The 126740-nt window shown below is 33.0% G+C and overlaps 1 protein-coding gene and 2 long non-coding RNA genes across 5 annotated transcripts; 1 reads left to right on the top strand and 2 right to left on the bottom strand.

Moving 5' to 3' along the window:
- Positions 1-11510: 11510 nt before the first annotated feature.
- Positions 11511-93717, top strand: LOC125060845 (neuropeptide CCHamide-2 receptor-like). 2 transcript variants are annotated; one of them, XM_047665953.1, is made up of 8 exons: positions 11511-11814; positions 71026-71235; positions 75720-75939; positions 78099-78262; positions 79946-80139; positions 82476-82596; positions 85100-85282; positions 89487-89636. In XM_047665953.1, exons 2-8 carry the CDS (start codon positions 71030-71032, stop codon positions 89632-89634), a joined length of 1236 nt encoding a protein of 411 aa, XP_047521909.1. In that variant the 5' UTR covers positions 11511-11814; positions 71026-71029; the 3' UTR covers positions 89635-89636. The 2 variants fall into 2 exon arrangements, with proteins under 2 accessions (XP_047521909.1, XP_047521908.1); XM_047665952.1 differs by lacking the exon at positions 89487-89636 and adding an exon at positions 92789-93717 and having other exon boundaries at positions 11514-11814.
- On the bottom strand, positions 34098-35556 carry LOC125060846. 2 transcript variants are annotated; one of them, XR_007118930.1, is made up of 2 exons: positions 35229-35556; positions 34098-34127 (listed from the first exon to the last, which is right to left on the bottom strand). It is a non-coding gene; the product is annotated as an uncharacterized LOC125060846 (long non-coding RNA). The 2 variants fall into 2 exon arrangements; XR_007118931.1 differs by having other exon boundaries at positions 35238-35556.
- On the bottom strand, positions 38636-39166 carry LOC125060847. Its single transcript, XR_007118932.1, has 2 exons — positions 38780-39166; positions 38636-38676 (listed from the first exon to the last, which is right to left on the bottom strand). It is a non-coding gene; the product is annotated as an uncharacterized LOC125060847 (long non-coding RNA).
- Positions 93718-126740: the final 33023 nt, after the last annotated feature.

Below are 126740 nucleotides of genomic sequence, written 5' to 3'. Positions count from 1 at the left end.
CGAAAGAAATTTTTCAACAATAAATAATATTTACTGACGAAAATTTCGATAAATGCCATATTAAAGAAAAACACTGGTCAATTTTCTGTCACTGTGTTGGTATTTATTGCGAGAAGCACGCGAGAGCATTCGTTTTGAGAGTGCTCAATTGTGCGAAGCGTTGCTGTAGTTGGAACATTCAACGTTGAGCATTATGCCGCATAATGCGCTCTAGTGCTGTAATTGGAAAACGCACGTTGTTCACAAATGTTTGTGGAACGTTAAAAACAATTTATACAAAAACAAACAGGCTAGGCATTCGGCATACACTGCCTTAAAAGAAGCTATTTTATTTATTATTTATATTTAGTTTATTTATTTCGAATAAAATCTCGTCTTATATTTGTTCCATAACTACAGTTAGTATTTTGCGTAGAATAGAGCGTAGTTGCCGACGTCGTTGCGAGTTCATTGTGGCGCTGTAATGATACTCTACTGGAAGAAATGTAAACGTTCACTCGCAACGCACTAAAGCACTAAAGTACTTGCCTTTCAAGTTGTACTAAAGCACTCTCCTAAACACTAAGATAATGTAAATCGGCCTTTACCTAGTGCTATTACGACTAGTGCTAATATAGGTACCATCCTCACACACACAACCTGTAATGCAATATTGTAAAGAGGCAAACAAACTTTATTATATTATTAATGATAGCGCCTAAATACATTAATTTTATTTTGAAACAAAAAAATAATCAGATCTCGTATAAACCCCATTGGTATATTGCCTATGTGCAGAGTATAAAACATGTGCTTCTACATTGCCCTATATTCGCATCGTCCAGGCACGACCTGGAGCAACAAATGCAGATGACTGTAGACCGTAATGGCCTATAGGACATGTTAATAAAGCACAGATCGTGCCTGGAACGGTTCTGCGAAAAAATTAATAAAAATATAAAGGCGGCAAACAAAACTGAAAGAGCGGGTCTCGCGAGGAATTGTGCCACGGCTCGCCCATGAATATTGTAAATAAAAATATTACCGATGTAGCCGGGGCGTATTTCGCGAGATATAGGTAGTGAAGTAGTTTATTGTAATTAATATAATGTATTATGTTTTTTTTTGTATTAATTTGAGAGATTAATATAAAAAAAAAAAGGGTGCGTGTAATTATGTACGCGCGTAAGAAGTTATACTTCTTTGGCATTATTAAAAATAGTTTTTGATTGCATGCAAATAATTAATTACAATTAAATAAAGACTGGAAAAGGAGTCATTATAGCCAATAAAGTTCAGTTTACATTTGAAAAATTATATAAATAAATATTTATTATTATTCTCTTACATTAAGTGTAACATAAATTCTATTATTATTCGAATGTTGCTTTTAAATTATGTCCAATGCCGTAGCATCTTCCGTGGGCAACTTCATTCTGTTAATATTGTGTAACGGTGCGCGCGCATCTTAAAATTTCACCTTCATAAATTTTTCATAACGCGCCGAAAGAAGTATTACCTTAAAAAAGTATAAAACAAATTGTTCATTCCAATGTAATTTAATATTTTGTTTCTGTGGTTACAAGGTTTTACAAATATAGGAAATCGCAGCCTATGGCTTTTCCCATAAATGTTATTGGAAACGAAATTAGGTGAAGGCTCTTGACACAATCCGCTCTAATAAGCGGTAACGCATCAGGACGACCCCGATTCGATTGTCCACTTTTTACGTCCAACCTGAGTGCCCACTTATCCAAGAGAATTTCTTGGGAAAATAAGTGAACCTACGTTATTTTATATAGCAATTATGAAACAAGGACACGCTTTAGAACTTATGGTTTCTCCTTCGAGTTAGACAATTGAAACGTAAAGCTTTTTAGGTAATTAAAAATATGTTCAAAGATAAAGTTAATCATTCTCATTGGTCCTGTACGATTTATAACCGGATAATTCTATTGTAAAAGGACTCATCAGAAAAAATCTTTTCCATATAATTAATATAGTGCTTGTCCGGAAGAGTTCGCTCGAGGGATGATGGCTGGCCATGCGTCATACCCATGAACGGGTAGGTATTACTTGTGGTGACTGGCCGGACTTGAACTCGTGTCTGTGGTGATGGTAGTTATTTCAACTATGTGTTTGCGTGTTGTTCCCACGAGAATATATGTGCGTGCTCCTATTTCACCATGCCTGGTGATAGAGAACAAATCTTTGTTTTTAATTTATTTATTATTATTCATTACTTAAGATGTCATGTGGAACTTGGTGTAATGGTTGCAGCTCCTGACAAACATTGTGTAAAAAAATATATTGACGATTAAAAAGAGTGGCGGAGAGTTTATTGCCAGTTCTTCTCTTCCGTTCTACGCCCTTGATTTGAGAACTTGCAGTAAATATAAAGTTATAAGCATTTTATATTTTATTTGACGTTCATAAGTGTAAATTGCGTTACCTATATGAATAAATGATTTTGACGGAAAACGATTTGCTCTCCTTTTTTATTTGGCTGTATTCTGTATACTTGCAACGAAGTGCTAATAAATAAAAAATAAATGAGCGCTTATGACTTTGTTCCGTTTGCAGAGATCAATGCGAGATTGACAATAGACAAAAATCATTTAATAGAACTGCTGGGATTAAATAATGCTAAATGAGAACTAAATTAGTTTTGCGTCAATCTCTTTCATCACAGCGTAAACACAAATTGACAGACTAAGATAATGTTTAATTTAGACCGTGTAATTAGACTGCTTTATGAATAGGTACTGTAGAACTAGAGGTCTAGTGTATTCATAAATTGCTGATTTTAAGTTACGGGTCAAAGCTCATTGTTTCTTTTATGTTTCGATATCTTTCTCTATGTTTTAAGTAGATTAAAATATAATTTCCAATCGCAAATCATCTGATTCTGTTTCATGATCATTTTTAAATCTAATAGGTAAGTAGGTGATCAGCCTCCAGTGCCTGACACACGCCGTCGACTTTTTGGGTCTAAGACATGATTTCCTCACGTTGATTTCCTTCACCGTTCGATCAAATGTTAAATGCGCACATAGAAAGAAAGTCCATTGGTGCACAGCCGGGGATCGAACCTACGACCTCAGGTATGAGAGTCGCACGCTGAAGTCGCGCACTAGGGTAACACTGCTAAAGTTTAGTTATGGTTTCCAAAAATAATAGATAATAGTTTCATTATAACATTGAACATAATGTTTCCATTGCTTTTCTTCAAGCCAAGGAATTGTACTTGGCAATGCAAGCGTGCAATAAGTTCCACCTTCCCATCAACGTGTTCGTAGAACAGACCGCAATCTGTGGCTGATTGAAAACTTCAAGAGTATTAAATATGACTATAGTTAGATTGCTTTTCATGAAGTCCCGTCACTTTACATGTGAAAGAGAGGATCTATAAATAAAATTATTTATTTAATACACTTATTGTTGAGCGAGGAAAACACCAGAATAATAAATATCTTTCTAGTTGACATTATTTAACTTAGTTCTTAAGTAAGCGATGGGCCTCTTGTGCCTACAACTCGTGTAGTCTATAAGGTAACCTCTAAGCTACAAAGGCAGCAAAAATATAGGTTTACAAATCTTCTTATTATTTTACAAAAATGAGCTATTAGTTTCGTTGCTTTGGAAGTTTTATTTATTTTTAGTTTTAACAAAAGTAAGTTACCGTTACATATTACTCCAATGCGGGAACTATTTATGTTTATATTACAGAAAAAACTACATTAAACATTTATAGATTACCAGCTAACCCGGCAACCGTTGTTTTGCCATGTATATTATTTCTAGGAAACATTTTTTAGTTCAATAAAAATAACTATCTACTATAATAAAAAATAAGGGTTAATCGTAGAGGGATGATAATAAAGGGTTGTATGTATTTTTTAGTGCCACATAATAAAAAAATATTTTTTTTGTGTTGGACACCCCTTATCACTTAGGGGATTACAAGATAGAAAGTAACCTATTCTCAAACTTACTGAATATGCATAAAAAATTGAATAAGAATCGGTTGAGCCGTTTCGGAGGAGTATGGGAACGAACATTGTGACACGAGAATTTTATATATTAGAAAATATTTACAGAAAGACATACTATTTCAAGTATAGGATCTAGGACATGAAACAGTCCTTTTGTCAGTTCATTCAACGAACAATTAAAACGGCTGTTAATCTATCCAGTTCATTAATATAATATATACATTGTTTCATGTGTGCCCTTTTCAAGAGGTTAGCTTTTGCTGAGGGTACGAAAAGTAACAGCTAAATAAAAAACCTCTTGAACCGATTACAAAGCGAAAGTTCCTCTATCTAAAGTATCGTAACGATTCAATAGAAATTCTGTTTTAGTTGGAATGTAATGTCACAAAATTTAATTATTTTCTGCATATCTCTTCTGCACATAAATAATGTAACGCATGGAAAGCCAAAACAAAAGCGTAATAAGATAAAAAAATTATGTATGAAATTTCCCCATGTACTATCTAACAGTACACACAAAGCACGAGCAGAGTAAATTAATCCGCATTGTGACGCTCGTGGATAACGAGCTACGAACCACAGCCAAATTAATACGTGTAAATATACGACAGCTTATTATTTTGATCTATAGTCATGACAATGCCAAAACTGCGTGGGCTATTATTAGAGAATTGTTAATGAAGAAAGATGGAATCTATATTTGTATTCTTCGTCTTTGTGTTTTCGGCGAGCGGGTAGCGACTTTCTCGATCTCGAAGAGGCTCATCTAATGGACACTTTCAATGCCAGAGGGCTCTCAATGCGTTGCCGGCCGATCTTTTTGGGTCTAAAGGTACCTACGTCAATAATATTAACGAAATAAAATGTATTTTTATTGTTCGTTATCCCGTTTGTAAGGGAATATGTATAAAATTAATATATATTACCCAACGATGTTAATAATAATGCAAGTGCTTATCAGGAGGAAAAGCAGTAAGTATTTACATAAGTTAAGGAAAAAAAACACGATTTTAAAAGTGAAAACTCGTGTTTTTAAATGGCAAAGCCAGCCAATATCTCATCTCACCATCTGTCAAAAGCAATGACAATTGACAGACAAAGTTACAGTACTAAATCTGTTTCATGATAATCAAAAGACAGGACTGTCTATGGCTCGTGCATAAACTCTAAATTTAAGTTTAAATATCCATCAAAATTCTAATTCACGACTCGTATAAGAAGTTTCAATAAGATTAAAGAATTAAAGCACTTTCGGTAACATTTCTAACTTATCTTAGCACATTTGTCATGTTAAGTCTTGAAATACCTTTTATTAAATTATTTTTTCTGAAAACTTCACAGCTCTCCAAGATAACGTTAAATGAAGAATTTGGTTTAATAATTTTTATAAACCTTCGTTAAGCATTGATGGATCAACCGATAAATTCCTGACTAAGAAATCAATTAATTTGCGTATTTGTCATTATAAAAATGTTTTGGTAATTTAGTAAATACGAGTAAATGAGAGATGTGTTTGAGAAATGTTTCATTGTAAGGGAGTATTACAACACTAACTTAAACAGACAGTACCGGCGCGGTGATTCCAGAGCTGCTTTCCTCGTCGGGACACATATCTGTCGCAATACAGCGAGGAAATTCTGCTAGCATTAAAGGTATTACTACACAACCTCTGTAATTTATTTCATTGTTAAATATTAACTGAATTAGTTAAGATTATATAGCAGTGTTGGCCTAGTGGCTTCAGCGTGTGACTCTCATCCCTGAGGTCGTAGGTTCGATCCCCGGCTGTGCACCAATGGACTTTCTTTCTGTGTGCGCATTTAAAATTCGCTCGAAAGGTGAAGGAAAACATCGCGAGGAAACCGACATGTCTTACCCAAAAAGTGGACGGCGTGTGTCAGGCACTGGAAGCTGATCACCTACTTGCCTAATAGATTTAAAAATGATCATGAAACATATTCAGAAAACTGAGGCCCAGACCTAAAGAGATTGTAGCGCCACTGATTTTATATTATTTTATATTACCGAGAAATATTTCTTAGAAGCTAGTTTTTAAAGGTTTGCATAATATATATGTTCAAACCATCCAATTACCTATAGTCCTCTCTGTTCTCATTTTCTGTCCTTACCGCACCCATTCCCTAAACATCAGTCGGTCTCTCTTGCCATACCCATACATATTGCAGTGTAGGAGGACTGGAGGCCATTCTACATACTCCCGCGCTGCAGAGAAGACTTACAATCGCCAACGCGAGGTTACACTTGTGCTTACTTCTGCTCACACTTCTATTTGTGGTCTTCTCCCACGGAGAGAAGTGAAGAGACAGAGGACTTTCGTTGAGTGGTGTTTCGGTATACATTTTACGCCGCATTCCACTTGCCCCTCGGTCTACTTTTCTTTGTCTTTGCAAAGAAGACTTGAAGACTTGCAATATGTTTTGCGAGTATTTTTTGCTAAACATCACAATTTAACGAAAAACTCCAGAAGGTGTTTACTAGAATAGGGCTCCATTATATAAAACCTATGTACCCCTTGACTTTCTGTAGCGCTAAGTATATTCCTAAGAGGTCATTATGGTAACAAATTATATACTGTCAAGCGCAGGTTTCTTGGGAACTCTTTTGGCATATCTTTGAAAGAATTGCCTTTACTTTTTGAAAAGGGAAATACATTTCGTCTATTTTCTATATATATTGTGATTACAAGTTTTAGTTTAAGTTTTTTGTTTATAGGCTAAAAAGTTCTTCATTAATGGTAATACATTTACACAATATATTAAAAACTCAAAATATCTTTATTCATATAGGTAAACAAGTACACTTATGAACGTCAAAAAGAAGCTAAATTAATTGTAAATTTATATTTTAGGACGTAGAGCGGTTAAGAAGAACTGGCAAGAAAGTTTCCACTACACTTTTAATCGCTAAGTTTTGAGTCATACAAATTGTTTGACCTGGAACAAATCATTAAAACAACCCTCTCACATTTCACAGAACTAATTACAAAATACGAAAGTTAATTTTCCTGCTTCTGCTAATTGACTCAGTACTGTTGAAAACTAAATAAGTTCGCTATTCCCTGCACAACTTAAACGTATCTTATACAAGCTACATAAATTGAAATGTACTATTGTTTTGACTCTTTTATAGTTTGTACGGTTTTATATTCATAATTATAACAAAAACACATTCCACTATTTATAGGCTTTGATCTACGAGAATGATAAAGATAAGAATAACAATACTTAAAAATAACATTTTACAATACAAGTTAAAGGGTTACCATTACTTTTTTTACTTATGATGGATTAATATGTATGATTTATTTAAATTAAAATACAATTATAACTATATACAGAGACATATAGAGTTAATGCTAAGAAATCAAAAGTCTAGATTGGTTTGAGAAAGGAGGTTTTTATTCTTATTTAATGTATAGTAGTTAGTAAGTTAATAATAATATTATTTATCTTTACAGGTCAGGGCGGATCGCTACCTACCATACATTAATTATTAAATAATATTTTAATTAATTGCCGCGCAATAAAAACGCATAAAAAGTCGCGGGCAAAAGCTCAATCAATATTGTCTTAGAAAAATAATTAAATGGTGTTACATTGAATTAACTGATTTATTAAGTGATATTAAACTTATAGTTTATTATTGAAGTATAAATTCATACAAAGAAAGTCATATTTATCGGTAATAAATCATAATGATGATACCGGATCGCTTTAATATCGCATACGGGTGATGTTTACGAGTTCAAATTGGTAATAAAATGTATTACTAAAAATATATAGAGCTTAATGTATTAGACATTCAATTTATACAACATAAGATATGACTATGTGGGTTCTTATATTCATAGCCGAGATCTACACGCAGATTCATATGTAATATGTCCTCATGCGCATGGACAGATATCGGTAAGAAAATATTTGAGTCTCTTGCAGACAGATAAGACACGAACTACCGAAGTCTTTATGGCATTAATAACATTGATATAGTATATGTGTATGATTTTGAATTTAACTGATTTATTTGATTTTATTTTTTATTTACACTTCGTTACCTCATACAAAAAAGCAGGTTACATATACATAAGTTATTAGGCAACGGGTGGTCTTATCGCTAACAAGCGCTTTCTTCCAGGCAACCCTAGTATGGAACAATAAAAAAGAAACACAAAGGGTAAATACAAGAAGAGCATAAATAATTAACAAGAACACTACACTAACAATAAAGTAAATCTAAAGAAAAAAAGAAATAAAAAATAATAATGTGTATAAACAAAAATCTAATCAAAAAAATTATCTACCTACACTAGAGACCATATGTTTAAAGCCTTGATAACAAATGAACTGAACATATAGCTATTTGTTCTAAGGCAGAACGCTTCAAGTTATTCACAGTTTCCGAGAACGGGGAGAAGTTTTCCTCAGATGACACTGAGGTGAACAGGTGGCCCCGTAAACGATTGGTACTTGAATAATAGGAAACATATATTATTCCGTAAACATACACACCTGCTGAGACAAGTAACCATTTGGTAGACGTATTAAAATAGATGTATCAAAGATGACCTCCTTTAAGGATTTATGTTACATTTTTACATCCCATTGTACTAAAGTAGCGCGATATAATTTAGTAGGCCGAGGTAAATAATGAGGCAATTTCCACGATACCGAAAAGCTGAGTGAGAAATGACAAGACAGCTGAGCAGAATACATTGGACGCATTGTGGTCCTTCAATGAAACAAAGGAGAGTGGCGTTCGTCATTTTTATAAATTACGGGGACATAATCTCTGGCGATAAAAACGTCGCTTTTATACTTTAGTTAATGTATATTTTTCATAAAAGTGTAGCATTTTTGACCTGAAATTGGGTTCGATCGTCAAACACTATAAAGAATCCAGCGGAATTTATAAATTAAAACAAATCGGTTGTATGTAAAGTCGGTTTACTGACGATAGTTGAACGTGACAACGTCTTAAGAAAATACCGATGGAATGGTTGCATTTTTCAAAAGAATTTTTTTTTTGTTTGATAGATATTTTGTATGGATATAGAGAAGGAGGTAAATGGAAATCACAATTGAATTGATCAAGTTACATTTATATATACGGATAAATACAATTATGTAAATTTTTAAACGATAGAACGCTACCGAACGCGGAGGCCAATTGTGCCTCTTTGTCGCTCGTTCCGCGCTCTCGCTTGCCGGCTGGAGCCGGCTGCACGCACGAAAAAACATGACTCATGCGGCGTTACCTCGCTCTGAGGCGTTCCATTTAAGGCTTGAAGTGCAAGCGAGAGCGCGAAGCGACAGAGAGGCACAATCGGACTCCGCGCTCTTCAGCGTTCGACATCTGTCTCTCTCCTACTTGAGTGAGCGATTCGTGACGTTGTCACGTTCAACTATCGTCAGTAAACCGATTTTACAGACAACCGATTTTTTTGAAACAAAAATAATTCCAAGATCTAGATGTGTACATATTTAGTTAACATTACTAAATCTTACATAAGTTCTTATACATAACAACATACTGATGTGTGTCTATGATGCTCTCTAAAAAATACTATTTAGATTTCAATTGTTTTACGTTCATATTTTATGAAGGCCAGTTAAAATTTTATGTGATAGCACGCGCTATCTTTGATATTCCAGTTTCTACAACAGTTCTGTTAATTCTTGGCGCGTGAAGTTTCAGAAATAGTTATATGACATGGCAGATGTATTACAATTGTATGAAGTTGTATATTAAATCCGGAAATAGAATCTTTAATTAGACTTGTCTGGAAATGTCTTAAACTTGGAAATTAATATATCTTCTTTACATATTTATATATACTCTGTTACATTAAAAGTAAAATAAATATTAATTATTATTAGAACGCTTTTCTGACCATTAGTCTTAGTCGTCGTTATTCATTTGTTTAGGTGAATGATGCTTGATTATTATTGTTTATAGGTGATAAGCCTTATGTGCCTGAAACCTGGTGATGTTTAGATTGTTTCATAATTATTCTTACCTTAAATAAAAGGATTTTTGATTTGAATCTGTTAAATCAAAAATCCTTTATTGCACTACCGGGGTTTGGGATTGAAAGTCGCGCGCCGTCCTACTAGGCTGTACAAAATTGTTGTATTTTTGAACATAATAGCTTATAACTAACAACTCAACAATCAGCATTCCAATTTCAAAATATGATTAAAAACCAATTTTTTATTTCATAATAAGAAAGAAAGAAATAATAATAATAATATACACAATATACAGGATATTTACAACATAAAGTGCACTAACCCCCACACTAGGATTCCCTGTGTTGTGGGCAGCCAATCTCTTCCTTTTGTCATGACTGTATTTTACTTCATGATTTCTACATAACACAAATTTATATTTAACTATTTATGCATAATAAGAATATTTTCTGTACCAGCATAGGACAGGTTGACAAAATATTGTTTGAGATTTTTTGTATTTATGTGAGATGTATGTAATGTGAGTTTTGAAATGTTAGTGATAATTTTCTTTTAAGGAAGTGGTTAAAGATGAAGTGGAAAAGGTCTCGGAAGGAGAAAAGCGTTGGGCGAAGAAAGTGCGTTTTTTGGGTTGCTTATAAATAGGATTGCGTTGTGTTTGATGTGGAGTAGCGGGTGTTTGTTTCCAAAAACGTATACATATTCATATTAAGTATAATTGTAAAACACCTAAACGTTTTATTTCGTTGTACAATTTTGAAGTTGAGTAGCGGTAAGGTTTCCTATAGGATATCTTAAGACAATGCCGCTCCACCCCATACCGATATGCAGTAAGGTAATATCGACTGGCATAATGTAGTATACACTATCTTAATTGTATGTGGATCAGAAGTTTTTCTAAGGCGTTTGAAAACATTTATAAGTTTGTGAAATTGAGAACATAGTTTATTTGAGGGCCCCAACAAAGCCTTGAATCAATAATTAATAAATTACGTATATCCATATTACAGAAGCACTGTATTTAAAAAAACTAATCACCTTCACATTGCATTAAATGATCAAAGAAACGTAAGTAGAAATCTGGGGGATTATAGAAGTTTGTTGATATCACACACACAGAAACAGAACTTTGTAAAAAAAAAAAATAGTTTAGAAAAACTAAAAAACACGCTTTTAAATCACATCAAACTAAAAAGAGAAAAATAATTCGATAGACGAAAAATATGGCACAGAGCCAAATTTTTTGTTCATTACCATTTTCAGCCTAAATTAGGAATTATTTTTCACTTTTTAGTTTGATGTGGTTTAAACTATAATATTTATTTTTTAGTTAATTTTTTTTTTTCGGATTATTGCATTGTCATCGATCTTTGACAGGTGCGCAAAGTTTGAATTAAATCTGTCCGTTAAAAGTGGGTCAAAATCGAGTCCGAAGGAGTCGGTTACATACATACATGCATACAGGTGAAGCTAATATAAAGCGTGTAAAAATCCTTAATAATTCGTAAAGATTGATAAAAAATATCCAACGCCTGCTAAAAGCTCAATTTGTATGTGTTTGAAGTGCATTAGCGTTGAACTGCGCGAATATCTTCCGTTCGGGAATCTCTCCAGTCTATTTTGTGAGTCGCGTCGCGTGGTCGGCTCAAAGAGCAAAATGATAACTTTGAACAAAGTTTCGCGCCTTTTCGAATGAAACATTCCGTACGTTTATTCCATTTGTGAACTCCTTGGTGAAAAAATGAGCACAGATTATACATATTTTTGAATTTCGAAAAAGTACTTTAATAAAACATAGCCCACGTAAAATGTGATTTTTCGTGTCCTAAAGTGTCCGTCATCATTAATATGTAAGTATTACTTTATATTGAAAAAAAAATTTCAGAATACAAACGAACGCCGCCATTTGGATTTAGTAAAAATATTATATTAAGCAACTTAAACTTACAGAATTATTTAAAGTAATGACGACATAATCTTTATTGAGAAGTGGATGTGAAAAGCTACGAATAGTTTACATAATTTACATTTTGAATTATTATACGTAGTTGAAAAGTGTTTAATAAAACTACTATTAAAAGCTAGTTTCTTGTATTTAAAGCCGACTGATATTGATACATTTTTAGATAACAAATAATATAAGAATTTAAATTTTGACTCAATTTAATTAAAATATTTGTAAAGATGTGACAATTACTGTCAACCATCAACACAATGATAAGAAATTATTAAATCTATTCTAATCAATTAAAATCATGGTTGCATATATTTACGAGCTTGATAGATAACAATATAAATTTTATGGAGAACATACATCACACGATCTCGTATGTTCATTTATTGTTATTAATATACCAGTAAAGTGAAATGGGGTTGGCGGATTCGACGAATGATTGAAGCGCAAATTGAATGTGAAATTGCTGCTACACTTCTGGTGGATTGTGAGGACCGAGCAGTCAAAATTATTTAATCGGTTACATGCTCATCTTCTAGGTAAAATAGTAAGAGCGACTGGTACAGCCCTCCCAGAGTCTTGGAAGCAGCACGGTAGGCTCTTGTTCTTAAAACTGTCATACAGCAAAATAGAATGTTTCGTTTCAGTTTGAATTTGGTATCATTCGTTTTATTTTACTTATTGTGAAAGATTTTCAGCTTATAACTAGCTTACTTACTAAATAACTTTCTTTTAACGCCAATAAACAAATCTTTAAATTTAATTAAGTACTTAACAATTAAATGGATTTGTAAAAATAAAATCATTTAAATCCAACTATGTATTTATATCTACCAAAGAAAACCACGAAGTTTACGCTTTTTCTTCCGTATTTCTTCTTCCTTGATTCGTAAATAGCTTTACTTAATCAATGAAATTACTTTGCACAACTGAATATCAAAGTTCATGTTCTTTGAAATAAGATTTTCTAATTAACAATCTGAAGTTGTCTCGTGTAGTCCCGAGTACTATGTGGTAGAAGCGTTTCTGCGTATTCATTATTTCCCTCGGTAAGCTCGCCCTTCAAATTTACGCTATTTTTAAATCATAAATAAGCTAGGAATGGGGAATGGTATTTAAAAATTAAAAATGACTATACCATTGCGCATATTTGGGCTCCGCTTGCGGCATGAAACATGTCTCTGGTCAGAGCGCATACAGAATAAGTTTTCTTTATAACAGACTATATGGCATCTATCCCTATTATTTGTCTTGGGGATGGTGGGGTACAAAAATTAGATACAAGACGGGACTTACAGCTGGCCTATTATATACTTAAAGTCTAGCGGTGGTAAGCATCCCATTTGGCCGATGCGGCCTTTGCTGTGCCAAGGTCCATTCCACATCATTCGTGGCCGTAGAGGACCGTGATATTAACGGCTGATCGCGTGGCTGGATACGGACAAGGCTACGCTGTTATCGTGTCCTGCTTCGGGCGATTGCTGGTGGCGCCGTGGGGTTTTAGTGGCTATGCACAACAGCGAGTCCCACATAACACTTAACACTTCACTATCAGGCAACCGTGCCGCAGGGGGTAGGTGTAACGCATTTCCCCACGAAAAAAAAGGGTGGTAAGCAACCCAAGTGCTCTCCAAGAACTCGGGTTTTGTACCTAGTGGATATATGCGACGGTGAAGGCCAAGGTTGTTAGCGATACAGTCTGTTGCACATCTGCGGACGGGGATCTCTCCGTTAACATCAGGTGAGCCTCCTTCCCGTTTGCCCCCTGTTCTCTTCAAAAAAAAAATCGTTACGCTTACTGAATGCTGTCTCCGACACGACATCTTTATATGTTCGCAGATTGAGTTCAGAGTGGCGATATTATTGTGTTTAATATGAATTTTTTTTAACAATATCATATTGTTCTAGAACTGTAAGTGTAATGTATATTTATGAATAAATAAATAAATGTTGGAACGAATATTTAATTCTCCACAATTGCTGAAAATCAGTGGAATAGCCGAGTTACGCAAATAATACCATAAATCTGCGTTTAGACTCGTTGAAGAAATTATTTATAGTTTAATTACAGACTATAGAACCTTTTAAGTATGAAAGAATGATTAATATTACAAGTTGCGAGCATATTGTCATACTATATTCGGCGTTTACCTTTTTGAATAAGTATGACCACTAATACAATGAATAATAAAATTTAATTGGCTTCTCTTATACCGTGGTCGTACCTTTTACGTAGTAAATAATTGTTTTAGCAGAACTAAAACTCTTAAACGTGAGGTCGTGGTTTTTGAATACTAATTGTATCAGTATATTAGTGCCTAGAAGGTGCCTAGAAGGCGAATTTTGGTTAAGAACCTAAAATCGTGTCAGGAACTAAAGGATACAGTTCTTCTATCATCTATCTCAGCTCTTCGCACTCATATGGGTATGCCCCGTTGGGGACTTACAATACTTTTATATTACAAGTAAATTTTTTCTTTACATATAAGTTTCGTGGTTATTAAATTAATGAGTGTAAGAAAAAAAAAATTGTATAGAATTGGAAGTTTATCATGAGATATATATATAATACTACCTGACCGGGCAAACGTCGTTTTGCCATGTATATCATTTATAATAAAAAAATAGGGGTTGATCGTAGAGGGGTGAAAGTTAGGAGTTGTATGGATTTTTTAGTACTGTATCATAAAAAAATAAAAACAGAAAAAAAAATCTAAAAATAAAAAAAATATTTAGGTGTGGACTACCCTTAACCTTTAGAGGGATGAAAAATAGATGTTGTTCGATTCTCAGACATACCCAATATGCACACAAAATTTCATTAGAATCGGTCAAGCCGTTTCGGAGGAGTTTAACCACAAACACCGCGACACGAGAATTTTATATATTAGATATATGGCATATGTTTCTTACGCTTACGAAAATTTTGTGTTCAAAATACTATACAAGTATACACGAAACACCAAAGTACCGAAGTATCGATAAAGTTTTAACAAGAAACCAAGCATGCAAGCTAGCATATAAGAAACTTTCTCATTGCTAAGGATATTTAAATTCTTATTAAATCAATAATTAATTTTAAAGAACTTTACTACACTACGCATTCTACACACTACAATACCTGTCGTGTGGAAAATAATGTGTTTTTTAATGTAATCTTTACACATGTACACACTCTAAGCGTTTTGGAGTAAAACGAATTGTAAATAATCATTATTATAACAAAATCCACAGTTAAAAATAATTAATTTATGTTTCAGTCACGTGACACAAAACGGTCAGGGTATGTTTTTGTCAGTCTGAACATAATAATGTTTTAGAGTTTGAGTTTTTTGACGTGACAACGTCTTATAAATCGATGGAGCCGGCTGCACGCACGAAAAAACATGACTCATGCGGCGTTACCTCGCTTTGAGGCGTTATCTCGCTCTGAGGCGTTACCTCGCTCTGAGGCGTTCCATTTAAGGCTTGAAGTGCAAGCGAGAGCGCGAAGCGACAGAGAGGCACAATCGGATTTGCTCTTCAGCGTTCGACATCTGTCTCTCTCCTACTTGAGTGAGCGATTCGTGACGTTGTCACGTTCAACTATCGTCAGTAAACCGACTTTACAGACAACCGATTTTTGTTTTATCGGAGATGGATTTTGATTGATTACCAACAAATATGTATTTTGCCTATATTGGGGCGATTAACAGGAGTATTTTTTTTAATTTGAAAATATACACATATGACTAGATAAAATCAGCTTGTAATGTCAAAATTATACTAACCTCATAAACACAAATTTTACCCTCAAAATTTAATATTGAGAATGTTGACCCTTTTTATCCCTCAAATCGTTTTGCGCGTTCACGTTTTTATATCTTTTAATAACAAATCTTTACGATTTTGCTTCAATATTAAACAAGTATTTTGAAAAACATATAGGTACATTTGCCATACTTAGCTTTCTAATTAGATTGCTTTGATTCTGGTGGAATATATAGGTGATTCAGACTTCAGCAGTGCTGGAATCTTAATTGGTATCACGGATCATTCTTAGCTAATCGGATTATACATATATCTGTGTTACCCATATGACATAAACCTTAGACTGAACCCTGAAGCTTTCGAAATTTCTTCGAAAGTGCGAATCACGGCGATGCTTTGTTTGACCTTTGTTTTTTTCTATGGACGCAATTGATGCTTGCTCTTACGGTGAAAGCAAACATCGCGAGGAAACACAAAAGTCGACGACATGGTCCAGACATAGAAAACTGATCACTTACTTGTAACCTGCAATCTGAGGAAGAGGTAATACCCATAGAGAGTTGAATTGCCTCTTGATTATTATTACTTTTAGCAAATACCTTTCGCACTCGGTACAAAGAATGCACGTAGCCATTAGAGTTCAACATAGGTAGCTTCGCTTTCAGAAAATAGATTTTTTCATATAATATTAATAATTATAAAAAAAAAGGGTGCGTGTACTTATGTACGCGCGTAAGAAGTTATACTTCTTTGGCATTATTAAAAATAGTTTTTGATTGCATGCAAATAATTAATTACAATTAAATAATCAAAGACTGGAAAAGGAGTCATTAAAGTCAATAAAGTTCAGTTTACATTTGAAAAATTAATTAAATAAATATTTATTATTATTCTCTTACATTAAACAAATAAAACACTATTTATCTTTAAAACATTTTTATTTCATTATACTATTTATTTTTAAGTGACTGTCTTCATCAGAATTTCGGTTTGTAATTTTAAATTAATCATTACTTGGTTGTGCATCTACGAGGCTTCTCCAAAACTAAAACTACTACTTGCTTTCTGCAACAAATAAGAGAATATTAATTTAAGCTCTGTCCATGCAAAACTTAAATTTTTTTATAATTCATATTATAAATTTTTTAACACATTTATATTAATATAATTATATAAATGTGTTAATAATATAATTTGTAGCACATGCTACAGACCTGGATAGCAACTTTCTTTTATTCTATTTAGAGATAGAGATAATTTAAATATAATACCGGTGTCTTCCTTGTAGGTTTCTTTGGAGTTGTTTGGGGATTCTTGTTGTTCAGTTCGACATGATTTTCTTTAACCTTTCTTTAATCCTACAAAATAATGAAATTGTTAAGTTATGTTGTCACTGTTGTGCACACCTTTGTTTGGCTTTTTTAGTATTCAAGTTATGTCAAAACTGATTTATTACCTTGTCATTGTTGGCTTTTGGGATATCAATTGTTTCCAAAATGATTTTATTTGTAATATCCTGAAATATATAAATAACATCTATTAATTTAAGTATCATGGTGAGTGGTTCGCACTCAGGTATTAAGGTGTATTATACCCACTGTCCATTATAAGTGGGAATGGGCTCACTTCTGGCTGGACAGAGTTTCGGTACTACAAGTGCAACATGGATGTTTTGAGGTATTACAATATCTCTAACTACCTGTAGGGGAATAAAGTACTGTTGTGAGCATATGCCTATGCTTGAAAGGTTGAACCTTGAACATCACCATACATCATATTTATAATTAACATTCCTACCTCGACACCATCACAATCAAATTCATTGAAATCTACTTCAAACCGTTGCGGTATCATCTCTGCCATATCCATTGTGTCTCGAGAAGGTGATGGTGGCTTTGTTCCACCTCCAGTTTTAGATGTTTCACGGCGATAAGATGACAACTCTTTTTTTGTATTCAATTTAGTGCACTTCCACTGATTCATCAATTGTTTTTTGTCTCTTGTCCTTATATTTGCTAGATTAAATCTGAAAAATTACATGTTTTGATTAAATAATGTGGTCATTTTTTTGAGATGCAGGTACTTATTAAAATGTTTACTTCTCTGTTATATCGCTCCAAGCCTTCATTTTCTCCTTATTAGTATTCGTGCTTAAATCTTTGTTCTCAATTATTGATATATAGAATATTTCTAAAACGTTGCTGTAACAAACGCAATAAACATAAGCAATGAATAATGGTTCATGTTTCAGTTTTAATCAACAATAATACTCGATAATACCTACGGATAGTTAACCTCAATTGTATTGAAGCACTCAGGAAGGTTGGCACAGTTTTTTCACAAATATTTTATCATATTAATTAGTTTTGATTTAGATATTAAATTTAAATCACTTCTGATTATAATTCGGACGCACATATAAAATTCGCACTTGTATAATGAAAATAACTAGATACATAGATAATCTTTTATTTTAAACAATAATTCAAACTTCTATATTTGTTTAAAAGGTAAATGTCAATGTCAGATGTCAATTGTCATGGATATTCAAAATTCTTGTTAAGCTGCTAAGCTAAGAAATAGAATATGCGTGAAGTTAGCTTATATTCTATTTCTTTTGTAGATTGCGCACGCTATAATCACACTCCGAATTTTGTGTCATAGGTGCGCGCGAATCGTAAAATTTCACTCTCATCAAATTTTCATAACGCGCCTAAAGAAGTATAACTTCAAAAAGGGTGCGTGTACTTATGTACGCGCGTAAGAAGTTATACTTCTTTGGCATTATTAAAAATAGTTTTTGATTGCATGCAAATAATTAATTACAATTAAATAATCAAAGACTGGAAAAGGAGTCATTAAAGTCAATAAAGTTCAGTTTACATTTGAAAAATTAATTAAATAAATATTTATTATTATTCTCTTACATTAAACAAATAAAACACTATTTATCTTTAAAACATTTTTATTTCATTATACTATTTATTTTTAAGTGACTGTCTTCATCAGAATTTCGGTTTGTAATTTTAAATTAATCATTACTTGGTTGTGCATCTACGAGGCTTCTCCAAAACTAAAACTACTACTTGCTTTCTGCAACAAATAAGAGAATATTAATTTAAGCTCTGTCCATGCAAAACTTAAATTTTTTTATAATTCATATTATAAATTTTTTAACACATTTATATTAATATAATTATATAAATGTGTTAATAATATAATTTGTAGCACATGCTACAGACCTGGATAGCAACTTTCTTTTATTCTATTTAGAGATAGAGATAATTTAAATATAATACCGGTGTCTTCCTTGTAGGTTTCTTTGGAGTTGTTTGGGGATTCTTGTTGTTCAGTTCGACATGATTTTCTTTAACCTTTCTTTAATCCTACAAAATAATGAAATTGTTAAGTTATGTTGTCACTGTTGTGCACACCTTTGTTTGGCTTTTTTAGTATTCAAGTTATGTCAAAACTGATTTATTACCTTGTCATTGTTGGCTTTTGGGATATCAATTGTTTCCAAAATGATTTTATTTGTAATATCCTGAAATATATAAATAACATCTATTAATTTAAGTATCATGGTGAGTGGTTCGCACTCAGGTATTAAGGTGTATTATACCCACTGTCCATTATAAGTGGGAATGGGCTCACTTCTGGCTGGACAGAGTTTCGGTACTACAAGTGCAACATGGATGTTTTGAGGTATTACAATATCTCTAACTACCTGTAGGGGAATAAAGTACTGTTGTGAGCATATGCCTATGCTTGAAAGGTTGAACCTTGAACATCACCATACATCATATTTATAATTAACATTCCTACCTCGACACCATCACAATCAAATTCATTGAAATCTACTTCAAACCGTTGCGGTATCATCTCTGCCATATCCATTGTGTCTCGAGAAGGTGATGGTGGCTTTGTTCCACCTCCAGTTTTAGATGTTTCACGGCGATAAGATGACAACTCTTTTTTTGTATTCAATTTAGTGCACTTCCACTGATTCATCAATTGTTTTTTGTCTCTTGTCCTTATATTTGCTAGATTAAATCTGAAAAATTACATGTTTTGATTAAATAATGTGGTCATTTTTTTGAGATGCAGGTACTTATTAAAATGTTTACTTCTCTGTTATATCGCTCCAAGCCTTCATTTTCTCCTTATTAGTATTCGTGCTTAAATCTTTGTTCTCAATTATTGATATATAGAATATTTCTAAAACGTTGCTGTAACAAACGCAATAAACATAAGCAATGAATAATGGTTCATGTTTCAGTTTTAATCAACAATAATACTCGATAATACCTACGGATAGTTAACCTCAATTGTATTCAAGCACTCAGGAAGGTTGGCACAGTTTTTTCACAAATATTTTATCATATTAATTAGTTTTGATTTAGATATTAAATTTAAATCACTTCTGATTATAATTCGGACGCACATATAAAATTCGCACTTGTATAATGAAAATAACTAGATACATAGATAATCTTTTATTTTAAACAATAATTCAAACTTCTATATTTGTTTAAAAGGTAAATGTCAATGTCAGATGTCAATTGTCATGGATATTCAAAATTCTTGTTAAGCTGCTAAGCTAAGAAATAGAATATGCGTGAAGTTAGCTTATATTCTATTTCTTTTGTAGATTGCGCACGCTATAATCACACTCCGAATTTTGTGTCATAGGTGCGCGCGCATCGTAAAATTTCACTCTCATCAAATTTTCATAACGCGCCTAAAGAAGTATAACTTCAAAAAACTTTATTTATGACAAAAGGGTTGTGACAGAATTCATATGTCGCTAGTCCCCACACTAGGGAGGTCCTGTGTTGTGGGTAACTAGAAAACAATTATTATTACATGGTACACGTTTAAAACAGTTTAAAAAATTAAAATTAAAATTAAAAAATAATAATAAATTTAGTGTGACAAATTAAGAATGAGTGAGTGTGTGAATGGGTGTGTATGCGCATGTATTTGAGAGTGTAGCTGAAAGTTGTTATGATCGTGCACTGTGTCTGTGTTAGTTTTTGAAACCTCAAAGTCATACCAAGATATGTATGTAGATTCTCTAGATTCGAAATCCAATTTGGCTAGTGTAATTTCTATGGGCCTAGCGTGTTGATATCTGGATAGTTTAACGATCTCAGAATCCATAGATTTTGTTATAAAGGGCCCCTGAATGCAAAGGAGCGTTGACCAAACAGTCCTTTGTTTTGGGTATATGGTTTCCAAATGTATAGTCTTTAAATATACCAAATCTAAAAGCTTTTTATTACATTTATGTAGCTAAATTATGTCACGTGGAATTATTATATTATTGAAAATGCACGTTAAACAATAATGCTGTTTATTACGGTAATAAAATTCAACGTAACAGCTGCTTACTTTTAATCGTATTAAACGGTACTATTTTGAAATAACCTCTTCTGTACAGGTGCGATTAAGTACTTAAGGTTTCAGTTGATTTAAATTTGAATAAATTAAGACTGTCACTCATTGTGTAAAGCGTTGAGTGACAGAGACACTTGCTGTGTCGATAGCTGGATACATTTATTGTAATTATTTATTTATTTATTTATTTTGTAAACCTACAGCTAACATAAATTATATACAATAACAAACAGTTACATTAAAAGTATTGCCAAATATGGAATACATAATAATACATTTAACTACAAAATGGTTCAAGAATTTATAAAAGGAAACAAACAAATAAAAACTATTCAATACGTATATCTAAGTGGTACCTAATTTGGTTGTGTTGTATGATGGTGTAAAAGTGAGGGTAAGTACGTGAAGGTGTGTATATGTGGGGTATGCTCATGATGCAGGTGATTTTGCGCTATGGATATTCTTAATACTTCTTTTAATCGTATTCCGCGACAGCTTAAACAGGTCAAGGTTTAAATATTGGTCGTTGTATGTCCGGGCTGCGCGATACAAAACTGAGTTCCTTGCATAGTTAGTGTTAATGTGAGGAACATGGAACAAAGCACGATTACGAGTCTGGTAGGCAGGAACAAGGAAGGGCAAGTAATGGTTATTGTAAAAGTTGTTTCTTATTTATACTTTAGTAAAAGTTCTATAAGTTGACTACATATTAAAATTGGTGGAGTAATAGTTTTTCTTTTATTTCAAAACTCTTTTAGCTAGGCTATTTTTACCTGAGAGAGAGATCAGCCCTGCGATTCCGTAACTCACTTTTCGAACTCACACAGCGGTTTTCGCAGCGGCGGTCGCGCTCAAATCAGTCTTAAAGCAGTCATTTTATGATTTGGAATTCTGATAAACAAGAAACTACAAGGAGGGACCTTATACCGCTGTGTGAGTTCGAAAAGTGAGTTACAGAATCGCAAGGCAGAACTAACACTGATCAGGGCAAACAACTATGTGGTCTGTGCTGTCCAACACAAAATATCTGCTAAATAGCGAACTGGAGGACCGCTAAATACGCTTGTTTTGTACCACGGAGATTCTACCGAAATCAGATTATTAAATGATTGTGGGTAATAAAGGAATTAATATACTTTATGAGCGAACCTTTGGCTACTAACGTTTAGAATATCATAAATTTGACAATACAACCTAAACCTATATAATTGTATAGCATGTCTATGAATTAAATATAATATCTCAAATATTACTCCTTACAGTAGTTTATTCGTAATAGAAACTTTTTTATTACTTTCTTTGAGGGTTTCGCTTAGACGTTCTTGTAGTAATGGTTTCCATATTTGCCGATGATTCTATTATTAATTACGCCCTCAATTATTTGGTGTTTTGTGCGTGCTGTGTTAGTACTAAACAAAGTATTTGATATAACAGTCTAGCCTAACCCATTGTTCCTGTATTAATTGTTCTATTATCGACAGACAATTGTGTGCCTTTTTCGCCTAAATAAGTAATAGGATAATAGGATACAACGAGGTTACTATGGTCTTAATGTTTATTTTAAAGTAATTGTGTATCACCATATATGTAGGGTCACCGAAGCATCCTTTGTTACACTAATATATATCGGATATTGCAGATATTATATATAGATCTAAACAATAACTTATATCTTACGTTAATTTTTTTTTCAACATCTAATCACTTGATGTTAGCAGTGGTGGCCTAGTGGCTTCAGCATGCGACTGTCATCCCTGAGATCGTAGGTTCGATCCGCGGCTGTTCACCAATGGACTTTCTTTCTATGTGCGCATTTAACATTCGCAGTGAAGGAAAACATCGTGAGGAAACCGACATGTCTTAGACCCAAAAAGTCGACGGCGTGTGTCAGGCACTGGAGGCTGATCACCTACTTGCCTATTATATTTAAAAATGATCATGAAACAGATTCAGAAGCCCAGACCTAAAGAGGTTGTAGCGCCACTGATTTATTTATTTTAAACACTTGATGACTTTACCTACACTATAGGTATGCTTTTAATTGTACTAACTGTTCATAATTGTTTTGTTTGACGCAAGCAGAAAGTGCTACTTATAAAAAATACGTCATTAGCAACCTCTCAACTGAACAGCTATTAACCCTTGATCTATAGATTTTTGCTAAGCATTTATTGTACATTCTATTTTATGTAGGTGATATTTCAAACTTCAAAGGATTATACAAATACTAGTGGACCCGACAGACGTTGTCCTGCATGATATTTCAAGCAATTAGTAAAGCAAAGTATGAAAGTACCGACTGCAGCGCCAACTGGCGGGCTGATTTGTGAATCTAAACCATTCCCAGATCCCCTTGAACACTCACAAAAAATTTCATCAAAATCGGTCCAGTCGTTTGAGAGAAGTTCAGTGACACACTCACAGAAGAATTATATATATAAAGATGTTACAGTTAAAGTTAGATTGCATGCTCTTAAACAATTATAGGTTGACTGAAACGACCTTCTTTCGCGTTCATGCATAGCATGCGCAATTGACATGGTATGATAAGTGGATATTTGAATGCAATAACTTTTTTAAGCGTGCTATTTTTGTTTTGGTACAATGCGAAAGCGACCTCGAGAGCCTCTGGTCGAGCAATGCGGTCGTGTTGGAACTACCAGAGGTAGTTTTAGCGGATATAGCTCTCCTGGTTGCCTGGGTAGCAGAGTGCCTGGAGTGAGTCAAACCCCACGGACCTTTATTGCATTTAGTGCTTAACGGTATACAAAAAAGTGTTCTTTTAGCCTAAAAGGCTTCGTTGAAAGGCAATTTAAGAGTTTTACCATTACCACAATAAACCTAATTTAGTGACTAAAAGAAAAATATTGAAAAAAAAAAAAACTGTAGTCAACAAAGGCGAGAGAGGTGAAATGACGGTGATAAAATCGGCTGGTATGCGCCACCGTGACAAGGGTAGAAAGATTATTAGACGTTCCGAGTTAGGCCCGATAATCACTACATAGTATAAAACAAAGTCGCTTTCTCTGTCCCTATTTCCCTTTGTATGCTTAAATCTTTGAAACTACACAACGGATTTTGATGCGGTTTTTTTTAATAGATAGAGTGATTCAAGAGGAAGGTTTATATGTATAATAACATCCATTAAATAGTGGAGAAGTACTATTATTTTTGAGGTTTCTAATGTGATGTCGTAAATAATTACATTTTTTCCGCTTACATTGCAAACGCAGGCTGAACCCTACGAGTTTTATCAAAATAATGTACTAAGTATTGTACACATTGAAAAGGTCTACAGAAAAGTCCTTGATGGTATATGTCTATCTCTTATGGATAACCCACAATAACTTTTTTTTGTCATTTACTTATTACGACAAATAATGGCTAATTTTCGAAGCGATTTAAACCAATACAGCATTAATCCTTAACCAATTAAATACCTTGAATACATTGTTCATTTAATATAGATCTATATGGCTCTTTACACCGTCTGATTTAAGTGAATATTTTCGAAGATATTACAGATTTAAAAATTGCGGGACATAGCGTTTGCGGCGGTACCGGCCGGCCGCACAGTTTTTCTGTAGTGTATTTAGTATCAGCATTGCACCCGTGCGAGGCCGGGGCGGGTCGCTAGTTAAAAATAAATTAATACTTATGTCATTTATGTATGAATTATTATCCTGTATAATAATATATTATTATCCTATTTGATGTTAAAATAGGTTGAACTCTGAACTCCACATAATGGATGCAAAGAAATAAGTTTTTACAGTCGCTCAAATATACGTCTTAAAATTTTAGTCTTTGTTACAACGGTGACCATATTTTTTGAAAAACTATATCTTTATTTAGACAACGTTTTATAGACGAAGCAGTTTAATACAAGTGATCTGTGATTTTGTGATACCGTGGATACAAGATAGTAATCACAATAAGATTTTTTGATTGGTAAGATAATATCCCACTATTCTCTTACGTCCTTTCCAGCTAATCGCAATTTATAATGGGATCCAAATAAATAATAATTCATTCAAATAAAAATGACGACTCATTGGTCTAGTGGTTAGTACCCCTGACTACGAATCCATGGGTCCCGGGTTCGATCCCCGGCTGAGACGAACATCGATGTGATGAGCATTTGGTGTTGTGCTTAGGTCTTGGGTGTTTAAATATGTATTTATATGTCTATATATCTATAATATGTATGTATATCCGTTGCCTAGTACCCATAACACAAGCTTCACCAGCTTAGCATGGGACTAGGTCAATTAGTGTGAATTGTCTTTATAAAAATTTATTTTTATTATGACATCATTATTATCACTAAGTTTTCTATAGATATATAATTTGTATCATTAGTATTATCACTATGAAGGTACATTGTACATGTTTCAACAAAAATATATTCCGTAAAAAACGAAACCAGCTGTTTTTCCAAAATGGAATTTTTGAAATTAAATAAATCAAATTTGTGACCTGAACGAATGCGGTAATAAATGTAAGAGGTTCCTTTGAAATGTCCTAAAATAAAACGTTATTGCTCTCAGATCATTAATTATAGTAGGCGATTGATGGCAGTCTTAAAAAGAGAATTCGCGATTATCTTTAACAAAAGATTTCATTGTAATGATTATTACTTGAGATTTCATTTTATTGTGCTAATTTCGAATGATAACATTATGGAAGGTTTCCCGGGAACAATTGAACGACTGATAATTCCAGACATCAGATTGAACTACTATATTGCATTGTTTCTTTTTTTTTTTTTTATTGGACAATTCACACCAATTGACCTAGTCCCATGCTAAGCTGGTAAAGCTTGTGTTATGGGTACTAGGCATACATATAATACATAGATAGACATATAAATACATATTTAAACACCCAAGACCTAAGCTCATCACATCGATGTTTGTCTCAGCCGGGGATCGAACCCGGGACCCATGGATTCGCAGTCAGGGGTACTAACCACTAGACCAATGAGCCGTCACTTTTTGACATACGCTAAATTAATTACGATAAAAGTAAATTTTGTTCTAACACCATGCTTTATATAAGTTATGCATCACTTACACTTATTCATTTAAGTTCACTATATAATGCTATATGAACAGTATATGTTACAAGCTATTGATTTTAAAACACACGTTAATTATGGTAAACATATATGTTACAACAAAATAAAAATATTAAACTTTCAATTTCAGATTTTACTAGTAATTTTTGGCTTAACAATAAGCAAAAAATAATAGCTGATATAAGACATATTACATACGTTCTTTTGCACGTAACCCGACGTTATATTATGCATTTTCGATGTACATACAAACATCATATGATCTACAACCTTTTTAGGGCTTGGCCTCAGATTTCTGTATCGGTTTCATGATTTGTCAATCTAATTAGCTAGTAGGTGATCACGCCGCGCCGTGGTTTTTTGGCTCTAAGGCAAGCCGGTTTCCTCAAGATGTTTTCCTTCACCGTCCGAATGTTAAATGCGCACATAGACCTAAAGTCCATTGGTGCACAGCCGGGGATCGAACCTACGTTCTACATTTATTTAAAGGGCCCTCAACATTAGGCATTTACGATGAAGTTATCAATACCCGTAAGCACTGATTTCTCATTGAATCGCGCGGTACAAAAACTCAACAATGTAGCTATTCTATTTTATCTAACTCGATTTTTCATACAAATATTTTGCGAAGACATCAGCGTTAGCGGAATCCATGTCATACTCAGTCTACAGATTTGATCACACATGGAATCCTAAGAGCAATGTTCATACCATATATAAATAGCGTTTACTCTATTTACATGTTTGCACTACCTCAGTGCCTACACCCGTTGCTAATAATCGACGGAGGTTTTATATTGAAACGGGCAAACGGGCAAGAGGCTCGCCAGTGATACCACCGCCCATAGACACTTTCAATGCCAGAGGGCTTTGCCGGCCTTATAAGAATTGGTACGCTCTCTTAAATCTAAATCGATTTTTATTTGAATAAATTTTCTCTGCACAAACACATCATTAAACATTACGATCTAGGCTTACTTAAGACTAATAAGTAATTTAAAACTAAGCTAATGTACTAAAAAGGACATTTAATGTAAGAAAATCTAAATTCGGCCCCACATGGAGTACTGTTCTCACCTCTGGGCGGGGGCTCCCCAGTACCAGCTCCTTCCACTTGACCGTATACAACGCAGAGCGGTTCGAATCGTCGACGACCAATCCCTCTCCGAGCGGCTTGATCCTTTGGCGTTGCGTAAAGATGTGGGGTCACTCTGCATCTTTTACCGTATTTACCATGTAGAGTATACAATTCTTAAAAGGCCGGCAACGCACTCGCGAGCCCTCTGGCATTGAGAGTGTCCATGGGCGGCGGTATCACTTAACATCAGGTGAGCCACCTGCCCGTTTGCCCCCCGTTCTATTTAAAAAAAAACTACAGTCTCTATTAAGGGGCAGACACTCCCCCCTCCCCTACACTCCCCTACACTGTTCTGGTGTAATATTTTTTCCACTTATTACTAACGTGCACTCACTTTAATTCACTAATTCGAAATTCGAATGATTTTGTCCTGTTCACTAGGCCCGTGGTGTCAAGAAGTTGAATACCCTCCACATACACGTGTTGGTAGAGCCTTTTGGTGACGTAAATCGAACAGGTTCAGAAATACTTCAGTGGGTAGCTTGTTTCACGTAGTGGGGCCGCGCGAAAATTTTCCTTGTGGAACGGCGTGTAATGATTCTAATATGTGTCACGGATTTCTATAACAAAGGCTTTTATTGACTGCCATTGTGTGATGCGTACACAAACTTTTTTACATGTTTTTCGTGGGTCTAAATAACTTTTAATTGGAAAACGCGTTGTCATCTGTTGAGTCACGAGTGGAATGGAATGGCGAGTCAGCGAAAATTGGATTTGCATAGATTTTCGTCGTGTTATTTAGAAAACTATACTCTGTTCAGATGTAGCCGGGTCGTATTTCGCGAGACGTGTGATGTGAAAAAGTCCCTGGACACAATGGCAGGGGAGTAGAAAAGGTTTATATTTAAAAAAAAAAAAACTATACTCTGTTTGTTTTTATCTATACGAAAAGTTCTGTCAAGTTCTATGAAGATGGCTAAAGATGTGATTGCCGATATATATATTGAACGACCTTACACCATTACTACATTTTATGGTAGTAAGTAAGGCTGATGCAACTAGATACTCTCATTAATCTGCTTTTTTCAAACAGACCATGTTATAGTGAAGATGAAGGAGCTCCTTTCTTTCGCAGTTCCACGTGTGCGACAAGGAAACAGAAAATCCAGTGAGCTTTTAGTGCTTAATTACGCACTCGTTTAACGAGAAATTAGTCATAATACAATAGTGTTTAGAATATTTATTGTGATGCGATGCATAAATTGTATTATTTTCTGTTTATTATGGAACAGGAGGCAAACGGGCAGGAGGCTCATCTTATGTTATGTGATGCCACCGCCCATTCGAACCAAAAGTTTTAAACGTGTTTTAGTTTTTTATTCTGTTATGTAGGTTACGAATATTGTAAATATTCTTTATTTGTGAGCTATAAAATATTTATTTTTCTGTTTTTAATATTTCATTTCATGACATAAAATCTCATTAAAGCCAAGAGGCTGATTGCAGATGGATTAAAATTAAAAAAAAAAAACATTTCATTTCAACTCAATGAGTTTTTTTTTCAAATATAAAATTGATACAAAATAGTATTGGTTACCGGATATTTATAGATACTATGATCCAAATCATTGCTTTTATAATATAAATATATACAAACCTGTGTTTTCGGTTTTATTAATCAAATTTAATTCGAATTATTGATCTGACTTTGGCATTTGTAAAAACCGTTTCGTAGTTTTGAAAAGAGAAAGATAAAAAAAGATTATTACTAGATATGTTTTAATCGGTTTTATCGGTTGTCATTTTCTACCACAATTAATCCGTATAATGTAACACCGACATATCAGTGATAATTAAATCCTCATGGCCTAAGTTAATGGATACTCGAATGGAATAATCCAATATCGTAACTGATTCAAATTATCAGATCACTAAAGTTTCGTCAAGTGTGATAAATTAGTATGATAAAATAATAATAAAAATCACTTCATTTGAAGCAAAATTACATTTTGTACTTAAATATACAATAGGCAACGAATCGTTGAGTTACACTATTCATTTTGGTTAACCTCGTACAGAAAAATAATTATATGAGCACTAGCGATTAAACTATGCCTATCTGTTATCTTAAACGCTATTTCCTTCCAGTTTCCTTCCAGGCCAAACCACCTAAGCATTCCCTTTCGTATCCTTGTACGTCTTCTTTTATACCTCACTGATAACTTTTATAAATTCGACCAGCCTAATTATGGGTAATTAATTTTTTCAGATTTTTTTTTCTAAGATAATTATTTAGTTAAAAGATATTTATTTAATCTAAAATACGAAGTTCTAGTTCCAATGGCGTTTTGAATTTATTATTCAGTTGTGAGAAAATTGCTTTAAAAAACAATTTTCGAAGCAATTTATTACATGAGCACGTGTCTTATCGACTTAAACATTAAAGGTGAATAAAGACACACCATGAGGGTGAAAAAACACACACTATGAAGGTGAAAAAACACACACCATGAAGATGTATAAACACACACCATGACGGTGAAAAAACACACACCATGAAGGTGTATAAGCACACAGCTTCATCAATATTAAGGTCTTCATATTTTTATCAGAATCTTATTTTTCTGGTTTTGTTTGCGACTAAGGGTCGACTATGCGTAAAATTATATTGTTCTTAATGAAGAACATGAAAGATATGAAATTCATTATTATAAAGACTAATTGAAATTATGGCTTAGGTCTAATTACCTAGGCATGCATTACTTTCTGGTATAAATAACGTTCGCTACTTTTATTATGACTACTCATTTGTTAAGGCACATCGATTGCCATTTAAAATAGTACTTTAACTGTATCAAATAAAGTTTAATTTTCTATAAAAAGTTTGAAATTTTATAGACCGTGATTATTCTCTTGATAAATCACGTAATCCCCCCGTTTCATCTACAAAATGAGGTAAAATCCTTTTTGATTTTCTTTTAATAATCGTTTCGAACCGTTTTAAATTTTTTTTAAAAATATTATACCTATTTGAGAGTTGAAATTTTTCCATACAATTATTATCACTTGTTTTTTTAACCAATTAAGGACTTTTCATTCCATGCAGGCGAAACCACCCAAACATATTGCCCGAAGAATTCGTTACACAGAAAATATTTTCTCAAATATTTCCAATCTAATTTACTGACAAGACTGCAATTCTAGACAATTTTTATTGAAGTCATTCCAGTATTTGAACTTTGATTAATCTCAGTATTCGAAATTTGGCACGAAGGCAAATTATAATCAAATTTGAAGGCTTTGATGTCTTTGACATTGGTATTTTTAGACGATGTGTTTATTACTGAATATAATTTAAAACTAATTATTATAAATAATTTTGCAAATATTTCCTCACTTTGACAATTTCAAAATCTTTTTACTGTAATACTGTTGAAATAGTTCAACTCACATCACTAACTTTTATCATCAATGAGAAATGATGAAAAATAAGTTATTATTGGTACCTTATTTTTTATGGACCATTTACCCTTTGCCTAAGGCCCTTTCTGCACTGCTCCGGTCCGGCGTCGGAAGCCGGAATGAGTCATTAAAAAAATATCGGAAAGCCGGATTGCGCTTCTCCACTATATCCGATCCGACAATAACCGATACTTGTATATTTATCATGCAACACTGATATTAACTAAAATGCATATACTTTATTTTATTAATAAAACGTTCTAAATTCTGAATATTTTATTGCCTGGCTAGTTTATTACTTTTTTTATATTGTCTATCTTGAAATATTATAATCTACTTAATAAATAGTTCACTAATACTTTATGATATAATATAACTATAAATAAATAAACCTATGTATAGTAATTTATAACCTCTTGGATATACTTGGACCGATAAAACACCGCGTTCCGATCTAGCAAGTTATCGGATCGTTAAAAACCGGATGCCGGAGTAGTGGAGAAGCACGTAAGTACTGTTGTGAGTTTCTAAATCGGATCGGTAATTAACGTTTGCCGGACCGGAGCAGTGGAGAAACGGCCTAAGAGTCAATAGCTGTATCGGTTGTCTTGAAGATACTGCTTTCACTGGTAACTGGTACTGTTTTTTTATGTTAATAATTGAAATGTAAATGTCGTGGTTATTATATTTAAATAATGCTTAACACATTACACCCATAGCTCGCAATCGAGCAGCCGAAATGTTTTATATATATAACTTAAATAAACAAAACTAGTAAGAAAAATTAATCGAAAAATATATATAAACTCTTTTTTTAGGTCTGGGCCTCAGATTTCTGTATCTGTTTCATGATCATTTGTTAATCTAATCGGCAAGCAGGTGATCAGTCTCCTGTGACTGACACTCGCTGTTGACTTTTTGGGTCTAAGGCAAGCCGGTGTCCTCACGATATTTTCCTTCACTGTTCGAGCGAATGTTAAATGCGCACATAGAAAGAAAGTCCATTGGTGCACAGCCGGGGATCGAACCTACGACCTCAGGAATGAGAGGCCAAAACTTCTGAACCTATTAATAATAATTGTTAAATTATTTCGGATAAGCCAACAGTCTTTATGGGGTAGCATAGCAAAATGTTACATAAGTTGCTATGTAGCTACTAAAAAGTTAAGTAAACAAAAAATATTAAGGCGAAACAAAGTCCGCGGGGGCAGCTAGTAAACAAAATAAAAACTGCCCTGCGATTCTGTAACTCACTGTTAATCCGTGAGTCCACTACGCAGTAACAGCGCTCCCTTCGTCACTGACGTAATTTTTGGAATCTCATGGTATTCTGTTAAGAAATTTTACATTACGTCTTGATAAGTGGAGGCAGGTAACCTAGTAAGTTGTTGTCTATTAATATCGTGACAATTGACTCATTTTATTTTATAAAAAGAGTAAATTGTCAAAATTTTCATCATACATAAACAAAATATTTTTAATAAAACAAAATAGAGAACAAAATGGTCGACGTTTGAAATAAAATTAATAATATTAAAAACACTCTCAGCGCTGAGTTTTGCTGTCAAATCGTTCGTTTCGGTGTCATGTTACAATTTGGTATTCTGTTAAACAATAACCGCGACAAAAGCGCCGCTCAAATAAGATTGTTCACATTTGGAACTAAAATTTGGCACTGCTACACTTACGCTCCAAAATTGTTGGTATTTGGTATTCTGATACATACCATTTGACATCTCATCTCATTTAAATGTACATTTTGTACGTCAAATTAAAAGTTGCTCTTCCCTCGCTGAAATCGTCATTTACCAGTGAGTTAGCCATTTTTAGCGAAGTTAAAACTTGTTTTATGTGAAAATATTCTAACATAGGACAATCTATATGTATCTTGGGGTAAGTTTATAAAATAATATTTATCAATACAGCATTATTTTACGAAAAAAATTATATATATAAACATTAAGCTTCGTGAAATTGAACTTTGTTATTGTTACAGAAGGCCCGTTTCCACTTTTAAAGTTTAAACCTCTATTTCAAGAAATAAATGATGTAATCCATTAAAAAATACTTAATATAATATCTATAGATGGCGAAGAAAATGTAGGCACGAAACGACCAATTGGTTTCTCGGCGTTGGTTATTATCGCTTTTTTCCAATACTCAAGAAATTATATGGTACTGACGAAACCTAGAACATATGCTGCTGAGATGAACGAAGAGTCTAGTAAATACTAAATAGATGATCTAAGGTAAACATTTTGATTACTTTAGCATTAAAAATATAATTTTTATCCAAGAACCAATTTTTCGATGCAGTCTTGATCATGTCTTGTCTCCAGCAGAGATAAGTCGAACAAAAAACGATAAATAAGATAGGTAAATATTGTAATATATTTGTATTTTTCTACTATACTAAAATTATAAATCTAATAATTTCAGATGTTCAAAATTCCTGATAGAAAAATACATTCTGCCTTTGAAGAAGAAGAATATTACATGTGTATCATACAACAAGGCCCCTGGATATAAAAAGACACAATAGTGCAGACATTTTCAAATTATTGAATTTCGACTATCCTTCAATTTATAATAAATGATAACACAGTACAATTTCGGTTCCTATATTTTTATAAAATATATTGATATAACATTAAGGTTTTGGATAAAAACATTATTCTGCTTTACACAAGTATGAAATACCATCATTACATACACGATGGTTTAAGTACTTATTAAGCTTTTTTAAATTTATCGTTCATAACTATTACTTTTTACAAACTAATTAGAAAATATATTTATCTACAAAATAAAGTAGATGTTATTGATTAGCTCTATGTGAGGCTGTGTTTTAATTAGTTTTTATTATACTTAAGTTTGTTTTACTGAAAGTTATTTTGTAGTGTGTTAAAAGTTTACTATAATCATTAAATGAAAGAAAGAAAGAAAAAACTTTATTATGCACAATATACAAGATATTTAGATAAAGTAAAGTGCACTGGCCCCCACACTAGGATTCCCTGTGTTGTGGGCAGCCAGTCTCTTCCTTTTGACATGAAAACAGTATTTTATTTTATATATATTAATTAAATGTTTAAAGTTATTATATTGTTCTTTTATTCACCTATAAAGTAACATGGCTTATATATTTTTCATTTCGGCTTAGCTATGTATTTAACTCGGTTACTACGTTTTCTATAGGCAGTCATTAAATAAGTGGTAGATTTAATTAATCATTTTATTAATATAATATTATTAGATACAAAAAAAAATATTATGAAGTACACAATTATCTTAAACACGGTAATACAATTTTTCATATAAAAATCATAGTTGTCCAAACTGCATTCAAAATAGATTAGTGGTCTCGGTTTAATATCTCTTCTTAACATTTCAATAATTGGTCATTTTCTTCCTCATTCTTGACAACTACCACTGATGGCTGTAATACAATGATTATCTGTTAAAATTGTAAATAGGGAAATGTGGTAGGTCACTGTACTGACACAATAATATTGCATAGCAATTTAATTATTGTAAAGTTAAGGTAAATAATAAAAAAACTTGCATAAAACACACAAAAACTTATATATGGGATATCTTTGTATTTCTAAGTAAAGTATCTTAAAAACATGTTTGATAATATTATAACTAAGCCAAATATTATTAAAAGTTTTATGGTAACAAGGCTTAGTAATTTTGCACAGTATTTGATTCAGTACTATGAATAAAAAAAATCTTGAGCAAACCTATATTTAGACTCAAAAATCCAAATCCAAGTATGTACTTTAAAAACAATTATTTATTAATGAAACAAATCCAAGACCCATAAAGGGTATGTTTAGTTTTAAAGTGTAGTCAGCAGCAATAACTATCTTTTGATTGCTTCATTAAATAAGTTATGGCAATGTTGTTTCCAACATTTAAAATTAACGTTGATCACTTGAAATGGTATGAATTTGAGCAATTGAAAGCTTATATATTTGATCCAACATACCTAACATGATTATTTATACTTGTATTCTGAAATCTGAACAATTAAATTAAATTCAACTTGATCAGTTAAAATTAATACTTCTTATATTTCATGAATGGAATTTGAAGTTAGGAAACCTAAAAATATTTTTTTATTTGACATTTTTAACCAACAATTTCATTATTCTTTACAATGTCGCTTCGATTTAACCTATTACATTTGACTTCAAATTTGCCATCAAACAAACAAACTTTGTTAACTGATTTACTAGTCACTACTTATTCCTATTTATTTACTATGATAGTTATTATATTTCTAAAATAGTTTTAATAGAATTCAGTTTTTATGAGTGTTAGTAAAAACATAGGTAATATTGTTGTTGTGTGTTTGACCTCTGAATCACTTAAAAAGGTTGCAATAGTAGTTTCATGGCATCTAAAAAGTACCAACACTAGCACTTACACAAATGAATAAATATATAAACACTAATTTTTCTTCTTTATAGATAGGTACCCTTTTATTTTATAATTACTCAACAAAATATTATATGAAAACATTGGTATTAACCTTGGTTACCTTTAGTAACATTTTGAAAATTTAAAACACCTATCCATCCTGTTTACTTTGAATCCGTAGCCCATTTGCTGAGAGAATCACTTTTAGCGTGACATCATCTTTTATCTTTTTGTTAAGATAATATTCTTAAATTTTTTACAATATATCCAGATGTTAGGTATCCCTTGTTTCGTGCTGAAACATAATTAATATTTTTAAGTTTCTGTCGCTCATATACACCACGGCTGGTCAGTTGTCGGGTAAATACGAAATATAAACTCTTAATTGGAAGTTATAAACAAAATACGTAACTTACGATTGACTAATAAATAAACTCACTACTTACCTTTAAGCGGCCCCATTGCCAGATGGGTTTTAATAATTTTCCTCGCTATTCTATTATTTTCCATCAGATAAATCATTTTTGAGATATTTTCACGGTTTATCTTTTTTTTTAATATTTTTTTTAATTTAAACGTCGACCTTTTTGTTTTATTAAAAATATTTTGTTTATGTATGATGAAAATTTTGACAATTAACTCTTTTTATAAAATAAAATGAGTCAATTGTCACGATATTAATAGACAACAACTCACTAGGTTACCTCCCTCCACTTATCAAGACGTAATGTAAAATTTATTAACAGAATACCATGAGATTCCAAAAATTACGTCAGTGACGAAGGGAGCGCTGTTACTGCGTAGTGGACTCACGGAATAACTATTATTTTATAAAAAGAGTTAATTGTCAAAATTTTCATCTTACATAAACAAAATATTTTTAATAAAACAAAATGGTCGACGTTTGAATTAAAAAAAATATTAAAAAAAAAGATAAACCGACAGAAACTTAAAAATATTAATTATGTTTCAGCACGAAACAAGGGATACCTAACATCTGGATATATTGTAAAAAATTTAAGAATATTATCTTAACAAAAAGATAAAAGATGATGTCACGCTAAAAGTGATTCTCTCAGCAAATGGGCTACGGATTCAAAGTAAACAGGATGGATAGGTGTTTTAAATTTTCAAAATGTTACTAAAGGTAACCAAGGTTAATACCAATGTTTTCATATAATATTTTGTTGAGTAATTATAAAATAAAAGGGTACCTATCTATAAAGAAGAAAAATTAGTGTTTATATATTTATTCATTTGTGTAAGTGCTAGTGTTGGTACTTTTTAGATGCCATGAAACTACTATTGCAACCTTTTTAAGTGATTCAGAGGTCAAACACACAACAACAATATTACCTATGTTTTTACTAACACTCATAAAAACTGAATTCTATTAAAACTATTTTAGAAATATAATAACTATCATAGTAAATAAATAGGAATAAGTAGTGACTAGTAAATCAGTTAACAAAGTTTGTTTGTTTGATGGCAAATTTGAAGTCAAATGTAATAGGTTAAATCGAAGCGACATTGTAAAGAATAATGAAATTGTTGGTTAAAAATGTCAAATAAAAAAATATTTTTAGGTTTCCTAACTTCAAATTCCATTCATGAAATATAAGAAGTATTAATTTTAACTGATCAAGTTGAATTTAATTTAATTGTTCAGATTTCAGAATACAAGTATAAATAATCATGTTAGGTATGTTGGATCAAATATATAAGCTTTCAATTGCTCAAATTCATACCATTTCAAGTGATCAACGTTAATTTTAAATGTTGGAAACAACATTGCCATAACTTATTTAATGAAGCAATCAAAAGATAGTTATTGCTGCTGACTACACTTTAAAACTAAACATACCCTTTATGGGTCTTGGATTTGTTTCATTAATAAATAATTGTTTTTAAAGTACATACTTGGATTTGGATTTTTGAGTCTAAATATAGGTTTGCTCAAGATTTTTTTTATTCATAGTACTGAATCAAATACTGTGCGAAATTACTAAGCCTTGTTACCATAAAACTTTTAATAATATTTGGCTTAGTTATAATATTATCAAACATGTGTTTAAGATACTTTACTTAGAAATACAAAGATATCCCATATATAAGTTTTTGTGTGTTTTATGCAAGTTTTTTTATTATTTACCTTAACTTTACAATAATTAAATTGCTATGCAATATTATTGTGTCAGTACAGTGACCTACCACATTTCCCTATTTACAATTTTAACAGATAATCATTGTATTACAGCCATCAGTGGTAGTTGTCAAGAATGAGGAAGAAAATGACCAATTATTGAAATGTTAAGAAGAGATATTAAACCGAGACCACTAATCTATTTTGAATGCAGTTTGGACAACTATGATTTTTATATGAAAAATTGTATTACCGTGTTTAAGATAATTGTGTACTTCATAATATTTTTTTTTGTATCTAATAATATTATATTAATAAAATGATTAATTAAATCTACCACTTATTTAATGACTGCCTATAGAAAACGTAGTAACCGAGTTAAATACATAGCTAAGCCGAAATGAAAAATATATAAGCCATGTTACTTTATAGGTGAATAAAAGAACAATATAATAACTTTAAACATTTAATTTAATGATTATAGTAAACTTTTAACACACTACAAAATAACTTTCAGTAAAACAAACTTAAGTATAATAAAAACTAATTAAAACACAGCCTCACATAGAGCTAATCAATAACATCTACTTTATTTTGTAGATAAATATATTTATTTTAATATATTTTCTAATTAGTTTGTAAAAAGTAATAGTTATGAACGATAAATTTAAAAAAGCTTAATAAGTACTTAAACCATCATGTATGTAATGATGGTATTTCATACTTGTGTAAAGCAGAATAATGTTTTTATCCAAAACCTTAATGTTATATCAATTTATTTTATAAAAATATAGGAACCGAAATTGTACTGTGTTATCATTTATTATAAATTGAAGGATAGTCGAAATTCAATAATTTGAAAATGTCTGCACTATTGTGTCTTTTTATATCCAGGGGCCTTGTTGTATGATACACATGTAATATTCTTCTTCTTCAAAGGCAGAATGTATTTTTCTATCAGGAATTTTGAACATCTGAAATTATTAGATTTATAATTTTAGTATAGTAGAAAAATACAAATATATTACAATATTTACCTATCTTATTTATCGTTTTTTGTTCGACTTATCTCTGCTGGAGACAAGACATGATCAAGACTGCATCGAAAAATTGGTTCTTGGATAAAAATTATATTTTTAATGCTAAAGTAATCAAAATGTTTACCTTAGATCATCTATTTAGTATTTACTAGACTCTTCGTTCATCTCAGCAGCATATGTTCTAGGTTTCGTCAATACCATATAATTTCTTGAGTATTGGAAAAAAGCGATAATAACCAACGCCGAGAAACCAATTGGTCGTTTCGTGCCTACATTTTCTTCGCCATCTATAGATATTATATTAAGTATTTTTTAATGGATTACATCATTTATTTCTTGAAATAGAGGTTTAAACTTTAAAAGTGGAAACGGGCCTTCTGTAACAATAACAAAGTTCAATTTCACGAAGCTTAATGTTTATATATATAATTTTTTTCGTAAAATAATGCTGTATTGATAAATATTATTTTATAAACTTACCCCAAGATACATATAGATTGTCCTATGTTAGAATATTTTCACATAAAACAAGTTTTAACTTCGCTAAAAATGGCTAACTCACTGGTAAATGACGATTTTAGCGAGGGAAGAGCAACTTTTAATTTGTCAATTGTCGTACAAAATGTACATTTAAGTGAGATGAGATGTCAAATGGTATGTATCAGAATACCAAATACCAACAATTTTGGAGCGTAAGTGTAGCAGTGCCAAATTTTAGTTCCAAATGTTAACAATCTCATTTGAGCGGCGCTTTTGTCGCGGTTATTGTTTAACAGAATACCAAATTGTAACATGACACCGAAACGAACGATTTGACAGCAAAAATCAGCGCTGAGGGTGTGTGAAGTGAGTTACAGAATCGCAGGGCTGTAAGGGTTCATCGTAAACTCTCAATAAAGAAAAATGGCATTCACAGTTGAACTAATGCAAAACTTTCATTTAATTTGTTCAAGTCACTGCAGAGAAGAAGGCAATTAGATTCTATTTCTGTCACATTTTGCGTGGAAATATCCATGCCACTGATCTATGGAAACGAGAAAAGATTCATATGTTACTAATAACAAACATATAGCATGGCCTTTCAGATTTCAGATTGGTTACTTAAATTGAATTGGGTAATATTTTTGGGGGAAGTAGTTTTGAGTGTAAGGGTAAGGATAAGAAGATAGGTTAGTGCTATCAATTTTTGGACCCTGAATCACTTTGAATCCCAATAGCTTTCGCTTATCCCAGTGATTCCCAAAATGGTCTATATCGACCACTAGGGGTCTATGACAACCTGCAAGGGGTCTACGTCATCGAAAAAAAATTTGGGGGTCCATGAAATGAAAATGGGGGTCCACGATGGATCTCAACACATACACTGATAGTACCTGTTTACTTACATCATACTATCTTATAATATCAAAACATAAACATTATATTGACTTATTGCTTATGTTATTTTATTTATAGTTTATTTAATGCTACGTATATTTTACATAACAGATACAAAATTTTATTTTGAGTAGTTTTAATTTAAATTCAATTAAGAAATGTATAAATTAACATGTGTATTTACTTTAAGTTTTTAACACTAAACTTCACTACAGTTAGAAATTTACAGGAAATTAATATCAGGTAAGTAGGGGGTCTACCCAACACGGAAAAACATGGCAAGGGGTCTACGTCACAAAAAAGTTTGGGGAACTCTGGCTTTGCCCATGTGAACTCCCCCTAAGTGTCCCTGTGGCTTTGTAGTAGCCTTGGACACCGTGGCCTCCATTGACATTGAGTGCAGGTCGTTTTTCTCGCAACGCCGCGCTCAACGACATTATACACCATCTCTTGCCTTCGTCAATGTTCTATCCAAGTTATTTGTGGGTGTAATAGGCTATATATTAACCCAACAACTAAATCTCTATCGTGAGTCGGAGGAAATCGGTCGATAGAAAGACTCTTACGAAGCCTGCCTTAACAATGAGAGATGTATGATTAAGTTCTAGAGAAAGAGCTTTATAATGCCTAAAAAAGTTAGCAACAGAATATGTCTCATTTTTATATTATACTAGCGGACCCGGCGAACTTTGTTCCGTCTAACAGTCTAATAATATCGTGTTAACTTTAGTTAAACTTAATTTAGGATTTCATTAAGGTAATAACATTAATACAACTTTTTTTGCAAATGAAAAAATATTTTATTCCTTGCCATTGCGAAAAAGAATGGCAGTTTTACACATTAGGCCTCTTCTCTCTAGCGGCAATATTGCGATACTGCATGTTAAAGCACTTTCTGATATACAACATTTTTTGTTTTGTTATCCGGCGCAAGAACAAAGTGGTAGGTTTCTTTTATATGCGTAATTTTGTCAACAGATGGCACCACATGCTATTTGCATTCGTAAAATTAATTAATTTCTTTATTTATATTCGATGACTTATCCGATATTTTATTACTTATTCTGCTATTCGGAGCGGAGAAGAATCCACCAAAAAAGAGATAACTAACATCGGTCCAGCCGATCTTGAGTTATAAGTGATGTCTAAAACTTTGTTTTATATATTTAAATAAAAAAAGCCCTCCGGCGCGTCTGCCCGACTGTAGGTTCGAGATATTTAAAAACGACTACACTGAATTTATTACGGTTTTCACTATCTAGAATGTTTCATGAGGAACGAAGGGGATATAATTTTTCAAGATTTTCGGACTATGGTAGTGTAAGTGTACATGTGAGCCGTCTGCTGATATAACCATTATACCTTTATAACTTTCAAAAATAATACCTGTCTAATGGAGTTCCATCTTCTGGTATTCCGATATCTCTATACACATTTTTCTAAACTTCACTTCTCGCCTGGTACATACATCTTTTACTTCGTTTTCCAGTTTCGGACGAAGTCAGGCAATAGCTGGTTATAAGAAATAATAATAGAATACAATTTGGCTTACGTCCAGAAAAACTGAATAGCAAAAGTGATTGTCGTATAATTTTGGCAGAATTGTGCGTTTGGAGACTACTCATTTATCATAGTCTTCAATTATCAATGTTCTTAATTTTATTTGAAAATATTTTTAATTCATCTAAGTAAAGATCCATCCATGGACGTTGATGGTAATGAAATAGGGCAAAATGGGTACGGATTTTTTATGTTATTTATATTGTTTGTAAAATATTGAATTCTGAAAATGATTGAGGAAAACCTTTCAAACCAAGTGCGGCGTCCCACAAGGTTCGGTTCTTGGCCCCCTTCTTTGGAACATAGGTTACGATAGGGTGCTGCGAGCGAAACTAGTCCCTGGAGTATCAACTACATCCTATGCAGACGACACCCTCGTGATCGCTATTGGAGAAGATTATAAGGAAGCGCGCCTTCGAGCGACAGCTGGAGTAGCTTGGGTGGTTTCTGAAATCAAGAAGCTCGGCCTCGCTGTCGCCCTTCAGAAATCAAAAGCTATAATATGCTTCTACGACCACAGAAGACCTCCACCTTAAGACGCACACATCATCAACGGCGGAGAAGCTATCCGGGTTGGAACTACGCTCAAATACCTTGGGCTGGTTCTCGACTCGCGGTGGACTTTCAGACCACACTTCGCTTGCGCCTAAACTCACCACCACCGCAAATATGCTCTCGCGCATAATGCCAAACCTCGGTGGTCCGAGTGGGGGTTGTCGCCACTTATACGCCAATGCGATCAGGGCGAAAGCACTGTATGGCCGTCCCATATGGGCCGACAATCTTACCGGGTTTTGTTTGTTCCGATGACTAAAGCAAAAAATAATGTGTATTTCTGTCCATAGATTACACGGATTATGTTTCTTCAGCAATGTTACTACAATAAACCATCATAATGGCTAAAAAATAAATTTTTGAATTTAGAATAATAATCAATAATTTATAAAATATGTGTGAAAGATAAAGCACGCCAAGTACAGAATGCAATATTAAAAGTAAATATGTCAATAGAATGAGAAGTAAATTAATATTTATTTAACCGAAGAAGAAAAACGAGTTTTGCTTTAATTTTCGCAAAAATACGCACTATCAGCGGTTACGGTTGGATAGTAGTCGATCAAAAATTTATGTGGTCAACCATTTTATGAATTTATTGTATTTCATTAAATTACTACCAATAAATTTGCGGCAAATTCACAATTGATCGCATTGATTTTCGAGTGGAAAAATATCCAAATCTATAATATTTACAATGGGAATATGATAACTAAAGTAAGATGCGAAATGTTTTTCAATATTTCTTGCAAAAACTGCATCAATGGTATATAGTAGTATGTACACCATAGTAGTGTTAAACGTTTAACGCAACCTTGTTGGAGGTCGCATTAGGAGTTTCACTTCAATAATAACAATAATAATATATAATTATAATAAAACTAATAATTAACATAGCAAGGTTGCTAAAACGACTCGGCGAAAGGTCTGTGGAGTTGCTGAAAATGTCAAAATCATTATTCATTTGTTAATGTCTTGACGTCTTGTCTTCTTTTTTGACGTTATACATTATAACGTCTTCTATATAACGTTATTATTAAACGTTGCCGTTGACAATATGGCCAGTTTTAGCTAATTCATGAAATTATTTTTAAGCACTCACATTATACATTGTTTTCATAAATTATGATAAGTTGTTTACATAAATCCTAATGTTTATCATAAATTTGGATGAGACGACGCTTTTTGTTAGCAATTTTTCACGGAAATGAACGATGTGGTGTAATGACGTCATTTCCACTTGATGGTTTCGAACGGAAAATTCATTGAATAAGAATTGATTATTTTGTTGAATTTTCTATTCATCTTGTCATTGGATTGGTAGGAAAATATAATGGAAATTTATGCTTTGGAAATGTCTAAAATTAAGTATTCAGTTTATTAGGGTGCCATATAGTATATAAGTTTGATTTGTGCAAATGTGAAAATGCTTGTTTTAACAGATACAATTTATATACCGATATTACTGGATTACAAATTATATTAAGGAATTTAATATCAAACTATTTTTGTATGGGCTTACCTACGCCACTGCTTTATGAGTTACAACTAAGATGGTTTGGTACAATGTATACAAATTATAAATATCGTACTAACACTAACGTAATATATAACTAGATTTTCTAGGATTTATAATATAAGTTTTGGTAGGAGCCAAAGCTCTAAACTTATCAAATTTAATTGGCCTATATATAAAGGTAAAGTAGAATTATTAATAAAACTTAAAACTACGTATGACGATAGAAGTACGAGCAGTAGTGGAAAATTTTATTCATCGTTTACAGGTGTGCCAATAACGAAATGGAGCACATTTAGATGAAGCGATTTAAAAAAAATGATTCCCCTTCTAGTTAGATAACTAAAGAATAAAAAAAATCACATAGCTTTATTTTTTTTTCTGTTCAATGGACTTATCCTTAAAAACATTACAATGTGTAATATGTATGTGCAGTATAACAGAAAAGTCGTCATAAAAGTCATGTTTTAGAAATTCGATTTAAAATTATTAAATTGCCGTTTTTTCGTGATGCGGGAACTAATTTACGATATTGATAGATAGGAATAAGAAGAAATGGAAATACTTTTTAAATAGACAAACTATTTTTTTAAAAAAATATAAAGGGCCTGATCGACGGACGAGTAAGGCTCGGCGGTATTTAAAACCGTGGTTTTGCAATGATACACCGGCGAGCTTTACCGACGAGCCATAAAACCGCGGTCTTACTCGTCCGTCGATCAGGCCCTTTAAATAGGTTTACAATATTTTGTTACATTCGTTAAAAAGCAACAAAGCGAAAACTAGTGTAAAGTGTGCTTTACACTAGTTTTCGCTAGATCAAATATCAACGAAATATTTTGTCAAAATGCTCAATTTCTTAACGGTAGATTCAATATTAAAGCACTTCCCGGCATCTACGCAAGTATAAATTTGAAAATGGAAGGTCCAATTAATTAAATTCGAAAACGTCAATATCTTTCGATTCAATAACGTAAGTAACAAAAATTAATTAAGCTTACGTAAAGCGCAAGCAATTTAGATAATGTCAACTTCTGATAAATTAGTCGAGAAGGTTCAAACGTTTATTGGGAGACATTTTTGTGTTATTTTGTACTTGATTTCGTCTGTCTAGAACAAGAAGCTTATTAAGCTTAAGCCGGCATGCTCACTTACGCCCGAACCCAATAATCAATCCACAATCTCAGACTGAAAACAATCTGAGATCAGACCGTGACAGTCGATCGATCTCCTATCTGCATCCCAATAACCAAATGATGCTCTTTGTGGTTCCATTTTACCGAGTTTTCACTCATATTTGATAATCAATGTAAACCAAATAAAGTAAATAAAACCGTACAAATAACATTAAAATATACATATCTATGTTTAAAACATAACAAACAGCTGTTTTGATTATTTAAAAAACTGGTGTAAGTTAAAATCTGTTAAAATAATTAACTGTTGAAATCGAGCTTTCGTCAACTGTCATTTTCATACAAAGGTCTATCCTCAGACACCGATACGACCACTCATGGATAGCTTGTATCGACAGATGGCTTTTACAATCCGTCGATTGGTTATTGGCACACTTGTTACAACATTTGGATTAAGATTACTTTCTCACATGGTGGATTGTGTATTGAGATAGGTTATTGGGTTCGGGCGTTATTTGTCATTGCTTGTAGTGGCGTCCGTGTGGGGCGATACTTGTGGTGACTAAAAGTAATTGTCTGATTTATTGATCTTGAAAAACGTGTTCCCACAGTATTGTAAGTGCATGCTCCTACTTCGCTGTATCTAGCTGATAGAGGTAAGACGTACGGTTTTTTTATTTAAGTTTTATCTATAATATCTATTAAATGTGATGGTGTAACGCTTACAAATATTTTGAATTGAACCTTGGAGATTTAGAAGAGTGAGAGAGTTTATGTCAAATAATGGCTTGATTTGAGAATAGACAATAAATGTTAGGACCATTAATTTTTACAATTCTTAAAGTTTACATTACCTACATGAATGAATTATATTTTGATATTTTTTAATAATTAAAAAAGGTTTATTTATTCAAAACTTTTCGCATATTATTTCAACGGCTACATCCATGTGTTTACGTATTTTTCGAAAAACCCGAAAGAGGTTTATAATTCCATATATACTTTTTTATGTATGTTGAAGCACCTTCGTCCTTGAGCCGATCTAGATGTTCGAGGTGTCAAATCATTGGGATTAGCAAGGCATTGATTCCATTGAAAGGGGTTTGAATATTTATAGTTTTCAGTATATTAACTGAAAAAAAAAATCAGTAGCGCAACAACCTCTTTAGGTCTGAGCCTCAGATTTTTGAATCTATTTCATGATCATTTTTCGATCTAATAGGCAAGTAGGTGATCAGCCTCCAGTGAGATCACTCCAATTTAAGCGCTTTTATTAGTTTTTGTTAAGATATTAAGGGTCTGTTTCACAATGTACGGATAAGTTCTACATAAGTTCCAAATTAGCTATTTATTACTTATTGGTAGGATAAACACTATTGTTGCGTTTCATGACTGTCAGATAGCGCTATTCGTCACATAAAGTCCATCATAAGTTATGAGTCCGATGAAGTGTCAAAAAGCACAATTTACCTTCCAAACAATTTATGTGTTGCATATCTATTTGGTATTTTATCCATACATTGTGAAACAGACACTAAACCTTGAAATTAGAAGCGATAAAAATAATAAAATATATTATTTATACGTATACCTCGATTACTGTATAATTAAACAGTACATAATAACGTATATATATTATTTTAATATGAAGTGTATAAATCGAATAATTTAAAGTCGTCACGCGAGTAGATAGCTTAAAAAGTTATTTACAAGCTTATTTATCAAAAACTTTTCAACACGAATTAAATAGTCAATCTGTCTCTCAGTCTCTCGCGGACGACTGCTTTAAATCGTTCGAAATGTTCAGAAACGTTCATTGTGATAAATTGCCTTTTAAATGTAAAGTGATTTGATATAAATATTGATTGTAGCAGAAAATTCAAAGTATGGTTTTCATTATCTTGGCTAGATTAAGGCGAAGAACTTATTTAGTGAAGAATTTATTTATAGAAAAGTGGGTAAAACGCTCCTGCCCGTTTTGAGTTTTGAGCCTCTTGGCTCATCGAGTGTTAAGTGTTACCACCGCCTCTCAATGCCAGAAGGCTCGCGAGTGCATTGCAGGCCTTTCTAGAATCGGTACTGTATTTTTTTAAGGAAAGAAAAGTTGTGCATCTAGAAGCGTAATAGACGTACAAAACAACTACAGGATAGTGTCTAGACATAATATGGAAGTCATAGTTCCCACTAAGCCTCGACCTTAGGTCACTTTGGTCAAAGTGTAGCAGTTAATTGGTAAGAGCATTAAGCATACGACACTCAATCCTGAGTAAGCGAGCTCGTCTGTCTAAAATTGTCTTTTCTTTCTTTGAGAGAAGAGCTTCGCTCAGAACCGCCATGTATTAAACCCAATAATTAAAGGGACACACAGAAGGATCTTTTGCCTATAAATAGATAACAGATCAAATCAACAGCCCTTTAAACAACTTCTTGAAACTAAACTTTGCACTAAACGCTTTGAATATATTGTTATATGGTTTCAATTGATAAGGACTTAATGTAACTATACAATTAACATAGAAAACTAAGGGCTCGTTCCCTTCAGTTATTGAAAGAATAGGACAGGCAACACAATTAATACGTTCGCTATGAAATATAGATATGAATCTTGAAGTTCCCCGTCGCTGAGCATGTTTTAATATTAATTCCTATTGAGACCTCTATAGATCATCATGAACTATTTTATATGTTTCTACTTTTAAAAAAAGTACCTGAACCAATTGTAATTGCTACTTGGTGTATGAAAGGTAACTGGCGCTGGGTTCTACACCATCAACGCGTTCAGACCACATCTCGACAAATGGGTGAGGAGGCGGTGGGGCCGCCTCAGCTACCGACTCGTGCAGATATTGTCCGGACACGGCTGTTTCGGCAGCTATCTGCACAAGGTAGTCGGGCGTGAGGAGGCACCAACCTGCCACCATTGTGACGCTGGTGTTGTTGATGATGCGCTCCACACCTTAAAGGATTGCCTAGCATGGGAGGTGGAAAGGAGGCCTCTACTGGGCGTGCTACAGGGCGAGGACGCTACCCTCGATAACATTGTGAGAGTAGCAGTTACAAACTCGGACAGTGACGGCATGTGGGAAATCTTCCAGAGATTCTGTGAAGCCGTCATGCACCAAAAGGAAGAGGCGGAAAGGGCCAGGGAGGATGATCCTGCAGCCCACCCGCGTCGCCGTAGGAGACCACAGCGCCGCCGTTGCACCGTGCAACCCCGTGTGTAATCCTGGGCACGCAGTTGCTCCAGCGGGGGAACAGGGGTTCATGCGTCGAAAAGAAGGGATGCTAACGCATCCCTGCAAGCATCGTGCCCGACCTCCCCCAGCTTTATAAACAGGGTGAATTGGCCGATGTGAAAGGCCCTTGCTGTGCCAAGGTCCATTTCACATCATTCGTGGCCGTAGAGGACCGTGATACTAACGGCTGATCGCGTGGCTGGATGCGGACAAGGCTACGCTGTTACCGTGTCCTGCCCCGGGCGATTGCTGGTGGCGCCGTGGGGTTTTAGTGGGTATGCACTGTTGTGCGAGTCCCACATAACCCTTCCCCACCAAGGCCAACCGTGCCGCGGGAGGGTATGCGTAACGCATTTCCCCACGAAAAAAAAAAAAAAAAAAAAAAAAATGAAAGGTAACTGTATTTTCTTAATAAGGCATAGGGAATGTTTTTGTGTTTGTTTAATATTTTTTTCTTTATATAAATACCTACTATATAGTTAGGTGTTTGTGTGTTTTTTGTCATTTATAGTACTATTAAAACTGTATTTTGATATTTTTTTAAATTATTACCTTTTATCTTAATAACTGTTAAATGAACTTCACGTCCGTGTCTTTTGGGAATTTTATAAAAATAACTAATATCTAGTAGGAATACTAAAAATGTAATAAATAAAAGTAATCAGTTTTCTGTGGCACACCTGGATCTTGCAAACGACCTTTACACAACAATCACGTTTGAATATAAACTAATTAAAAGAAAAATTTGAGCATATACGATCAATTAATTATTAAATATATTTTTTATACTAAAATAGGCAAACGTTTGGCTGCAAGCCGGCTTGATGAAATGCGGCCTATTGGAAAGCACGCCAGTCCTGGAGGACTATTGAAACGCCGCTTAATATAATAGAACAATATTTAACTAGAATAAATTCGGCTCCATGGAAACAGTACGATTTCATTACATATATACCCACACATTATTTTATCACTCCAGTTGAGAGGGATTACTTTCCTTGACAGTTTTATTCCATTAAACCATCCCACGCATATTTGCACATTGATAGAAGGTTTCATTACAATATCGTGTTCGTGCGTTATTACTAACAATTTAAGCCAAGAATACGAGAAAAAGATACACTCCCTCCATGGTTTTGTGTTTTTCCTTTGTTTATTGCTAATATTGCTGACACTTGTGGCCTTATTATATTCACGAGATTTGGACACATATTTAGTCTTCTTTTGTTACAGAAACCGCGAGAGAACTGGCGTAGCCACTTCTTCAATACTATTTTTAATATTCATAGTTGAATGATTAAGTGTATGAAGCTTCTAGATAGATATCTATTTAGGAAAAGTTTTTTAATAGTACACCGGTACATTTATGTTTTTTTTATATTTTTACTAGTTGTACACCATTTATTTAGCCTTCCTCAATAAATAGACTTTGAAGGAAAATATAATTCAACTCAAAATTGTAGTTCCTGAGATAAATCGATAAAAGATTTTAGTGCTTAGTTCGAAGGAAATAGTTGTACCCTTTTTGTATAATGTTCCTCGCTGACAATATTACTGAAATAATTTTAAAATCGTTCCAGTAGTTGTCAAGTTTATTCCTTATAAGTAGAAAATCAAATCCTTTAAATAATATTAGGCAACACGTATATCAAAATATATTTCTTAAATGAAGTTGTGGAAAGCAAATGTGTAGCAAGCCTGTCAAGAAACAAGGAAGTTAACAAAATTAAATGAAGTTAGGCTGACAGCAATATAAACTTTGTCTAATATTTACGAAGTGGTGTGGTGAAACTAAATGTATCGGCTAACCAAAAGTTAGTAAAGTTTATCTTAAAATTATTTCTTAACTAGAGGACCCGACAGAGGTTGTCCTGCATGATATTCAAGCGATTAGTATATTAAACAAAGTATGATACTACCGACTGCAGCGCAATCTGCTGGGCTGATTTGTGAATCTAAACCATCCAGGGCGTCACCCAAACGCATACTTAAAAATCATTGAAATCGGTCCAGCCGTTTAAGAGGAGTTCAGTGGCATACACGTTCAGCATAATTATATATATGTATATATATAAAGATATTATACCTACATATTAGCTCATACAGTTTCTTCTTGTATCCCTTTGTAAAAGTGTTTTGATGGAGTGTGCTGATCTAGTTGTAAGTATAGTCTATTACATATTTTACCTTTTTTAAATAAATTTATTGATTATTGTTTTATTTGTGTTTAATCAATATAATAACTCCGATCAAAGCATTTGTTTTAAACGATATGAATTTTTCTTACAGAGTCTTTGACGATGTTTGCATCACGCATTCTGTCAATGTTATGTCAAACGCCATAAGGTTACATCAAAAAGTTTAAATTGTATGGTTCTATCATAAGAACTTTCTCCTGACAATAACAAACACAACAAAAAAGAATTAGCGAAATCGGTCCAGGCGTTCGCGTATGATGCCGTGACCAAGGGTAATAGGGATTCGTTTTTATATATATACAGATAGAAATCTCACTCGCAAATACACTTTGGTTGGCACATCAAAGCAATTTTAAGGTAATGCGTTGGTTGTCTGTGTTTTATTGTCAACCATATAACATTCTGTATTTAAAAATATCAGTGCAAATGACCAATTAAGCGGGCACTTGAGTTCGGGCCGACAGTTTAATCTCTCACATATTTAACTTACGCCTCATTTAATACGTAAAATATTGGACGGACGAAATTCTTGTTTTATTTTGAATTTAATTGTATCTAAACTTGTGTACCAATAATAACAAATTTGTCTTAATTTAAGGTTCTAGTCTAGTTTCTAAAGGTATGGTACCTTACAAAGTGGTTAGCAATCTTTAATCTTTAATAGTTAGATCGTTTAAACTACAAGTTCCGATTCCGCAGAGTCATATCTATGAGCCTGTTGACACTTAAATTCATAAATCAATAATTTTCCATTCGAGAATTTTTTTATCAAACATCAAATTAATATGCTCAAACTAACGCTTTATAAAATTCTAAGAGTTTTGTTTTATTTGAAGTATAGAGCACATGTGTGTGTGTTTAGAAAAAAATCCAATATTAAATTTGAAAACATTATTACCTATTTTATTTACACTTAAAAAAAAACATTTTTAATCTCAAAAAATTACAAATCTTTAAATATTTATGTTTCAGAAAGGTTAAAATTTCTTAAATTCAATGACAATTGTATGCAAAATCAACTTAATTAAGCCTAATGTGCCTCACGGGATTCATGAATTCTTTAAAATTTCAATACATTTGAATTTAAATGCGCTTTCGGGATCTTGAAACTGCAAAGACAAGCTTTTACCCAAGCCTTCATACCTACATCCAGTAGTGAAAATTCCTTTCATATTTCATATTTTTGCTTCATGGTCTACCTGTGGAATTTCACAATAATATCAATGATCTTTTTTAAGTCTAACTTTATATTAAACTCTTGTCGCCAAACAAATATACAGTATTTACAATATTCTTAACCGACATACTAATAATGATTAAAAAATCGGTTGTCTGTAAAGTCGATTTACTGACGATAGTTGAACGTGACAACGTCATAAGATAAACTGTTAGAATGGTTGCATTTTTCAAAAGAAAATTTTAATTTTATTTGTTTGATAGATATTTTGTATGTATATAGAGATGGAGGTAAATGAAAATCACAATTAAATTGATCAAGTTACATTTATTTGCACGCATAATTACAATTATGTATTTTTTTTTACAAGTATGAATGTGCGTTGAGCAATTGTTTTACAACTTTTAAACATGTGTGATATTTAACTTCTTGCAATTTGTGTTATTCAGTTGAGAATATGACGATGATAGGAAAACGCGGAGGCCGATTGTGCCTTTTTGTCGCTTGTTTCTTGCTCTCGCTTACCCCTTGGCCACAGTCACCTGCGGCGCGTTTTGCGGCGCGCAAAGCGGCGAGCGGCAAAAACAAATTGAGCAAATTGTATGAAGTATGCCACAGCTATCGACGACGCGCATTGCGGTGCGACCTGCGGCGCGGTGGCTACCCGCGCGTCGGCGGCGGCGACGGTCTGCGCGGCGTGCGAGTGAAACAAATGCACTCGGGAGTATCGAGGCGGCCACAGCTCAGAGCAGCGCGCGCAGCGGCAGTGGTGGACGCATTTAGCATCGCGCGACCAAAACAAATAATTTTGTTTTTATCGCGCATTGAGCTCATATAAAATAATGGATACAGAACAATTTATTAGTGAAATACTGAGTAGACAAGCAATATGGATGTCAAACATCCACATCATAAATATAAGCATGTTATAAAAAAATTTTGGAACGAAATAAAACTAATAAAACTAACTAATATACTCTAAATACGTCCACCGTTGATGCCGCCACGGTCGCAGCTGGTCGAGCTGTGGCATACCACCGCAAACCGCGCCTCTCGCAGATCCTCTCCCCGCGCCGCGCTCCACACCGCCAGAAACTGTGGCCAAGCTCTTACACGCCTCAGAGCGTGGTAACGCCGCATGAGTCATGTTTTTTCGTGCGTGCAGCCATCGCATTATAAGACGTTGTCACGTCAAAAATTTATAAATAGAAATTTAAAATAAATTTAAAAATTTGGTCCCTGTGGCTTGCCTTGCTGGCAGGATTTCTATGCTGTATTGCGATACTTATTCGTTGATCAAGGAAAGCACCAGCTCTGGGGTCACCGGTACTATATATGAGGCGCCAACTTAAATCTATAATCGCCTGTGCACTTGAACCCCACGGCCTTTATTCCCAGAGTCTTTATCTAAAGACGGTTCGATGACTTAGTTCAATATCCGTATCCGGAATGCCTTACGTGGAAAATATATGTTGTGGATATTGTTGTTTCGTACTCAGCTGGTAGTTTCAGTGGTTAAGAAAAATAATCATTAAAATAGCTGTGCCCTGCTGTTTCCTTCGCATTATTTTGATTTTATTATTTCATTAATATATTGTTGTATTGTCTTTTGTTTTACTCAATATTATATAATAACGACATTATTTTGTAATTTTCTACTACACAAACATGGTCCAGACGACGACTAATTTTGTGTAGTCACGGTCGCAGTCGGTTGAACGCAAAAGTTAAACAATGTCTATGAAGAAAACGTCTATAAAGTAATTCTTGTCTATCACTTTGGGAACATGTAAATTGTTGTTTGTTTTCTATATTTTTGTTTACATTTAGAACCGAGGTTATGTGAACCCATCTTAGATTAATTCCTTTAAATATTATATATCTAAATGGTTTGTTTACTTGACAGCGATCATCTCATGAGCTACAGGTTCGAACTGAATATTTTGTTGAATAGTTGTTTGAGGGAGGCGTGATAATGATACGACGGTTAAAATAATGAGGTGAGACCACAGATTAAAAAAATAATAAGGTTAGTCTTTTCACAAATTAAATTAAATTATACCTCTGTAACTGAATGTAAGTACTGGTTGCCAAGTATAATAGCTCCTTTAAAATGTAGATTAAATCAAAGGAATATTGATTAAAAGGATTCTACTTTGTACAGAGATTAAAAACTATGCTGCATCTTATTTAAATTGTATTTGAATATATATCGCTTAGTACTATTCATACAACTTTGGTATCCCCTTATTGTATCTCTTATTTCCGTATAGGTATTTTCATATTTCTGTGCCTTGGTGTCTGTTGTAAATAAAATAAATATTACTTTATAAATGGTTTGAATGGTTCATTGTTGCTTTTAAACAAATTAAAAAAATCAAAAGAGTCGCCCAGTAGTTGTAGAGTTTATTACTTATAAGTAGAAAATCAATCCTTTAAATATTATCAGGCAATTATTTACACGCATATCAAAATATATTTCTTAAATGAAGTTGTGGAAAGCTAATGTGTAGCAGGCCTGTCAAGAAACAAGGAAGTTAACAATATTGAATGAAGTTAGGTTGACAGCAATATAAACTTTGTCTAATAATATTTACGAAGTGGTGTGGTGAAACTAAATGTATCGGCTAACCAAAAGTTAGTAAAGTTTATCTTAAAATTATTTCTTAACTAGAGGACCCGACAGAGGTCGTCCTGCATGATATTCAAGCGATTAGTATAATAAACAAAGTATGAAAGTACCGACTGCAGCTCAATCTGCTGGGCTGATTTGTGAATCTAAACCATCCAGGGCGTCACCCAAACGCATTTAAATCGGTTTAGCCGTTTAAGAGGAGTTCAGTGGCATACACAGGTTCAGCATAATTATATATACGTATATATAAAGATATTATACCGACATATTAGTTCATACAGTTTCTTCTTGTATCCCTTTGTAAAAGTGACGGAGTGCACTGATCTAGTTATATAAGTATAGTCTATTACATATTTTACCTATTTTAAATAAATTTATTGATTTTTATTTTATATCTGTAATCAATATAATAACTCCGATCGAAGCATTTGTTTCAAAGGATATTAATTTTTCTTTCATCCACTTTGACGATATTTGCAACACGCATTCTGTCAATGTTATGTCAAACGCCATAAGGTTACATCAAAAAGTTTAAATTGTATGGTTCTATCATAAGAACTTTCTCCTGACAATAACAAACACAACAAAAAAGAATTAGCGAAATCGGTCCAGGCCGCGACCCAGGGAAATAGGGATTTATTTTATATATATATATAGAAATCTCACTCGCAAATACACTTTGGTTGGCACATCAAAGCAATTTTAAGGTAATGCGTTGTTTGTCTGTGTTTTATTGTCAAACACATAGAACATTCTGTATTTAAAAATATCAGTGCAAATGACCAATTAAGCGGGCACTTGAGTTTGGGCCGACAGTTTAATCTCTCACATATTTAACTTACGCCTCATTTAATACGTAAAATATTGGACGGACGAAATTCTTGTTTTATTTTGAATTTAATTGTATCTAATGTTGTGTACTAATTATAACAAATTTGTCTTGATTTAAGGTTCTAGTCTAGTTTCTAAAGGTATGGTACCTTACAAAGTGGTTAGCAATCTTTAATCTTTAATAGTTAGATCGTTTAAACTACAAGTTCCGATTCCGCAGAGTCATATCTATGAGCCTGTTGACACTTAAATTCATAAATCAATAATTTTCCATTCGAGAATTTTTTTATCAAACATCAAATTAATATGCTCAAACTAACGCTTTATAAAATTCTAAGAGTTTTGTTTTATTTGAAGTATAGAGCACATGTGTGTGTGTTTAGAAAAAAATCCAATATTAAATTTGAAAACATTTTTTTACCTATTTATTTACATTGAAAAAAATAAAACATTTTTAACGTCAAAAAATTACAAATCTTTAAATATTTATGTTTCAGAAACGTTAAAATTTCTTAAATTCAATGACAATTGTATGTAAAATCAACTTAATTAAGCCTAATGTGCCTCACGGGATTCATGAATTCTTTAAAATCTCAATACATTTGAATTTAAATGCGCTTTCGGGATCTTTAAATGTTTGATATTGCAAAGAAAAGCTTTTACCCAAGCTTGTCTTTGCAATATCAAAGCAATAATAAGCAAGCAAGCTTTTTTTGGTATGAAGATACCAACATCCAGTAGTGAAAATTCCTTACATATTTCATATTTTTGCTTCATGGTCTACCTGTGGAATTTAACGATAATATCAATGATATTTTTTTGAATATCTAATTTTATATTAAACTCTTGTTGCCACATACAGTACTTGCAATATTCTTAACCGACATAGTAATAATGATTAAAAATGTATAAATAGAAATTTAAAATAAATTTAAAAATTTGGTCCCTGTGGCTTGCCTTGCTGGCAGCATTTCTTTGCTGTACTGCGATACTTTTTCGTTGATCGAGGAAAGCACCAGCTCTGGGGTCATCGGTACTATACATGAGGCGCCAACTTAAATCTTTAATTAGCGCCTGTGCACTTGAACCCCCGTGGGGTTTGAGTCTTTATTTAAAGACATCATCTAAAGACAGTTCGATGACTTAGTTCAATATCCGTATCCGGAATGTCTTACTTGTAAAATGAATATGTTGTGGATATTGTTGTTACATACTCGGCTGGTAGTTTCAGTTGTTAAGAAAAATTATGATTAAAATAGCTGTGCCCTGCTGTATCTATCGGCGCATTACTTTGATTTTATTATTTCATTAATATAATGTTGTCTTCTGTTTTACTCAATATTATATTATTACGATATTATTTTGTAATTTACTACTATACAAACCTGGTCCAGACGACAACTAATTTTGTGTAGTCACGGTCGCAGTCGGTTGAACGCAAAAGTTAAACAATGTCTATGAAGAAAACGTCTATACACTAAATTCTTGTCTATCACTTTGGGAACATGTAAATTGTAGTTTGTTTTCTATATCTTTGTTTACATTTAGAACCGAGGTTATGTGAACCCATCTTAGATTAATTCCTTTAAATATTATATATCTAAATGGTTTGTTTACTTGACAGCGATCATCTCATGAGCTACAGGTTCGAACTGAATATTTTGTTGAATAGTTGTTTGAGGCAGGCGTGATAATGATACGACGGTTAAAATAATGAAGTGAGACCACAGATTAAAAAAATAATAAGGTTAGTCAATCCACAAATTAAATTAAATTATACCTCTGAAACTGAATGTAAGTACTGGTAGCCAAGTATAATAGCTCCTTTAAAATGTAGATTACATCAAAGGAATATCGATTAAAAGGATTCTACTTTGTACAGAGATTAAAAACTATGCTGCATCTTATTTAAATTGTATTTGAATATATATCGCTTAGTACTATTCATACAACTTTGGTATCCCCTTATTGTATCTCTTATTTCCGTATAGGTATTTTCATATTTCTGTGCCTTGGTGTCAGTTGTAAATAAAATAAAAATTACTTTATATATGGCTTGAATGGTCCATTGTTTCTTTTAACCAAATTAAAAAAATCAAAAGAGGAATTTTTCAATTGTATGTGTATTTTTTAATACGAAAGTTGAATTAATATTATGTTTTACTTTACGTAATACTATTTTAATACTTTTTTCCTTTGATTATATCAATTATGATTAAGGATAAGATTTATTTTGTGGACTTGTAGAGTTGGTAATGAAATACCCTGATAAAGCTAAGTTCGAAGTAGTTCTTTCATTACAGCACTAATTATCTAGTACCCGTTAAACCCACTAACTAATTTACAAACATATTTTAAGGCGTAATGAGAATCGAATCCGATTCGAATACCTAGTATTTAAGCCAGTGAGGTTTTTTATTTCATATACAGTGGATTTACGGTATAACGATGGTCCCTTACTTTTCACCGTTACCTTTACTCTTTACTCCTACCTACCTACCTATACTCTTTTTCTCTTACCGTTTCTAAATTTTATCGTTATTCAAAAAACGTAAAGAGATACAGACACAGACACATCGCTTTGTAACTCTCAAACGTATAATCTTACCTACTTAGCCAATATCTATAAACAATAGGTAAAGGTCTCCACATTTTCTGGCAATCTGTGTGAGTGTATACGATAGATAAGAATGTGTACAGTCACAATATCTGAATAGGATTTATAGGAATTTGTTTCAAATGATTTATAAACTGTCGCTATACACGAATGCGTCGTTACATCCAAAGTCGCTACAACCATATGAATTTTGTACTAAAGTATGTCAAGGGAGTTTATGTCGCTGTAGCTAAATGGCCGCTACAACTGAGGTCGTAATAAATGGAATCCCTGTATTTGATTAATAGAAGGAAGATTAAATCCTTTATAACTCGAATTAAATAAGTTCAGACAAAATCAAATTGGTTGCTGATTTTTTGCTTTTACAAATATTTGTTTTTTTTTTAATTTATAATACTAAAAATGTAAAATTATTTTATTTTATCTCACACACTGTTTTATTGTGTTTATTTATATTATTTTTATTACTTTTTAATGTATAATATTCTACGGTTTCGATATTTGTAAACATGTGAGGAACATGTATACTAACTTTTTTAGTATAGTAGTTTTATTCTAAGAGTACATTGTCTTCACATATAACTATTTAACTAATGTTAACAAAATATTGTAAACCTATTTTAAAAGAGTAAGTGTGGAGTTTCTTTCCCATTCTTCTCCACACGAAACTACCATCATCTAGGCAACTAGAATCATTTTTGTATTTTGTTTGACGTTCAAAAGTGCCATTTTAGGTGGTCTAATTGAAATAAATGATTTGATTGATTGATTGATTGTTCCTACTTTAGCTAATATAGAAGTGAATTGATTTTTTCGCAACACGTCGTTAAAGTCAATAAATCTGCCAGTTCCATATAAATCACTCGACGATTTTGTCGGAGATTTCTATGATATATTCTAGGCACGAACTTCTTTTGTTTCGTAGTTTTTTATTCATCAATATATATTACATAGCAATGAGAGTATAATTTTAAAATATTTATGATGAATTAAATTACATTGTGTTGCTAAAATACTTATTAGATTTATTCTAACCTCAGTTTAGACAACCCAAAACTCGTCTAACAAATAAACAATCTAAAAAAATATTTTTTATTTATAAAAAATATATACTAAAATCATCGAGGAGAGATTATTGAGGTGTCAATTTCAAACATTCAGAATCGTTTTTCATTGATTTTGTTCTATCACAATAAACAGCAATTATTAATTATTGTGTTACAGTTATTTTATATGGTTTTTTTATTTTATGAAAAAGGGGCAAACGGGCAGGAGACTCAACCCGATGCTCATGGACACTCTCAACCAGAGGGCTCGCAAGTGCGTTGCCGGCCTTTTAAGAATTAGTACGATAGCCATTAGTCATATGAAGTATCGCGTTACACACTCGTCCTGCTCACTTCCTGCTCACTACGGCTGAATGTAAATGCGGCATGAGGAACTTTGAAGAACCTTTAGGAACCTTCACTCCACAGTTTTAACGAGTAAAATATAAACAATATTACCTTTTCTTAAAGGGTTAGATGTTCATATTCAAGGTAACTTTATTCATTGCAAACTACATAGAATAAGAAAATGATTGTTGTGTTAATAGAAAAAAAACCAACATAAGAAAAGGAAGCCATGTTTAATTTGCGCTAGAAAATTCAATAGATTGATAAAATTGAAAGCTTGAAACACAATGCAGCATTAAAATGGAAAATTACTAGAGCAATAGAAACTGTGTAAAAAGTGATTTTAGCTTCATTATGAGTTTATATTCATTAGTATGAATAATTATTTCTGCGCACCATCAGGCATTACAGTTTTTGTAAACAAATATCCCTTTTTTTTAATGTAATCTCGCTGTTGGCCTTATGGGCCAGCAGGAACTGCTCAGCCAGGGCTATTTTGGCGACCGTAGCTCGGCTGGAATGGGCGCTTTCTTGGACCTCGACTTGGGCCGTCGCGGGGTTGGCAAATATCACTTTGTCAAGCACGTGACGTGGCGTATAGTTATTGTCAGTTCTTCTCTTCCGTTCTACGCCCTTATTTTCAGAACTGGCGGTAAATGTAAAATTAGAAGCATTTAGAGTATATTTCTTTTTTGACGTTCATAAGTGTACATTGTGTTACCTACATCAATAAATGATTTTTGACTTTTGACTTTCGAGTAATAATTTTAAATACACTATAACTATAAACGGTTTATACTTTGCAAAACTCATGTTAAGTTGACGATACCTCATCATGACGATACTCTTGGCAAGTAACTCGCCCCCATTTTGCGTATTGTACTGTGAGAATACTGGCCAGCTTATTTATTGTATACACTATACCAAAAATTCTTTACGCCTTGGAAACCCATTTGTACAATTTTGCGTTTTCCTGTTCACTTCACCTACTGCTATAAATAAACTATCTACAGAAATGCGGCAATCTCCCCGGGGAGGTATTTATCTGGAAAATCACTCGTGTGGCTTATAGTGAATATGAAAGTAGACACGGAAATGTACAAAATAAAGTTTCCGCTTTTGTTTTTATATTTGACAATCCGCTAGAAATAACTGCCTATAGTTTTGAAACTATTGAAAAAGTTACATATGTTATAAGTCATATTACCATGGCAGGGACACAGCTGTTGTTTATTACTTCCTTTCAAACAATATGGCGACTTTTATGTACTGCTACTGAAGGTTATTAAAGTTCTATGTCTAATTGCATACACTATCTAAGCTTATTTTTATTTCTTATTAATAAAATGTCATTGTGCTGAAACAAATGAATAGCGCCAAACTTGGCGTCCACAGATGATTCAAAATTGGAATGTCTTTGACTACAGATTATGCGCGTCTCCTAGAACAAAGCTTATATTAAAACCTTTTTGGTTATATATTGTATTTCCATACACTTTTGATGTCGGTTATATAAAACTAATTTGTCTATTGACATAATATTTAAATACAACAGTATACCAGATTAAAGATGTGTAAGGCTAACAATGTAAAAGGAAAAGTCAATTAAAAGCTCTGGTTGTTCCGTTGTTTAATATAAAAAAGGATACGAGAGCTTTGTTGAACTGAAAACAAATAAAAGTGGCTTTTCCTCTGTGTTTTCAACCTCTTTTATGTAGATTGAAAGGAATATCTAGTCGACACATGTGCAAACGAAATTTAGTTTTTTAGACAGCTTTTACGCTTAAAAGCTTACGCTTATACAATAATAAACTGTATATAATATGTATGTAATAAATCGTGTATTGGTTCTTTTGCTCGGACTCTCCCCTTTTGAAACAACGTGGACATTGTTGTGGAAACTTTTTAACTTTTGTGTTCCATACGTTACAAGAATGGAATCCTGATACAATAGAAGCGTTACCATTTTATAAATAATTAATTATGTTTAATTTTATATATGTTTGAGGTGTTTGGCCTAGTGGCTTCAGCATGCAATTCTCATCCCTTAGGTCGTAGGTTCGATCCCCGGCTTTGCACCACTAGACTTTTTTTAGATTGAAAAATTATCATGAAACAGATACAGAAATCTGAGGCCCAGAAAAAGGTTGATGATTTATTTTATTTTTTAAATTTTATATTGTGTTGCCATCAACATCCCCCACTACGTAAAATCTGGCCAAGTTGCGTACGTACCTGGTATTAACCAGTAGTACGTACACGCTAGTATCATACTTTAATGTACGTACCAACTACCTTTTTTATACTCTGTGTATGTATTTTCGTATTAACTGAATTTTTAAGTTTCGAATTGTAGTTTTAGTATGTTTAGATTATTTACGTCTGGGGACTAAAATATTTTTTACTGTGTTGTGGTATGGTTTGTGCTATACAAAGAGCTTTTATTACAATAGTAAATTAAATTTAAACTGAGTATTAAAATTAAGTGAAACAAATAACGAGATGGAATATTGGACGTTTCTCAAAGGAATAATTTATGAAATAGCCAGTTTTGCTACTGTTATTGGACGTGAAGCGAGCTCTGGAAAATAATAAGAATAATTCCCAAGGGGACATTCTGGACCAGTTCCAATCGGTTAGGGAATACCAATATTATTTATTACTGTAGATGAGTGTCGTGTGAATGGTATTGGTATAGATTTCATGTTAGTTCATTCACGTGGAATAATTAGGTTAAAAACAGATTTTCTAATATTTGAAAAGCAACAATTCTCAAGCTGGGGTCGTGAGTTCATCTCTGCTGCACCAATGGAGTTTTTATATGTGCACTATAAAACTTTGTTCGTACCATAATGAGGCATTGGAATAATAAATGGTATAAATATCTGTCACTTAGGTAGATTATGATATAGATATATGCCGAAAATAAGGCAAGAAAAAGTTGTATACCGTGGCCACGTGTTGCGCTATGACTGCTACACCTTCTTCAATTATTTGATGGGTAAAATCAGCGTAATGCTAGGTAGCGCATAGCGCTAGGAAACGCTTCGCGAAAATGACGGCTAACCTCCAGTATTAGAGCGACACCAAAAGAATAAGATAAAACATTCGTCCGCTACATGCCTATGTTTGGTAATCGTGTGTTACCTTAAAGAGTTTTTTCCCCTCTCTTGCCATTTCGAAAATAAATACAAGTGAAATAACAGTATTTTATAAAGATTGTTGATTTCACAAATTTGTATCACCAAGAAGTTTCTATTAAGAAATTTATAGTCTATGGCATATTCCAATTTTAAGCTGACAATTAATTTACTTTTTCGCTTCAGCAATAATATTTTTTTAATTTATATATTCTGTGTCATAAAATCAAATTGATGTTCCTAATTCGAATATTCACGACGCAGTTGTAGTTAAACTTCTATTTCAAAGCCACGGTTAAAGAAAGTCCAATGGATCTTATAACACGTGTTGCAAACAAAGCCATAGATAATATATTTGGTATCCTAGCCCAATCAGTTTTGAAAAGGAAAAGAAATATTGTATTATATAAAAAGAAAACGTTAGATTATTTTTAATGAGGAGACAGGAACACAAAAGAGGTAAGGTTTGTTTGAAAATAAATAAAAGAAATTTCGATAAAGAGAATTTCGCCTTATTATATGTTTTAAATTAAAACTTACACATATCGAACGTATATCGAATTGGATGTTAAATTTTATTTTTAAATTATTATGTAAAAGTCTTTATAAAAACAGATTCGTATTTAAGGAAACGGAAACATATTTTTGAGATGTTCAAATGACAAATTATAACCTCTAACAATCAGCCCACTATAACGGATTGTCCGTCCGGGCTAAGACAGTGCTAGACCGTCTTAGACAAAAAAACTACGGGTTGCACTCCGGGACTGCCGGCAGAAGTGAAAACTTGAATATTGCATAGTGCATTTTTGATATTTTGGAATAGTTAGGGAATAATTTTGCACGAATTGCTTCAATTATCAGTATAAAAGTACTATCATTTATGTGGTAGAATACAATATTTATTTATTGCGCTATCGTACACAAACATGACAATTTATATTACATTAAATACGCCGCGCCAGCTGTCTACTCTCCATCCGTCTTACGAATTTTCGATCAGGTCTCGTGTCCTGACGCGATTTTAATATTTTTTACCCATTCCAAAAAAAAATTTACAACGCCGCTAAAGAAGTTTTCACTTCAATAAATATATTTTATAGAAGAGGGTATCATTTGACGAAAACGATATCATATAGACGACACAATAATGATAAAAGGTACACCAAAATCGTTGCACATGCTTTTGATACAACGTTTCAGTGGGTATGCCCTTTCCTGACATGAATGACGCTCATGATATACCATGTCTTGTTGCCTTCAGAGCAAACAGAATAAATATTTATCACATTTTACGAAATAGAAAGTCATTTACTAAACCTATTTAATATAAATTTCCTTCAAAATCACCAGCCATATATGATTTTCACGGATGGCGTGACGAATCCGTAAACTCGGAAGAAGTGCCAGTCATATTAAAGCGTAAAATAAACTTTATTGCATTTTGACGAGCGCTCCCGCCGGATCTAAATCCATCACCGCTGACGGCTTACATTACGTCTAATATTATAAATAGATCTTTCAACTCAAAATTCAATTATTTTTTAAAATAAAAATATTTGTTGATTGTGTAAGTATACTAATCAAGTGTTGATTGATTTTAGGAATATACTCTTTTTGTGTTCGTCTTCAGCGACTAACCGAGAAAATCTATGAACGCTAAGATCGAATTAACGCTGATTACATGAAGTATTTTTTTTAAACCGCGCAGTGTTGGCCTTAGTGGCTTCAGCGTGCGAATCTCAAAAAATCATGAATTGACTTGAAAAACATCGTAAGAAAACTGGCATACCTATCAAACCATGCCCCACAAAGGCGACAGGGTGTATCAGGCACTAAAGGCTAACTCCTCGTCACCTCACCTAATCTCAAAGGTTTTAGTAGCCAATGGTTTTTTTTACATATACTCGTAAATTCCTTTAAAAAATACAACTGATTTTAAAATGCACTAAAAGGTATTCAATAGTAAGATTTTTTGATAACATTTGTTACACAACAAGAAAAAAATACTCAACAAATTGTAAACTTCCTCGGGTGTTATCTAGTTAAAGCTTAAGTACAAGGGTATTACGAGTTCCATAATTTAAGTATTTTATCCCTTATTTACTGATGATGTAGCTTAGTTCCTTCTAACCTAAAACATCCGATATCACCGACTATATTATTTATTGTAATAGGATCCCAAAATAGATTTGAAAATCGAAAATAAATTCCAACATAGCTGTTATAACACGTTCAAATGCTTTGCGTGAATCTAAAATCAAATTCAGAATTTAACTGCACAAAATTGAAAGGTCCGAATGGTTTCCAGTTTGGAAATGTTCAATAACGATCAAGTAGAGTAGAACGTTTGAATTCAGTTAATAGACGCCAGTAACTGTAGTGAATATGCCATTTGGCCATCTTCCTTCGGAAGTAGAATGGTCATATTTCAAAAGACGTCGCCCATCCTATTTTGTATTTCTCATTGTTGGTCTTTTAAATAAGTTTAAAGAATTAGTTTTATTGAAATATACCCCATGTTTTCATTCTTATTCCAACCAAATCATTATTATTATATGTTTCCGTGGGATTGTGGTGATTTGTTATGAAAAGACAGAAGCTTTATATAGAGGTCGCATGCAAAGGTTTCATGAGAAACATAAATAAATTTGGTACACGTTGTAACCACAACCTCATTAGTTAGTTCTAGTTTTAAACAACAATTACTTACTTCAGTATGTATTGTAAATTAAACAACTCATAAAGTAAAGTAAAATAAAATTTACTCAAATAAAACGACAAACATATAATTCTAAATTTTATTTTAATGATAGTTCTTGAATCAAGGACGAGAAGAGCTGGCAATAAACTCCCCGCCACTCCTTTTAATCGTTTATGTTAAGGCCGATTTACATTATCTTAGTGTTTAGGAGGGTGCTTTAGTACAACTTGAAAGGCAAGTCCTTTAGCGTAGCGTTTACTAAAGCAAGTAGCGTTTACATGTTTCAACTAAAGTACTATCCTAAAGCACTCTCCTAAACACTAAGATAATGTAAATCGGCCTTAAGGAGGTGCGCTGCAACAGGGACACAAGAGGACGCATAAAGAACTTCTTGTAAAAATCCAGCAGAATAATACAAATTAGAACTATGGCGCAATAAATAGTGAATGACGCATATAATAATAGTTTGGGGAAAACGTTTCTTCGCATTTTTGAATGAAATTCACAATTTTTTTAATACAGTTTATTTACAATGAAATAACTAACGTATTTAGGTACCATTTTATTCGATAACTTTGATCCCATTGCTATATAAGTTTTGGGGCTTCTGATCAAATTACCGCAACAATTGGTTTTCTGGAGTCCTCTCGTGATGATAAACTGACACTGCCTAAAAAAATCTGAAGATACCGACACAGGTGGAAATCTGAATGTCAGGGTTATACGGCGGATGCATTAACCAGCCAAGCTCTTTTAATTTTTGCTGTCTGGTATAAAAATAATAGACTATAATCTTTTAATAATAAAGCTGAATTGATAATTCATTTTTGGCTGACGACTTTTGCTGTTGAACTTTTCGTACTTGATACGTGGAGTTATGCCTTTCGGGTTTACATTCTTAACCTACCTATCCACTGTTGTGTTGTATCCAGTTTCATAGACTATGTTTAGATAGACTATGTTAGAAGTTTAGATAGTATGCATGAAATAACTTGGAACATTGCATAGTTTTAACAGGCATCTCAGTATTTCGTATGCCGTTTAGGCACGTAGGTATTCAACGTGACACATTTAGATAAATAAAAAAAACGTTTCATTATTCATATTTCTTATCTGGCAAATAGGTCAGCCTTTTGTGCTATTTAGATAAAAAAAATTGAATCAAGTTCAAGACTGCCTCGTGCATTCAAAAGAGGTTTTCATTTAGATTGTGTTATGGAATGTAGAAACATCGTATTTGCGTCTGTTTTGTTTTTTTTACACGCTTTATATTAGCTTCACCTGTATGTATGTATGTATGTAACCGACTCCTTCGGACTCGATTTTGACCCACTTTTAACTGACAGATTTAATTCAAACTTTGCGCACCTGTCAAAGATCGATGACAATGCAATAATCCGAAAAAAAAAAAAAAAAAAAAAATAGTTAAGAAAAAATAAAAAACACGCTTTTAAAACACATCAAACTAAAAAGTGAAAAATAATTCCTAATTTAGGCTGAAAATGGTAATGAACAAAAAATACTGGTATTATTGTGAAAAAGCGTGGGGCGCTCTGTGCCATATTTTTTTGTCTATCGAGCAACCCACACTTTTTCACAATAATACCAGTATTTTTTGTTCATAACCATTTTCAGCCTAAATTAGGAATTATATAATATAACGTAGTAATATTTTCCCTAAATATAATTCTAAATTATAAGAGTGTATTCGTTTGACTTTCTTTCTAAGCTATATATGGGTATAGTTGGCAACCGTAAAACTCCAAGAGGAGTGTTGTAGATTCGATTCCCGTTTGTGTCTAGTACTGGCTCAAACGACCGCAACATTATGAAGTTGTTCGTTAGGTTGTTGCTGTTGAGCGGTTGTTAATTAACATACCACTAATACGACTCGTAATGTAGAGTACCGCGATTGACAATTTTTAGGTCTGGGCATCAGATTTCTGTATGTTTCATGATCATATTTTTTTTTATTGAGAAAAAGCTTGCCAACGCTTTGGCACACTGAGACATTGGTAAAAACAAACACAAAATACAATTTCTAATGTGACAAGCACTTATAGGCAAACATGACACACATATAAAGATCATATAGAGATTATTAAACAAAAAAAAAAACAAAACAATTACTTATCAAAGAAAAAATTCTAATTACATAATATGTATGTCAATCTATTAGTCAAGTAGATGATCAGACTCCTGTGCTTGATACGACGTCGACTTTTTGGGTCTAAGGTAAGCCGGTTTCCTCACGATGTTTTATCTAACCATACGTGCGAGTGTTAAACACGCACATGGAAAGTACATTGGTGCACAGCCAGAGATCCAACCAAGACCTTAGGGATGAGGGTCGTACGCTGAAACCACCAGGCCAACTCTACTTATTGACGTGATTGACCACTATACCCAATATTATATCACGATACCCACACAAACTCAAACTCAAAATATCTTTATCCAAGTGGGTAACCAAGTACACTTTTGAATCGTCAAGTTAAATTAATCGTAAATTTACATTTACTACCAGTTCGCAAGACAAGGGCGTACAGCGGGTAAGAAGAACTGGCAAGAAACTTTCCGCCACTCTTTTTAACACACCTACTCTTTATCATAATTGAGAATTATATTTTCAACCCATATAGTCCTAAATACTTAGTTAAATATGAGGCTTAAAATAAACATTATTAAACCTCATATCAGTTTGTAACACGTTCTGTGTTCGACATATCCGTTCGAACAATGAATACAAATTATTCACGCAAAATACTTCAAAATGTTTGACTACGTTTGAATACATTCCGAAATTGCATTGTTTTCATTTACTACGTTTTTCCGACTTTCAAATTATTAGTTTAATAGGATCTTTATACCCCTTATATGTCTACATTAATTATCATTAAATATATTTAATTCTATTGGTAATGAAATACCAATCAATACAAATAAGTTTGTTACTTAGCACGGTTTTGTGGACTTTGGAGTAGGTTCTGTTTAAAAAAGGAATTTATAATATAATTTATTATGCTATTTAATAATTCATAAATCTTATCATACCTAAATTTCTATATAGTAACTAGCTGACCCGGCAAACGTTTGTTTTGCCATGTATATTATTTCTAGGAAACATTTTTTTAGTTCAATAAAATATCTATCTTCAATTTTAAGAAATAGGGGCTTATCATAGAGGGTTGAAAATTAGGCGTTGTATGTATTTTTGTATGTTGAATAAAAAAATCAAAACAATTTTTTTTGTCTAATAAATAAAAAAATAATATTTGGGGTGGACACTTATTATTTTTTTATTTACTAGACACCCCTTATCACTTAGGGGTTTAAAAGATAGATAGTAGCCGATTCTCAGACTTACTGAATATGCATATAATCTTGTTAAAAATCGGTCAAGCCGTTTCGGAGAAGTATGGTAACTAACATTGTGACACGAGAATTTTATATATAAGAAGATAATACATATTGTCCAGAGGCGCTAGAATTCTGTGTGGTTGCCTCAGACATCTACGTATTAATTCTTTTATTTATAGACAAATATATCGTTTAACGCCAGTTATTCACGATATTTGCCTTCCCGTACGAGCAAGTGTGATAAATAAAGGATCAAAAAACATAGAAATAAAATTTCATTTGTGCACAGTGCACAAGACCAACACTCTTTATCAAACATTATACCTTTAGTTATAAAAATATCTACTATACTATAGTGATTGAAATTAGCACAGTATATACTGTTACTACGTCCATGCGTCGGGTTGTCTCTCTCCCTAAAGTATGGCGAGGGGGCCGATGGCTGGCCATGCGTCATACTCGTGAACGGGTGCTACTTGTGGTGACTGGTCGTACTTGAATTCGTGTATGCGGTGATGTTAATTATTTCGACTATATGTTTGCGTGTTGTTCCCACGAGAATGTAAGTGCGTGCTCCTATTTCACCATGCCTCCTGCTGATAGGGGACAAGTCTTTGTTTTTATTTATGTTATTATTATTAATTACTTAAAATGTCATGTGGAACATGGTGTAATGGTTGCAGCTCCTTACAAACGTTATGTAAAAAAAAAAACATGGCGATTAAAAAGAGTGGCGGAGAGTTTATTGCCAGTTCTTCTCTTCCGTTCTACGCCCTTGATTTGAGAACTGGCAGTAAATGTAAAATTAGAAGCATTAAGGATGATTCACGGTACACCGTGTCGCGACCGGGCCGGGCCTCGGCCGGGACACGTCCACCGTGCGCCGGCCGGGACAGTGGTTCATGTTACACCGGGCTGTTTGGGTGTACGCACGTACGTGTTTGGACGACTATATCTGTTTTTGTCAAAAAAAAAACAAAAAAAAATTTAACCTCACTAAGATTTGACGTTGACTGCTCTGCGGGTGCCCGGGCGCCTACGTTCATGTTACGACGTGCCGGGCCCGGACCCTGCCGGAGCCGGGAAACAATACCCACCGACATTACAACGCCGTGCCCCGGCCGTGCCCCCGGCCGTGCCCCGGCTGAGCCACGGTCAGGCATGAATTACTTCATACAAAAGTATATCATTAATGTTAGACCGTGCCCCGGCCGGGGGTCTAACATTGTCATGCCGGTCCGGCCCCGGCACGTCGTAACATGAACGTAGGCGCCCGGGCACCCGCAGAGCAGTCAACGTCAAATCTTAGTGAGGTTAAATTTTTTTTTGTTTTTTTTTTGACAAAAACAGATATAGTCGTCCAAACACGTACGTGCGTACACCCAAACAGCCCGGTGTAACATGAACCACTGTCCCGGCCGGCGCACGGTGGACGTGTCCCGGCCGAGGCCCGGCCCGGTCGCGACACGGTGTACCGTGAATCATCCTTTAATATTTATTTCTTTAATGACGAATCACAAGTGTACATTGTGTTACCTACGTGAATAAATGATTTTTCAATTTTGAATTTTTGAATTTTACTTATAAACTTACTTATTTACACTTTATATACTTATAAAAAGCCCAAACTGTATTATGCCCTCTCACTTTGAGACTACAAAGTCTAATCAAATTTTACGTGCAAGCTCGCTCGTATTAGTAGTCGCTTCACAAGCTAATGAACAATTCTATGGTATATCTTTCTATTCGTTTCGTTAATAGACAAGTACGCCAATACAATATTTTTCTTAAATTTCCCCAGACTTTTATCAAAACAACCGGCTAATTCATCATTAAACAAAAAACCACCGGCGCCAGTACTACCTTCTTAAAGCGATAGCGATTGCTATCTCGACTACAATGTTTTTGTATCGCGCGATCAGGGACAACGATCTACTGCGAGTTAATACTGGGGCTGTGGTCGTATCAAAACATAAACTATACTTTAAAATAAATAATAATTATAAAAACTCTATTCATATCTGAAATATGGTTGTGACAAAATTCATGAATCGTCATTCCCCACACTAGGGAGTCCCAGTGTTGTGGGTTTACATTTATTCCGTGGTACATGGTGCGTGTTAAAAAAAAAATTCTAAGAAAAATTAGTCTTAGTGTTACGTATATTCAAACACAAGACATTAAGTATGCGTTTCGAATAGGCTAAGCTCTGCAGCATACGCATTAAAGAAAATCCGACATTTTACTGATAAGGACACGGCTAAAATTATGTATCATAGCTACTTTCACAGCGTCATGTCGTACGGTATTCTACTGTGGGGTGCTGCTGCAGAGGTTCAATCTATATTATTTTGTGGTACAGAAGCGGGCTGTTCGGAGTATTTGTTGTGTTTCTCCGAGGAAGTCGGTACGGAATAAGTTTAAGGAATTAAATATTATGACACTACCTGGTCAATATATTCTTGAAGCCTTGTTCTATGTACAAAAAAATATAAACGATTTTAAAACAAATGGTGACTTTCACCAGTATAATACGCAAAATAGTACTAATTTGAATGTATGACCAACCGGGCTCCAGAAGATAAACCACTCCTTATATGGAAATTGTATTGGTTTTAACAACAAACTCCCAAGCGAAATTAGAGAATTATCACTAAATAAATTCAAAGCCCTTGTTAAACGTAAATTAATTAATAAAACTTTTTATAAATTTGACGAATACCTAAATGATCCTAATCCTTGGAAGTTGGAATTGATTTGCTCGAGTTCAAATAATTTATATGACTCAAAACTTAAATTACTAAGATAGACTTAGATTAAAAAGAGTGGCGGAAAGTTTCTTAACAGTTCTTCTTGCCCACTCTACGCCCTTAACTTGCGAACTGCCCTGCGATTCTATAACTCACTTTTCAAACTCACACAGCGGTTTTCGCATCGGCGGTCGCTCTCAAATCAGTCGTGAAGCAGTCATTTTATGATTTGGCATTCTGAAAAGGTGGAAACTTGTAGTTTATTGTTTATCAGAACGCCAAATCATAAAATGACTGCTTTACGACTGATTTGAGAGCGACCGCCGATGCGAAAACCGCTGTGTGAGTTCGAAAAGTGAGTTATAGAATCGCAGGGCTGGTCGTAAATGTAAATTTACAATTAATTTAACTTCTTTTTTGACGTTCATAAGTGTACCTGTTTACCTATATGAATAAAGATATTTTGAGTTTGAGTTTTTGAGTTTGAGTGTATGAGAATATCTAGAAGTAGACTAGGTCTAAATGATGTTTTTGTTTCAGAACCATGTACACACCTACGAGCACGAACATCTCATACTTCGACGACAACTCGACATTGTTTGACAGCGAATATACGCCATATAAAGACCGGGTGGAGACGTATCTTGTTCCTTTTATATTTGCGATCATATTCATTGTGGGTGTCCTGGGAAATGGAACTCTTGTGATAGTGTACGTGAGGCATAGAGGCATGAGGAATGCACCAAACACGTAAGTAATATATTTCCAGCGTTATTTATGCATTTATACGAAATGACTTGTGAATTAGGTTGCAAAAACCTATATTATATACAATATTATGGCACAGAAATGTGTTTCACTAGTACATGTTTACTTAATGATTTTAAAGGTGAAGGTGAAAGAAATCATAATTGAATTTATATATAAAACTAGCTGACCATGCTAACTTCGTTCCGCCTAACAGTCTAATAATATCCTGTTAACTTTAGTTTAACTTAATTTAGGATTTTATTAAGGTAATAACATTAATACAACTTTTTTTGCAAATACAGAAATGTTTTATTGCTTGCCATTGCAAAAAAAAGGGCAGGATTACACATTAGGCCTCTTCTCTTTAGCGCCAATATTGACATTTTTGATGAGGTAACACATTCGATCATGATCAAAGCCTGGTTATGCATCTCCTCATTCACTTCAAGATCCGAATTTCTTGAACTGACACGAATTCGATCAACAGATGGCACCACATGGTGTCTGTATTCGTAAAATTAATTTATTGTTATTCGATAACTTATCCGATATTTTATTACTTATTCTACTATTCGGAGCGGAGAAGAATCCACCAAAAAAGAAATAACTAACATCGGTCCAGCCGATCTTGAGTTATAAGTGGTGTAACTAACACGACTTTGTTTTATATATTTAGATAATGCGTTTAAGTCACTTTCACAGAAAATTATGCTGATGTATTTTATGGTAGATTTTCCAAGTTTGAGTGTTAACTAATCACTGAAGGAAAAAATAAGATCGTTAAGAGAGGTTTCTTGCAATCAAATGTCTTTAGGGATTACAAATCTCAGCCCTAAAGGTCTGCCCGCCACGTCATGAAAGCTAATCAGCCTCCACATTAAATACATTATTTAATCAAGATGAGTTTTTTTATTACGTTTATGGGACTTAGAAAAAACTCATGGTCGTGGTGGAATTTGACAATTGATGGAAATAAAATGCAGAAAAACAAATTTGTCCAAAATAGCTTGAGGTCTCAAAGCGTGTTACGGCACGCTATTGTAACGTGCCGCAACGCCATTTCTATTTTTGACATTCCTTTTAAAAAGTCATATTGAGACTGGCTATTTACGCTTTATATTGCACAAGAGTATACTTGTAAGCACACAAGTGCACTTTTTATCAGGTTATTCCATCACCACCAACTTCCTTACTTTAACAACAATTATCTTTTAATGGGTCGAATTGTTTCGGATTTACTTTTCACTAATTGTTGTTGACAGAGCGAACCCGTTTTTGTCTTTTCCACGATGTTCATCTAATTTTAATCGACAAATAGAAAATAAACCAAGAGAATAATTTAACACCCGATTCTGTGGAGATGCAAATAGTTGATCAAATAACAGTGTCGTTCGAACGAAGTCTCTTACGAGTAAATTATTTATTTATAAGTTATATAGTATTGTCTTTATTGTTCAAACCTTATTCGCTAAACTAAGATTTGTATAAGTCTGTTGTATGTTCTCGGTTGTCATTATTCATTATAACAAGTGTAATAGTAGTAGGAGAGCTGGCACCAATTTTTGGGCAGGTATTTGAGGCAAGCTGAAAACTTGTCACGTACCCATCCATTATTTGTTTGATCACCTGGCAGGTAGAAAGCCCTACCGAAATGATCTGTCTTTTTGGGAATCTAATTTTATAGTTATAAATAACACTCCATTAAAATTTCAAGCTGCCTCAAAAACATTTTTTATAATTTTTTGCAAAAAAAATTTGCACGCGTCTGGAAATGTTACAGCCCCGATTAAATTGTCTGGCTTATTTTTTTTCGTATTTATTAAGTATTACACTGCAACATATATAAATTGCGTATTGCCTCAAATATATTTTTGGGGAAAAAAAAATTAATATTTTTAAAAATGTAGGGGTTGATTTAGCCCCGCTACTCACCAGCCAGGTCTGCAATTCCGTGTTGGAATATAATAGGAGAGGTATGTGACAAGTTTTCAGCTTGCCTCAAATACCTGCCCAAAAATTGGTGCCAGCTCTCGGACCATAGTTAGGAGTGTTCATGATGGTAGTGTCACGTGTTCTCTTGTTTCTTGCCTTGTCTGTTTAACAGACCAAACAAAAGATCGGTTCACCGTTTCAGTTGAATATATAAAAATAAAAATTGCCGTAAAATGTCATATAACAGCGACATGTACGCCAAGACTCAAGGGTCTATATATTGAAAGGTTTTTAATGCTTAGCAGGTCACATCTTTCAGATCAAATCTCTAATTGTATCTTTATTTATCCACAACAATTATTACGACCATAAAACTTGAAAAAAAAAAAATTAATATTTTTATATAATTTAACATTAGAATCACTAAAACCCTTAGTCTTAGCCTTTCGGTGATCATTTTATTTCTAATAAGTGACTACTTGATTAGCCGATAATGCCCTGTACACAGCGTCGACATTTTTGGTCTAAGGAAACCGGCATTACTCACGTTTTCCTTCATTGTAGTGATTGTTCAATACGCACGTAGAGAGAAAGTACCATCGGTGCACGGCCGAGTATCGAACCTACGACCTCAGGAATGAGAGTGGAGAAAGTATTCTTATATCGTAATTATAAAAATGTGTTTACTAACGTACGTAAGAGGTTTTTTATATTCAGTAACATTGAATAAGTTTTAATTAATTTGAAGCGACGGAGCACTTTTATGCGTCGAAGTTGAGGTCACGAAAAAGTTATTTGCAACGATATTTTTAAAATGAAAAATCCAGTTGTGTCCGAGAGCTTTTGTCTCAATCTACCGTATATTGAAGTTCTAAATTAATTTTTAAAGTTAAAATCTACTTTTATGTATTTTCTTAGATACTAAAAATACAGTGTAAACTCTTTATAACGGCATTCATAGTTACATTTGTTTGGTTTAACACAAATCCCGTACTTTGATTTACTCTTTATAGCACCACAGCCATTTTCTATAACGAATAAATATTTTCATATTTAGACATCAACAACATTCTTAAGTGTAATTGTTTTTATAATCAGCTCAAAAAACCTATCGTGTATCATGTCAGACAAAGTTAATAGATTATAAGTGTTTAGAATAAATTACCTATTAATAGTAATAAAATTAGAAATTATTGTAATTGGTTAAATTTGGTATTTTCGACCAAAAAATCCAAAAAAAAATTCTCGGTCCCTTGAAATTCGTTATAAAGAGTTTACTCTGTATTTTGATAATAAACTGTCATCCTACTTCAATATTTCGATATAGATGTAATCATATCTGGGTTTCTCACAATGTTTCTTTTCACTGACCAGCAAGTACTATTTCTGCGAATAGAAAGAGCCCCGAATTGGCGAGTAACCGGGGATTGAACACACGACCTCTTGCTTGAAAGTTGCACGCTAATCTAGTGTGCCAATACATAACACACCATGACATACAATCTAAAAACCTGGCAACGCTGAATCACATACATATGCAGACAAGGCTGATTTCCTGTTATTTAGAAATCAAATAATAATAATATAACATATACATCCTTTATATAGTATATACTTCTTCCAACTATAGTTTTAATCAAGTCGCTTGGTCTAGCGCATTAATGAGTTTTCCTTCTGAAAGGAAATTGTAAGAATTCTCAATACAATTACAAGAATTAGAACTAAACATTCCACTTCCACTTTTTTCCGTTTAGAATTATTGCAATGTCACTTGCTTGAATGATTCAAGATAAATGTCAAATTGTATTGTATATTGTATTGAGTATTGTCTACCAATATTCAACATGGAATCTTACCTTATTAATATATAGTCCTACGGCAAAGGGATGTAAGGATATTTTTTGCTTTACGATCAATTCTATCTCGATAAGAATATTAAAATTGATATTGGTTACTTGCGTGATAAAAAGAGTATAGTGTACATATAATAGCTTAGGTTTGCTTGAATTACAAAAAAATAATTTAATATGTTCTGTGATGCGCAAAGCAGCCAAAAATTTCTATCCATTAAGATCAAGTAGCCGCTGAGCTCCTATCCCTATCTACTGTATCAGCATTACCTGTCCATCTCGTATCCTTAGTATATTTTAGAAATTACCATGAGTCATGTCTTCGTCACAATGTTTATAGTTGCTTTTTTCTTTGTGTTTAAGTTATTGTATATCATGTTCAGGACTTCTTGTGCATCTTAAGCGCAAGTTATTTTATTTTTCCTAACAGTGGTTGCCAGTTGTCGTTCGTAAGCGATAAGGTCGCCCGTTGTGCAGAATCAAATAAATTATATTGTTTTTTTTATAGAACAGAGGGCAAACGGGCAGAAGGCTCACCTGATGTTAAGTGATACCGCCGTTCATGGACACTCTCAATGCCAGAGGGTTTGCGAGTGCATTGCCGGCCTTTTAAGAATTGGTTCGGAAATACTTCAGTGGGCAGCTGGTTCCACAAAGTGGAAAATAATTGTATCAGAAAATAATGCTTTATTTCTTTAACAGGTACATATTCTCTCTAGCACTGGCAGATCTCCTAGTCATTTTGATCTGTGTCCCATTCGTGTCCACAATCTACACTCTGGAGTCATGGCCATGGGGTGAAGTCATCTGCAGGCTCTCTGAAACGGGCAAAGACATCAGCATCGGAGTATCTGTCTTCACGTTGACTGCATTGTCAGCTGAACGGTACTGCGCGATCGTCAATCCATTTAGAAAATTACAAGTAAGTATTAGGATTTTTTTTATTTTTTTTTATTGGACAATCCACACCAATTGACCTAGTCCCATGCTAAGCTGGTGAAGCTTGTGTTATACTACTAGGCAACGGATATACATACATATTATAGATAGATAGACATATAAATACATATTTAAACACCCAAGACCTAAGCACAACACCAAATGCTCATCACATCGATGTCTTGTCTCAGCCGGGGATCGAACCCGGGACCCATGGATTCGCAGTCAGGGGTACTAACCACTAGACCAATGAGCCGTCGAAATGAATGAATGGAAATGTTAAATAACTAACATTTTATTACTAATAACTTCTTTTATACATTACTTTATACGCTGGTCCTCACACTAGGACATTCCTGTATTGTAGGTTTCTAGACTCTTATAAGGTACAATAAACATATGCAGTAGAAGAAAAGCCAATAAACTGTGAAGCAAATAGCTCCTTCAACTAATCATACAAGGCAAACTGGCAGGTAAAGAAAACCTGGCCGCAGACGCACTTCTTGGTTCAAAAACCTTCGACAACGGTTTGATCAAAGCACCAAGTCATTGTTTAGAAGCACGGCATCCAAAATTAAAGTAGCCATGATGATAGGCAACCTTTGCAAGGAGATGGCACTATGTTGTATGTGTTCAAATATAAAATCAGGAAAATATCTATAAAAAATATTAAATACGTAATACGTAATTCGGCTGTTGTGTGATGGTATGTACGTGAGGGTGTGTTTGTGGGGCAACGTTTCCTCACGATGTTTTAGCCGTACGAGCGAGTGTTAGACGTGCAATAGAAAGAATATCCATTGTGCATCAGCCGGGTATCGGATCTGCGACCTTAGGGACCGGACAGCGACCGCGCATTGTCGCGGCTATTTGTACCTATAACAGTGTACATGTTATAACATAATTCGCACAAACCCCAAGTGGCACTGCGAAAAAATGTTATATAATTTGTAAGGGGCATATCTGAAGACTGAAATCAATATTGGAAGATATGTGTGAACATCTTAACACCGTATTTATTTTGTTATTCCATTTTGGTGGCACGCTTCATCAGAGTTATTGTTTATTTTCTTATTATATTCTTATATAAGTTGCGCCTATTAACTAAATCGGTAAGGGCATGTCAAATTTATTGTATAAATTAATCATTTAATTTTTTTATTAATAAAATATAAATTTATTTAAACAATCATCTTAGTTATAACTAAGACCATTATATATATATATATAGTTATAACTATACCACTTATCAAACGAAAACCATTGAATCAGAATTATTTTGTACGTATTTTTAAACTTCAAAATCAAATCTCGTTTAAAAGGCTGCCAAACTATTTTTTCTGCATAAGCTTTCACATATATGTCACCGCAAAAAATGTATGACACGAATTTTTTTCAAACTAGTACTAGTATAAGATCCCGCTATACAACGACCTTCACCGATATGCTTATTTAATGAAACGTATTTTATATTTAATTTAATATGTCAATAAATATAATCCATATGGGTTGTCTAGCAAATTTCAGTCCAGAGTATGTTTAATTAATAATTAATCAATTAATTAGTCGTTGTATAGCGGGATCTTAGACCATACATAACTGATTAGAAGTACAGGAAATCCTAGTAGCACAACTATTCCAAAACTGATTATATGGAGGTTATGTTAATTACATTAAGGAAGACGATTCAATTTATTTTATTAGAATGGCAACAACAAGATATTTCATACAAATCTAATTTTTTATTTTATAATGTTGTATAGGACACTTTTGGTGTGGAACCTTATTTTATTCATATATTTTTTTAAGAAAACTCTGAGACTAGCGTAGCCACTTCTCCAATAATATTCCTAATATATATTCTATTCCTATTCCTATACATTCATAGGCGAGTTGGGGCCCCATAGACATCTTATAGGCCATCATTCTTCAAGGTCAATGTGTCAATCTGTCAGTGGTGTGTTGGATCGTTCCGCGTTCGAAATTTAAATTCCACTCTGATTGTCTGCGTTATGCGCACAGTTATGTCAAATCAACACGGTCTTAAGTGATAACGAGGTTAATAAAACCTCTTTTCATCCACGACATGTATACTGTGCTCTGTGCTACACACATTACAATAATAAATAACGTTTGTTACAGTTACGAAAATTGCCATTGGTTTGCGCTACATTCATCTGGGCGGCCGCTTTGCTGTTTGCAGCTCCGGCAGCGATATTTTCCAACACCTCGACGGCTCATATCCATAACAATGTCACTATTCTCTATTGCTCGCCGTATCCACCTGGATGGACGAATTATCCTAAGTATGCAATTCAAGTTTTGCAGCCATAACGCAAGCTTGTTAAATTTTTACGATAAACACGATAACATACGATTTTTATTTTAAATGTGTGTTCTGAAGACATATTATACTCGTTGTGTTTTGTATATTTTATAATGTATCTGAAACTATTCCTCATACAATGGAGAGCATAAACCACACTACTTAAGAACTTGAAATTTGGGGTGTTGTTACATCAACACAATTACTAAGTTTATAACATGTGCAAAGCCGTGATTAATGTGAAGTAATTTAATATATATATGCGACATTTTATAATGTAACGGTAATAAAATAATAATAATCTTTACCCTTCTTTTCCTTTGACGTGTATCAATGTTATTCAAATGAGATTCCTTACATAACTAAAATAATACTTTAAGACATGGTCTTGACATATTAACTCAAGTGGAAAAACACGGCGCCTACAAGAAAATCTTACGCAATTTTGCCTCTCTTATACTAAGATAACAGTTTTTGGAACTTTGTAAGAATAATGATCTTAATAGAGTATGACAATATAGTTTGTTAACTTTATGTACTTTTAAATTGTAGCCTTAAAAAGCCTAAGCATAAAGTGAGCGTAAAATAAACAGAAAGTTTTAATATTTTTGCGTTAATACAACGAACCTTATGGACAAGAAAAACTTTCCCATGAACATCTGTGGCATAATGATTGTTCAAAAACATTTAATACCTTTTTCAAAGGCTTCAAGTTTAATTTCGATAGTATTCGCGTAACAGCTAGTACAACGGTCATTTAAATCATATTGCATAATAACTGAAATTTATGAAAATTCAGTATGAGAAAGAATACGTATTAAGATTCTAGTACTGTGTTTTCCAACGTACCCAACAGGGGGAACGGAACGGAACATTGATTGTTAAGGGGGCAATTCGAAAACAGATTTGACATTTTTCAATGTATGTTATGAAAATTTACTAACCCTGTTTTCTTTATTACACGGATAAAACTTTTAAATCTTTCTATATAAATTGACTTATTTATATGTTTTAAAGTTCACTCTTTTTATTGGTTAAAATAATTAATTTAAATTAATTGCTCCTTACAATTCTACAGTTTAAGATGACATTATTAAATCTGAATTCACAGATTAGTAAAAAAGTTTTACCTGTAATCACACCAAAAACAATAGAAATCAGACTTACGAATTACAGATTATGAAAATTTGGTTTGATCGCAACTTGTATTAGCCCGGATTTCAATCTTCTCACAATAATGACCATGAGAGTAAGATTTGTTAAGTATGGCTTCTATTGTTTTTGGTACGATGTCTGATCTGAAACTGCAAGAAACAACCGTTTTAGAGTTCAGAACTGTAAGGAGAAAATAATTTTAAGTTTACTTTTTTAAACCAATAATTTTAATTTTCGAGAATTAAGTCTTAAATATAAGCAATTTTAAGACTGAATTTTCCGAAGCTTTGTGGACATTTTGTGAAGTTCCTGTGCCTGACATCTAAAAAGTAGCTTTATCAGCGCCACGTTTAGCCATTGTGCTATGGTCGTCAGATAGTGACGAGGGGCTCCTAACAATGCCAACTCGATCCTAGGCTATACGACACTAGGTGACAAGGGGTTCATGTCTTGGAGGGTGCTACTTAAAATAAATAGTTTAATTGTGTTAACACAATATTTGTTATAGATGGATGACGTTAGCTAAGGCGCTCATTTACTACGCATTGCCACTACTGGTGATCGCGTTCTTTTATGTCCTAATGGCTCAAAGGCTGTTGGCCAGTACGAAAGAGATGCCCGGCGCATTACACGCAGGGCAAGGAGAGGCTCAGGCGAAAGCTAGGAAATCTGTCGCATGTATGGTCTTGATATTCGTTATAGGTAAGTACTACTAAGTCTTTATTATAGTTTTAGCATTCATTTCAGTTTTAAATATCAAAAGCATCGACTTTCCATACAATTTGCTTAGTGACACGAATTATTATCGAGCAATGAATTGTTATGCTTCTGTTTATTTCCAATTTCAACCACGTGTTCTTTTTTGATACAAAAATTGTACTTGATATTTTATTTATTTATTTACACTTCGTTGCAAATAAAAGAAACACAATACATAAAAATTATAAGGGATGCAACGGGCGGCCTTATCGCTAATAAGCGATCTCTTCCAGGCAACCCTAGTTAAAGAGAAAAACTAAAAAAAAAAGAAACATGATGCGTGCGAGAAGTGCAGAACCAAATGTTATATAAAAAAAATATATATATAGAAACTTAATCTAAAGTAATACAAAAAAAAAATATTAATAACTGACTAAAAACTTAAAAGCTAATCTTACAAATTCATGAACAGCGAATAGGAAACATAAGAATTATACAAGTCTCGATTGATGAGGATAGGATAAGGTTAAGAAATGATTATACAGAAGAGTTTTAAAAGATGACAGAGAGGTAGCCAATCTTACGCAGTCGGGCAGCGTATTCCACAACTTTATGGCGGAGATCGTAAATCCTAACTAACCTCCGCCTAAGAAGGATGAATTATTTTGTTGGTGATGTATTGTTAATAGACAATAGATATGGTCGTGTATATCAGCGTACCAAGAAATCGAATTGTCTATTCGTAATTAAAACCTTTATAACAATTGTCTCAGTTGGGAATGTGGGACATAATCCAAACAAATACAGAACCTCCATACAATTCAAGAGATTAATTGTAAACATACGAGTACTTTTTCGGGTTGGCAATTTTAGTATATCGAAATATACCTATTTTAAAATCTACACTTCATAAATTGTGAATACATTAGGAAATATGCATGCCCCAATAGCAATAACAATTTTTTTTAATAGGGGGCATACGGGCAGTAGGCTCACCTGATGGCAAGTGATACCGCCGCCCATTGACACTCTCAATGCCAGAGGGCTCGCGAGTGCGTTGCCGGCTTTGTAAGAATTAGTATATAATAGTTGTATGTACAGTATAAAACAGTTATCTTGAGTTGTTAGGTTAGCTAACTAATTCTGACTTCAATATTCCACACACACATATTATGTATGTTGTATGACCTTCAAAAGGCATCACATCTTTAAAGCTATAAGGTCACACATGACCAACACGACATATCATCAATCATTGAATAACAAGATCTCCTATAAATAACTTATTACAAGCATTTCAACTTGGAAGTGATTACACTCAACATTTACGTTATTTTAAGCTTCTTAATAAGAGGCATTGTCATATTCAGACCAATTACTGTAGGGGCTTAGAGCTCGTATTGTTTAAAGACAAAAGGTATATTGCTAGTAGATTGGTTCCATTATACTCCACTTGATATAGGCTTTTCGTAATAAATGAAGGAGCGGAAAGAAATGAAGAAAAGACGTTCTTAAATTCATCCGACGTCCTACATACCTACTATATGCCTATTTTGATAACCGAGAAGGAAATGGTATTTGCGCATTCCCCGCAGTTGAAAGACTAAGGAGGTGTGTGAGGAGGTGTGTGGGACTCTACTCACTCCAGGGATCCCCTCTGCTACTCAGAGAACTGGGTAAACAATACCCATTAAAACACTTCTCGATTGCATCTCAATGCAAGAAGACTCCCGTGCTCGCTTTCTTATTCTACGGGCTCATAATATTATTTCATCAGTACCTATGATTGTTTTAATCAAATGCTTTGTTTGTTTAATAATCATATTATTTGTATAGAATTGACATGATTAGCCTCAGGGGATCTTCATGCATTATAAATAAATTAATGAATTAGTTAGTTATTAATTCTCAGATTTTTAAAAAGTATATTATTTTCTTAAAATATCGGCGATTTTAAAACTGCGGATATTATTAATACGTGCCACAGCAGCTTAAATTAGCTTAAAAGTATGTTTCACATACCTATGAACAATGTGTGTCGGGAATGTAAAAGTCTTTTAAACTCTAGATGAAACGTTGTGTCACTAACTAATGTAATAGTTGTTTAGTACCCTTACGCAAGTGAGGGCAATTACAGCGATAGTGGTAGGTATAATTGAAAATGTGAATTCAATTTCAAATAAAAATAATATAATGAGCGGAGTAATGAGCGGAGCGCGCGTAGCATTTATGTAATAATCTTTGCAATGATTTTATATAAACGCCTTTACAGTTTTACACAACGACAAATACAGTATACATTTTTACTATGTTTATATTGATTACTGATTTTGTTACAGTGTTTTTCATATGCTTTCTACCATACCACGCATTGGAAATGTGGTTTTACTTATCTCCAACTGCACAAAGTGATTACAACGACTGGATCCACGCTATGAGAATAATGGGTTTCTGTCTTAGGTAAGTGATGTTTGTCAAAGTTCGTTGTTGATAAATTTTGGAGTAATTTACATTTTAACTCCAGTAACTTTGATGCTCTTTTGGAAAGTTTGGAAGATGAAACGCTTAATGTTTAGGCTAATATTTCGGTATAAGAAAACGATTACAAACTTTCCCTTTCTGTTGAGAAAATGGGTAAATGTTACCCTTATCACTGTCTTGTAATCGGTATCCACGGTACTAGACGCTGTTCACGAATTTTGTTATTAATTGAAAAATAGAGGATAACCGTTTAATTGCTATGTCTAGTTTCCATGGTAACCTGAGGTTGCCTGGGGTTCCATTTTCGAAATATTAGATTTTCTTTAGAATCACAATTGAAGTGACAATCCATTAAAACCGTTGGTATAGTTTCTGTGTGATTTAAATTCAAATAACGTATTGTTAATGTTTGTACGTAAACAAAAATACGCCCTACTGAAATAAGTTTAAAAGAATCGTATTTCGGTGCAATGGTTTTGAAAAATTTTCAATGTCACAATAAATTTCTACGCCTGTCTTCTTTTACTAAACGAGGGCGTCTAGAGTCTGACATTGAGCCTTCAAGACAATTTTAAACGTACATTTTAAATATATTTTTCTAGGATACGCCGGAACTTTCTATATTACGTAGCCTTTGTGAACTTGACGGTTGAAGTGTGAAATTTAATTCGGTGAAGAGGTACCCACATCAAAACACCTTTACGGCTTAATTGATTACGAAATAGCATTTACATATTTTTAAATATTTAGGGTTCGATGCACGACGAAATTTGGTATTTTGGATTAGATTGGATGTGTATACATTCACATTGATATGTACAATATTGCACATATAATGGGAAAGGTGTGTGTGTGTGGTACATTCTTTATGTGTAGCCAAGAAACCTCAAATGAGGCTCGACTGGTTGTACTTAGAGGGGTGCTGGTCCCAACATTAATGTACCTATTGAATTTTGGGTGTGACAGAGAAAAAATAAAGTAGTATACATTATGGATGAGAGAGCAAGTATGTGTGAGCATTGCGTGATAACATAAGCAATAGTGACGTTAGTGAGTTAAAAGAAGACGTAGTGAGAAGGATACGAAAGAGGTGGTTGGTGGACTCAGTTTTCACTTCCGTCCGTTGTGCCGTGTGCGTAAAGTCCTTGCTAACTAAGCCAGCCTAGCTTCTTCCAGAAGCACAAAAGTCTCCAGAGCACTTCGCAGGCGTCACGCGACCTCACTGCTCCGAGGGTTTCTACATGTTGTTTGGCCACAGCCTCGCATTCCAGGACTACGGATACGAAAGGGAATTCTTAGGGCGTGACCAAACAAGCCGTGCAAGGAGCCCGGCAGCACATGCGGCATTCGTAGGACACAACAACGAATGCTCAATGTGAATTAGGGATGCCATTACACTGTATTTTATTTTTTTGTCAATTATTAATGCAAAAATCATCGATGTTCGGCTTTAGATTATGACATCGATATTTTTCTAATATCGATCATCCCTAATAAGAATGCACCTGCACACAATAAAGCGCGCGGCACTTGCACAAACAGAGCGACACGCCGCGCTATATTTGGTCACGCCCTTAAGTGGTTTTGGGCATGTAGAAAGTATGACTGAGAAGCGGCTTTGGAAGGCAATCGTGAATGGTGAGGACGGGTTAGGTAGGCCTTATCAGACATACCTGGAACAGATCCAGGACGTACTAGAGAAGGGACAGGTAAAAATTACTTATAAGGGGCGAGCATGCATGGTGAATGTCTTGACAGTGGTAGCGAGACAGGTATGTCAGGACTAGTGCAGATCCGTGGTCTGAGCCTGCCCCTTCTGGAAAAAGGCATGAATGTATAAATAAAATAAAATTATAAAAAACATCCTCAGAAATGTCTGTACCATACCGAAAATAAGTAACTTTTGAAAACCCAGTTTTTTTCATTACCCGCTTTTTAATTTTAATTCCTGCAAAGCTAATCAATGTTAATGAAGTTTGTCCCTCGTGAAAAGCGTCCGTTTCCGGTCTATTTAATATTCTTAACAGATTTAAAAAGATTTTTTAAATTGAAAGTGTTCATTCAAATATAATTTTTAGTACAACTTATCGATTATTTTGTTTTTGTCCTCTCTTCGCTTAGATTTAGCTACGCATAGCATTTATTGATACAGATTTCTGTATCTGTTTCATGATCATTTACATGAACATTTACATTTTACATAAGTGTAATACTATAAAAACATATAGAAAATCGCTGAAGAAAAATATGATTAAGCAATCGTACTTATTAGATTATTATAGATACATAATGGAAGACGCAAATCTATCACATGGGATCATAAAACGCGACCACGATCGTCATTTATTTATCTATGCGCCTTCGTATATTGTATCAAAGTTGAAGAAAGTGATTTTTACTAGTCTATATCTAACATTAAATTAATAAAGAATTCTGACGTTTAAATACTGTTATACCTTGAGAATGTGTACTTTACCCACAGCTTCCTCAACTCATGCGTCAACCCAGTAGCATTATACTGCGTGAGTGGTGTCTTCAGACAGCACTTCAATAGGTACCTGTGCTGTCGCCGTGGCGCCCTACACCCTACTTGCAGCTCCAGATTGTCTCGGACAGCCATTTGTGAAACGTCCTTTAGGAGCACGCAGCGGCTTCGATGTAATAGGTAAGTAAATATTATTTTGTATTGTATTAATAAATATAATTTAGTTGTAATAATTAATAAATAAAGGTGGGCTAAACAGTATCAAGCTACGACGGTGAAATCGCAGCATAAATAGCAGGTAGATAAAGATGAAAAACTAATGTATGGACCACAAGTGTGACGCAAATAAAGCGAATATTATACGCACTTTATAGATTTTAAATTTATGTAAAATGGCCTAGGCGACACTGGTTAAACGATATTCCCAAGGGCGTTTCAACTAGTGTTGCCCAAAATCGGTCTTGGTCTTGCAGTCTTGGTCTTGTTCTTGCGCTTTTGCAAGACCAAGACCAATACCAAGACCGCCTTATTATAGCAAGACCAATACCAAGACTGAACCCTGCAAGACTTGAGCAAGACAATACTTAAGCCTGCAAGACTCTTGCGTCTTGCAGTTAAGACAAACTGAGATTTGGGCGTTATTAAGTAGGTATTTGGTTTCAATCCCGATTTTGAGAAACGTTCCCCAGTATCAAAACCGTAGGTATCACAAATCATAACACTAAACTAAGGGCTGCAGTTGTATTTGTAAGTGGCAACGTGCCGCTCGTCTGAAAGCACCCTGAAACGTATTGTATATTGATTAGGTAGGTAAGTACTTATTATATTTCAACAATTTATTAAGTAGGTAGCGTGTTAATACTCACAAATCTGTTCCCTAATAACTTTCTAGCAAAGTTCATACCTTGTAGGTATCTACCTATAATAATATGTTATGCTTGTTTATGTCTAATGTGCAGATCTAACGTTAGTACTCGTAGGTTGGTATGTGCTTAAAATTATAGTTAACAAAATTATATAAACATCATGTAGGTGTGAAACTTATGTTTCAAAGTTTATATTATTCTTCTATTTAGCAAAATTTAAAACTAACAGCGAGTCGAGTAGGTCTAGTAACAGTTTCTACGGCAGCCAATACTATGGTACAGACGCCAGCACATCAAGCTACTACAATCTATCAAATTTCTTCAAAAGATTTTCAAGTTTATCGCTAAAGAATTAAGGTTCAAAGTTGATTGGCGAAATGTGACGTTCTGCGAATAAACTGTTGGTCAGTCGGTGTATTAAATACCTACTTATTTGATAATTTACCGACAAAGACACCGCGGTTTGGAACAAGTGTAACACAGCATTTGACACTGAGCGCCGTATTCGCCGACAAAGAGTACGGACAGAGGCACACAAATTTTTACCTATTTTGGTAGGGTTGGTATAGGAGTATAAAATTAAATGACCTTGAAGATGTCCCAGCAGTATGTAGGTATATATTGAATGCTCTGAGTTTTTTTTATTTAAATACATTCTCAGACTGGCTTGAATTCGAACACTACAGCGTTAAAAGCTGTCGGGCGAGATGATAATTAATAACTAAGTAGGTATTGCATCTATTGAATTGCGAATATTTTGATTTCGAAATAATCATTGTTAATATCGGTAAATGATAGATAGTGAATGATACCTAGGTACTAAAATGTGAGCAGCAAGATTGAAAAGTGTATATGCCATGTCAGTGCTTTCAATAAGTTTATTTTAAAAAAGCTCTCTAGTAAGATTTAGAGTTTACCATTCAATTACACACAACATATTATTGAAAAACAAAAATTATGAAAAAGATATTTAGACTGAGTACTTAGGGTCGATTCGACCAAACAAGAGTAAATCTTAATCTTAGAATAAATCGTCAGTTAATCGAGAGTAAATAAATTTTACGTTTTACCAACTACAAATTCTAAGAATTCGAACCGTTTCGCACGGAATAACAGCTATTCCTAGAATAATTTAATGGCGTCAGTCAGTCCAATCAGCTGATTTCTGTCATTTCACAAATATGTATTCTGTGTTTTAATTTCAAGTCAACGCAACGCACTAAATTAATAGTCTGGCATTGTATAATGAAACGTTTAAACAATTTAGTATTTATTTATTTATTTTTAGATTTTTTATTTTCTATAATATTAGAATGAAATTCAACTAGGCTCAACAGAAGTTCCTTTTTAGACGAAAGCCTCAAACAAACAAGAAATAAAAACTTTTTGTTGTCGTTTAACACCTGTTAAAAGCTACTTTTTCACACTATAATACGGCAAAATCGAGTTGACATGATATATGCTCTTACACTGTCCCGTTGTAGAACAACATTTATTTGCCGAGTTTTATTTTCGTTCACCATTTTATTGCTATTCGCGTATTGTTATTCCTAGCGCAATTATACTATCGATTACGTGCACAAACGACTATGGATTTACTCGAGATTAAAATCATGGAATAGATTATTCTTGGTATAGTTACTCGTGTATAAATTGAAGTTTGGTCGAATCGACCCTTAGGAAATTAGTAGAAAAAATATTCTATCGTGGATACCTAGTTATTAAAAAGTGGATAAACGTTGTATTTACTTAATTTTATTTTTCTGTGCTAATGCCAACATTGACAACCCCACCAAAATAGGTAAACATTTAGTCCGCTTCTAGACTTTGTGTTGCCGCCGTCGCTTTCATGTCAAAGGTCGCCGCCACTGCCCATGTTCTAAACAATAAAATAAGTTTCCGGGTGCTCAGAACGGACGCAAATAGATTATGTTGTCCTCGCAAGGAAGAATGTAGTCGTAAGGATAGGTAGATTTTATAAAAATTGTTGTAAGTAATAAAAATATACCTAGTTTATATTATTACTAGCTGGCCTGGCGAACATCGTACCGCCTAACAGTCGATTCTTTATTTGTTTAAAATACTTATTCTGCTATTCGGGACACCGGTCTAGCTAGTAAGATAAAAAAAGAAAATTGATAAGACAACAAATACATTATGTCAAAAAATAAAAATTTACCTTCCCGGAACCCCTCCACTAACACTTGAACTTTATGCTATGGTATTAAAGTTCAAATTCACTTTTAAGTATTATTACGAATATTTTGTATGGGAATATAGAAAAGTGTTGTTTTTAGACTGATTCACTCAATTTTATTTTAATTTTTCTCCATAAGAACCATCTTCGTACTTCATGGTATATTATTTAAAAAAATCAGACAAATCGGTCAAACCGTTTTCATGTTATGTCGTGACAACGGAAAACGGGTTTCATTTTTATATATATAGATTACCTATTATACCTTTTTAAAGGACATTGCACTGCAAAATTGGAAGTGGGTGATTTTAACAAACTTGAAACGTGGAAAAGCTCCAAATATGAGCGACGTCATATTGCTTTACGCATTTTGTTTTAAAATCATCGAGAATTGCAGTGTCGGTTTATCAACTTCTATCGTACCTACTCTAGTAGCGACTATTGTCTTCAGCGATGATTTACTAAATAAATAAAAATAATCGTCGTGTAGGTACGACGATTATTTTTCTAAGGAATACAATTTTGTTGTAGTAGGTACCTACATCGTTTCTTACTTACACATACTTTAACGACAGTACCTACGTAGCAAAGCGCGACAGTCACGAGTACGACAAATTGCCTAAAAAATGTACCTACGCACACTGTAATGAAATCTGCTAATCTGAACACAATGCCTGTGGCCTGCCTGCTATTATTGGTTGATGTACAATACATTGCTGAATGCTCCAGGATAGCCCGCAAGCCCCCACAAATAGCAATAGGCAAATAGGTATTTGCAAGTCTTGCGAGACTTGCGAGACTCTTGCTGCAAGATCAAGACCAAGACCAAGACTGAGAGCGCAATACCAAGACCAAGACCAAGACCAGGTGTATTGACGCAAGACAATACCAAGACTGGCCTAAGTCTCGTCTTGGTCTTGCATTTGGGCAACACTAGTTTCAACATTATTAATTCTCGTGTCAGGGTAGTGACAGCTAAACTTAATTGTGCTTAACTTAAGTGGTATTTAAATGTATAGAAAATGCTTTGAGAGAAACAAAGATTAGATAATTATTATCTTAAATAAAATAAATAATCAATTAAAATAAACAAAAAACAAATACATCAACTATTTCAAGCTTGTGTTACCATTACTGATAAACTAACTGTGAAATTTGTTAATATTTTTGCATAATTAAAACTTCTCCATGTGTACCAAACACACAAAAAAAGAGAGTTAGTTATAACCCCTAAATGATCCGCTAATATCATAAAAGATAAGTGCCGTAACAGTAACCATTGCTCATCAAGTTAATAAAAGAAAAGCGTTTCACATCCCAGATGGCGCAATTTCTTACAAGGCTCCGAGCCTTTACCTGCAGAATTGAGACAAGCCCAACATGTACCTGCAATAATGGCGAACAAACTGTCGAACACGTGCTCCCACCGTTCAGTCACGACCTGGAGCAACAAACAATCATTTGCGTGAGGTTATAGAACAATTAAAGTGACAGCTCTGTCACCGTAAAATTGTAAACACCGTTAGATTGTAATCTATCTCGCGAGATTGTAAACTGTCGAAAGATTGTAAACCTTAACGAACTGCTTACAATTTAACGTATTATTATTCGGTAGATTGTAATCTATCGAAGTGAAACCGTCAAAACGAATTAACAAATAAATATGGTGGCGCGGGGCATATTCTGTTCAACCAATCAGCGCGCGAGGTGCGGTCCCTTTCACAATTTGACGGTTAAATTGTAAGCAGTACGCTGAGGTTTACAATCTTTCGACAGTTTATAATCTCGCGAGACAGATTACAATCTAACGGGATTTACAATTTTACGTTAACAGCTCCACTACATTCACACTACACACCACAGATTTTTCAGCCTCTATGAATTTTTTTTCGTCTATGAAACGAGCTTGCGGGACGACCAAAAAGGGCAGTCTACGCAGCCCATAGACACCCATTTTTAGTGGGTGCGTTGCCGGCCTTTGAGGGACGAGTAGACTCGCTTTTTAAACATTTGGAGGTCGTATCTCTGAGGGAAGACCCCCCCGGGAGTCGATTCCACAGTTCGCTAGGTCGCAAAAGAAAATGCCTTGTGAAACGGACTGTGGAAGACCTCCAAGATGATGTTGGTGAAATTAAGAATACGGTCCTAAGCCCGTAAAAGACTATTTCAAACTAAAAATAGAATTTAAAAGTATAGATAATTAATGCAAAAGCATGCAACCCGTTGATTGCACGTTTTTTAAATAAAGGAAATGTCCTTGTGTATTCAGTATTGTACCTGCACGAACAATTTTTAATATCTTCGCTTTTTATATTTTATCACTTCTTAAGTGTATAACAGACCCTTCAGTGAATATCTTTTGTTATTATTACACTAGACGTCTGTCACATACCTATATATGTTACTGTAAAAGCTCGAACTACGGTTAATCTTAAGATTTAAGTGTAAGTCTTAGGATTTACCGTACCGAGTTGGTAAATGTAAGTATTTCTGAAAATACGACGATTTTTTTTTAGCTTTTACCATTCGAATTCAGTATATGCTAGGTTTTACTACTGTCAGCTGGTAGATGTTGGTTTAAGGAATAAAACAATGAGTAATTCTTAATTATTTACTTTAATGAACTATAAGACAAAACAGGTACATAGTATTATAAAGGTATATGATAGTAATAAGTAGAAACTAATACCAACTTACTTAAATTATTTTGAAAAATACATAACGTATATCTCTGAATATCTCACCTACATAAGGTACCTAAAAAAAACATTTCGCTTGTTACAACACGGATTGCTATTGTGGCATTTAGAATTACAAAGTAATCCTGATGATCTGCAGGTGCATTTTTTTGTTCTTCAACATTTACCGTGCCATTAATGTAAATCCTAAGATTTACCAACGGAATGGTGGTAAGAGTTCGAATCGCAAACCTTGTGGGACATTTACCATTAGGAATTGGTAGATCTCAGGTTTTACTGGAATATCGTAGGATTTACTGCAGTTCGAGCTTTTACAGTAACATATATACTATACATATTTTTGGTTTATTAAACTTAATCGAACGATATTCTAATATTTATTAGAGTGTAGAGCAGTTCTTAAGTCGAATATTCGATTAATTATAGATTACTTTAGCTAAAATGTATTCCCCTTTCTTGTACTTTACTTTAAAAAGGAAGTTCAGTAAAGCCTTTCACGTCTAGCTGCGTTAAATCGCTCAACTGTAGGATTTTGGCAAAACTTTTCAAAGTTCTGAAGATTATTTGTTGAGAGTTACAAAGGGTCTATGTCTTTGTCAAATGAATTATATGAAATAAGGAAACTATTTGATGATGATTAACATGGACCGTATATAACAATAAAATAGTAAAAAAATCAGTGGCGCCACAACAACTTTTTAGGTCTTGGCCTCAGATTTCTGAATCTGTTTTATGATCATTTTTAAATCTAATAGGCAAGTAGGTGATCAGCCTCCTGTACCTGACACACGCCGTCGACTGTTTGAGGAAACCATGTCGGTTTCCTCACGATGTATTCCTTCACCGTTTTAGCAAATGTTAAGTGCGCACATAGAAAGAAAGTACATTGGTGTACAGCCGGGGATCGAACCTACGACCTCAGGTATGAGAGTCGCACGCTGAAGCCACTAGGACAACACTGCTCTTAAATAAAACAGTATTAAGGCCAAATGATACTTTTAGGTAATTTTTAAGATTCCAGAATTATATGAACAATTGATGTATAGCTTCGAATATTAGATATATGTAATCATTATTTTTATTTATTTAAAAAAAAAGCTTCTTATCATGATCGAAATGTGAAGCCTTGGGCAGTCAATCAACAATGGCTTGAATACTTTCCATAGTCTTAGTCAATTAGAAGCTATATTTTTCTTTAGAGATAGACTCTATACTACCTAACAGCCCTACATGTTGACTCATCCAAAAATTCCCATAGACAAGAAACCTGAGACAAAAATACGTCGCCCCAGACGTGATAGAGACATAAGTCACGTGACCAAGCGCAAGTTGAATCATACAGTCATGTGCGAATTTGTCAAAGCCGCATTACGTTTGATTAGGATTGGTCAACATCATCTCGTCCTAGACGTTTTGACGCCACATGATACGTCATGTTTATTTATAAGTAATCTTACAACTACACATATCCGTTTTATAAAAGAAAACATTATAATATAGAAAGCCAAAACAGATTACATTGATAAACAAAATATACGAAACAGAACACTTAAGACAATTAAGTACATTTATAGTTAAAAACCGAAACAAAACATTAAACAAACTACATCTTAATATTTCAAAGAAAAATCTAAATTGTTACTACTGCTAAAGTCAGTCTTCTTCTTAAAATATTTCCTTACACTCTCTTTGGTAAGATGGAAAATGTCATCTTCAAAAAATTTATTGTAGTTATAATAGCTAAAACCCGAAACAATTATTACCGTTTGTCTAATAACAATTGAACGCAACCTTTCGTCTTTTGTTTTATATTCTCAGCACCATGGTCTTAAATTGTATCTACATATTCTAAATACAAAGTGCTTGCGAATCTTAGGCATTAGACTAACAATACCATGTATTTATATTTCTTTATTGTCAACAGGAACCCTACAGAGAGCGTCGTCATTTCCAACTATGACTACGGAAGTAAAAAGAAAAATAATTTAATATCCAGAAACAGCGATGGTGTCACAATCATGACCATCAGAGACTCCAATGATTTCCTCACCGACGTCAATGAAAAATGTATTAACAGATAAATTATTTGTAATTATTTTCCTTGTAATTTTTTTTCATATTTTACAGATTTATTATAGTTTAGGACCTTGTATAAGAAGGAAATTGGATCAAGGAATTGCTAGTAGAGATTGAAATAAAATATCTTAGTGGGAGGTTGTCGGATGTTTATCTACTACACTTGCTTCTGTAATTTAATTATGTTAAAGAGTTAAACTCGATTCAATGGCTTTCCATTCATCCAAGTTTGACTTGAAACAAAAGTTTGTTTTTATTTGAAGTATAAACTCAAACAAAGAATTAATACAGTATTTGTGTTACACACATTGTAAGCGTTTATTATTCATAAAAGCTAATCAGTCGTATCATTTGTCTCTTTTTATCACAGCGAAAAGCTTATTTGACAGAAAGAGACAATAAGAACAGATTAAGTTTCTACACAGATGTAAACTGTAAAATACTAGTCAAACTGTATATAGAGTTATCATTTTATTTATTATCAGTAGTAAATATTTATATAAATAAGCAACTTACAAATAAATAATTAATATCATAGTAGGTATAAGTCTTAAATATATAGATTCTCCATTCCATATATCAATGTGTTAATTGGTTAGGATGTAAAGTATTATAACTGTAATCATTGCGTGTTAATTAAGTGCGAAACTACTGCTTGAGCATTTTGAAACCTCAGTCTCAAATAGTTAAAAATTGTCTTCATTTATATCACTTCCCAAATGTTTTTCTTTAATCGTGATTTTATATTATTTTATTAAAATTAATAAGAAAACTAGATAAATATATACATTTGATAAATAGTTCTTTAAGAGTAGGCTTAATTGCTTTAGCTTTAATGTGATATATAATGTGTAGAGTACCAGACTCTGTAACTCTCAAGAGCAAAAACTTTGTATCAGCGACGGACATTAACGCCTGAATCCAATAACCTATCTCAATCCATATTCCACCATCTGAGATAGTAATCTTAATCTTAATGTTGTAACAAGAGTGCCAATAACCAATCGACGGATTATAATACCCATCTGTCGATACAAGCTATCCATGGGAGGTCGTATCGGTGTCTGTGGATAGACCTTTGTATGAAAATGTCAGATGACGAAAGCTCGATTTCAACAGTTAATTATTTTAACAGATTTTAACTAACACCAGTTTTTTAAATAATTTAAAAAAAACCGTTTGTTATGTTTTAAACATACACATGTATATTTTAATGTTATTTGTACGATTTATTTACTTTATTTGGTTTACATTGATTATCAAATGAGTGAAAACTCGGTAAAATGGAACGACAAAGAGCATTTTATCCGTCGCCAAAAATTGATTGTCTTCGTAGGGTTTGTTTATTGGGATACAGATAGGAGATCGATCGACTGTCACGGTCTGATCTCCGATTGTTTTCAATCTTAGGTTGTGGATTGATTATTGGGTTCAAGATATCGGGCGTAAGATAACTACACCAAGATTCCATACAAAGAGGTCGCCATCAGTATTGCTCTCTGAAGTTGAGCACTTGCTGTTCTATTTACCAGACACCAACGTTTATCTTTGATTAGCTCGTGCACTTGTACCTTAAGGACCCAGAGAGTACTCCAAAGGAAACATCGTTTCATCAACTTCCTTCAGAGGAATTCCTTCGTTAGTTTATTTCATTTGTGTTTAAGTAAATAAGGAAAATAATTTATTTATTTAGTTGCAGCTATGATTGCACTTATTTAATACATATTAAACGTAATAATATGTAATATTTTTTGGCTAATTGAGACGAGGCTACTTTCAGAGTCCAGCCTTGTGATTCTGTAACTCACTTTTCGAACTCTGATAAACAATAAACTTTCCTTATCAGAATGCCAAATCGTAAAATGACTGCTTTACAACTGATTTGAGCGCGACCGCCGCTGCGAAAACCGCAGTGAGAGTTCGAAAAGTGAGTTACAGAATCGCAAGGTAGCTAGGGCTACGTGTAAATAAAACCCAAGAAACTGTAAAATATATTTTTTGTAAAGCCTTAAGTTAATAATATTTATGTGAATCTATGTCATACAATGAATTTCAAATAAATGTTTCAAATAATATGTTATTTTATTAATTTCTTTGTTTGTGGCAAACCGTCGTGGGTGGGTGGATTTTTTCATTCTGCAATTCTTAACAACGAGAAGTGAGCAGGAGTTACAGTTTAACAAAGGTTTGATTATAAACTCTAATGCCCGCCTTCCACTGCAAGCGGAACGGACCCATTACGGACTCCGCTATACTAGTAACGATGATTTTCTTAAATGTGCTTCCACCAAAGCGGAGACGAGCGCAGCGGAGATAGCGAGTTGAAAGAGTCACATATGAGGTTAGCGAGTTGACCGTGTTTCCCACGGAAATGAAAATGTATGAAAATCATCGTTACGAGTATAGCGGCGTCCGTAATGGGTCCGTTCCGCTCGCAGTGGAAGGCGGGCTTTAAGGGTTGCTCCAATAGTTTCGGTTACGTATTAAGAAAGTCGTAGAAAGAAACAGAAAATAAAACGTGACCATGCACCACTACCGGTGAAGATGGCTGGAGTATGTTTATCGGTGTCTTTTAATACAATCATAAATAAATCCAGCGGCTGCGCTAGATTACATAGATTATTGAATGTTCTGATACATAAGGTGATAACTCTTTAGGGAGATTCTTAAACATACAACATCCTTCATACATTTATCAAATTGGCTACCTATTCTTTTAAGTCAATAAAACTACTAATAATAATAAATTATTGCAAGAATATGGTACAAAAATTTTATGATGGTACAATCGTAAGTTCGCATATTCTGCCACACATAATGGCGTGCTAATGCCTTAAAAGGAATTTTACATTTTATGTTATTATGAGTCATATCGATTAGTAAATTCTTACATTACTTGTATCATATCATACGTTACCAAATTAATATTAATTATAATGTTTCATGCAAATAATCATTTATTGAATAATACTTAGTTTCCAAAGGTAATAAATTAAGTCAATTTTTTAAAAATCTAGTCGGAAGAACTTTTCATGTTTTTGGTACATTATTGTAAAGCTTGACTGCCATACAAAAGATGTTTTTCCTATACAGTTCCAGATAAATTTTTGGCACAGCCAATTTCTCCCCATGTCTACTTCGACAGATGTTTATTCCCGTTGACTTAAAAATACGTATATTTTGTGATCGAATAAGGACATTTCTATATATAGAGTTAAAATGTTGAGCTTCTTACACAAAGGTACAAACTATCAAGATAATTTGCTCAACAAATTGCTGTAATATATTTTTTTTGTGCCTTAAATACCCTATTTACTTCGACTGAATTTTCCCAAACTATAATTCCATATACAAGTATAGATGAAACATATGCATGAAGCAACTTATCCCGTATCATGGTTACCAGTTTCCCATAGTCGTTTATTGCTATTAATACTTTTTTAATGGGACAGGAGGCAAACGAACAAAAACGAATAGGTCAACTGCATCGCCGGGGGCTAGTGGTTGTGTTGCCGACCTTTCACAGAATAGTACTTTCTTTTCTTAAAGTCCCCTAAGTCGTATCGGTGCGGAAATACCTCTATAAGCAGCTGGTTCCATAAAGAAGTGGTGCGCGGCGGAAAGTTCCTTAAAATGCGCTGTGTTGGGAACGCCAAGCATCGAGATCGAGAGGATAGTCCAGTCAGTCAAGACAATTAATTCATTATAATTCCAAAAGTTTTCAAATTTTGATGTAAGGTCGGGAGTGGTATTAAAACAAACTATAAAATTTTGCAACCTGCTCTGCGGTCTGGAACATTGTTAAAAATGCAATAAATGATAATTTGCTCAGTTCTTGAGACCAAAATTCCAAAAGTTCTGCAAAGTTGGAGTGGTGTTAAATATATTATTTTACATCACGTGTCAAATTTGCAACCAATTTAAGTATACGGAACATTTTTTGTTATTAAAAATTAATGTTTTTCTTTATTAAACTGAAGGAAAACGTTCCAAAAGTTCTGCAAATTTGACAGATATATCGAAAATAAAATAAATAACAAAAAATGTTCCGTACACTTAGGTTGGTTGCAAATTTTATACGTGATATGAAATATTATATCGAAAACTTCCCCAAGTTTGCAGAACTTTTGGAATTTTTTTCACGACCATACAGCAAAAATTAATTTAATTGCAATTTTAACAATGTTCCGGACTAGGCGGACAAGGTTGCAAAATGAGATTTATTGTCGTCCCAATGTACCATTCACTTGACCGAAGTTTGAAAACTTTTGGAATTATTATCAAATTTTCGACTTCGAATGTCTATAATGACTGGTCTAGGATGGGATTTTGCATTCTGCTTTGACGTGCGACTATTTATCCTAAGCAAGTTTAGGTTAGGGGGTTGTTAACAAAATTCGAGTGTACTCTTCCCTCAAAGGCCGGCAACGCACCCACTAAAAACGGGTTTCTACCGGCTGCGATGACTGCCCTTTTTTGGCGCAGGCTCGTTTGCCCCTCCCTATTATAAAAAAAAACTACAACCGCCAAACCTAAATAAAGTAAATAGTTTATAACCCAGTTATTTCGGAATGACTTACGGTTAATTCTGAATCAGACATGACAAATAACATGGTTTTCCCATAAGCGGTTACGATATTTTAGTACGTGCTGAAAATCTAAATGGGTTATTGACATCTATGACTAATCGGGCTAATTTATATTACTTTTAATATATTTATTATGCGGTACGTTTCCCTCTTTTTTTTTAGTCTAAGCGGCCTTAGTACTTAGCCACAACCAATACAATTATTTCAGTAATTGACAGTTCCTCACAGATCCCATTTCTACTCAAAGCTAAGTTATCAAAAATATATCGTTTTGACTTTGACTCATCTATCAATAGATTAGAATTTATTTAGATTACGATACTATTCCTACCCTCAGCGACACCTAACCTCTCGAGAAAATAGTCTAGTCGACAAGTTGAAAATGGAACAAAATAGAGATACTACTCCTAAAATTATGTGCGATAGCTCATTGGATCCGGAATGACGTCTAGAAAAATGTGCTAAAAGCGTGTATTAGCACATAAAAAATTGCAAAAGTTATAGACCATTAAAGATGAAAAAATAATGGCATTTAGTTTTTTGCCAATATTTAATAAACTATTAATATATAAGAAATTTCAAATAAAGATTCTGAAAGAAGAGGAAATTTCCAACAAAAAACTCCAGACTCCCGGAACTCTATCTCTATTATTTATAATGTTAATTTAACGCTAAAAATAGGTCTGCGGGTGACATTTTTAGGATTCGCGCGTGGCGTCAAAAGCGACTACGGCACATTAATTAATTTATTTAAGGTATTGAATATTTTTTTTTAAATTTGAAAAAATTATGGTGTGTTCTGAACACTATAATTAATTTATTCCCGTTGAAAATTTTACTTAAAGTTAATTTTTCAACAAGTTAAATAATTGTTAACTAACGAAATTTTCTCGAACGACCGTCTTAATTGTAAGTGAAAAAAAATGTTTAAATAATGGTCGTAAAAATATTTCGCTTCGTAGAGCCTTTCTTACATACATACTTAACAAGATCGTGCCATAAAAGTTAAAAAAATATTTATACTTTGTTTATAACAATTTTTTTACTTAAACAAAAACTTAAAAATCCATGTAATGATGTTAAAAAATTTTTTTTTTCTCAATCATCATATAATCGTTTTTATATTAATACAAGATATTTATTAATTTGCAAAAAAAAAATTCCCGCCATTTGTTGATAAATTTTTTTTAAACAAATTGATTAAATCAATATTTTTTTAAAAAAATTTAACACAACTTTATTACATTAAAAATTTTATGATTTTTAAAAAAAAAATTTTTCCTTAATAACAATTTTTAATTGTTTATAATAGTTTTTTTTTAATTTTCTATTGTTTAAATAATTAGTTAAGAAATTTTTTTTTCCTAAAAATCATAATTGACAGTCTTCTATAAAGTAACAGAAAAAATTTTTTTTTTAATCAACAATTCTATTGTTTATTAACTTACCAATTTGTTATAAACAAATATTCAACTTTTGTTTATTTTTTTTCTAAAATTTCTAAAATTAACAAAAACAACCATATATAACAAAGTATAGAAAAAAATTTTTTTAATTTCAAATAAAAGTAATATTCATGATAATCAAAAAATTTACAAAAATTTTTTTTCTATACTTTGTTATATATGGTTGTTTTTGTTAATTTTAGAAGTTTTAGAAAAAAAATAAACAAAAGTTGAATATTTGTTTATAACAAATTGGTAAGTTAATAAACAATAGAATTGTTGATAAAAAAAAATTTTTTTTCTGTTACTTTATAGAAGACTGTCAATTATGATTTTTAGGAAAAAAAAATTTCTTAACTAATTATTTAAACAATAGAAAATTAAAAAAAACGATTATAAACAATTAAAAATTGTTATTAAGGAAAAAATTTTTTTTTTAAAATCATAAAAATTTTAATGTAATAAAGTTGTGTTAAAATTTTTTTTAAAAATATTGATTTAATCAATTTGTTTAAAAAAAAATTATCAACAAATGGCGGGAATTTTTTTTTTTGCAAATCAATAAATATCTTGTATTAATATAAAAACGATTATATGATGATTGAGAAAAAAAAAATTTTTTTTAACATCATTACATGGATTTTTAAGTTTTTGTTTAAGTAAAAAAATTGTTATAAACAAAGTATAAATATTTTTTTAACTTTTATGGCACGATCTTGTTAAGTATGTATGTAAGAAAGGCTCTACGAAGCGAAATATTTTTACGACCATTATTTAAACATTTTTTTTCACTTACAATTAAGACGGTCGTTCGAGAAAATTTCGTTAGTTAACAATTATTTAACTTGTTGAAAAATTAACTTTAAGTAAAATTTTCAACGGGAATAAATTAATTATAGTGTTCAGAACACACCATAATTTTTTCAAATTTAAAAAAAAATATTCAATACCTTAAATAAATTAATTAATGTGCCGTAGTCGCTTTTGACGCCACGCGCGAATCCTAAAAATGTCACCCGCAGACCTATTTTTAGCGTTAAATTAACATTATAAATAATAGAGATAGAGTTCCGGGAGTCTGGAGTTTTTTGTTGGAAATTTCCTCTTCTTTCAGAATCTTTATTTGAAATTTCTTATATATTAATAGTTTATTAAATATTGGCAAAAAACTAAATGCCATTATTTTTTCATCTTTAATGGTCTATAACTTTTGCAATTTTTTATGTGCTAATACACGCTTTTAGCACATTTTTCTAGACGTCATTCCGGATCCAATGAGCTATCGCACATAATTTTAGGAGTAGTATCTCTATTTTGTTCCATTTTCAACTTGTCGACTAGACTAAAAGCACACATGACACAATGTATGGAAATAATTAATGAACTGCATATATTAACAAACGTTTTGTCCTTTGAGTGAACTGTATAGTTAGTCTTTTTGTAAATATCTTAATCTGTTGTTTATCTGTTTGTATTTCATACAAATGTGGTTACCGCAATGGATTAATGTGTGATAGCACAAGATATTTACTTTTAACTTTGGTAAAACGTAACATATACATATTGTCTGCTTTTAATACCTTATGAAATTATATAAAAGTGTTCTCTTGTCGTTTACTAACGCAAAGGGGATTGATAAGTAATTTAATTTTTTATTGATAAATGTAAAAGGATGAATATTTGAATCACCTAAAGGGCTACACAGCATAGAACAGATCCAAATCCAAAGTTCAGGAAGAGGCCTTTGCTTAAAGGGGGGCCTTAAAGGGGTTCCTACTGCAGAACACGAAGTAATGGAAATAACAATAACTAACAAAACTAACAACCATTTGATTTGTATTTACACGCTTTATTTAGAAGTTATACTTCTTTAGACACGTTATGAAAAATTGGTGAGAGTGAAATTTTACGATGCGCGCGCACCGTGACACAAAATTATCAGTATGAAGTTTTTAAACCAGCCGGGCGCCGAGAGTGCGCGAGCGAGATGGGAATAAGACAATCTACAAGTAAAAAGAAATAGAATATGCTTGAAGGTAGCAGCTATGCCAAGAATTTTGAATGACCATAATGACGGAGGAGGATAAGGAGTTTTAATTATTTTTTCAAATAAATTTAGTAATGCCTTTTCACAAAGACCTATTGTTACTTAGTTAAAAGGTTATGAAACATACCTAGTTATTAAATTGAATGAATAATATAATAAAATAATAATTGTTATTATTTTTAATATAATTAATAATTGAATAATATACTAAATATTAAATTATTAACGTTAAATATTTATAATTAATTATTTAATATTTAAAAAAAATAAAGATAGCCAAAGAAGTATAACTTTTTACGCGCGTACATAAATAAGTAGGTACACGCACCCTTTTTTTATAGTATGGAATTTTTAAAGTATATTTCCTAAATTCATGAATCACAATCAAGTTAAAACCTCTAAGTTGTTTAATGCATGAACAAAAGAAATACAACTTGTTACAGTTTCTTGATAACCGTGAACTGGATTATTTCGAGTGGGTACTTATTATTATCTGTATTCTAAGAAGGGATAAATTGTCATAGAAACTCTTTATCGTATTAAATATAATATTAGGTTTAACGCAAGTACTACAATGATTATACTTATAATGTCTACATACTTAGGATTGAGGCTATCCTACCAAAGTATCTATAATACAACGAAAATAGATAGATTTACGTTACAGATGTTAAGTTATTATAAATTTTGTTTGTCTTAATAAAATATATTTTTTCTCGCTGTCAAAAGTGACAGTAGATGGTTGGGAAAAATACTGTGAAACGTAGACGGACTATGGTATAGACCAGGCATCAGCGTACAGCGTGTGAGAAAGCGAATGATCGACATATGTCGTATTTACAGTTTTCATTCATTGAAGATTGCTTATTATTGAGCAAAATACACATTCGAATGAATAATTCTTGAACAAAGTTACTGAGTCGTGTCAAAATAAGCTACTTACCGATAAAAGGTTATGTTTGGTTCTTTACGTTTACTTTGCTTTTACAGCCAATTATGCAACAATTCACCATGACTGACACTTTAAATACACCTCTTATAAGGATAAAGTCTTAAAATACGGGTTTGACTTGGGTTTCACCGATTTATCAGTAAGCGGTGAAAACTTGTTTACCACCAAGGGCTCGGTGGTAAACAAATAAAACCCGATACGCAAATAGAGACAGAAAAACTGATACTCTGTTTCGCTCGCACTTAAGTATTTCACGTTAATGCCTTCTCTCTTTAGTTATTATTGTTATTTTAGAAGCTCATCTGGTTCTATACTCTATCTACGCTGTGAAGCGATTACAATTTTGAATATAGAACGTTATACATATTATAAAAATATGGCAGATAATGGCACAGTATGGGTAGGAAAAGGCGGGATTTGGAGGAGGTCTTTGCCAAAAAAGCACAGAGATAGCTAAAAATAAGGTAATAGAAATATAATGTTTAAGTATAAAGAAGCAATAAAAGACTCCTATTACTATTATAATACAAAAATAATCGCTAATTTAAAGGCACTCAAATTTCCAAACAAGTTTATGAATAAACAGGCTAAAGGATAATTTGACAAATGATGCATCAATGAATATGCAAACATTGCAGGTAGTCATCATCCGAGTTTGTGGTAATTCATTTTATATTATCGTAAAATGTTTATTTCGAAAAGCCATAAATTTCTATGACGCAAGTAATACAGCTTGGTTTCCGTATACGAAATATTTTAAGCGCATCTACGAAACCGAACTTGCAGGATTATATTTGTGCGGATATAATTTAAATTTAAGCTTCTTATAGTCTCATAATGTTAAGTAATTTATTGTTTTATCAGTATATTTTCTTAGCGCGTAAGTTTTATTTACTTTTTAACTACATTGATTCTTTGGTGACGATCGAGCAAAAGCTGAATGGATCTTAGTTAAACTTTTTTACTTACTTATAACTTTTTGAATTTAAGATTTCTGATAAAAAGTTTCATAGACATAATTGTAGGCACAGCGATTAGCTACCAAATATGTCTTTATACATTTTATGTAAGATGGATAGTTTAGGAAATATAGCCAAACATGTGTTTTTTGCACCCCTTTTTCCAAGATGGCGGCCGGGGTACAAGCATGGCAACCCTTTGAGGTTAAGCTTGTATTGACCCCCCCTACATGTCCCATAAATAAAATTGCGTCCTCTAACAAATGTTCAGTTTGGCCCTCAAATTGTAAAATTTCAATGGACTAGACGGCCACCGTCCAGTAATGGAGAGGCACTAAAAGTAGAGAAGAAGGAAACCATGTCATAGTCCGGTGACGCACAAATATCAATTAGAAGGTAGCCGATATATTAAACTAGTGTTTATAGTATACTAGTAGACTCGGCCAAGCGTTGCTGTGGCTAAGATTTTTGTTATATTACATAGTAGTAAACTGTTCAAGAGAAACGGCAGGAGAACACCAATCCACCATGCTTTTTTTGGTGGTTATGCCATTAAATTGTAGCTTATGTGAAACGTTGATAATTTTAACACAGCGCCATCTGTTAGAATTGAATCAAATAATAAACAAATATTTTGCAATAAAATAATATTGCGACTATAATTTGAGATTTAAACTATTAGTCCAGTCAAATTATGGCTAAAAACGGGTTAAATAAACATGAGCGAACACAGTTTGGGGATTTTGAGGATCGATAGGGGGCTGTATTCTGAGCATAAATTCCAATTTGAGGGGTTGTACTGAGGTCAGCTCAAGGTCATTTCGATGGAAACGCGTTTAATTCGATATCTCGAGAATGGTTAGTGTTAGGCGAAAAATTGTAGAGACCTTTTCTTTTCTAAACAAAATTTACTAACTTTTTTATCGGAAACTTTTTTTTATAACATTAATATTTTTCAAGTTATTACTCCCGCAAGGCAACAATTTTACTTTTTTTTCTATTTTTCGTCGTTCTCTCCCCAACCATTCAATTTTATAAAATTTTACCGATCATCGAAGTGTAGATCTTTTAATTATGAAATTGTTCTCAAACTTTTTTCTGTAATGCCAATACCTTCGTAGTTATATATTACTTTACCGAGCGAAATCCGCGCCATTGTCGCAACGTGTATCCACAGACACACTGTTGCGTGTATTAGTGCGAGTAAGGAACATCTAGAAGTTTTTAGGCAACGAGAGCAATAAGACCAGATTCATCTCACTACTGAAAACGGTTCTCATCAAATCAGACATAGAGGTGGAGCAAGCCGTAGAGGATGCGGATGGTCTAATTATCAGTACGGCTAAGAGAATTTCGCAGGAGTATAGTGATGTGGTTGTTATTGGTGAGGATGTGGATTTGCTGGTTTTGCTGACTGCAACAGCCGGCGCGTGCAACAACATTTACTTGAGAAAACCTGGCCGAGGCAAATCGACGGACGCTACACATCATATAGCCCATACTGCCTCAAACCGATATATGGGCCGAATGCCGCAAAAACCTTTTATTTTTGCACGCGATTAGTGGTTGCGACACAACGTCGGCACCATTCAACCTAGGCAAGATGAAAACAATGACCGCATTGAAAAAATCTCCGGATTTGCTTTTGTTAAATGAAGTTTTTCTGCAAGACAAAGCAGATAAAACAACTATCGCTTCATACGGTGAACAATTCATTTTCAATTTGTATCGCAAGGCAGATGACACGAATTGTACCAATCTCAACGAGCTCCGATATAAGGGATATAAAAAAATGGCAGGCAATGGGAGGGTTAAATTAGAATCCCTCCCTCCTACCTCTGATGCGGCATTTTTCCACTCGTTGAAGTGTTTCTACCAAGTTCAATACTGGCTGGAAAATTATCTGAAACCCGAGGAATGGGGCTGGCGTCGCACCCCCCGTTGATTGCAGCCGATAGCGATGTCATTGAAACCAGCTCCGGATAATTTACTGAGATCGATTGCGTGCAAATGCAAAACCAAATGCGGCAAAGCGTGCGGATGCAGAAAGGCCGGCCTCTTTTGGCACAATGTGTGAAACGGTTTTAATTGTTAATTTACTTCTTACCCAAATTAACCCAAATTAAATACCTAATTTTAAATAGTTTAATCGATTGACCTTTTTATATTGCGACAGTGGCGCGGATTTCGCTCGGTTAAGTAATCTATAACTCCGAAGGTATTGGCATTACGGAAAAAAGATCAAGAACAAAATTGTTCATAATTAAAAGTTCTACACTTCGATGATCGGTAAAATTTTATAAAATTGAATGGTTGGGGAGAAAACGACGAAAAATGGAAAAAAAAGTAAAATTTTTGCCTTGTGGGAGTAATAACTTGAAAAATATTAATGTTATAAAAAAAAGTTTCAGATAAAAAAGTTAGTAAATTTTGTTTGGAAAAGAAAAGGTCTCTACAATTTTTCGCCTAACACTAACCATTCTCGAGATATCGAATTAAACGCGTTTCCATCGAAATGACCTTGAGCTGACCTCAGTACAACCCCTCAAATTGGAATTTATGCTCAGAATACACCCCCCTATCGATCCTCAAAATCCCCAAACTGTGTTCGCTCATGTTTATTTATTTCGTAATTTGACTGGAGTATATCCTATCTCTCAAGTTGGATCGAACTGCACATGGTGTGCAAATTTTATTATAATCGGTTAAGTGGTTTAGGAGTCCATTCAGGACAAACATTGTGACACGAGATTTATGTATATTAAGATTTAAAAACATAGCTCCTTACATTCTGTTTGGTCTATTCAAGTGTTGATTATACATAGCTTTAATCGTTTTTTATTAATTGTGTATTATCTGCAATGCAGAGAGAACAACTAAATGACCTGTCATTCGCTAAGGCGTGAAATTACCCATTTCGTATAGTTTGTCAGCTGGCCTCATTCATATAGTATTGGGTCTGTGGTCGGAATTACTCTCCAGCGAACCACAACCAATATCCGTTTAATACCGTACCGTCTTGTCAATGTAGCGAGGGGAATTTCTTGGTAATTTAAGATGTATGGGTGCCGATTTTTGAATCAAATCAACGCAACATTCAAACGAATTATAACGTAACGTAGATTAAAAAAAAATGTACACTTAGGGTCTGTTTCACAATGTACGGATAAGTACATAAGTTCCAAATTAGCTATTTATTACTTATTGGTAGGATGAACACTATTGTTGCGTTTCATGACTGTCAGATAGCGCTATTCGTCACATAAAGTCCATCATAAGTTATGAGTCCGATGAAGTGTCAAATAGCACAATTTATCTTCCAAATAATTTATGTGTTGCATAGCTGGTACTTTATCCATACATTATGAAACAGACCCTTATTCTTAGATAGTGTACATGTTCTTAGATAGTGTACAATTATGTTGCTTCTTGACGTATGTACGCTAAAGCCTTTGTAATACTAAACTGCCTCACTATTGGTTAACATATGCACGAAAAACTGTCCTAGCACTTACTTTTATGGTATCTCGTCATGTCCAAATCGGACTATATGAAACTTATAAATAGCGCATCATTCCTGCGCATACATGAGAATCTTCTGCGTAAAAAAAAAAACAAGAGTGACGACCTTACCTTAAGTTGAGAACTAGCAGTAAAGTTTTTTTACTGACACTTAGAATTTAGTAGGTACATTACGGCGCTACAACCCTTTAAGGGCCTCAGATGGCATCCGTTACTTTGATAATTTTTATTTCATAGACAAGTAGATGACCAGCCGATTATATATATATATATAGCAGATTGTAGATTCTATCTGACAAATGACATATTTTCTATTGATTTGAGACATGCTGGTTTCCTCACGATGTTTGATACGGGCTCTTGCACATATCGGCTTTCTTTGTCCGCATATCTGTTATATGCGGACGTAAGAAGTTCATATGTGCAGGGCCGGGAATCGAACCTACGATCTTCAGGGATAAGATGGAGAAAGGTTTAAAGGAAGGATTAAATCTCTAAGGTCAGGACGTGGCCATTTAAACCTGAAGTAATTTAATCATATATTAAATAATTATTAACTCTATTATTTTGATATTTCAAAAATGGAATCACTTTTTTTATCAACCCACCTCAGGGTCATAAGAGATATTTAATTATAGTCTCTCTTGTTATATGCCAATTATAATTCTGTATAGAAACAATCAAATTATTGTTTTTGCTGGACGTTGTGTGAGCATCGAAATAATTGTACATATTATAGTGGTTATTTTGATTCAACAAAAAGTTATAATAAGCATTTACAATTGTATATTATACAGTAACTACTTAGGTATTCATTTTATAGGTAGGGAAGTTATCATGATATCATAGTATCTAATGATAACTTATAGAAATATCAGAATAGTTCTTACAAAAGTGTTAATTGGAGACACTATGAAGACATGAAAATTTATTCGATTATATAGAAATAGGTACATTCTATTTATGTCCTATAGAAAAGAACATATACCTTATTATCCAAGTCTTGACGGCAATTAATACAAAACTTCAAACATATCCACACAAATTATATCAAGATCAGTCAAGCCGTTTTGAGACTAAAAATATAGTAATACTAGCAGACCGGCCAAGCGTTGCTGTGGCTAAGGTTTTTGTTATATTACATAGTAGTAAACTATTCAAGAGAAACGGTAGAAGAACACAGTCATGGGGACCACCATGCTTTTTTGGTGGTTATGCCATTTAATTGTAGCTTATGTGAAACGTTGGTAGTTTCAACACAGCGCCATGTGACTATCAAATAATAAACAAATATTTTGCAATAAAATAATATTGCGAGTATAAATTGAGATGTAAGCTATCCTATCTTTTAAGTTGGATCAAACTACACACGGTGTGCAAATTTGATTGAAATCAGTTCAGTAGTTTAGGAGTCTATAGCGGACAAACAACGTGACACGTAGTTTATATATATTTAGATTATAAACAGGATAGATGTGTTGATTATATTTATTGTATTATCAAAACTTTTAGACCGATTTCAGAAAGTATTTCAAATCATCCCGGAGTATAGCTATTTTTATTCACAAAATAAAAATGTTAAGCGATTCCGGCACGTCACAGACCGTTTGATAATTTTATTACTGCATTATCTGTAATGTATTTCCCGTATAAAATTCCTATTTCCGACTTAGGAATAATCATAAAATACCCACAGATAAGTCCAGGAAATAACCTAATTTATAAATAAACATTATTAATGTTTTATTTTATTCTTGTTTGATTATGCCACAAACATGCATTACCAGTAATTGAAAGTTCATGGTAAATCACAATTTGTTTATCACTTGTCTGGCTTAATTAAAGTAAAGAAAAAAAGTAAAAAAATCATTTAATCATATAGGTAACACAATGTACACTTATGACTTGTCAGTAAAGAAATACATATTAATGCTTCTAATTTTACATTTACTGCCAGTTCTCAAATCAAGGGCGTAGAACGGAAGAGAAGAACTGGCAATAAACTCTCCGCCACTCTTTTTAATCGCCTTTTTTTATACAACGTTTGTAAGGAGCTGCAGTCATTACACCATGTTCCACATGACATATTAAGTAAATAATAATAACATAAATTAAAAAAAAACAAAGACTTGTCCTCTATAAGGAGGCATGGTGATATAGGAGCATGCACTTACATTCTCATGGGAACAAAACGCAATTGTAATTGGAACTCGCCTATGAATAACAGAAAATGGCCTGTCCAAGTTCTACTGTTTCATAAACATTGCTTTATTTTAAGAAAAATAATTTCTTTAATAACAAATTGTGTTATTTTGAGTTTTTTTTTTGTTAATTCTTTATTCACTTCTTGTACTTTACCCTCTGTATGTGTTTCTTTTTTATTGTTCCATATTAGGGTTGCCTGGAAGAAATCGCTCGTTAGCGTTAAGACCGCCCGTTGCCTTATAACTTATGTACCTACTTAAACTGATATTTAATTTATTTCTTTTTTATATGTATGTTTTTGTATAAGGAAATAAAGTGTAAATAAATATGTATACTAAATCTTATTTTATAACACTTGATAAATATTTAGTTCTGTTTATTTAAATTCTATTAAACAATAAAAGGTCAGATAATAATCTTATTGAGAATCGTGACCTGAGGGTTTTATTCGTGATTAAAATAACGTCTTTTAATGAGTCAGAAGAGGATTTTAAATATTTCATATTGAACTTGTTAATGGATCGCTTAACTATCTATAAATTACGGAGCAGCGCAAAGAAAACGATTAATAATAAAAATACCTTTAATATATTTTCTGCTAGTCATACAATATTTAAAGAAACAATAAAAATACTTAAACTAGTAAAAAAATAAAGTTATTACATAGTTAGTAATTTATATATTATCAAGAATAAAAAAAAAGAAAGAAATACATAGTTCAAGAGGCGGTCCAATTTCTAATGACGTACAAAATAAACCTGTAATTAAAATGCCTTGAAGCGAAATGTGAAACTAATAATAAAGTAAATAATAGTTTAAGAAAACTAAAAAACACGTTTTTAAAGCACATAAAACTAAAAAGTTAAAAATAATTCCTAATTTCGGCTGGGAATGGTAATGAACAAAAAATACTGGTATAATTGTGAACGCTTTTTCTTTTTTTTTTCGGATTATTGCATTGTCATCGATCTTTGACGGGTGCGCAAAGTTTGAATGAAATCTGTCCGTTAAAAGTGGGTCAAAATCGAGTCCGAAGGAGTCGGTTACATACATACAGGTGAAGCTAATATAAAGCGTGTAAAAAATACCTAATATTTTTTTAATATAAGCAATTTAGGTTTCTCAATTAAATAATTGACTTTTATGATTATCTTTAAATAGTTAAGATCTGAAAATTTCCAGACCGCAATCGTTTTAACCTTATCAATATTTATAAGTTTAAAGAAATTAAAAAACTAAAGTAGTCCATCATACAAATGCAACCACTTAACATAAGCACGTTGTGTAGTTAAAATGCTTATTACTCAAGTCCAAGTTAAATTGGTTGGTATCATGACGTGTTAGATTACGTCACGCTCCGGACAGATGAGGAACCCCGCTTACGTATCAGTCTGGGTGATACTGGGTTTTTACGCTGCCTTAACAACAAATAGAGTGGACCAGCATTTTCTATTTGTAGGTCATGGTTTTACTTGACTTTAATGGTAATGAACTGATATGTCATAGACATAAAAATAAGTCAATTGTGAAATTGGAATTAATATTATATTTGTGACTTTTCAATGCATATTTAAATAATTTCAATTTTACATTGTCGCATGGTTCAGTTTTATAATATATAACTAAAATGAATCGTTATAAATAAAAAAAACGTGTGGCACACAAGGTCAGCTCTTCCATAACAAAACTAACAGTATAAATTATACTCAGAAGTGTATGTAAAATAGATTGAATATTATTTTTAATATAACATACGGGAACTTATTAAATTAAACGCGTTTAACTATCACAGTTATTTTGAATTTTGTCTCGACGGAAAAATCGTCGTCACTAATAGCTTGGTCTTGCTATGTTTCCCGAACAATCCCATTGATAACGTTTCTAAAATCATGTTTATTTTTAAAGTTATACTTCTTTAGGTGCGTTATGAAAAATTGATGAGAGTGAAATTTTACGATGCGCGCGCATCGTTACACAAAATTAACAGAATGAAGTTAGTTCTAGGTGGCATGAAAATCGATAAAAACTATGTTCAAGTTTTATATTCTAGTATTTTTTTTTATTTAGAACACGTGTTTCGTAACAGTACAATTAAACAGTGTGAATAAATAAATATTATTTTAGTGTTTTTATATTAAATCAATTTCATTTACAACGGTGATAGTATTTACTAACAATAATTTTATTGATTAATTTTAATATTCATCGTTAATAACTATTGCATTTTAGTTATTTTTTTCCATACGCCAAAGAAGTATAACTTTTAACGCGTGTACATAAGTACACACACTCGTTTTTTATTAGAAAAATTGGAAAACAGATTATATTCAATTTAAGCGTCTATATATTTATAATAATATGTCAAGTCGTGATCGTCTTAGGTCTGTAGCAGCCGTGACGTTGTGATAAGGCGTGTCTCCGTTCGTATTTATACCGCGCTCTGTCCAGTTGCATTCATAACGAGTTTGTGCTCAACAAAATACAAACGCTAGAAGAAAATAATACATTGTAAAAAACATCGATAAAATAAGGTAAATATTTTTTTTATTTAATATTATATACTGTTCAGAATAAAAGCAGATTTGTAGTGTATTTTAAATATATGTATATATATTTAAAAGAGCATACTCCTATCTTCAAGGCCGGCAACTCACCCACTGCCCATAGGCTTGCACTGCAAATGCCCATGGGCTTTCGTAGGTTCGTTCTATTTCCTATTCCTATCCTATATTCTATTATCCTATAAAAATATTGTCTTTCTTTTTTAAAGTGGTATTTTTAAACTCATATTCTATACGCGTTTGTTGATGATCTAATTTTTAATAAACCAATATTATTTCCAGAAACAATGGCAGTATACAAACTAGCAGTTGCATTCGCTCTCATCTTCGCAGTAGCAGAAGCCCAAAGACCATTTTACGCCGGTTTCCGACCCATTGGCTATCCAGCTGTAGAGTCTTCACCCCTCGGCAACCGATTTGGAGAGGACTCCAACGCTCCCATTGAAGCCAGAGGAGATGGAAACTTAATTAACAGAATAGAACAATTGCCCATCGATCAAAGACCATTTTGGTACCTCAACGCCAAACAGTACGATGAGCTAAGGAAGAACCCTCAAAATTACCCACAAAGACCAAACAGCTTCATTGGTTAAGGAATCAACAACTTTTAACTTGCTTGGCTGTGATCGTAGTTATAAGGTGCCATATGTTAGTATAATGTATATTATAAATAAATGATTATTGTTGATAAGTGATTTTTATTACAAACAAGATTATTAGAGGAAAAATTATATAGATTTTCAAGGCCTGAACAATTGTTTCGAATTGTTTTCCTAAGAAATATAACTAGATAATATAGTATTTTTATGAGATAGCAGGCGAGCTACGATACTAAGAAGTAAGTGGTGGTATTCGTCCATGGAGACCTGCAATGGGAGGCTTGCAACAGCTCTGGTACTCTCTTTTATTGGATGGCATTAAAGCGGAGTTCTCTGACATCAGAGTCATCTCATCTCATTCCGCTGTGCGACCAAGTGTCTTGCATACAAGGTACCGCTGGATTGAAAGAGTAGGGGAGGACCTACTGCAGCTGAAAGCCAGCAATTGGAAGAGGTGGTACAGGACAGAAAGCGCTATAGGATTCTCAGAATCATCTACTCGCCTATAATAATACTTATAGGCAATTATCTACTTGGTTAAACATCAGTAACACACAGACATGCCTCATTCAGATAAACTCACTACTCAAACTTGAGATTATGTATAAATGGCGTGACGTTGTATTGAATTGTACATCAATATTCATAAGAATGCTTTCAGAAGAATTTATTCATACTTGTTATCTTTAAGGATTCAAGTCACAAGGCTGTTTCTAATGAATCCTCATTGTGAAGCTAATTGCTGATTTATGAGAAAACTACGTTTCTTATAAAATTAAGTAGATAGTGATGGTTTTAGTTTCCTTCCTAAAGACAAAAATCATGTATACACTACTATTTTAAAGTTTAGAAAATAATTATGTATGTATCATATTAAGGCCAGCCTTGCGATTCTGTAACTCACTTTTCGAACGCTGTGTGAGTTCGAAAAGTGAGTTACAGAATCGCAGGGCAGGCCATAATTGTTTTAATCATCAAATTACCAATGGTCCTTTCGTAAGTATTTAATCGACTTGTTTTGTATCAATGTTTTCTTTACTTGGGTGGTTGGCTTGGTTTTAATGTCATAGTGCCCACAATTTTATTTTTATTTTGCTTGAACAACATAATATCATCGGTTAAGTTTTACTTCCTGGTTGACAGTAAAACTAATTATTGTATTACTATACACTCTTTTTTTATAAATATTGTATGCAATAATAATGAATAAATTTTACAGTATTTTATACTGTTTTCTATCGCGCTACACCTTTGGAGCCAAACGACACTACGAAATTTAATCTAAACATTATCATTACAATCATCAAATTAAAAAAAAAACTTTTACTTACTGTACTGGCTCTTGAATTTAATTTATAATTTCGAATTGAGAAAATCGCTAATATTAGTTTGAATGTTACTTATAGTTACTAGCTATCATTTGTTATTTATGATATTGTTTATATATGGTATCACGGATATTGTAGACATTAATGTCTTCCATAAAACTGTAGTATCCATCACTTAGGTTTAAAGACATTTATTTTCTCATTACAGACAATGGTCACTTACATGAGACTTATAGACTAAAAATACAATTTATCACGTCGTGTTTAAGCGTCAAGGATCAATCATCGAAGTATAATTTGGGTGGACTGTCATTTGCGTAGGTAATTAGGATCACTCAGAAGATAATCTTTTAGTTTAAGTTTAAATATCGCCAGGCTGTCTGCACTTTTTATATTTTGTGGTAGTCTATTGTAACGCAACACTCCCCCAACGCTCAATGTTTTTCTACCGTTATTAGTTCTAAACTTCGGTATAACAAGATTGTGAGGGCGTCGTGAAGTGCGCTTCTGAATTTGGCTTATTTTAGTAAAGGTAATGTTAGTATGTATGTGGTCGTTTAGAATTTTGTATATTAGTAAGCTGGTGTTATATTGGAATAATTGTTTAATATTCATGAGTTTTGTTTCACTGTATATTTTTTGTGTAGAAGTTAAGTATGGGTAATGAAAAAGCAATTTAATTACTTTATTTTGAGCAATTTGAAGGTGAGAAATATTAGTTTTAGTCGCGGCTCCCCAAATTTCAATAAGGTAAAGAAGGTGTGATTTTGCCAAAGAATTATAAATATGAAGACGAACTTCACGAGGAAGGCTTCGAACTATGTGTCTAAGGGAACCTCTTAAAGAAGATAATTTAGTTATTAAATGATTTATGTGCGTTGTCCATGTTAAGTTATTGTCAATATATAATCCAAGATATTTTTCACTTTTCTTTTCAATTAGTGGTACATTATTTATTGTTATAGGCGAATGTGGTGGGATTTTAACATTTTTAGGTTTAAAAATTAAGTACGATGTTTTAGCAGTGTTGATAGTTAGCAATTTCGATTGAAACCACAAGTATAGATAGTCAAGGTCCTTTTGCACTCGAGAAATTATATCATGCACAGATGAACCAGTGTATAGGAGACAGGTATCATCCGCATACAAGGTTATATGTCCATGCAAGTTTAGGTGTTGTATGTCATTTAAATAAATTAAAAACAATAATGGGCCCAATATTGATCCCTGTGGTACTCCACAAGAGATAGGTAAGAGTTTACTTTGACAATCATTAATTTTAACTACTTGGGATCTATTGTTTAAATATGATTTGAACATTTTTAAGGCATTGCCAGTTATTCCAATCGTTTCCATCTTTTCTACGAGAAGCGAGTGGCAAACTGTGTCGAAAGCTTTCATTATATCAATGAATACTACAAGGACAATTTTCCTTTGGTCGGTATTAGTTTTAATTTTTGTAATGAGATTAATTGTAGCTGATAATGTATTAGATTTTGATCTAAATCCATATTGGTGTTCGTATAAAAAGTTTATATTATTTAGGTGGTCTAATAAGCGCGTGTATAAAACTCTTTCTAATATCTTGGACATAACCGGCAATACCGAGATGGGTCTGTAGTTACCCGGATCATCTCTGGGCCCAGATTTGTATATTGGACTGACCTTGGCGATCTTTAAGTTATCAGGGAACTTGCCGTCCCTGAGTAATTCGTTAAGACAGGACGTTAAGTTATCAAGAATCTGACTTTTAATACATTTAATGATTTTGGTTGTGATGCCATCTATACCTGAACTACAGTTTGGGTCAAGATTGTTAATAATTTGGGAAATTTCCTGAGCTGTACACGGTCTAAGAATATTTAAAATAATTTGTATGTTGTTATTTGGTACGGTTAGATTGAAATTATTTTGTTTATTACGTAGATGATTAGTGAGATTTAACCCAATAGTAGAAAAGAAATTATTAAAAGACTCACAAATGAGAATGGGATCAGTTATTATATATGAATTAACATTCAGCTTTGTGGGAGCAATGGTATCTTTCTTTTTGTTAGCGGCAAGTTCTTTCAATAAACTAGAAGAAACTCACTTTGCTCTGTTGTCAATAGTTACGGCAGCGAACACGATTTATGAATTGTTATTGGTCTATTGCACACCTGCGGTTACATTATCGTTATTTTATACAGAAACCTAACATTTTTAAAATTATAATATAGTCTATGTTTATCAGGGATATCGTAGGGTTCTATTGAATGAAATCGTGAAAGAATTTTTCAAATTATTCATGTACTTTTGGAGTCTATTCAATGCAAAGAAACAACCAAATCCTATTATTTTATAAAATCAAATTTATAATATTAGTGTTGAGAAACACGAAAAATCCAGATAATTCCTGTATATTAGTATATATTCATATTATGCTAAGATTGGCGACAATTTCCTGTTTAACTTCCGACTAATTATGTAAATATGTAAAAACAAATATTCATACAGCAATTATAATATCTTTCTCTTGCAATTACGAAACTCGCACATTTGTATTCAAAACAATTTTTACCGTAATTTGAAAAGAAATTACATTTTTAAAATGTCATGTTTCTTACTTACAAAATGTACATTTTAAAATTTTAATTTTAATTAAATCATTATAACAAAACTAAATTTTATGGTAAAACCCTATATAGTATCGACGACTTCCATACATATGTCAGAATTTATTCATTTGTATTATAATGTATAATGTATAAAGATTAGGTATCAATAATACATTTTAAATCTGTCTTAAGTTCTAATTTGCTTTTAATAGTAAGGTTCACACCTATGCCCGAAAAGGTTGTGGAACAAGTACGTTTCAGAATTTTTAATGATATTTTAAATGGGTGATTTTACTTTATTACACATCCAACATCTGGGCTACTACATAAACGCATGGTCAACTTTCAAACGGAGTTTTTCTAAGTAATTTGCAAAACAAATTCCCGCAAGCTATCGACCGCATGACCTCAATATGACAAAAAATTGATACTCAACAGTTACATTTACCGTTATTTCATCAATGAACAATTGATTTTTTAACAAATATCCGAAGCTGACCGCGAATTGATTTATATATACCAGTTATACAAGATTTTCATATTTAATATATACCTAAAAGAAAAAAGGAAAGGAAACACCATGGCAAAAGTTCACACGCACTCTTTCCATACATATAATTAGTTCAACATAAACATAATATTAACACGTGTTAATATGAATCAGTTTGCAAATTATATAATTGCGTTTATATAACGTTGGGTTTTTCCCATTTTATTTCGAGATCGAACCGGTTTTAGCAGAATCACTGGTAAAGTATTATTGGATTTGTATTGTTATTGCGTGAGGCAATTTATCTAACCTGATCCGTGTCGAATGATTCGCAAAATATTAAAAAAGCAAAGAATGTAGTTTATTTATTAACACTTCGTTGGAGTAATACAGTAAAATTACAATAATTAAATAAAAAGGAAACTACAACAACAAACGGCGACTCCAGCCTTATCGTTTTCGAGCGATCTCTTCCAGGCAACCACTGTGAGGAAAAAATCAGATAAGGTAAGCACAAGAAGTACAAAACTACATAAGACATAAAGTTTAAGTTACAAGTAAGACAAAACTAATGGAACAAAGCCAAGAAATTTAAACAACAGTGTAAGGGGCAATAATAATAAAAAATATGAAAAAGAAAAAGAGCACATGAATCACGTTAATTTCAGATCAGGTAGTACGAAAGTTAGGGATACGATGTGGACAGGTATGCTTGTACAGTAGAGATTTAAAGGAAGATAGAGAAGGAGCTAAGCGGATCGGGACGCAAAGTGAATTCCATAGCCTTACCGCAGAGACCTTAAAGGATTCGCCAAGAAAGGAAGAGTTATGTGATGTAATAGTTTTTAATCCTTTATCCATAAAACTAAATCAGTCAGACTTAGGATGGAAATCTTTAGATTTTAGCGAGAGTACACTATTTTTACTAAAGTCGTCACCTTTCCTTCTGTCTAATTGTGTTTACGATGTGATCAAAAGAAGAGATAATAAAAAAGAAACATAATATTTTTTTTTTTTTGAAGAATGAATATTTTATTGTAGTAGTTTTATATCAACAAATATTTGTGCATTGCCACCCAAGCCGCAAAACTGATTTAATTGAAAAAAGAAGAAGTATTAGAAAACTAGACTAGTAAAAACCAGTTTTTTTTTTAATATTATGGCAATAGTTTTAAAAAACCAGCTTTATGAAATGGATGAAAATATTGATGAGAATATTGTATCTCAACGATTCGTAGCCTAGTTTATGTTTGCAATAATAAAATGCAATAATAAAAATAAAATGTTTGTAATAATTAAAATGTAAGTACAAAATGTAATGTTTTTGAGTCAAATAAAGTAATTTTTATTTATTTTTTGACTTGAATCAAAACTATATATTAATTATCGAGGATTATCCCTCACATACAAATGAAACAAAAAGTTAATAATATCTATTAAGGATAACTTCGTGGTCAAATTAAAAAATATCAAGGACGATGTGGTGTTTGGAAACATATAGTATCTTTATTTAAATGCAAATAAATTTTGATTAATACAGCTTACTACAGATTATATTACGGCACACATGGTTCACCTGTAAAATTAGTCCAAAATTGTTATAAAAAAAGTGCGCGCGTACAAAGTACACATGTCAGAAGTGAAACTTCTTTGGCAAACTAATTTTTAAGTCTTGTTCATATTTATTCAAATCTAAAACTTTAGATTTCCGGAGACTTATAGGGAGGGAAAAAGGAAGATATGTAAGGAATTTAATGAATTTAATTGTCATTAAAATATTAAAAGTGTCGAAAATTAATAAAAAATCTTCTTCGATAATAAAAACACGTGGCATTTTAATTTACAATTCGTATTTTGAGACTTCAATAATTTATTTTTCATAAAATATAAAATACTAAAATATAATTTCAATAAGATAATTCGCCCTTATCACTCTCACTCAATCGGTCTCAATCGCTCTCTCCCTTTTCTACGACAAAAACGCTGCACATATTCGTGACGCTAATATTATTATTATTGCGTTTCATAATTTAAAATTTTTATCCTCATGCGCAATTCGCCTGCTTTATAAATTCATGTCGATCAGCCGACCGCGAAATATGCGCTCTTGTCCATAGTAATGATGGCTATGGTACTATGAGAATTATTCCTATGCGATAAAATTACAATCTTATACATTAGGATAACATAAAACGATAACACTCTTGCCAGGTTAATCTAAGCGAAGATAACACTGAAAATCATATGAAAATCGATGGATAATTTATGCATTGGCTCCCATGGAAAATAGGCACTTAGAAGGAACTTGAATGTAAAGAAAGTGATCAGAATATAACATTTTTTTTATTTTTGGAACGAAGTTCCTTATCGCGCGTTGTGAAAGGGGGCTAGACGGAAAAAATTCTTACGAAAAGTTGTCACGACACTTTTTTGCTATTTGCTATTGTAATACACCAATCCGATTCCGATCCGGTTCTCGTCCGATCACCGAAGTTAAGCAACGTCGGGTGAGGTCAGTACTTGGATGGGTGACCGCCTGGGAACACCTCGTGATGTTGTCTTTTTTTTGTCGTCGTAAGATTGGTGTCGAGAAAATCTATCATACTGTTATGATACCAATTAACATATAAATTAATCGAAAGGAATTTCGTTCCATCCGGGTGTCCCTTGACACTTCTAAAGTTTTTTATTAACACTTCGTTACCTTAAACAAATAAAAAACAGGTTACATAAATTATGACGTAACGGGCGGTCCTACCGCTAACAAGCAATTTCTTCCAAATCTATCCATTGCACACCACGGACCAATCCCCACACTCCCCACAATACGTTAATTGATTGATTTCCCAAAAATAATAAAGGTTAATTAATACAAAAATATTATTTGGTTTGATGTCAGATAATAGCTATTTATAAATTTTTATAATTTAGCATTCCTACATTTGAAGGTAGATCAAGCAACCTATCTTTGTTGTCACGATACTATACAAATTAGAGCCAGCCAAACAAACCATTTCCTGCTTTCCATTAGATATTATTTAAAGTTAGCCTCAATCTTGCTATGTACTTTATGAAATTCAATGTATACATTTATTTCCGTTAAAATCGTTGCACATTAAATGCATTTGAGGTTTACCACAATCAATGAATCCAAGGGTGATTTATTTCATCAGGTTTGGTTTGGACGCTGGCCAAGGCTGCACAAGTCAATAAAGCCTGTTTATTTGCATTAAAGTAAACAATTGTGACTCAGAATCCTTTGAACTATGTACGTTGTTGTTTCTTCAAAAATGTATTTTCCTGTATGACGTATGTGAGGTATTTTGAAATTGTAAGGCGAATATTATACACTGTATTCACAAACATGAGTCTACATATAAGTCAATATGGAGATACTTTATTATACCTATTTGCTCGTACAATTTACCTGCATGAGAGTGAAGACATCAAAACATTTTTAACACTAAAAGCACGGTTATGAATACTTCGTTTGTGTTTTTTTTCAAGTGTAAACACAAAATAGTTAAAGAATTTCGTCTAACGTTATAACATTTTAAAATTGTGTATTTTTTAATTATAAATGTTTACATATGTTTAAACTGCTTTGCTTTGTTCCATTAGTTTTGTTCAAACTTATGTGTGGACACGTTTGCCCCGTCTCACCTCCCTCGGACAAGCAAAAAGCTTGGTCGATCGCGTGCAGGCGGAGAATAATAAACGCCTCAAATATGAGAGTCTTTTCTCCAACTTAGATTTTGTTCCCTTTGGGATAGAAGCTCTTGGGCCGTGGAGTTCAAGTGCACAGGCGCTTATTAAAGATTTAAGTTGGCACCTGGTAGATAGTACCGGTGACCCCAGAGCAGGTGCAATGCTTTCCTTGCTCAACGAATAAGTATCGCAATACAGCTAGGAAATGCTGCCAGCGTTAAAGGTACACTGCCACAGGGACCAAACTTCTTAAATTTGTTTTAATTTTCTTGTTATTATTACTACGTAGGTTAAGCAGCAGTGTTGGCCTAGTGGCTTCAGCGTGCGACTCTCATACCTTAGGTCGTAGGTTCGATCCCCGGCTGTACACCAATGGACTTTATTTCTATGCGCGCATTTGACATTCGCACGAACGGTGATGGAAAACATCGTGAGGAAACCGACATGGCTTAGTCAAAAGCTCGACGGCGAGTGTCAGGCATAGGAGGATGATCACCTACTTGCCTATTAGATTTAAAAATGACCATGAAACAGATTTAGAAATCTGAGGCCCAGACCTAAAGAGGTTGTAGCGCCACTGATTTATTTTATATAGGTTAAGAAAATTGTAAACACTGTATATTTTATTCTTATTATTACTAATAAAATGTATTAAATGTAATAATATGTGTCTGGATAGACTTTTAGATAGAAACAATTACGCTTCGAATTGATAACCTCGAACGGGTTTGTTTTTTACGGCTAAAAATTTATCCCGTTGTTAAGTGTTGGAATTGTTGAAATCCCCTACTAAAAGGAGCGACATGCCAGTGTGATCAACCATACAACTGCCTTATTATATAAAGTTGACTCTTTGTTCAAAATTTATGAATAATAAAAGAAAAGCTGTTACATATAACCTTAATGGTTAGTACCTTCTTTAGATGAAAGTCATTGTAAAAGCTTTTAAAAATACAATATAAGTAACAAAAGATTTTATAAGCAATTTTCTATTTTAAAACACAATAAAGCGATGTCTCAAATGCCGTATTATTTTAGTTATTAGACTATTAAGCTTCAGATTTAAACATCGTTTCAACTTTGCTTAAATATTTTAACGTTTATAATGTCTATATACTTCAGACATCAATCTTAAAAAGCTTTTTCTTATACGAGCGAATCAGGGGTGAAAAGTATTTACTTTTACCGCTGGTCATTATTTAATAATTGTATACAAAATACCATCCGTATCACCTCGACGTCCGTCGTTCCACAACTGAGCGTTTTCGAAGGCAGTTTTTGCCGCGCACTCCACTATGTGGATCCAGCTGCCCACTGAAGTATTTCCGAACTAATTCGACTTAGGGTCCTTCAAGAAAAGAGAGTACCAATTCTTGAAAGGCCGGCAACGCACTTGCGAGCCTTCTGGCATTGTGAGTGTCCATGGGCGGCGGTATCACTTAACATCAGCCCTGCCCGTTTGCCTCCTATAACATAAAAAAAAATTGGAAATAAATATTAGGCTATATTGCCAAGTCACTCAGAGATAGTATTTTGATTGTGAAAGAATTCGTCTAAGTAGTTTTTCTGTTTATTAATTACAAACTTGCAAAACTACAAACCATTCCCGTTTATTATATAAATATATGAAGAATGGCGCGAAATTTTGCGCGGTAACTAGTAAAAATATTAATATGGCTACAAAAATGGCGGGCTCTCTACCGAAAAATAATATCCTCCTTGGTGATACACATTTTGTCATTGGGTCTGTATTTTAACGTTCTGTGATGAAACGAAACCTTTTTTTCATATGTTAATATGTTAATCATCGTCGTGCCGCCATTTACGAAAATCACCATGCCATACTTTTCGGACGGTTCCAAATGGCCGCCATTCAGCCGAAAGTCAGCTTTTTTAGACCAAGATTGTATATTAGAGAAAATCCAGTTAAATTCTCACAGACTAACCTATGTATATGTTATGTATCCTAACAATAGATATGAGGCTAGTGATTTTAACCTCACCGAGTAAATGGAGAAAGTAACTCTATAAAAATAGGCGAACCACGCCACGGCCCGTTTCAAGGAAGAAGTTTCGACGTGCTCGTTTTCCATTATCAGCAATGGTTGCGGAAGTTTTTCGAGTACCGAGCCAATTCGGTTGCGTAATGCGTAAGTTAATAGCAAATTTAAATGTACCGTAACTAATTAACAAAACACTTTTAAACTGTTTTATAAGCGCAGCCTACAAATATACTTAAAGATTTACAAACTAATTATATGAGTCGGAGTTGGTTTTCTAGTTATTATAAAAATGAAATTTTTATCTACCCCCGCCTTTGTAGAATTGAGTTAACGAAATGTCAAAGGTACGAAGGAAGTTTGTGACGAGAAACTTCATGACGGCATTTTCATATTTCTTATTTAGTTTTGTTACTAACTATTCTATGCCAAAAAGATCACATTAGAAAATACTATTACAATCACTAGTTGATTAGTCCAGTGAAATTAAATGTTAAACTAATATCACAACTACTGCTTAGTAAAATAAAAATCTATGAATTCACCGCTTATTCTCTTGTTTATTGGAGCCTTATTTTAAATTATTTACAGCAGCCCTGCGATTCTGTAACTCACTTTTCGAACTCACACAGCGGTTTTCGCATCGGCGGTCGCTCTGAAATCAGTCGTGAAGCAGTCATTTTATGATTTGGCATTCTGATAAACAATAAAGTACAAGCTCCCACCTTTTCAGAATGCCAAATCATAAAATGACTGCTTCACGACCGATTTCAGAGCGACCGCCGATGCGAAAACCGCTGTGTGAGTTCGAAAAGTGAGTTACAGAATCGTAGGGCAGACATGAGAAAACATCGGATTACGCGATACACCTTTACTTGTAAGGGCTACCTGATAAATATTAACCCGTGCATACTTATCCAGTAAGTAGTTTATGACAGCTACTATAGAGAATGCACCAAGCGAAGTGGAAGTGACTTGTGGGCCAAATAGCGCCGGATGATTAGGAAGATAATAACTAATAAACTTTTTATTTTAAGGTTAAACTCTCTATAAAGCCAACATTTTGTAGTTCAAATTTAGACGTCAGTAGATTGTATAAAAAAAAGGGTGCGTGTACTTATGTACGCGAGTAAGAAGTTATACTTCTTTGGCATTATTAAAAATAGTTTTTGATTGCATGCAAATAATTAATTACAATTAAATAATCAAAGACTGGAAGAGGAGTCATTATAGTCAATAAAGTTCAGTTTACATTTGAAAAATGAAATAAATAAATATTTATTTTTCTTTTACATTAAGTGTAACATAAATTCTATTATTATTAGAATGTTTAAATTATGTTCAATGCATCTTCCGTGGGCAACTTCATTCTGTTAATTTTGTGTCACGGTGCGCGCGCATCGTAAAATTTCACTCTCATCAATTTTTCATAACGCGCCTAAAGAAGTATAACTTCAAAACTTATAACAAAATATTTGTATTAATTGGGCTTGTTTTATTAAAATACGTAAATATTAGTCTAGTTATTAGAGAACTACATCGAAATTGCTCACAGAAATGTCGGGATATCAAGTAACAGCGCTGTTACGCAAACTTAATGATATGATTTATTTTATAATAATATTTATTATTCAAACAAGCAGCATGTTTCATTTTATGCCAGCGTAAAAAGAAATATTTGCAGATTCGGCTATTCTGGAATTCAAATATATTTATTTAATAATATAAATTGCGGAAAATATTTAACTAAATTTTTAAGTAAATTATCAATTTTGTCAAAGAACACATTTTTAATTTGTTCCGTGACCCAATTATATTAGATAAAACTACATTTTACTATTAACCTTTAAACGTTTACGCATCTATAATTTCTTGAAAGTTATAAATCAACACCAAGTCCCACGCTTCGACCCAGGTAATGAGATACGGCTGACCTTTCCAAAACTTCACGTCTAAGCCCACAGATTGAATAGAGATCACATTCGCAATAAACTGAAAGGCTTTGTGAAAAAGCAGGTTTTATTACCGACAGTGTACTAAAAACCAGAATGTACATAGATTTGACACATAAAGAGGTGAACTATTTTTTATCTTTATGACAGATTATCAAATTCATACGAGTTTTGACAGATCGTGCAATAGTCGCCATATTGTTTTTACTTTTTTATTTAGACGTCAATATTGAGAAATGTTTATTCAATACAAATTGTCTTTAATATATATACCAAATTTGACAAATATTTCTGTTAGCAGGTATAGTTCTTAAAATATGTTGCAAATCTTAGGAACTATCCCAATGTTTATTTATTTATTTTCTCCACATCACTATCTTTACAGGCTAACCTAATACAATAGTGTGGTCCTTAAATATAACATATCATAATAGAAATAAATTAAATCACTCCCTGTTACATTTTGTATATAATGATAAAGAAATGCTTAAAATTGGTGAAATAATAATTACTTAGACTAAAGAAATGAACGTAAATATTTTTAAAGTATTGCATAAGTCTTGAATTTTATTATTACAATAAAATTGTATTTTGTTTTGAACAATGTAAATATTAATTATAACATATTAATTATAACATATAACATAAAGTGCGATTTTTGTGAACTCACTCAGGGAACATGTAAAAAGATCTGTGCCGTCCGCTACTTCATTGAGTATATGTAAGGTGCGGTGTGTTTACATTATAAGCTTTAGTTCAATACTCAGGTTTATCTAGCAGTTATTAATCACAATACTGCTTGACAAGAGACTGAAATCTACATTATCTGTTTTACGATATTTTACCGGATCTGAGGCACTTTTAGTATCCATTTTGTGCTTTGAAAAATAATGTGAATTTTCCAACTTAAAATGTATCTTCTTATAATTTTTAATCGTGGAAAGCTTGTACATCGTAACAGATTTTGTAATTTCCGATTTTAAATATATTATACCTATCAGCTAGCAATTAAGAGCAGTTAGTGCTTATTGATTTACTTCACCAACGGAGTTCAAATTTGTTTTCGTAACTCGTCTTATTTAGATTTAAAATAGTCAGATTTAACTAGTTTTTAGATAAAGTTAATTATTATTTGATTCCAGGGACATTCATTTTCTTTTAAAATTTCATCTAGGGTTTTATATTTTCTGATTTGTTCGTGTGTATGTAAATCAAACATTTTTAAATCTAAAGATATGCAAGAAAAAAAGTGTGTGTGTACAAAGTACACATCTCAGAAGTGAAACTTCAGTGGCAAACTAATCTTGAAGTGTTGTTCATATTTATACAAATCTAAAAGTTTAGATTTCCGATACTTAGAGGGACGGACGGACGGAAAAAGGAAGATATGTTAGGAATTTAATGAATTTAATTGTCATTAAAATAATAAATAATAAATAATAAATAATAAATAATAAATAATAAATAATAAATAATAAATAATAAATAATAAATAATAAATAATAAATAATAAATAATAAATAATAAATAATAAATAATAAATAATAAATAATAAATAATAAATAATAAATAATAAATAATAAATAATAAATAATAAATAATAAATAATAAATAATAAATAATAAATAATAAATAATAAATAATAAATAATAAATAATAAATAATAAATAATAAATAATAAATAATAAATAATAAATAATAAATAATAAATAATAAATAATAAATAATAAATAATAAATAATAAATAATAAATAATAAATAATAAATAATAAATAATAAATAATAAATAATAAATAATAAATAATAAATAATAAATAATAAATAATAAATAATAAATAATAAATAATAAATAATAAATAATAAATAATAAATAATAAATAATAAATAATAAATAATAAATAATAAATAATAAATAATAAATAATAAATAATAAATAATAAATAATAAATAATAAATAATACGGTAAAAACGGTAAAAAAAATTCCAACGCCGATAAAGAAGTTTGACTTCAAAAAGGAACATGGCGCGTAACCGAAAAACGTGACGTAACGAAAAAATGTTACACTAAATTTTTTCCAACCCCGATAAAGAAGTTTCACTTCAAAAATGTGAGCCGTCACAGGAGCCTGGCAGATGTGAAACTTCGACATTATTTTGTAAAAGTAATATGTAACAGAAAAGAACAGATTGTGATAGGAACTAAATATGTCATAATGATTAAATAAAATATCACGATTTTTTTTCCAAATAACAATGACTATTTATTGAATAAACATTTATTTTCATTAAATACAAAAATTTACGAATTTATTTCAAATTGTGACTACTTAATTCGTTTAATCAGTGACTTCGAAATACACACACCGTACACACTACTGCATATAGACTGTATATATACCATCATATAGCGTGGCGACGCGTCGCCACGCCAGAAATCGGTTTTACGTGCGGCTATAGATGTTTCACATCAAAAATTAAAGTTCATGACATATTTATTCACATACCAAGATCAAGATTAAAAATCGGTATAGATGAAATTAACAACGCGGCGATTTATTTTGTATTATGCAGTTGGGATTTAAAAAAATCTTTAATCAGTACATTTTTATAATGCATACAAATATTAATTTCATTAATACTCATAATATTAAAAAAATACACGCGTCGTGATAACCTCCTTCGGCAATTTTGAAATATACGACATTATATATAATTCTTTTTACTTACGTATATTTCCCACATAATAAATATATCTTTACATTCAAGCATACAGTATTTACAATTTTCTTAACCTACAAAGTATTAAAAGAAATAATTAAAATCAAAATCAAAACAAATTTTAAAAG

This window comes from Pieris napi, chromosome 22 (genome assembly GCF_905475465.1).
Source record: "Pieris napi chromosome 22, ilPieNapi1.2, whole genome shotgun sequence".
Taxonomy (NCBI): domain Eukaryota; kingdom Metazoa; phylum Arthropoda; class Insecta; order Lepidoptera; family Pieridae; genus Pieris; species Pieris napi.
This window is presented reverse-complemented; position numbering and strand designations above follow the sequence as displayed.

Coding starts and splice junctions, on each gene's coding strand:
- LOC125060845 (XM_047665952.1), top strand. CDS start 71,030: ATGTACACACCTACGAGCACGAACATCTCATACTTCGACGACAACTCG. Junction 80,140..82,475: donor GGTCTTGATATTCGTTATAG/GTAAGTACTACT, acceptor ATTTTGTTACAG/TGTTTTTCATATGCTTTCTA. Junction 85,283..92,788: donor CAGCGGCTTCGATGTAATAG/GTAAGTAAATAT, acceptor TATTGTCAACAG/GAACCCTACAGAGAGCGTCG.